This window comes from Balaenoptera borealis (assembly GCF_965194805.1).
Source record: "Balaenoptera borealis genome assembly, chromosome: X".
Taxonomy (NCBI): Eukaryota; Metazoa; Chordata; class Mammalia; order Artiodactyla; family Balaenopteridae; genus Balaenoptera; species Balaenoptera borealis.
Window position 1 is genome coordinate 27,075,655 of NC_138881.1, and position 121,896 is coordinate 27,197,550.

Here is a 121,896-nt window from a genome sequence, read left to right on the forward strand (position 1 = left end):
CTTACATCTGTTAGAATGGCTGTTATCAAAAAGACAAGAAAAATAAGTATTGGCAAAGATGTGGAGAAAAGGGAACCCTTGTGCAGTTGGTAGGAATATAAATTGATGCAGCCACGAATTTCCTTAGAAAATTAAAAATATAACTACCATATGATCCAGCAATTCCACTTCTGGGTATTTATCTAAAGTAATTCTGGGTACTAATTCGAAAACATACATGCACCCGTGTGTTCACTGCAGCATTTTTTTTTTTTTTTTACAATAGCCAAGATGTGGAAACTATCTGAATGCCCATCACTGGACAAATGGGTAAAGGAAATGTGAAATATGTATATAGTGGTATATTATTAAGCCATGAAAAAGAATGAAGTCTTGCAATGGCATGGATGGACCTCAAGGGCATTGTGCTAAGTGAAATAAATAAGACAGAAAAAGATAAACACCATATGATCTCACTTGTATGTAGAATTTAAAAAATTAATCTCATGAGTATAGAGAACAGATCGGTGGTTATCTGAGATGGGGATAGGCATGGGGGTGGGCAAAATGGGTGAAGGAGTCAAAAGGTGAAAATTTCCACTTTTTAAAGAATTTTATTTATTTATTTTTGGCTGTGTTGGGTCTTCATTGCTGCGCATGGGCTTTGTCTAGTTGCGGTGAACGGGGACTACTCTTCATTGTGGTGCACGTGCTTCTCATTGCAGTGGCTTCTCTTGTTGTGGAGCACAGGCTCTAGGCGCGCGACCTTCAGTAGTTGTGGCACATGGGCTCAGTAGTTGTGGCTCGCGAGCTCTAGAGTGCAGGCTCAGTAGTTGTGGTGCACAGGCTTAGTTGCTCCGTGGCATGTGGGATCTTCCTGGACCAGGGATCGAACCCGTGTCCCCTGCATAAATCTTGGGGATGTAATGTACAACATGGTGACTGCAGTTAATAATACTGTATTGCATATTTGATAGTAGTTAGGAGAGTGGATCTTGAAAGTTCTCATCACGAGACAAAAAAAATTTCATAATTATGTTTGGTGATGGATGGTGACTGGACCTGTGGTGATCATTTTGCAATATATACAAATATTGAATCATTATATTGTATACCTGAAACTAATATAATGTTATGTTAATTATTTTTTTAAAAAGATTGTGCCATGAAAAATTGTATGCACTATATACCCAAAGGTTGCCATCCACATCAGTCTATATCATGGATCTTTCCTGACTGCTCATATGCCCAATGTAAAGGAAAATGATGGCTTCATTGAACTAGATTTATTCCATGAATGGTTCTTTGTCCTGCATATTCAAGGGATGCCATTCATACAACAGTCTAGTGCCACGAATATTTGTGGACTCCTCATATGATCAATGTGGAGGTAACTAAAGGCATCATAAAAGTGAAATATGTTTTGTGGTTTGGGTGTACTGCACAACTCACAGTGTGCCATTTATATACTATTATATACGATACATCTTTCTGATCTCCTCACGTGATCAATATGCAAGTAAGAGATTACCACATCAAAGTAGATGTATTCACTACCTATATGCATGAACTGCACAACTAAATGGATTTCATTGACTATTTGGTCTGGTTCATAGTGTTTTCTAGACCTCTCCATTCTTAAAGTTGTGGTAAATAATGCCCACATGAAAGCAGACTTATTCTATGTATAGTTCAGTGCACTGCACAATGAAGAAGTGCCATTCGTGTCACAATCCAGGCCATAGATTCTTTGGATGCTTCACATAAGTAAACTTATTCCTGAATGATAGTGTGCATTGTACATTAAACAAGTACCTTTCACATCAGAGTCGACTGTAGTCATGGTTCTTTCCTGATTCCTCATATCCTCAAAGTAGAGCTAAGTGATGGCCGCATAGAAATAGACTTATTCCATGTATGGTTTAGTGCACTAACTCCAGAAGGGCCCTTCAAATCACAGTCTATTCCCTTGGTCTTATTGGGCACTTCATATGCTCATGTGGTGGGAAATGATGATTGCATGAAAGTAAACATACTCCACGAAGGACTGTATGTACTGCATACTCAAGTGTTGCCATTCACATCAAAGTTTATGCTACTCGTCATTCTTGACTCCACACATCTCAATGTAGAGGTAGGTGATTGCCCTATTAAAGTATATTTATTCCATGTACATTTGGGGCACTGTACAACTAAAGGAGTGCAATTAACATGCTAATATTAGCCATGAATCTTTCAAGATACTTTGTGTATTCAGTGTGGTAGTAAATTCAGTGTGGTAGTAAGTGGTGACCACGTGAAGGTAGAACAAAAAATCCATATACAGATGAGTGAACTGCACAACTCTAGGAGTGCCAATCACATCCCAGTCTGTGCTATGGTTCATTCTGGATTTCTCCATGCTCAGTGTGGAGGTTAGTGAAGGACACGTGAAAGTAGACGTATTCTGTGTACTGTTGGGTGCACTGCACAACTCGATGGAGGTGGTTTACTTCTCGATCTAGACCATATATCTTTCTGGGTTACTTATATCCTCAGTGTAGTGGTAATTAATGGGCACATGGAGGTGGATTTATTCCATGTTCAGTCAGGTGCACTGCATAACTCAATGAGTGCCATTCCCATCACATTCTAAATCATAAATTTTCTGGATTCCTCATATGCTCAATGTAGAAATAAATGATAGTCCTATGAATGTAGACTTATCTCATGGGTGCTTGGGTAGACTACACAGCTCAAGGAAAGCCATTACCATCAGTCTATATCATGGAATTTTCTGGACTCCACATATGCTCATGTGGAGGTAAGTGATGCCCTCGTGAAAGTAGGTTTACACCATATATGGTTGTGTGCATTGAACAACACTAGCATGAACCTGAGTACACAACTCCAGTGGCATAAATCACATTGTCATCTCTATCCTGTATTTCTGGGCTTAAGAAGAAATACCAGGTAAATAAGTATATAGAAAAATGGTAACACTCCAATTCTTCACCAGATTTGTAGAATAAATGTTTTCCATATGAAAATGTTTCAAAAATTTCCAAATAATTTAATCCCTTATGAATTAAAATCACAGGTGTTGCTATGTTTGATGGAAATTATTCTAAATAAATTACTAATTTCTTTAACAGACAGCCTTAAATATAAATTGTTTTTGATGAATTGGTATCATCATAGTAATCATGTGTCATTACTCTGTGCTGTAAAAGGATGTCCTCGGGGGTTACTAACCAAACCTCAAATAATGATTTGGAGGCTCTCTCCTGTCAGCTTTCTATAGTCTCCTTTTTCCACTTCTCCAACCTGAAGTTAGTTCAGATTGGCACTCCATTTGTCATGTAGTCTTTGCAATCCTTTCTGTTTCAGGATTCTACTCTGTAAAATGATCGGATGCTCTCTCAAATGTGCCTTTCCACCCTTGGTCTCTATGAGAAGACCCCTCTCTGTCTACAAAGTTTTCTCCCCTTCACTTCAGGGACCAGGTACATACTTATTACCTAGCTTGCTCCTGTCACATACAAACCCACTTCTCTCTGTCCTGTGTGCCTTGTCTGAACCCCCTTCACTTGCCAGGTAATTAGGCTGTTTTTGCACTACTGGTGAATGGATGTGGTAGATTGTTTGCGAAGATGACCACAAAAATTACTCCTACCCCTGAATGCATACCTTTTGCAATATAACTCTTGACATACTTTTTGCAATGTAGCTGTTCCTTCCATCAAGAGGTGGAGTTTATTTTCTCACCCCTTGAATCTGGGATGGACTTACGACTTGCTTTAACCAATAGAATACAGCAGAATTTATGCCACGCCAGTTCCAAGCTAGCCCTCAGGAGACTTGAAGCTTCTGTTCTCACCTCTTGGGATGCTGAAACAGACATGTGGAGAATCCCAGGCTAACTTCTTTGATGATGAGGTCCAAGGGAAAGAAAGACCCCGTTGACAGCCACTGTCAACTACTAGAAGTGTGAATGAGACTGTGTGAGACCATCCAGCCATAGGCAACCCCCCAGATGACTAGCCACATGCACGACCAAAAGCAAGAACAGCAAAAGAATTATCCAGCTGATCCAGATTGCTGACACAAGCCCAAGTTGCTGACACACCAAATAGTGAGGAAATAAAATGGCCATGGTTTTAAATGAACAAACTCCACTTTAGGGTGGTTTGTTATACAGGAAAACTTACACACTGGATTTACCGGCTGAGTTGCACTGTTGGTCATGGGGCCTCATCTCAATAATTTCAGCAAATACTTTTCAGCATCTATTCTTCTTTAGGCCCTGTGCTAGGCATGGGAAAAGAGCTGGAGGTCCCTAGGGTCAGGGATCTCCTGGTGTCATGTGGAAGTAAGATCCTAAACAGGTAATAACAGTTAGGACAAATGTAAGAAAAGAAGAAATACAGGTGATCTGGAGTGGATAATAAGAGGGAACCTGACCTAATCCTGATCAGGCAGGGCCTCCCCAGGAAATGACTTTTCAACTGAGACTAGAATAAGATGCAATTTGCCAGGCTGAGACTTGGGAGTGAAGAAACTGAGCAGGAATAACTACATGCTTATAGGCTCAGAGTTGAGAGGAAATACGGTGTGTTCGAGGAATGAACAAAGCCCATGTTGGATGGGGCCTCAAGAGGAAACAAGGGAGGCTGTGGTTTAAGACAAAATCATCCTGAGAGGGCCAAGGTCACCAAATCCCAGTAACCTACTTCCATTTGTTATTTTCTCAGGAAAATCAGAAATTTTCATCTATTTGAAAATACAAAGATGACCACAAAACACTCCTTTGAAAACATTCCCAGTGTTCTGGTTTTAATCTGAGGCAAAAATATAATTTCTGAAGCCCTCGCCGTGTGTTAGGCACACTACTAAGCCCTTTACATGTTTTTATTTCTTTTATTCATTTTCATGGCCCCATGAATTAGATACTAGTCATATTCCATTTATTAAAAATGAGGAAACTGAGGCAAAATTACACAGCTGGTAAGTAATAAAGCCAAGATTTAGGGCTTCACTGGTGGCGCAGTGGTTGAGAATCCACCTTCCAATGCAGGGGACACGGGTTCGAGCCCTGGTCCGGGAAGATCCCACATGCCGCGGAGCAACTAAGCCCGTGTGCCACAACTACTGAGCCTGCGCTCTAGAGCCCGGGAGCCACAACTACTGAAGCCCACGTGCCTAGAGCCCGTGCTCCACAACAAGAGAAGCCACCGCAATGAGAAGCCCGTGCACCGCAATGAAGAGGAGCCTCCACTCGCTGCAACTAGAGAAAAACCCGCGCGCAGCAATGAAGACCCAACGCAGTCAAAAATAAATAAATAAAATAAATAAATTTATTTTAAAAAAAAAGCCAAGATTTAAATTTAGGTCAATCTGAAACTAGAGCTCAAAGTATGCTCTCTTGTTAATACCGCTTTAAACTATGTTGTCTTTCTTCTAATGGTCTTTGGAGCAGAAAAATTTAGCTGCTCCACAAATATTAAGTGTTGAAGAAATGGGAAGTCCATTGAAGGAAAATATGAGTCATAAGATCTCAGACTGACATAGGCAACTGTCATGCATATAAACTGCTGTATTAATTAACGTGCTCTGGTAGCTGAGATTTCATCCTATTCAAAGGAGATGAAATTTAAGATAAAAAATAATGATTGTTGCCTACACCTGGATCTGTACCCAATAAAATGATCAAGTATGACTAAAGCACAAAGAGTTCACATACCTCTCTCAGAAGGAGCTCAATTTACATCGTAAAAAGTGAGTTGCTGCAGACATGAAAAGAGATGTGTCTACAGGAAAGCATCATAGTAGTGGCTTGTTCCTACTGGGCCTGGGTCTTCAAGCAGATCCTGATATGGTATATCAAGGCCTTTTTAAAAGCACTGTTATGTGAATTAATAAATAGATCATTGAAAAGTTAAACAAAACCCCTAGGAAAATAAAAGGAATACTCTAGGACAGTGGCCCCACAGCTAAATTAGGCCAATATAATTCTTTAAGTTCTAGCTTTTAGGCCGTTCTAATTTGTCTATAAATGCAGTATCAAATTGCTGACAAGTTAAGGAGACATGGTCTTCACCCACAAGCTTCTGTTTATAAACACCGAGTATGTCTGGAACAACTTCTTTTGCTAGGGAGGTTTAATTCTGCCTTGCCATTTAAGGAGAAGTAAGAATTGTAATAGTTGGAATGTATTCTCAAAGCTGAAGTATTCCTGAACGTGTGGGACAATCAGTAACAAGTATACCTATCTTAAAAGTTGTGGATGAGCAATTCTATGAATATTGAATGTCTTTTTAACCCATAAGAAGACACCAGCATTGATTTTTGGAGGGCCTAGGTTCAATTTAAAGGATTTCAGCATGAGGTACACCAATTGATATAAAGGTTTTTTTTCTTATTTTACTTTCACTATGTTTCCCCATTCCTGTGTGTGTGTGTGTGTATACATACCAACAACACCTTCTCTTAGAATAGAAATATAAATAATATCAATGAAAGAAGTGCTATTTCTGCTTTCCCTATAAAATATGTTTAACTTGTTGTTCCAATAAAAGAGTTAGCAAAACTATCAAAGTCTGACTTCCTCAAACCTGAAGATGTCTCCTCCTGAGCAGTGAATTTCCATTTCCATTTACTCTCTTCCTGAGTGTTTTCTGTCATTTCTTAGTATGGAAACATACACCTTATTTTGGCTTGTAATCAAAAAGAGGTAGTTATTTTTTTTTATCACAATTCCTTCAAAGTTTATGTTAATAATGCAGCATTTGGACTTCTGCTTCTAGCCAAGATGGAGTAACAGGGTCTAGATTTACAAGGACAGAGTTAGGAAACAACAATTTTCAAAACACTGGACATTAGGTAATGAAGAACAATAATCCCTGAGACAGGAAACATACTAGGTAACCTCTATGATTGCCCCAGAAAATTGAATCCGACAATATATAAAAAGGATAACACATCATGATCAAGTGGGGTTCACCCAGGAATGCAAGGTTGGTTTAACATTCAAAAATTAATCAGTAAAAACCCTCAACAAATTAGGAATAGAAGGGAATATCCACAACCTAATAAAATGCATCTAAGAAAAACCTACAGCTAACCTCAGTTAATGGTGAACAGTAAAAAACTAAAAGCTTTTCTTCTAAGATCAGGAACAAGGCAAGGATATCCACTCTCACCAGTTCTATTCAAAATTGTATTGGAGGTTGTAGCCAGTGCAAGAGGCCAAGAAAAAGAAATGAAAGGCATCCACATTGGACAGAAAGAATAAAACTGTCTTTATTCACAAATAACGTACTTTTCTCTGTAAAAAAAAAAAAGCGTATAGAATCACAAGGTACACTAATAAGTGAGTTTAGCAAGTTGCATAATACAAGCTCAATACACAAAAATCACTTGTACCTCTACATACTAGCAATGAAAAATTAAAAATTGGACTTCCCTGATAGCACAATGGTTAAGAATCCACCTGCCATTGCAGGGGACACGGGTTCGAGCCCTGGTCTGGGAAGATCCCACATGCCGTGGAGCAACTAAGCCCATGCACCACAACTACTGAGCCTGCACTCCAGAGCCCACACGCCACAACTACTGAAGCCCGCATGCCACAACTACTGAAGCCCACGTACCTAGAGCCCGTGCTCCACAACAAGAGAAGCCATCGCAGTGAGAAGCCCGTGCACCGCAACGAAGAGTAGCCCCCACTCGTCACAACTAGAGAAAGCCCACAGCAACAAAGACCCAATGTAGCCAAAAATAGATAAATAAAATTAATTAAAAATTAAAAGTTTTTTTTAATGTTTAAAAAAAGAAAAATTAAAAATTGAAATTATAAAAATAATATCTATAGGGGCAACTATACAAAATACCTAGGAATGAATCTGATGAAAAAATGTCTGATACCAGTACATGGAAAACTACAAAAACGAAAAAACATTGCTGAGAGAAATTAAAGATGACCAAAATAAAAAGAGAGTTATGCCATGTTCATGGCTTGGAAGACTCAGTATTCTGAAGATGTCAATTCAAAGCAACCCAATTAAAATCCCAGCATGATTATTTGTAAATCTTAACAAGATAATTCTAAAATTTACATGGAAATGCAAATAACCTAGAATACCCAAAACAACTTTCAAAAACAGGAGAAAAGTTGGAGGACTTATAATCACTTGACCTCAAGAGTTACTATAAAATTGCAGTTGGTATTAGTGTAAAGATTCATAAGTAGATCAATTGATCAGAATAGGGAATCCTAAACAGACCCACACCCACATGGTCTATTGATTTTTGACAAAGGTGCAATGACAATTCAACACAGAAAGATGAGTTTATTCAACAAATTGCGCTGGAACAGTTGGATATCCATGTGTAAAAAAGTAAACATCAATCCATACCTCACATCATATACAAAAATGAACTAAAAATGGATAAGATACATAAATGTAAAACCGATAACCATAAATTGTGTAGAAAATCATGAAAGAAAATCTCTGTGACATTGGGTTAGGCAATGATTTCTTATATATGACGCTAAAACCATGATGCATAAAAGAAATGATAAATTAGACTTCAACCAAATTAAGAACGTCTGCTCTTCAGAAAAAATAGTGTTAAGAGAATAAAAAGACAAGCCACATATTGGGAGAAAATATATGCAAATTACATATATGATAAATAGTATTCAGAATATATAAAGAACTCTCAAATCTCAATAATATGAAAACAACCCAATTTAAAAATAGGCAAAAATTTGAATAGATACTGCACCAAAGAAGATAAATGGATGTCAAGCAAGCACATAAACAGATGATCAACGTCATTAGCTCAATGAAATGCAAGTTAAAATTATAATGAGCTACTACTACACACCTATTAGAATGTCCAAAATTAAAATGACTGACCATACCAAGTTTTGGTGAGGATGTGGAGCAACTAGAGCTTTCACACATTTCTGGTGGAAGTGTAAAATGGTACAGTCACTTCAGAAGACATTTTTACAGTTTATCGAATAGTTAAACATACACCAACCATATAATTCAGCTATTCCATTTCTAGTTATTTGCCCAATGAAAGAGGAATAAAAGCATCTATCCACACAAAGACTTGTATACAAACGTCATACTTTACAGCTATACTGGTAATAACCAAAAACTAAAAATATTCTAGATGTCCATCAACAAGTGAATGAATCAAAAGATTGTGATGTATCATGCAATGGAATATTACTAAACAATAGAAAGAAATGCGCTAGTGATGCATACAACAACCTGGATGAATCTCAAAGTAATTTTTCTGTGTTTAAAAAAAACCAAACAGAAATGAGCACATACCCTATGATTCCATTTACATAAAACTCTAAAATATACAAACTAATCAATAGCAACAAAAAATACATCAGTGATTGCCTGGAGAGATGAGATGGAGGGTCCAGGAGAGAAGGATTACAAAGGGGCATGAAGAAGCTTTTGGGAGTAAAATGTTCATTATCTTGATTGTGGTGATGAATTCATGAGTGTGTACATATGTCAGAACACATCAAATTGTACACTTTAAGTATGTGAACTTCATTATATGTCAGTTATAGCTCAATAAAGCTATTAAAAATAACATAAAAGTTTCCTTCTGCAGTAAATTAGCTTGTATTCTAAAGATGTTCAGTTGCATTTGGTGCTTTGGCATCAGTGCAAAAGACTCAGAAGAAATGAACAGAATGAGAGACATGGTCAAAGACCAGCTGCCTTGTGGGTTAAAAGAATGTAAAAATAACTTCAACCAACTGAAAAGTTAGTACAAAAAGGGGAAGCAGTTTTAGAAATAAATGGTAATAATTCCTCATTTTATAAATTATTTCTAAATATATTTTGTTAGTAACCTGTTTTATTCCTTAAGTTGAACTTTTTTTAATTTAAAAGATACATAAACACACACACATTTCAAGGAGGAAAGAGATTGCAATCATTGTGACCAGTTATTATCAAATAATGTGGCATGCTTTGTAACGTAAATTAAAGCTGAGAGAAGGCAAATGTTCTTTTAAGGTAATAAAACAGAAGTGTTACTTCCCAATAAATAAAAGTCCAGTATGTATTAGAGAGAAAACTGGATTTCTCTTAATAGGCCTTTGTCTTTTGTCTCTTATAGACAGACTTTTGGGAGAAAATTAATTTTTGTGAAGGCAGGATGTGTTTGATTTTAAATTCTCTAGAAGATCAGCTAGAGCTCGTCATTCTTCATGTCCCCCTTCTCTATGACCCTTTTCCAACAATAGAGACCACCACAGTCTGAGCTTATCTGCCTTAGAGCAGTGGTAACTAGAAGGAAAAGAAAGGCATATTGAAATTAGGGGTACCTCAAGCTACAAAATCTGCAAAGCTCCAGAAGAGACTAATGGGTGCTGTGACTTAATTATTTCTACTGGGGAATTTGGCAAATACTTAGGGCAAGGCCTATCTCCTGCCCTACCCTTTACACCAAAGGAGAAGACTAAAGAGAGAGAAATGGTTTGGGAAACATACCAGTCTGAGTCAAATCAAGAAAGAAAAAGCACACAGAGGAAGTTTGATATAAAGAATTATTAATGAGAAGTGACATCAGCAAGATAGCAGAATAGGAGATCCCAGCCCTCATATCAATACATGCATCATGGAAATCTCAGAAAGAGAAGAAAAAGAGAAAGAGGCAGAAAGCTTATTAAAGGAAATAATGACTGAAAACTTCCCAAATCTGGGGAGGAAAATGGACATCCAGATTCATGAAACCCAAAAGATTCGAACAGGTTGAACCTAAAGAGGTCTATACTACTACACATTATAGTTACAGGCATACCTTGTTTTATTGTGCTTCGCTTTATTGTGCTTCACAGACATTGCTTTTTTTTTTTTTTTAACAAATTGAAGTTTTGTGGCAACCCTGCATAGAGCAAGTCTACCAGTGCCATTTTTTCAACAGCATTTCCTCACTTTGTGTCTCTGTATCACATTTTAGTCATTGTCACAATATTTCAAACTTTATTATTATATTTGTTATGGTGATCTGTGATCAGTGTTCTTTGATGTTACTATTGCAAAAAGATTACAACTTGCTGAAGGCTCAGATGATGGTTTTAGCAATAAGGTGTTTTTAATTAAGGTGTGTACTTTTTTTTAGACATAATGCTATTGCACACTTAATAAATACAGTATAGTGTAAACATAACTTTTTTTTTTTTTTGGCCACACCGTGTGGCTTGTGAGATCTTAGTTCCCTGACCAGGGATTGAACCCATGCCCCCTGCAGTGGAAGCATGGAGTTGTAACCACTGAACCGCCAGGGAATTCCCGTAACTTTTTTTTAAATTGACATATAGTTGATTTACAATGTTGTGTTAATTTATGGTGTATAGCAAAGTGATTCAGATATGTATGTCTTTGTGTGTGTGTGTGTGTGTGTATTCTTTTCCATTATGGTTTATCACAGGATATTGAATATAGTTCCCTGTGCTATACAGTAGTACCTTGTTGTTTATCTATTTTATATAAAGTAGCTTGTATCTGCTAATCCTAAACTCCTAATTTATCCCTCCCCCCCCTTTCCCCTTTGGTAACCGTAAGTTTGTTTTCTATGTCTGTGAGTCTGTTTCTGTTTTGTAAATAAGTTCATTTGTATCATGTTTTAGATTTTACATATAAGTAATATCATATGGTATTTGTCTTTCTCTTTCTGACTTCATTTAGTATGATAACCTCTAGGTCCATCCATATTGCTGCAAATGATATTATATATTCATTCTTTTTTACGGTTGAGTAGTATTCCATTTTGTGTGTGTGTGCGTGTGTGTGTGTGTGTGTGTGCATGCGCACACGCACATACACCACATTTTCTTTATCCATTCATCTGTTGATGGGCATTTAGGTTGCTTCCATGTCTTGGCTATTGTAAATAGTGCTGCTACTAACACTGGGGTGTGCATATATCTTTTTTTTTTTATTTTTTTTTGTTTTAATAAATTTATTTATTTATTTATTTATTTTTGGCTGTGTTGGGTCTTCGTTTCTGTGCGAGGGCTTTCTCTGGTTGTGGCGAGCGGGGGCCACTCTTCATCGCGGTGCGTGGGCCTCTCACCATCGCGGCCTCTCTTGTTGCGGAGCACAGGCTCCAGACGCGCAGGCTCAGTAGTTGTGGCTCACGGGCCTAGTTGCTCCGCGGCATGTGGGATCCTCCCAGCCCAGGGCTCGAACCCATGTCCCCTGCGTTGGCAGGCAGATTCTCAACCACTGCGCCACCAGGGAAGCCCCTGCATATATCTTCTTGAATTAGAGTTTTCTCCAGATATTTGCCCAGGAGTGGTATTACTGGATCATCTGGCAACTCTATTTTTAGCTTTTTAAGGAGACTCCTTAACTGTTTTCCATAGTGGCTACACCTATTTACAATCCCACCAACAGTATAGGAGGGTTCCCTTTTCTCCACACCCTCTCCAGCATTTGTTATTTGTAGCCTTTTTAATGATGGCCATTCTGACCAGTGTGAGGTGGTACCTCACTGTAGTTTTGATTTGCATTTCTCTAATAACTGGCAATGTAGAGCATCTTTTCATGTGAATATTGGCCATCTGTATGTCTTCTTTAGAGAAATGTCTATTTAGGTCTTCTGCCCATTTTTTGATTGGGTTGTTTTTTTGATATTGAGTCATATGAGCTGTTTGTATATTTTGGAAATTAAGCCCTTGTCAGTCGCATCATTTTCAAATATTTTCTCCCCATCCATAGGTTGTCTTTTCATTTTGTTGATGGTTTCCTTAGCTGTGCTAAAGCTTTGAAGTTTGATTAGGTCCCATTTGTTTACTTTTGCTCTTATTTCTATTGCCTTGGGAGACTAACCTAAGAAAACATGGATATGATTTCTTTCGGAGAATGTTTTGTTTATGTTCTCTTCTAAGAGTTTTGTGGTATCATGTCTTATATTTAAGTCTTTAAGCCATTTTGAGTTTATTTTTGTGTATGGTGTGAGGGTGTGTTCTAATTTCATTGATTTACATGTAGCTGTCCAGTTTTCCCAACACCCCTTGCTTAAGAGACCATCTTTTCTCCATTGTATATTCTTGCCTCCTTTGTCAAAAATTAATTGACCATAGGTGTGTGGGTTTATTTCTGGACTCTCTATTCTGTTCCATTGATCCATATGTCTGTTTTTGTGCTAATACCACACTGTTTTGATTACTGCAGCTTTCTAGTATTGTCTGAAGTCTGGGAGGGTTATGCCTCCTGCTTTGTTCTTTTTCCTCAGTATTGCTTTGGCAATTCTGGGTCTTTTATGGTTCCATCGAAATTTTAGGATTATTTGTTCTAGTTCTGTGAAAAAGGTCAGGGGTAATTTGATAGGAATCACATTAAATCTGTAGATTGCTTTGGGTAGCATGACCACTTTAACAATATTAATTCTTCCAATCCAAGAGCATGGGCTATCTTTCCACTTCCTTGAATCATCTTCAATTTCCTTTATCAATGTTTTATAGTTCTCAGCATATAAGTCTTTCACCTCCTTGGTCATGTTTATTCCTAAGTATTTTATTATTTTTTGAAGTGATTTTAAAAGGGATTGGTTTTTTTTTTAACATTACCTTTCTGATATTTCATTGTTAGTGTAAAGAAATGCAACAGATTTCTGTATGTTAATCTTGTATCCTGCTACCTTGCTGAATTTGTTTATCAGTTCTAGTTGTTTTTGTGTGTAACTGTAACTTTTGTATGTACTAGGAAATTAAAACGTGCTTTATTGTGATATTCACTTTATTGTGGTGGTCTGGAACCAAACCCACAGTATCTCCAAAGTATGCCAATAAATTGTCAAAAGTTAGAGATAAAGAGAATCGTGAAAGCAGCAAGAGAAAAGTGACTCATTACATACAAAGGGACTCCCATAAAACTAGCAGCAGATTTCTCAGCAGAAACCTTGCAGTCCAGGAAAGAGTGGGATGATATATTCAAAGTGCTCAAAGAAAATAACTACAAACCAGTAATACTAACTGTACCTGACAAAACTGTCCTTTAAAAGTCAAGGAAAGAGGGACTTCCCTAGTGGTCCAGTGGGTAAGGCTCTGCGCTCCCAATGCAGGGGGCCCTGTTTTGATCCCTGGTCAAGGAAGTAGATCCCACATGCATGCCACAACTAAAGATCCCGCATGCCACAACTGAGACCCAGCACAGCCTAAATAAATAAATAAGTAAATATTTATTTTAAAAGTCAAGGAAAGATAAAACTTTCCAGACAAACAAAAACAGAGAATTCTTCACCACTAGACATGCTTTACAAGAAGTGCTAAAGGGAGTCCTTCAAATTGAAATGAAAGGACACTGAACAGCAACACAAAAGCATATATACGTATAAATCTCACTGGTAAAAGTAAATATATAGGTAAATATAGAATAATGTAATACTGTAATAGTGGTGCATAGAACACATTTAACCCTGGTGTTAAAAGACAAAGGCATTAAGAACAAACATAAGCACAAAACTTTGTTAGTAGATACATGATATAAAAAGAAGTAAATACTGGTATTCATAACATAAAGGAGGTGGAGTTAATATGTAGAAATGTCATATGCAATTGAAGTTAAGTTGTTATTAATTTAAAATAGAGTAGTATAACTATAAGAAGTTCTATTCAAGCCTCACGATAACCACACAAAAAAACTACAGTAGAAGTAAAAAAAGATGATTAAAAATAATCAAAGTGCATTACTACAAAAAAAATCAAATCACAAAGGAAGACAGCAAAAGAGGAAGAGAGGAACAAAAGCACTACAAAGCAGAAAGAAAATAATGAACAAAACGGCAATAGTAAGTCCTACCTGTCAATAATTACTTTAAATATAAATAGATTAAAGCCATTAATCAAAAGATACAGAGTGATTGAATGTATAAAGAAACAACATATGCTGTCTACAGGAGACTCACTTTAGATTTAGGATGCATATAGGCTGAAAGTGAAGGGATGGAAAAAGATATTCCACCCAGATGATAAACAAAAGAAAGCAGAGATGACTATACTTACATTAGACAAAACAGACTTTAAGTCAAAATTGTCACAAGACAAAAAAAAAATTACATAATGATAAAACTGTCAATTCAACAGGAAGATAGAACAGCTGTAAATATATATGTACCCAACATCAGAATGCCTAAATAGGTAAAGCAAATATTGACAGATCTGAAGGGGAAATAGTAATAATAATACTAGGAAACTTCACTAACCCAAATTCAAAAATGGTTAGATTTTCCAGACAAAGTCTTTAAGGGAACAGCAGATTTGAATGGCACTGTAGACCAAATGAACCTAATAGACATATATGGAACATCCAACCCAACAGCAACAGAATACACATTCTCCTCAAGTACATATGGTACATTCTCCAGAAGAGATCACATGCTGGGTCACAAAATAAGTCTTAACAAATTTAAGAAGACTGAAATATTTCTAAGTATTTTTTTTATGACCACAATGGAAGAAAATTAGAAATCAATTGCTAAATGAAAATGGGAAAACTCACAAATACATGGAAATTAAACAACACACTCTTGACAACTATTGAATCAAAGAATAAATCAAAAAGGAAATTAGAAAATATCTCAACAAAAATGAAAACAGAACATATCAAAACTTATGGGATGCAACAAAAGCAATACTAAGAGGGAAGTTTATAGCACAGATGTCTGCATTAAAAAAGAATATCTCAAACAACCTACACCTCAAGGAACTAGAAAAAGAATAACAAACTAAGCCCAAAGTTAGTAGAAGGTAGGAAATAACAAAGATCAGAGCAGAAAGAAATTTAAAAAGACTGGAAAGACAATAGAATAGATCAGTGAAACTAAGAGCTAGTTTCTTTTTAAAAAATAAACAAAAGTGACAAACCTTTAGCTAGACTAACTAAAAAAAGAGAGAGAGAGAAGACACAAATAATCAGAAATGAAAGAGGAGACACTAAAACTGATAACACAGAAATACTAAGGATCATAAAAAACTACTGTGAACAGTTACATGCCAACAAAATAGGTAACGTTTAAGAATTGGATAAATTCCTAGAAACATACAACCTACCAAGAGTGAATCATGAAGAAATAAAAATCAGAATAGACCAATCACTAATAAGGAGATTGAATCAATAATAAAAAACCTCCCAAGAAAATCCAAGGACCAGATGGCTTCCAGGTGAATTCTATAAAATATGTAAAGGAGAATTAATACCAATATTTCTTAAACTCTTCCAAAAAAGAAAAGAAGAGGAAATACTTCTAAACTCATTTTACGAGACCAGCATCATCCCAATACCAGACAAAGACACCACAAGAAAAGAAGTCTACAGGCCAATTTCCCTGATGAACATGGATGCAAAAATCCTCATCAAAATATTAGCAAACTGAATTCAACAGCACAATAAAAGGATCATACACCATGACCAAGTGGGATGCAAGGGTGACTCAACATATATAAATCGATCAATGTGATATATCACATTGACAGAATGAAGGATAAAAATCACATGATAATCTCAATAGAAGTAGAAAAAGCATTTGACAAAATTCCATACCCTTTTCATGATTAAAAATAATCTCAATAAATAAGATAAAGAAGGAATTTACTTCAAAACAATAAAGGCCATATTTGAAAAGTTCACAGCTAACATCATAGTCAATGGTGAAAAAATGAAAGATTTTCCTCTAAGATCTGGAACATGGCAAGGATGCCCACTCTCAACACTTCTATTCAACATAATACTGGAAGTGCTAGGCAGGGCAATTAGGCAAGAACAATAAGTAAAAGGGATCCAAACAGGAGAGAAAGAAGTAAAATTGTCTCTGTTTGCAGATGGCATGATCTTATATGTAGAAAACCGTAAAGACTCCCCACATGCCCAAAAAAATCTGTTAGAACTAATAAATTCATTAAAGTTACAGGATATAAAGTCAACATTTTAAACACCAGCGACAAACTATCCAAAAAGGAAATTAAGAAAACAGTCTCATTTACAGTAGCATCAAGAAGAATAAAGTACTTAGGGATGAACTCAACCAAGGAGACGGAACACTTGTACACTGAAAACTGTAAGACATTCATGAAAAATGTTAGACACAAATAAATGGAAAGAAATGCTATGTTCATTGATTGGAAGAATTTTTGTTAAAATATCCATACTACCCAAAGTGATCTACAGATTCAGTGCAATCCCTATCAAAATCTGCATGGCACTTTTTATAGAAATAGAGAAAACAATTCTAAAATTTATGTGGAACCACAAAAGATCCCGAATAGCCAAAGCCATTTTGAACAAAAAGAACAAAGCTGAAGGCGAAACACTTACTGATTTCAAAATATGTTATGAAGCTACATTAATTGAAACAGTATGGTCATGACATAAAAATAGACATATAGACCAGTGGAACCAAATTGCTTGGAAATAAACCTACACATATATAATCAAATAATCTTTGACAAGGGTGCCAAGAACACACAATGGGGAAAAGATAGCCCCTTCAATAAATGATGTTGGATATCCACATACAAAATAATGAAGTTGGACCCTTATCTTACACCATACACAAAAATTAACTCAAAATAGATTAAAGGCTTAAAAGTAAGACCTGAAACCATAGACTCCTAGAAGAAAACAAAGGGGGAGAGCTTCTTGACATTGGTCTTGGTGATGATTTATTTGATATGACACCAAAAGTTCAAGCAACAAAAACAGAAATAGACAAATGGGGCTACATCAAATTAAGAAGATTCTGCACAGCAAAGGAAACCATCAACAAAAGGAAGAACAACCTACAGAGTGGCAAAAAGTATTTGCAAACCATATATTTGATAAAGGGTTAATATACAAAATATATGGGGAATTCCTATAACCCAATAGCAAAAACAAAAGAAAACAAAACACAATTTTTAAAATAGGCAAAGGGACTGTATAGACATTTCTTCAAAAAACACATACAAATGGCCAACAAGTATATGAAAATGTGTTTAATCACTAATCATCAGGGAAATTCAAATCAAAATCTCAGTGAAATATTACCTCACACTTGTTAGGACGGCTATTATCAAAAAAACAAAAGATAACAAGTGGCAAAGGTGTGGGGAAAAGGGAACATTTGTGCATTATTAGTGGGAATGTAGATTGGTACAGCCTCTATGGGAAACAATATGGATGTTCCTCAAAAATAGAACTACCATATGATCCAGCAGGCCCACTTATGGGTATATATCCAAAAGAATGGAAATCAGGTCTCAAAGATACATCTGCACTCCCATGTTCATTGCAGCATTATTCACAAGAGCCAAGAAATGGAAATAACCTAAATGTCCATTTATGTATGAATGGATAAAAAAGATATGGTATACATTTACAATGGAATATTATCCAGCCTTAAAAGGAAGGAAATCTGTCATTTGTGACAACATGGATGAACCTGCAGGACATTATGTTAAGTGAAATAAGGCAGACACAGAAGGACAAACACTACATGATATCACTTATATGAGAAATCTAAAATAGTAAACTCATAGAAGCAGAGAGTATACTGGTGGTTGCCAAAGGCTGGGGGAGAGAGAGAATAGAGAGGTATTAGTCAAAGTGTACAAATTGTCAGTTATGCAAAATAATAAGTCCTTGACATCTACTGTACGGCATAGTGCCTATTATTAACAATACTCCACTGTATACCAAGAAGATAGATTTTATGTTTAGTGTTCTTATCATATAATATAAGTCAATAAATGAAGAGGGCAGGAGGAAACTGTTGGAAGTGATTGGCATAGATTGTGGTAATGGTTTCATGGGTATATAATTATCTCTAAACTCATCAAGTTGTATACATTAAATATTTACAGCTTTTTATATGTCAGTCATACTTCAATAAAGTGGGTTTTTTTTAATGAGCAAAGAATACAAAGGGGCATTTCACAGAGAAAGAAATAAAAATGCCTAATTAAATTTTTTAAAGAATCATTAAGTATCACAAGAAGTTGGGGTAATAAGGGATTGCTTAGTAAAAGGTAAAGAGAACTCTACAGAATCTAGGAATAGGAGATGTAGAAGCAGCCGCCACTCCTAGACCCAATCCAGAGCTTGCTAAGAAGTCATGGCCATGACTCACTGGATGACAGAGAAGCCATTGTGTTGTCATGTCAGCAGAACTTGCTGGAAACCCACTCTAGGAGTCTTCTAGGATTCCTGGGAAGCTGGTCACAGGGAGGTGTCTCACAAGAGTCACTCTGCTATAAAACCACTGCAGATGGGAAGCTTCTGGACAGTCGGTGCTGCTGGATTCCGTGCACCGCGGGAGCTGGGCGCTGGAGAAGTTACCCGCACTGGGGCCACCCAGCATCCTGAAGGAGCTTGCTTAGCAAGCACATCAGACCATGACCCAAAATCCTTTCCTCCCGCGATGTCCCTCCAGCACCTTCTACTGACAGAGCTTCACATTGTGCAGCTGGCAAAGGAAGAAGATCTTAAAAAGTCCAGACCCATTTTCCCATAGCAGGGGAAAAGGGTGTATTTGAAGCTTAGAGTCAATGTATCAATACCTGGCACAGGAGGTGAGAAAGGAGGAGCGGAGGGGTCAGTGAGCAAGGTGATGAAGGCCTAGGGAAATGTCCGCACAGCACACCTCCCACGTACCCACCACGTTCTGAGGAACAGGGAGCTGAATGCACTGGTCCTCCTCAGCCCTCCACCCGTAAGGTTTTGAGTCAGCTACTAGCTCTCTGCAGGTAAGAACAGTTTAGCATTTGCTCTGGGCCCCGTGTGCCTTCCCTTCAGAAAACTATGGTATCTCAGGCCGGAAGAAGTATCCTTATCCTCCAGGCTCTTCAACTCTCACTGGCTATGTTTATAACGTGGTTTACTAGGAGCCCAGGAGCATTTACCCAGAGATGGTGGCTTGAACAGACTAACAGTATAGTCATTTCCCCAGCTTAACCTTCCCCAACAGGCAACCAAAAAGAAAAGGAAGGGTAACGTAAGAAACATTTATGAAGTGTTCTTTACCACATACCGTAGTGGGCACTTTTATTACATTATATGTATACATGTGCATTTATATACATACGTTTTACAGAAGAGGCATCTGAAAATTAGTGAGTTGCCCATGTGGCAGAGCTCTGACTTCAACTCATACCTTCTGACTCCAGTTCCAGAGTTCACTAATCCATGTGGAATACTGGCTCCCCATAAATATCACTGAGATGACTTGCTGACAAGACATAGCTGAGTGTATTCTTTTTTTTTTTTAACATCTTTATTGGAGTATAATTGCTTTACAATGGTGTGTTAATTTCTGCTTTATAACAAAGTGAATCATCTATACATATACATATATCCCCACATCTCTTCCCTCTTGCGTCTCCCTCCCTCCCACCCTCCCTACCCCACCCCTCTAGGTGGTCACAAAGCACCGAGCTGATCTCCCTGTGCTATGCGGCTGCTTTGAGTGTATTCTTACTGCAGTAAAAAAGGGCAACCTTGGCAGAATCTTAGGTGGGGAGGGGAAAATCAGGATATTTATGAGATTTGGAAGTCTGGATTAAGGAAGGCCTTTCAATGAGGAGTCTTGGTTAGGATTAGGTAAGAATTGTGATATATAATACAGTTTTAGGATTGGTGGACATAGCAAGGCGAGGATTTTCAGGGCAAGGAATTGAAAGTCTGGGCATGTAATGTGGCTTTCAGAAAGTTCCCAGAATGAGTGATAAAGTTATTTGCACATATTATCTTCTTGGGCAAGAGTCTGCGGAGATAGTAAATTATGGTGATGAAGACAGTGGAGCACGGAGGAATAAAGTCACATTAATAATTGCGGACAGTAAGCTGTGCGGGTAGATGGTTTTGGTTGTCATCCATAAGGAGTTTTTTTCTTTTTCTCTTTTTCTTCTTGGTGAGCGAGCATGATATGCGGCAAATTATTCTGTTATTGATCATTAACCAATTTATACATTAAAACTAGTCTTAGCACAATAACTAACTCTTACATAGTACTTTCTATGTGTCCTTTATATACTAGGTCATTTGATCATCATGACAATTCTATGAGGTAGGTGCTATTTTCATCCACATTTTATAGATGGTAAAGTGATGCACAGAGAGGTTAAGTAATTTACTCCAAGTCACAGTTCAGTAGACAGCTGAGCTGAGATTTGAACCCAGGCCGAAAGGATTTTAGAGTCCTTTCTCGGGAACTAATTAGTATACTAATTATTCCATGCTAGGAGTTTACAGCTACCACTTCCTCAATTCATGTGCAATTCATATCATTCAGATCAAAGAGGTGATTCAGATCAATCCACTGCTCAAGGTCATTCAGTTAATAAGTTATGGCCTTAAAACGAGGTTTTTGGACTTGTCCACCCCCACTTGGTCTTCTATAACTACCTCTTAATTTCCAAAGAACAATTAAATTACTTAAATATTGCCCAACAAAGATTAAACACACAAAAATTTTAGTTCGTTATTAAGTTAGAGTTTTTTGCAAGTTAGAGCATTGACTAAACTTTGATTCCTGCTATAAAATGGAATAAGAAATAGACACAATTTTCATGTTCTCGTAGCTTTGAAGTGGCTTCACTAAATGACTTTCATTAAAAGAGGTGACTGAAAGTAATATTTTATTTAAAACAAATATTCAACTCTTATAGTAGAAATGTAAACAGAGCAATGATTTGTGATTTCTCAATATGTTTTTCCTTGCTGAAAGGACCTATAGTCAGGATAAGCACAGTGCAAACTTAAGATTTATAACATAAGGACATGCAGACAGGAATGATAAGCCATGACATAAACCTTTTTTGGAAAAGAAAAGAAAAGCATGGCACCATTAAATTTCTGATGCTAAAGATGTTTTCCATTAACTCAGGAAATAAAGCTTTATAAAAGTCACATGGTTGACCTTCTTTAGATTTTAGCAAAATGAAAACTCTTTTGTCTTTTACTTGATGTGCCCTTTGTTCTGGATTCCAAACTCAGTGGGCAAATTGATATACAGTCACTCTTTGAGTTAAGGGGAGAAAAAGATAGGTGTACAACTTGCAGACGATTGCCATTGAAGATATTACCTTTCTTTGCTGTGCCTTTTACAAACAGATTACGTAACATTTTCAGGTTATGTCATCAACAGCAGCAACGTATTTAAGTAACATATGCTAAATACACAAGGGTACTTGGCTTTTTAGTAAGTGTAGTTTGAAGTGGACTTTGTTGCTTCCCGTCTTTCCTCTTGGTGGGTAGAGTGGAAGGAGACGGGAGAGAGAGGCAGGGGTGGCAGGAATGTTCCTGTAGGCCTGCTTGAAGAAAGGCAAGCATGTGCTCCCTATTCATCCCCCCTACCCAGCGCACCCGGCCACATTACATAAGGAGCCCTATGCAGATGAAAGAAGCTCTTTATGTATTACCTTGAAAATGACACAGTAATTGTGTGTCTCTCAGATGCCTTTCCCTGGACTCACATGCCCAATGCCATTCTTAACTTCCACACCTTATCCCACTCCAACCCCTCCTCAACCCCCATTCTCCTGACATGGTTTCCTTGGGAACCAACCACCGTGGAGGCTGTCACCTGGTTTCTAATATTCCTCACTTTTAAACCAGGATAAAAAGAATAGTACAAGTGAATATTTGCTGAGAGCCTGCTATAGCCCCACACCTTTACCTAATACCGGGTAGAGCAAATTCAGGAAGTGCCCTCCCAAACAAGAGATTCTAATCCTATCTTTTGCCACCCATGAGGGATTCTATTTGGACAGCCATCTCAGCCTTTGAAGTTTTGCCCATCGTTCTGCAGTGAGACTAGTCAGCATTTTATCTCCACTTTAAAGAGTAACACTTTTGGAACTGGAAGTTCAAAGACCTGCACTTAAGTTCTGGCTTAGTTCCCTCATAACCTTCCTAACCCATACCACCTCTCTAGGTAGATCACTCTTGTTCATGATTAATCTCCCCCATTTTGATCCATATTACCTCCATTTCAGATGGTGATTTTTTTTTTAAAACTCGTTTTCAAATTCTGAGTTGGATACTACTAATGCCACAAAATCAGAAGGGAAGATTAAGCTTGGGGGTTGGGGGGCAGGATTATATATAATTGTTCATGAAAATGTGCACCTGGGACCTTAGAAAAGAATTGATGTTCCTAAACAGTATGATTTTAATTACAGAAGCAATTTCTCTTATTATCCACAAATTAACTTTTACTCCTGAACTTTGCATGGGGTTTCTATTTCAAGTCAAATTGTATTTTCCTTTTCTTTTCCCACCTAAACCTCTAGAGTAAATTTTGTGTATGTGTGTCTTTGGGTGTGTCACGCATGTGCACCTCAAATAAGTATTGCTAACTTATATCTTTTGTCAGTGAAGAGTGATGATGATAAGTGTGTTTTAGCAAGGGCTTTTGCGAGTGGTGGAACTTTCTCGGGAAATGTGGCAAGGGCAGAGTACTGTGGCAACGTATTTTCACACTAAGAATGTGGTTGTGTTGGTGGATGAAGGACTCCACAGAAGGGCGAAAGCACTGATGCAGACGTAGGGCCAACAAATACATCTCAAAATAAAAGGAAGGGAGAAAAGGTAAAGGAATTAAACAATTGGGAGTCCTATTTGCTTCCCAGGTTCAACTCAAGTACCAAACTAGCATAACAAGTTTTCCTTTAGGCTACACTAGACAGAGGCACTGTCAGTGTGAGGTTATAAAAGCACATTCAGCCTCTATAAATTACTAGCATTCCAACCCCTCTGGCTCACGTTGGAAGCATCCCTCTGTAGTCCCGGAAGTGGCCAATGTCCTCATGTCTTGTGGTAGGCCGAATAATGGTCCCCCCAGAATGTCCATGTTCCAATCCCTTGAGCCATCCCATGTTCTAATCTCGTGGCAAAGGGGATTTATGGTTGCAAATTGAATTACGGTTGCTAATCAGCTAACCTTATGATAGGGAAATTTTCCTAGATTATTCAGTGGGTCCAATGTAATCATAAGGTCCTTAAATATGGAAGAAGGGGACTGTCAGAGTGACGCAATATGAGAAAGACTAGACTGGCCATTGCCTACTTTGAAGATGGCCTGAGTCAAGGAATGCAAGCAGCCCCGAGAAGCTGGAAAAGGCAAGAAAAGGGATTCTCCCCTGGATCTTCCAGGAAGAGAGCAGCCTTAACAGCACCTTGACTTAAGCTCAGTGAGAGCCATTTGGGACTATTGACCTCAGAACTGTAAAATAATAAGTGTATGTTGCTTTAAGCCACTAAGTTTATGGTAATTTGTTACAGAAGCGATAGGAAACTAATACAGGTCCCATATGGCTTCTTGGTGATATTTTTAATATATATTTTTTTTACTTTATCGGATTTTTATTTTTTAAAAAGTTTTCTGTTTTTCCTCACTAATCCTGCCCATCCAAGGTTATAATGTAATAGTTATCCTTCCCCAGGTTTTTTTAAATGAAAAATTTCACTTTTGCAACTTGCTTTTTTCACATAAAATTCCATGGACATTTTTCCAGGTACTTTCACATGGATGTAACTCAATATAAAAGTTAAAATATTTATTCTTTTTATCAGGGAAATATAAAGAAAAATATACAGAAAAGTCTAAAGTTAAAACAAGAAACATAAAGAAAAAAATATTGACCCATGACTCCACAACCTACATAGACTCTGCTGACAATTTCAAAATATCAGTAATAGATGTAAAGGAGTAGAAAATCCATACTGTACAGATGGGACAAGATGTTAAGTAAAAGATTTCCTTTTTCTCTTCTTCCATATCCCTTTCTCCAAAGGCAGCTACTCTTCAGAGTTTCATGTGTTCTCTTCTAGAATTCATACATATGTGTGTATGTGTGTATGTTTGTATGTGTGTGTGTATATGTATGTTCCATACACATCAGGGACCATTCATGATTGTGTACCTTTTTTTCTCTTAATAATTTATCTTATGGAGTTTTCCCAGTTTGACACACAAAGTCTCATTTTTAGTGGTTATATCATACTCCATCTGAAGGATGTTCCCAATCTATTTCACCAGTTTCCAATTAATCAATGCTTTAGTGATTTCTTTTTTTCCTATACAATAATGTTGTAATGAACATCCTTTTGAAAACACTTTGAAGAACTTTTCCAAGTGTATTTCTAGGTTAAATTCCTAGCAGTGGGATTTCTGGATGAAAAGAGCATTTAAATGATTGGTAGTTCTTGCCAAATTGCCCTCTAGAAGTCACTGCTGTCGAGTGACACTCCCTCCAACACAATATGAGAATGTCTGTTTCTCTAAACTCTCACCATCACTAGATATCATAATATATTTTAATTTATTACTAATATTAGATACATAGCATTTTATTATTTCAATTTTCACTTCTTTATGCACAAGGTTGGGGTAATAATACTTTTGACATTGAGTTACTCTGATGGATAATGTGCTCATTTGGAGGTATGACAAATCTGTTTATAAGAAAATAAGTAATACTTGTACATAGTCTAAATATTAATTTGCAACTGACAAGCTCTGTCACTTTGAGGCATCCCTTAATCTCCCTGGGCCTCAGTGTCCTTATTCTCAAAATGAGAAGGTTTAACTAGATAATCTCTAAGAGTATATCTAGTCCCAAGTCTACAAATAGAATTGATAAAAGAAAAAAGGATCAACGGGTATCACAATTATAAATAATAAATGTCTTAGTCCATTTGGGCTGCTATAACAAAATATCATAGACCGAGTGGCTTATAAACAGCGAACATTTATTATTTCTCACAGTTCTGGAGGCTGGAAAGTCCAAGATCAAAGCACCAGCAGATTTGGTGTCTGGTGAGAGCCTCCTTCCTAGTTTATATAGCCGTCTTCTCACTATAACCTTACACAGCAGAAGGGACAAGGGAGGTCTCTGGGGACTTTTATAAGGGCTGAGCCCTCATGACCTTATCATCTCCCAGAGGCCCTACCTCCAAACACTATCACATTGGGGATTAGGTTTCAACAGACCAATTTTGGAGGACACAAAAATTCAGTCTATAGCAGTAAATAAACCACAATTTGTAGATGTGAAAAAAAAGTTTAAGATAATAATAATCCACAGCCCCAAAGAAGAATTTTATCTCTGACTTTTAATGTATTTTCATATTTTTATGTCTATACGTGGTATAAAATAAAGTCAAACCAAAATAATTAAATGAGAGGAGAAACCTTCATTTTAAAATTATTTGTTATGGGACTTCCCTGGTGGCGCAGTGGTTCGGAATCCACCTGCCAATGAAGGGGGCACGGGATCGATCCCTGGTCCGGGAAGATCCAACATGCCGCAGAACTTAACTAAGCCCGTGAACCACAACTACTGAAGCCCACGCACCTAGAGCCCGTGTTCTGCAACAAGAAAAGCCACCGCAATGAGAAGCCCGCACACCGCAACAAAGAGGATCCCCCACTCGCCGCGCACAGCAGTGAAGACCCAATGCAGACAGACATACATACATACATACATACATGCATACATACATACATACATACATACATTAAATAAATAAAATTTGTTATTTAGCAACAGGGTCCCTTCCAACCCTACTGCTTATACTATAAATTTTATAAGGCTGGCATCAACATCTGTACATTGTTTTACTTAGCACTATGTTATATATTTATTTACATATATTTATATGGTCCAAACATTTGTCATTCCTAATGGGACTATTAATCCATTACCCAAACAGATCACAGTTTGCCTAGTAATTTCTCCACAGTATTTCAGATACTTCCCAGTTTTGCCTGGAATATGATATGCAAATGTAAACGTCTTTCTACAAGATGGTCTTTTTCTTTTCTTTTGAAGTATTTCCTTGGGAAAGATTGTGCACATTCTATCAGCACTGTATAAGAATATCTTTTTTTCCCACAACCCTGTCAAGCAATGATCTATTTAAATTGATTTATTTTTTACTAATTATAGTTACAATGATACCTTATAGTTGCTCTAATTCACAAAATTTTAAGTTCTTCTGGGAGCTTAACTTTTAAATAACATTTGGGGCTTCCCTGGTGGCACAGTGGTTAAGAATCTGCCTGCCAATGCAGGGGACACGGGTTCAAGTCCTGGTCCGGGAAGATCCCACATGCCGCAGAGCAACTAAGCCCGTGCGCCACAACTACTGAGCCTGCGCTCTAGAGCCCGCAAGCCACAACTACTGAACCGACGTGCCGCAACTACTGAAGCCCATGCGCCTAGAGCCCGTGCTCCGCAACAAGAGAAGCCACCGCAATGAGAAGCCTGCGCACCTCAACGAAGAGTAGCCCCCGCTCGCCACAACTAGAGAAAGCCTGCACACAGCAACAAAGACCCAACACAGCCAAAAATAAACAAATAAAATAAATAAATTTAAAAATAAATAAGCATTTGATTACTACATATATTTTTTCTTATGCAACTGTACATTCATATTCTTTGACCCTGCTACCATTAGAAAGTAGTTATTGCCTTTATAAACCAGTATCTCTCTTACTTACATATTTTGGATCCAAAATTTTTATTCCTACATATCAAGTACAAATATCTTTCTCACTCAGTTGTTTTCATTTTATTATTCATTGTTGTGGGAAAACATTTCATTTCTTATTTTATCCATTTTACCTTAGATATTTTTATTAGTTTAATTATCAAGAAATTATCTCCCTTTCACAACCAATTTAAGGTTTATGATTCTATTTTCTTCTGGCCTTGGTCATAGATGGCTTTTTAATATTTAACTCTAATTTGAAATATATTTAGGATATAAGATATTACTATAAATTAATTTTTCTTCATATTCCTATCCATTTTCTTCAGCACATTTATTAGTGATTCATTTTTATTACTTTGTGTCACTTGACTTGCTATATATTGCCATCTTAAAATGTTTTTAGTCTGTTTTTTATATCTATTCTACTTCATCATTCTGTTTTCTCTCCAGAAAATTGTGACAGTCATTTAAAAGTTTGGCAGAGCAAATCCTACACTTTAATCTTTTTTTGTAAAAACATTGCTTGCTTGAATGTTTTTCCATAAAAAGTTTACAGATAATCAAGTTCTGTTAAGTAGTCTGTTGGAATCACCATATAATCAGTTAACGTTTTCTAGTTTACACAGCATTTTCCCATCAATTATCTCATTTGAGCTTCATACCAACCTTGGGAGGCAGGTCAAGTTCCAGATTTGTGACTTCAGAGATGAACACATGTAAGAAGTTAGCCCAGAGCTCACTCAGCAATAACTGCTGGAAGTAAGTCTCAAACTCCAATCTAGAACTCTTTCCACCTCCTTGTTGTATTGCATCAGAAAACAGTGAAATGCCGATTTTTTCTTTGTTATTATTATTCCTTAACTGTCATTTCCTTCAGATCAATAAAAATTCATGAAGGGTCACATGGTACAGGGAAAAGCACAAAAATCCTGGCACAGTCATTTATTACTCTTGTGCTAAAAAGCAAGGCTTAAACTCTTTGAGCTTTGTCTTCCTATTTGTAAAATTGGAATACCACTTGTCTACCTTGCGAGATTTCAGTGATGAAATGGCATCACACATATGAAAATCCTAAAGAAATGTTACCCGGCAGAATCATCAAATTTCTCTGAATCTAATTTTTAATGTGGAAAATGAGGCGTGATCTCCAGGGTTTTACCCAACACAAATATTCCATCATTCAAGGCTGTTAATTAGGGAAGCGATTTACATTTAATTTAAGGATATAGTGTCCTTACTAGATAATTGCAATTTCCACCTTTTAATGAGGGTGGCAGTGCTGATCTCTGTAAAGACCAGAATTTTTGGAATTACAGCAATCTCTAGATTTTTACCCTTATTACCCCTCTTAAATGTCATATATGTATATGCACATGTGTATTTGTTAAGTGGAGATGAAGTCAAACTTTTTGTTTTGAGTTAGAATTTAGTAATATCCTATTATTTTTTTAAAAAGTTCACCATTGGGATGTCACTTGTACTGAGGTTAGAATTTCAGTCAGGTGATTTGTGCAACTCCAAAATAATTCTTTACACTTGAATGTTATAATATTCTTGCTGGCTGCCATCACTGCGTCCACATCAGTTCTTTAAGTAGGTTAGAAGTCATCCTTTACCTCCACCCTTTTTATTACCTATGTGAAAGGCAGTGCCAACAATTGAAAGCAGAGGAGTCCATGGGAAGGGATTAAGGCACTCTGGTCTATCAACTACCAACATTGGATTTTGTATACTTTATTAAGCAGAGTTAATCTTGGGCCAAAACTGTGAAGGTTATGTCATTTATCCTCCAGCTCCTAACTTTTCTTCTACAGCCTCTCCTTGACCTTTTGCCCAGTTCTCTCCTTTCAAGAGGAGCCAGATCTGAGAGGCAGAATATAGAGGAAGGAGAATGGCTCTGGCATCAGGAGACCTATGTTGTCACCCTTACTCTGCTACTTTGAATTTGATTGACTCCAGGTTAATCATTTAAACCCTGAGCCTGGTTTCCTTATTTATAAATTGCAATGAATGATAGCTTATCGAAGGTTGCCAGAAGATATGACAAATAAGAAAGTTTTTATATAATTGATATACATTCTGGTTATTAATTTACCAAGATCTAAACATAAATGCTTAATGTATTGCTCCTTGCAGCAATTTGTGAATAATCCCAGGGTCTTTGCACATGCTGCTGACTCTGCTTGAATGACTTCTGCCCTTTACCCTCCGGATTCTGGCTCTAGAAGGCTGGCTAGAGTTCCCTTCTTAGAGGCTCCATAGTACTTATGCTTACTTCTGTTTAGTCTTTACCACACGTTTCAATTCCCATTCACGTGTCTACATCTCCCTCTAGACCAACGAGAGTCTTCTGAGGGCAGAGACTTTGAGAACAAGCATCTTTAGAAGTACAGATAAAATATAGGATGTCCAACAGATAAGTCGTACAGAGGGAAGACGAGAGAAAGGATGGATAAAACAAGGAAAATAATAATACAGGGCAGGCTGTGAGATGTTCTATGGGAGTTAAAGTAAGAAGAGGTCATATTTGCTTGAGGAATCCACTTGAAGGAAGAAGTCGAATTGGAGATAGGCCTTGCAGGATGAGAATAATTTGATAAGCAAAAATTGGAAAGACAGCATCCTAGATGGTGAGAACAGAGCAGTCAAAGGCACAGAACAGGAAAAGAGCAGGATGTCTTTGGGAAACAGAAAGCACGCTCGTTGGCAGTGGGTAGAGTACAGATGGGGAAGTTGTGGAGGATGAGACTGTAAAAATAAACAGGAGCTTACTCTGAATTCAGAGATGAGGAAGTTTTAAAGAGTTCCCACTGCTGCTTGGCCAACGTCCATTTCTTCCCCTAAGTGCTCGGAACAGGCTCCGCCCCCATTTCTCCTCCGCTTACAGTCAGGGCACAGCCTCTTTTCCACCATTAGTAACTAGCTTGTATTGGGAGCCTCTTCTGGGACTATCAGAGTAAACCCCTACTAATGGTTTACTTTTATTGCCTCTTCTTCCTACCATCAGTTTACACATACTGGGTCTTCTGACTTTGTTACCCTAATTTCTGTTCCTTAAACAATCAGAACCAACCACATGGGCATGGGCCTGCCCTGATTTTTATTATTTTAAATAGTCACATATGATTTTTCACATGATCCACACTTGACAAATTAACCAGATAAGGCGGAACATGATAATTGCCAACTGAATCATTTAGACAAGCGGTATAGCAGGTTAAGGGCTAGAGGCAGTGGGTTTATGAGACAGAAAAAAGATTGTGAGCTAACAGAGTTAGTCCATGTTTTGTTTTGTTTTGTTTTTTTTCTTGCCAGGCCCTGAGGACCTTTAATAACTTTTCATGTCTGGCCCTAGCCAAGCCTGACCAAAGCAAACCTTCCGGGGCCTGAAGTAGTCTTGTGCTATTAACCTTGGCCCAGTGCTTGCTGTCATGCTGCCACCTTGACTCTGACCTCTTCTGTGTCAGCCAGATATATGACCGTATGTCCGTGTTGCTTTCCTGATATACACAGCAGTGTTCTCATTCCAGGGTACTAATATGGCTCCGCCCCGAACAACCTGGCTGGCCCTCTCCAGTAGGGTCTTGTCATGGCCTAGAGATTGCAACTGTGGTACCACATTGGATCTCCTGGAATGACAGTGCTGAACCAGAGCAAGCCCATATCTACCAGGTCCCTTTAAACTGTGTCGTTTTTGCTGCTGACAATCTTAGAAGCCATTCCTACAGACTAGTTCTTCTAGCCCCTGGATCCATCTCTTCCTTCTCTTCACCATTAATCACCACCATGACCGTCTCTGCTGGTCCAAAGATGAGCCTATCAAAGATGTGAAAAGGGAAAGGTGTATTAGATTGCGTTGTTGGCCCCAATTCTTCAGCCCTACCTGCAGGCAGACACTTGTCATGGTCTCATCATGGGTGGAGTGGATTTCCCTGCCCCTTGACCTTGGGCTTGGCCATGTAACTTGCTGTGATGAATGATATCTGGATAGAAGTGCCAGTGTGACAGTTTCGAGCCTAGGCCTCAATAGGCCTTGCACGTTTCCATTTGTTCTCTTGCACTTTTGCCATCACCATGAGATAAACATGCCTAAGAACAAGCTATCTCACTGAAGCAAGGAAGGAAAGAATACACATGGAGTAGAGTCTCCCTATCCAATACACAACTAGCAGTGAGAAAAAGGGCCACCTGAGCTGCCACAGCTTGAAGCAGTGGCACCCAGCCGAGTCCAACCTAGATCAGCAGAACTCAAGACAACCAGCAGATGCACAGAGTCCTTGCCCAACCTATCTGTCCCATGTCACCCTTGATGACTCGATCAGGGTGATCACTTGATTAAAGGGAAGCTTACTCATAAGCAGTAGGCAAATGAGTCAATTAAATTTTTGAGGGTTTGTATTTGGAAAAGATTGTAATCAATAAGGGGTGCAGTCTTCTAGACATGGAGACTGAGGTGTCATTTGAAGCCCTGTGCAACTTGATGAATAAACAGAGAAAGCTAGTCTTCAAAATTAAGTAGGAAAATAGAACAGATGCTGAAAGAGTTTCAGAGAAGAGTCCCAGAGAGACCAAAAAAAAAAAAAAAAAGAAAAAACAAGATTAGAGTAGACTTATTTCTCAGAGGCTTCCCAGCACCAGCAAACATAAAGCCTGGTTGAGCCGCAGGTCTTGTGTATAAGGCGTTGTCTGTTTTGTCATCAAAATCATCCCTTAGGGGCTTCCCTGGTGACGCAGTGGTTAAGAATCCTCCTGCCAATGCAGGGGACACGGGTTCGAGCTCTGGCCCGGGAAGATCCCACATGCCGCGGAGCAACTAAGCCCGTGCGCCACAACTACTGAGCCTGCGCTCTAGAGCCCACGAGCCACAACTATTGAAGCCCGCGTGCCTAGAGCCCGTGCTCCACAACAAGAGAAGCCACTGCAATGAGAAGCCCGCGCACCGCAACAAAGAGTAGCCCCCGCTCGCCGCAACCAGAGAAAGCCCACGCACAGCAACAAAGACCCAACGCAGCCAAAAAACAAAAAGACCATCCCTTACCTCACTTAGCATATGCACATGTGCACCTGCACACACATACGCACATATATACACACAGAGTTTTATTTTTAGCTAACTTAAATGGGTTTTGTTCCTTGTAACTAAAGAACTGGACTAAGATATTGCCCTTAATGGAAGAAGAGGAAAGATGAGCAACCAGTTGTGTGATCGGTATTCCCTCACATGATAGAAAACCAAACTGATTGAGACTGTGTATCACGTAGCTTTTGCTGCATAACAAACCATCTTGAAATTCAGGGGCTTAGAATAACAAAATATTTTATTTAGTTCACAATTCTGTGGATTACCTGTGATGACTGGCACATTTGTGATGGCTCTTCTGGACGAGGCCAGCTGGGCTGAGGCTAGACATTCTAGGATAGCCTCACTCACATGCCTGGTGATTGTTAAGCTGGTTTTTCTAGTAGGGCCTCAGTAGCAATGACTTGTCTCTGCTCCATGAGGTCTCTCATCCTCCAACAGGCTAGCCCAGTCTTCGCCATGTGGTACTTTGAGGACTACCAAAGGAGCAACAAAGGAGCCCTGGCCCAAATGAAGAAGGTTGTTTTAAGTCTCTGCTCATGTCATAGTTACTATTGCTCCCTTAGCCAAAGCAAGTCACCTGGTCAAGTGTAAACCAGGGTGATAGAGACTAAGCAAGGGCTTGGATACAGGAAGGAGTGAACACATTGGAAGCCATTATTGCAACAACATAGGGCAAACTACAATGGGCAGGGAGGGAGGAGGGAATATTGCTAAAGAAGGACCTGTGAGCAAAGGCCAAAGGCCAAGGGAGTGGTATTTTTAAAGGAGTGAGTCTAAGAAAACCTCCAGTTTGCTACAACTCGTCCTACATACCTTTAGAAGAGATCAAGATTTTAACTCAGAGACTCGTGCGACTCTAAAGCCATAGAAATACTGGTCTAAATAGTTATAAAACAGAATGAAATCTTGCCATTTGTGACAACATGGATGGAACTTGAGGGCATTATCCTAAGTGAAATAAGTCAGACAGAGAGACAAATACTGTATGATCTCACATGTGGAATCTAGAACACAAAACAAACAAAACACAACTCATGGATTTGGAGAACAGTGTGGTGGTTGCCAGGAGCGAGGAAGGTTGGGGGGTGGGTGAAATGGGTGAAGGGGTTCTGGAGGTACAGACTTCTGGTTGTGAAAAGTATAGGTCATGGGTATGGTGAGCAGCATGGTGATGATAGTCAATGGCATTGTCGTGCATGTTTGAAGGTTGCCAGGAGAATGGATCTTGAAAGTTCTTATCACAAGAAAAAAAATTTGGGGGGGACTTTTTATGGTGCTGGATGGTGACTAGACTTATTGTAGTGATCATTTTACAGTGTCTGCAGGGTCGAATGATTACATTGTACACCTGAAAGTAGTATAATGTTGTAGGTCAATCATACCTCAGTTTTTTAAAAAAAGAAAGGAAAAATGTTATCAAATATACAAGTATCTGTAGTATTTTCACTCGCATTGGAATATATAATCTGCCTTCCCTCCTTTAGAAAAAAAGAATATCAGTAGAATTAACAGGGGGAAAATATCAAAAGATTGAAAATAGTCTTTCCTGAATGCAATCCACATAACAAGCTCTCTTATACTTCTTAGCAGAGAAGGCTCCCAAATAATAAATGTAATTATAGAGGGAAAAGCTATTCTGCTGCAAAACACTTCACTGAGGGTACCACAGAAGGCATCACACCCTTACTTGAAATGGGGCTTGTTCCTTTAAGCTTCATAACCACATAGCTGTGAATCATCACTCTGTCCTCTATTTCTGAACACATATGCCAGTGTGGGTGTCCATATCTGTGAGACCAGCAGACTGGAGATCTCTAAAGGATGAAGCAATATGGACTCTGTCACCTGTGGAATATGCAGGCATCTCAAAGTATCTAGACATTGGCACTACATCAAAGCAAGTCCTCTTTAATGGGCAGAGATGTCCTCTCACCCCATCCAAAAGCAAAGGAGGTCATGAGAGGAGAGTCATACAAACTCATGGTTTCTTCACTGTACAAATACTAATTTACAGATAGAAGTTATTTTCCCCTTAACCAGGTTCCTCTTGCTGTGTTGCCTAACCAATGATTGTGACATCACCATCATTTCCAGACATGAACTACAAAGAGAAACTTTCCATTTGTGCACTGTAGTGTCATGAACCAGCAATTAGGGAAAAGGGCATGAAGGGGAGTGGAGAAGTTAAGGTATGTTTGAAAATGTAAGTACAAAGTGTTCTTGAAATTCTCCTGAATAGCAGGGATTTGGGGACCAACTGTTCTTAAAAGGAAGAAAAAACCCTCTGTTCTCCAGAAGTTAGTGATTCCATGATGTGCCAATTTGCACAAAATATTTAAAATAGCCTTAGCTTAAAAAACTTATTAAATTCATAAGCTTATTAAAATACAACTAAAAAGAATTCTGATAAAATTTACTTTATCATAAGCAAGGAAATATCCCAATGCAAGCAATGTGGTCAAAAGTAAAGGAGGTTGAGGGAATTCCCTGGTGGTCCAGTGGTTAGGACTCCGCGTTTCCACTGCAGAGGCATGGGTTTGAGTTTGAACCCTGGTCGGGCAACTAAAATCGTGCATGCCTCGAGGCGCTGGCCATAAATAAATAAATACATAAATAAATAAGTAAGTAAGTAAGTAAAGGAGGTCGAGACCAGAGAATCGAAATGGCAATGGGAGGGAAAGAGTGGTGATTTCTCAACCAAAGTAATGAATGCTCAGTAACATACAGCCAGCTGAGGAGGATAAGTAGGGGACAGAACCATTCATATCTATCAGAACTATTTCTACAGTTTTTTTTTTAAATAGATTTTTTTAGAGCAGTTTTTGGTTCACAACAGAATTGAGCAGGAAGGATAGAGAATTCCCATATGGCCACTGCCCCCATACCACAGCCTCCCCCGTTACCAGCATCCCCTACCACAGTGGTACATTTGTTACAACTAATGAACCTACGTTGACACATCATTATCCCCGACTGTCCATAGTTTACATTAGGGTTTGCTCTTAGTAGTTATATTCTGTGGGTTTAGACAAATGTCTAATGACACGTGTGCATCATTATAGTAACGATACAGACCTGAAAATCTTCTGTGCTCTACCTATTCATCCCCACACATCCCCACCCCACAACCCCAGGCAAGCACTGATCTTTTTACTGTCTCCATAGTTTTGCTTTTTCCAGATTGTCACATAGTTGGAATCCTATAGTGTGTAGCCTTTTCATATTGCCTTCTTTCACTTAGCAATGTCCACTTAAGATCCCTCCATGTGTTTTCATGGCCTTGATAGCTCATTTCTTTTTAGCGCTGAATAATATTCTATTGTCCGCATGTACCACAGTTTATTTATCTGTTCACCTACTGAAGGACATCTTGGTGGCTTCCAAGTTTTGGCAGTTATGAATAAAGCTGCTATAAACATCTGCTGCGGGTTCTTGTGTAGATATAAGTCTTCAGCTCTTCTGGGTAAACACCGAAGAGCACAGTCGCTGGATCCTATGGTAAGAGTTCGTTTAGTTTTGTAAGAAACTGCCATGGTGTCTTCCAAAGTGGCTGTACCATTTTGCGTTCCCACCAGCAATGAATCAGAGTTCCTGCTGCCCCACATCCTTGCCAGCATCTGGTGTTTCTCTATGGTTTTTAATTCCTCATTCTGTAACATAGGTTGGTGATAGAGATGAAGACCTAGGTTTTGTGTACAGTGGTGAGATATGGGCCTTGGGAGAATGGAGTACAAAAAGTATGGTAGAAAAACTCTGAAAAAAGGCCACAGGGAATTCCCTGGTGGTCCAGTGGTTAGGACTCTGTGCTTTCACTGTCAAGGGCACGGGTTCAATCCCTGGTCAGGGAACTAAGATCCCACAAGCCACAGTGTGACCAAAAATAAATAAATAAATAAAGAAGCCACAGGTTTTTTTCACTGATGGCTCAATAATTAATATATATAATGTTTATATGTTTATAGTATCTTTGGAAAGTAGTACTGTTGATTCATTGTAGGTTGGCATATACTCTGAGTTCTTTTTTCATGAATAGTAGCAAATTCATAAGACACACATGTGCATCTCACCACTTCGTGACCAACTTCATACATTTGAGTGACCTTGGACAAGCAACTTAGATTCTTGCCTTTATTTTCTCCTACTCTGATAAGTTCAGCTGAGCTAGGTAATCTGAAAAATTATTTCCAATCCTTTAATTAAAAAAATAAATCCATATGTTTCTTCACACGTAAGAAGTTTCCCCAAAGACACAGATGATTTCAGTGGAATGTTTCAAAAATGAATAGTCTCCCATTAAAAGAACAGTGAATATACTTCAACTAAGATCACTGTTCCTCTTTCCTTACATGCCATTACTGAGTGATAAATGACAGATTTTCCTCCAATTTTTTTCCTGGTCAAGTTTAAATAGGGAGCTTAAACAAATAAACTGTAAAGTTACCTTTTCTTTTCAAGAGCACACATTTTTTTTCAAAGAATCAGCAAATCAATTATTGTAATCTCACTGAGATTAGTGAATTCCCTTAATCCATTCAACATGTATTTTGTGCCTACTATAAGACTTGTCAGAAAGGCACTAAATCAATTTTCTTTTCTCTGTTTGATATGAATGTGTGAATGGAGCGCTGGAAAAGTCATTGCCCCATGATTATGAATGTAATGCATAATTTCTAATCACAAACATAATTGAACACAATATTGAACATAATTGTGGTTACTTTGACTGCATTTTGGTCATTATTCATACTTTTTACATCTTTATAGTGGCAAAAGGCAGAAAATAAAAAGGAACATACATCTTTGTCTTCTATTAGCCACTGGAGGCTTGGAGGTGAGCATATAAAAAGGGAAAGACAAACAAGCACACAAAAGAGAAAGCGTGAGGGATTTAAGAGGAATGTGAGACTAGAGGGCCAAACAGATGCTGGGGGAAGGAAATAAAAACAACCAAAGTGACAGTGGTCCCACCTTAAGCACCACTGCCCTTAACAGACCCAAGCAAGACTTCAAAGGCATTCCAGGTATCATCCCTGCCCCAGAACCTTATCAGGAACAGGTTTTCAAATTGAAGGCTTCTCAACTTGCATCACTTGAAAGTTTTTGGAAAACAAGAAAGCTTCTGGATGCTCATACTTTGATTTTTCCAAAAGAGCCAGTGTCTTGGTTGTCACCAAATATGACTAAGAATTAAATTCTGTGGGGGCTTCCCTGGTGGTGCAGTGGTTGAGAATCTGCCTGCCAATGCAGGGGACACGGGTTCGAGCCCTGGTCCGGGAAGATCCCACATGCCGCAGAGCAACTGGGCCCGTGAGCCACAATTACTGAGCCTGCGCGTCTGGAGCCCGTGCTCCGCAACAAGAGAGGCTGCGATAGTGAGAGGCCTGCGCACCGCGATGAAGAGTGGCCCCCACTTGTCGCAACTGGAGAAAGCCCTCGCGCAGAAACGAAGACCCAACACAGCCATAAATAAATAAATTAAAAAAAAAAAAAATGGTTCACATCAAAAAAATCTTTAAAAAAAAAAAAAAAAAAATTCTGTGAGGAATAGAGATCACACCAAAATGTACTCATTGTGTCATTTCTCTGTTGCTCCAAAACCAAGTGGCTAAAAACAGCAACCATTTATTATCTCTCATAACTCTGTGAACCAGCTGAGCGTATCTGGTTTTCCTGCCTTAGGTGATATTGGCTAAGGTCATTCATTCAACTAGGCCATTCATTTAACAGCTGCAATCAGCTGGGAGCTCTGCTGGGGCTGAAATATCCAAGATGGTTTCATTCACATATCTGGAAGTTGGTGTTGGTCAGCTAGAATGCCATAGTTCTCCTCCACTTGGCTTCTCATTAGCTAGTTTGGCTTTCTCATTGGTTAGTTTGGCTTTCTTAACAGCATGGCGGCTCAGTTTCAAGAGGGCATATGTTTCTTGTACAAGTACTTATCAAGTCTCTGTCTGCATCATGTTTGCTAACATCCCATTGACCATGAAAGTCACGTGGCCCAAGGCAAATCTCCTCTGCACCTGTGAAGGGACAGAAGTGAGTTGTGACTAGTTTGGATGAGTGAGAGTAGAGTAGTTACAGGAGATGGAAATGTTTATAAGGTAATGGATGGGTTTTGTCTGCTTATCAAGGGAAATGTTACCGCTTTATACCAAAGGCATTAATATGGACAGGCTTTGACACAATGTATTCCAAAAAACAAGTTTATATTTTGAAATGGTTTTTTACAGCTTAGACTTTGTATGTACTGCCCATGATACCTGTGACAGTTGTCTGCCTTTATTTTGTATCCAGCAGCAAAGCCTATATTAAAACTTTAAAATAATCCCCCCCCAACAAATGTGGGAAGTTACAACACAAGGACATTATTATCAAAAGGCATGATTCATTAGGAACCACCTATGTAACAGTCTATCACATTGATTGATTGATTCATTCATTCATTCATTCAACCATCACTTATAGAACACCCAGACCCTAGGGATATAATAATGATCAGGACAAAATCCCTGGCACCAAGGAGCCTCGCACATTGCATTTGAGGGGTCGGGGTAGGGAGAAGGTGGCAGGAATCTGAATCCTTAACAAGTGCCCTAGGTGATTCTGACACAGACTAATGTTTGAGAATCTCTGCCTTGAACCTTTACTACCAATATTCTAAGTGGATTATTCGATTGTTAGCAGAAAGCTAACATTTGGGACAAAAAGGTCTACACAAGTCATAAGACAAATTTCTCATACCTCACAGTTCTGCCAAATCCTAGAAAAATAGAAATTCCAGCATACCCATAGCACAGTGGTTCTCAAAGTGTGGTCCTTGTACCAGCAGTATCAGCACCACCTGGGAGCTTGTTAGAAATGCAAATTTTCAGAACTCATCTACTAAACCAGAAATTCTGGGGTTGTGGGCCCAGGTTTTAACAAGTCCTCTAGGTGGTTCTAATGTAGGTAAAGTTTGAGAATCACTGCCATATCCTAACTCTATTACAGCTGTAACATTGCATGAAGTGATACATAATATTAAGTTGTTATACTTAGATTATTAACATGCATGTGAGTGGATTGTCCAGTTCGCATGGGGAGAGGGGAAGGCGCCCAATTTGGCTGTTTTTATCAAGTATATTTAAATTTTGGATCTGTCTTTTAACTTCCTCTGCTACCTTGGGCAAAGCACTTCGTATATCTGCCTAAATCATCCCAGTTCCGTAAAATAAAGGAGTGCTGCTCCCATTTATTGTCATGCTTTCCAGCACTAACTTTCCATGTTATGGTTTTTTTTTTTTCGTATCTATATCAATCCATATCCAAGTAATCATTAGAATAGCAGGGAGAGATTAAGGAAAGGCTAGCTTTTCAAATAGACTAGACTAGAAAAAACAAGACAGGCCAATATGGAAAGACCAAGAAGCACTACTGGACAAAAAAAAAAATTCCCTAAGGAAATGTAGCCTTTCTGCTTATATAAATTCTGTGTAAATTAAAGAACAAGAAAAACTAGAGGAGGAATAAGTGAAACAGCCAGAGACTCTCCAAGGGGTGGGTGGGGAGTTAACACTGATTTCTTGCTCTACCAGTCAGGAATATTTCACAGTGAGCTTTTGATGACTCAGCCTACTTAAATCATTTGCATGAAGGACCTTGGTCTTTACCTCTGGATTTCTTTGATAGAAACACACTTGCCAGTGAGACTACATCTTGCCTTTCATGATGAACTGTGCTGCTTGTAGAGTGCTTTCACAGACACTATGTCACTTCAGTCTCACATTAACCCACCCACGTCAGTGATTTTCCCAATTTTACAAACAAGCAAAAGAAAGACATGGGAGGCAATGAGTTACTCAAGTTTAGGAAGATTAAGTGTTGAATGCCAGGGCCAACACAAGACCAAGGTGCTTAGTTTTCCAATCCAGTGTTTCTTCTACCGCTTTGCCTTCAAATCTCAATGGGCGTTGGGGAGATCAAGGCAGACCATCCTACCTTCTTCCTTTTTATCCATTTCTCTTCCTAGGTTTCCTCGGGTTGCTATCAAAGAGCACTAGGCTTGTGTCAAGGAGATGGAAATTCTAGTCTTGGTTCTACCACAGAAGGACTCAGACGAGTCACTTATGCACTCTGGGCTTCACATGGACCATTGTTATGATGAAATTAAATTCATATTTTATGGCAAGACAAGAAAAATTTAAACATAAAATTATTCTCTGCCTGTTTGGGCTTCCTCCCTCCTCTTTAGTGTGTATTGTGCATCTGCATTAACCAGACCTCCTTAGGAGATAACATTCCTTCTTAATTTTGTAAAGAGACAGAGTGACCCACTACTAGCGTTCTACGTGCAGATCTGCATTGTGCAAACTGTCAATATGTCATTGGACATATCACCCTTTGTCTCAAAAACATAACTGTGCTGTGTCTTCTAACAGTCCTCAGAGCTTTCTAAAAAACTCTCTCCTGGGTTATAATCCTCAGGTTGGCTCGAATAAAATTTTCCATTTCTTTCTTAGATTGATTATTGATTATTTTTTTGTTTTGTTTTTGGCCATGCCACACAGCACATGGGATCTTAGTTCCCCGATGAGGGATTGAACCAGTGCCCCCTGCAGTGGAAGCCCGGAGTCTTAACCACTGGACTGCCAGGGAAGTCCCTTGATTAATTTGTCATCAACAGTTATTTCTTACTTTTTCTCAATCATAGTATGAAAAATGGAATCAGAAGATATATTGGTTGACTTTTACATTTATATAGATTTAAGTTTACAGAGTGTAGCTGGGGTTTAAAGAGATGAGAGAGGGCAGGCAAACGGGGAGATTCCAAAAGGATAAAAGCAAATAGGTTTATGACAGTCAGAGTAAATATTTAGGGTGTGGAGTTGAGATAAGGCTGAGCTGGATTCTGCCATTTAAGACCCTTCCCTTGGTATCAATAATCAGTATCAAGGCTGCAAAACAAAGAGCTTTGTGGGAGTCTTAGGAATTGCAATTCTGGAGACACAGATTCAGGTTCTGTTCTGGGGAAGAGAAAGAGTCAGGGGCTTATATAGTCAAAAGCCATAAGGTTGTTCAAGAATTACAGTTGACCCAACACAAGAAAGGAAATATTTGTCTTTAAGGAATCGTGAGTTATTTTAGGGTAGGGGTCCGATAAGTATCTTGAGTTTCTGGAACATTGGGCAGATGTTCTGAATGCCTATGTTAAGACAAGAAGGGATCATAGTTCAGATTCCATCTGGGATGAGACGTGCATAAGTCACATTTCCTCAGTGGCCTAAGTTCTGTTTTGGTGAAAGGAATAAGGATGTGGAACACAGACTATTGTGGGAACCACAGGATCAATAAGTTTCAGAATCTCTCGTGTACGTCTAGCCCCACTTTTTCTGAAATGTCTGAATTCTGATCACATGATGCTGCTGAACAAATAGTTTGCTGTCCTGTTAGAATCTGAGAGTCAAAAGTGTGTGAAAGTTCAAACATGGTCAGGGATTTTTTTTTTTTTTCTTTTAATGGATCAAAGTGGTAGGTTTGGTGGCTTTTTTTTTAACTTTTTAAAAAATAAATTTATTTATTTTATTTATTTTTTAAATTTTTGGCTGCATTGGGTCTTTGTTGCTGCGTGCGGGCTTTCTCTAGTTGTGGCGCATGGGCTTCTTATTGCAGTGGCTTCTCTTGTTGTGGAGCACAGGCTCTAGGCGCACGGGCTTCAGTAGTTGTGGTACGCGGGCTCAGTAGTGGTGGCTCGCGGGCTGTAGAGTGCAGGCTCAGTAGTTGTGGTGCACGGGCTTTGTTGCTCCGCAGCATGTGGGATCTTCCCGGACCAGGGCTCGAACCCGTGTCCCCTGCATTGGCAGGTGGATTCTTTTTTTTTTTTTTAATTTATTTATTTATCTATTCATGGCTGTGTTGGGTCTTTGTTTCTGTGCGAGGGCTTTCTCTAGTTGCGGCGAGCGGACACTACTCTTCATCGCGGTGCGCGGGCCTCTCACTATTGCGGCCTCTCTTGTTGTGGAGCAGAGGCTCCAGACGCGCAGGCTCAGTCATTGTGGCTCACGGGCCTAGTTGCTCCGCGGCATGTGGGATCCTCCCAGACCAGGGCTCGAACCCGTGTGCCCTGCATTGGCAGGCGGATTCTCAACCACTGCGCCACCAGGGAAGTCCCCTTGGCAGGCGGATTCTTATCCACTGCGCCACCAGGGAAGTCCCCTTGGCAGGCAGATTCTTAACCACTGCGCCACCAGGGAAGCCTGGTGGCTTTCTTTTTACTGCCTGTTAGCGTCAAGGAAATCCTTATCTATTTCAGTCAATTAAGTTTTTCAGGGTGTTTAGGGGCAAGTTAGCCTAGTGCCTTTACATGTGCCTGTATGCCTGTCTGTGTCTCTTCCTCTTCCAGGAAATTCAGGAATACTGATTCATCTGCACTCCTATCCTAAAGCAAGCCAGTTTATCAGTAGTTACCAAGTCCAGCATCTCTACAAGTAGGCCTCATCTGGAACACTAGAATTCGATTTCTAGACAGAGTATAGGAAAATTTGCTTCCAGAGCAAGAGTTGTAAAACTGTAAACACAGAGATGAGTAAGTGAGGTGGTGTAGAGGAAGGCGAGAGGGGGGAAAAATAGAAATGATGTTCCAGAACCGTGAGAGATTGGGGAAATGGGGTGGAAAAAAATGCGAGAGTGGGAATAGTACAATGCTTTTGAAATTGATTGAGCATGCTGGTTTACAAAATCAATTTAGTGATTTTTCAACCAGCATTTTTAAAAAAATGATATGCAATAGAATAAAAAAGATACAGAATGCATAGCATTGAAGGATATTGTTTTGGAAACATTTAAAATATATGTAAAAATGTATAAAATGTATTTATATATATGTAACTATATAAATTATAAATAAATGCGCGCCCGCGCGCGCACGCACACGCCCCACCACCACCACACACACACCAGCACACAGGCCCGGGGTTGTTTTGTAAGCTATTTCTCACATTGGGTCTCGGTCCAGAGTTTGAAAACTCCTGGAACATAGGATCTAAGAGAATCCAGCAAGGTAAATTCAAGGTCAGATAAGCAGGACTCTTTTCTCCTTTTGCTGTCCACATCATTTACCGGAGGGAGAGGAAAAGGGCGTGTGAGGGAGGGGACATCAGACTGAGGTCAAGCGAGGAGCAAGGGCGCATCAGGACAGGGAGGAACCCGGCGACTTCTTTCCGGATAGTCTACTGATGACCCCAGAAGGTTGATTTTTTTTTAATTTTATTTATTTATTTATTTATTTATTTATTTATTTATTTATTTATTTATTTATGGCTGTGTTGTGTCTTCGTTTCTGTGCGAGGGCTTTCTCTACTTGCGGCAAGTGGGGGCCACTCTTCATCGCGGTGCGCAGGCCTCTCACTATCGCGGCCTCTCTTGTTGCGGAGCACAGGCTCCAGACGCGCAGGCTCAGTAATTGTGGCTCACGGGCCTAGTTGCTCCGCGGCATGTGGGATCTTCCCAGACCAGGGCTCGAACCCGTGTCCCCTGCATTGGCAGGCGGATTCTCAACCACTGCGCCACCAGGGAAGCCCCAGAAGGTTGATTTTGAACGCTTCCCTTAAACGCTAATCCGAAAGAACTTCCTCGTTCATTATCCCTGAAAAGCCTCCAAAGGCGAAGGATTTGCGCTGCTCCTGAAGGTGACACTACATAGGGTCAGTCCCAGTAGAGGGGATTATTCTTTTCTTGGACGAGGAACCAGGAAGTGGGCGGGGCGTGGGAAGCGCGGGAAGGCCCGGTAGGGTCGGTCCAAAGAGTGACTCACGTCTTGCTCTGCACAGCCCACCAGAGGAACAAGCAGTTCTGCACTTTGGGACCCATCCGCGAGCGGAAGCCCCAGGGCGCTGGTAGGGTTGTGCCCTTTCCGCGGGCCAGAGACGCTCCCTGACCGTGGGCACCACCTGCCTCAGCCCCGGACCTGCGGCAGGCCGGCCTGGCCGGCTTGGCCGCCTGGTCGCCGGGCCCACGTGACCTGCCGCGCGGGCCACCGCCTCCGCCGCGCCCAGGCCCCGCCCCCGTGACGTCTAGCTACCTCAGATTGTCTGAATGTTCCTTCTCTTTCCGCTTTCGGTAATTGGTCGGCCAGGCAGACAGCGCCCCCCCTCCGCCCCACCCCCGGAGTCCTGGGGAATGCTGGTGGGGGCGGGACCTGGGCTGGAGGGGCGGGGTGAGAAGGCTCCGCGCCGGTAAAGGGGCCGCCCGAGCGCGATCCGAGCCATCTACTGCTGCCGGCCACCCGGACCTCCCGACTCGCATCCCGCCCCTTCCCCGCCCGCCGCCGTCACCAGGGAAACGGGCCGCGACCGCCCGCCGACCCCAAGCTGGTTTCATGGCAGCCGCGAAGAAAGCAGTTTTGGGGCCATTGGTGGGAGCAGTGGACCAGGGCACCAGCTCGACGCGCTTTTTGGTGAGCCCGGGGTGCCCCTGAGGAGGTGATGAACCGGGGCGGGAGCCTTGGAACGCCGGGGCTGGGTGTCGCGTCCCCATCCCGTTCTTCCCACGGCCCGGGGCCCCGGCCGCCAGGCAAGAGAAGGAGGCCAAGAGCCCCGGAGCGGGACTTGCCACGCTGGAGCTGCCCCGCCCGGGCCTGGGGGAACGCGGCCTCTCGAGACCCCCGCGGCTGAGCTGAGCAGCCCTGGCCTTGAAGGAGGAACCAGGCCGCCTTCTAATGGGGGGACTCCTCCCCCGAAGGGAGCTAGGACTCGTCGAGCGTCCGTGCAGAGCAGCCCGCCTGCAGCCAGGGACAGGTGGCCACATTGACCGCTGCTGCAGTCTTCCCCAGAAGCATTTGGCCTGCCGGGAGCAGGACGTCCTTGGATGGGGGAAGCTGTGTCACGGCTGTGGTAGCCTAACAGCGTCCTTTGGAGTGGTGGAACGAATATAGTATTAGCGTGATGATGCCTTGTCATTCTCTCCCACAGACATTGCAGAAGGTAGAATGCTAAGGCGGGGGGCGGGGCGGCGAGTGGCAGAGCACATTAGGAAAAAGTCACACTACACTGCTTTTACCAGAATCTTTATTTAATTGCGAAGATTCGTAAATTTCAGTTCTGATACTTTGCCCATTGCAAAGATGACTGTCCTCTCTGCGCTTCACAGCATAAAGCGACAGGGAAATTCTACTTCTCTTTTTATTTACCGTGTCTGACAGCAGAGTTTTGCCATAATGGAGTGCTATTTAAGTGACTTTCTGCTAATTAATTTGTTTTGGGCAATTAGGAAACTTGCTCTTAAAGTGATCTAGCACTGACTTCAGTAAGATAATTTAAAAGTAATTTTAAAAAACTATTGTTGTTTAAGAGCCCATGCTTTCAGTGGACATTTGACTAATCTGGCAAGTTGATGTAAATATTTAATGACTACTTAGCTCCCTCTTCACTTCTTTGTCTCAAATCATGTTTTCATGCATTATTTAGTATGTATATATACTGTCTGTATACATTGTACATACAGTATATGTATATTTTTCAGAGCTCTGTTTAGTTGACCACTTGACCAAAACCTGCATTTGTACCTTCATGTTGATACTCATCTCTCTTGTCTAAAGTCAAAAGCCTTCAGTCCAGTTTTAGCTTGGTTCTTATTTAATGACTTACCCTGGTTTGAGCTGCCAAGACATAATTCTACCGTCTCTTACATTGTTTACCTTCTGATCACCCAGGGCAGGTTTCACTATGTCTTATTTTCATATAAGTGTCTATAAAGTAATCCTGAATCATAAGTAAGAAACTTAGCCTAACTGGATTTGATTAATAAAATACACAATCCTCACTGCCATCTTCCCAAATTAAGAAAGACCATTAAGACAGTGAGCTAACTGTGGGTTGAGTTTTGAAGCCGTATTCAAGAATTGCCCACACAAATGCCTGCAGGGGCCAGGCAGGTAGAGGGAGGAGGGCAGACTGGAGAGCAGACTCAGGCTAAGGGGAAACCTATAGCTGCCAGGCAGGAACACTAGCCCCGTGCTGCCAGATCTTCAAATTCTTTAAGAAAAGCTGGTAGTCTAGAGTTTTCAGTAAAATCTTCCTGTTCTTAAATGTTGGCACCTAGTTCCTAATGGATTGTAGGGGCCAAACCAAACATGGCAGTTGTTCTCAAGTTTATGCAGCCTTTGCCCTCTATGAAAGTGGGTAAAATATTTCATAACTCTGTAGGCTGCCTTTTTAGTTGCCAGCCTGACTGTGCCTTTCTTCCTTTTGACTTTTCACTGTTGCTGTCCCTATAGCCCAGCAATCTTCTTTATCTACTGCAGGTTGTTCCTGGTCCCTCAGATCTTGTTTCCCAAGAGGCATCTTTCTGCATTGGTGGGGAAGGAATGAAAACTTCGTATCATCACAATCAGTTGTTCAGTGTCATGAGCCTTTAAAAAAGTTGGGTGCTGTTTACTGTGGCTTGATCTCAGTGAGTAAGCTAAGGTACACATTCAGAAGGTTCCCATCCTGCTTATACAATGATGTTTAAAAGTTGATCAATAAAGTTTCCTGCTGCTTGAGAAACAACTATGCAAGAAAGCTTCAGAGGTAGATAAAAGGCTACCTGTGTGAAGTAGAGAAAAACTTGGGAATGGTTTAGAAAGGGTTTTTTTTTTTTCCCTTGGTTATAAGGAAAGAGGTTTGCTAAAGCACTCCCTACAAAATACAGATAATAGATTTGCTGAATAAGTGCTTCAGTCACAAGGTGATTCCCAAGGAGTTGTTCTAGTCATATTGTTCCACGTTGTAATTATGACTCAAAAATATTTGCTTACCTTCTCAGGAAAGAATACAGCAGATAAGAACTGTCATAAGGAAGCTTATAGAGTGAAAGGTATTAAAATAATTTCCTGACCATTATTCATTAAATTGTCATATCTCATTCAACATTCACAAGACCAATAACCTTGCTAAGCTTTCTTTTCCCTTTTTCTATGCTAGCTATATTGGCTTTCTCCCATAAGGGACACAAGATTTCTTTATTCATGTTCTTTCATCCAAGGGAAATGCCTCCTCCCTGTGAAAATTTCCCATATCTGCTTCTTGAAATTGTGCTCTACCTCCAAATTTTACTCCAAATTTTACCTCCAAATTGTACTCTACCTCCAAATTGTACTCAACTGCCATCTCTTGGTAGAAGTCTTCCTCAAACCCTTAGTCAGAATTTCCCCCCCTTCCTATAGCATTCTTTTTTATCTGTTAATAGCTCTTAGCACCTACTTCGTGTTATTGTATATCTGCTGTACTTGAAAGCAGGAACCTCCTTTTTAAGACTTGTTCATCTTTGTATTCCTTAAAATATCTTGGTCAACATGACAAATGAACACCTGTTGTATCTACAGGGAGCACTTTATACATATTTGTTGAATAGATTTTTATAGGTCAACTGAATTTTAAATCTGGTTTTCTTTTTTATCTTGTCAAAAAATGTTAAAACTCTCTGATTTAGGTATGTTTGATTACTTAATTTCTTTTTTTTTTTCTTTTTTTTTTTAAATGGTGTGTTAGTTTCTGCTTTATAACAAAGTGAATCAGTTATACATATACATATGTTCCCATATCTCTTCCCTCTTGCATCTCCCTCCCTCCCACCCTCCCTATCCCACCCCTCTAGGTGATCACAAAGCACCGAGCTGATCTCCTTGTGCTATGCGGCTGCTTCCCAGTAGCTATCTATTTTACGTTTGGACCTGCAATTTTAGAACATGTTCGTTTCTTCCTCTAGTTGTCAAAGACTTAAATCTTGGGACCCTATGCATGTGTTTTGTACCAAAGGAAAATTTCCAACTTGTCTGATAGGAAAGTGAACTGGGCTTGGCATGTGTTTACCCAGATTGCAGAGTAGGAACTTCTTGGAAAGAGAATTAGTGTAACAGGTTTAAAGGAGGAGCCATTTCTTCATAAGACAAAAGCTTCAGCTTGAACAGTCAACTTCCTTCTTTAATTTGGTAACTTTATTTTTTCCCCATTAAGTTGACTGTTAAAAAAACCCCAAAAAACAAAGGCTTAGAATGTGTTGTGACTTGAAATGTGTCAGGCACTGCATTGAGGACTTTTCCAGCGTTATCTCATTTAATCCTCATAATAAATATGATGTAGGTAGTATTATTAAGCTCCTTTACCCAGATGATTAGACCGTGCTGAAGAGTGTGCCCAAGGTTACAGAGGAACGTGGAACTGGGATTCAAGTCCAGGTCTGTCACAGTCAGAAGACTATCCTCCTAACACCTCCTGCCTTAGGCTCCCGAGCTAAACCTGAGTACAGTCAAACCTCGGTATCTAGGAGACTGGTTCCAGGACCCCCCTGGATACTAAAATCCTAGGATGCTCATGTCCCTTATATAATAAAATGGTGCATTATTTGCATAAAACCTATGCACATCCTTCCATATACTTCAAATCATCTCTAGATTATTTAAACCTAACACAATGTAAATACTATGTAAGTAGTTGTAAATACAACGTAGATGCCATGTAAATAGTTGCTAGGCACAGGGCAAATTCAAGTTTGGCTTTTTGGAACTTTCTGGAATTTTTTAAAAAATATTTTTGATCTGCGGCTGGTCGAATCTACAGAAACGGAACCGTGGATATGGAGGGCTGACTGCACTGTGAAGGGAAGATGGGAGGCTGGGGAAGGCCATTTACCAGTTCTGATCATGGTCACAGATGAATCTTCACCAAGAAAAACGTACTTAGACACAGGTTTCACAATATGTAAAAAATTGTTGCCTTTGAAAAAGTACTGCTGGTTTGGATCATCTTGTGACTCAGATTAAGCAGGGCCTGGGCAGGGCTTAGGTGTAGTCACCATGGCTAATGGTTGCGTAACCATTTTGTTCCAATAGCCAGCATCTATGAAGAATGACTTGAATTGTAGCTCCGTGCTTATTTTGGCAGGAAACATTGCCTTGACCCCGGTTGTCTCATCATACTTAGAGATCTCAAGGTTAAGGGATAGATTTCCGCTTTCTTTCTTTCATTTATGTATCCAGCACATAAGTATTAGGCACCCATTAAGGGCCAGGAACTAATGAACAGTAAATTTGGTAAAACTAATTTGGCTCATAGCTCAAATGAGGCCCCTCTTATAATAAATGTAACCGTGATTCTTTTGTGTTCCCCGCCCCCACTAAGTTGGTTAGTTTTCTTGCCCATCACATTACAGACATGGCAAGAACATGTTCTCATCAGAGAGCTGCCACACTCTCTTGTCCTCTTGTCTCATAAGCGTAAATGTTCAGAGCCTTCAGTTTTGAGTTCCTTGAGGGGCAGAATGGTGTCTTTTTTTCCCCTCTCCAAAGCCTAATACAGCATCTGGCGTCTGGTCGGTGCTCATTACATGAATAGACATCAGCAGAGAGAGGCCTCCAGGGCTTGATGTGTTGACTACAACTCTTGGACTGAAAGACTAGAAAGGGAGAACTTGCGGGGTCTTGGAAAAAGTTGAATTTGGCAACTATAGCTATGTTAGATGTATGAATATGCTATTTAATATAATTTCCTTTTTTAGGAAAAATATAATGCCATTTGCTGTGTTTACTTCTGTGGCTTGTTGGAAGATGCCATTATGCCTTCTGTGGTCAAGTTTGCAATGTAACATGTTTGTAGCTAGTATTTTTATTTTAGGTCCTGCAAATTTACATAGTGTTTTAGAGACAGAGTTTATATTCCTGAAGAATATCTTACTTATCACACAGTAAAGTTGAGTATGGCACGAGTAGGCTAATGGGGAAACCACGTGGGGAGGGAAGTGAATGCATGTTTATGATGGGATGGCTGAGTTAGTCATAGGGTGAGTGAGGCAAGCGTGAAAGACAGTTACTTAGTAAGGACTGCATTTTGTCTTCGTCTCTCCACTACTCCCCTTCTGCTGAGACAGAAGGCATGTGTTGTTTCAGAAAGTCCTTTTGAAACAATTTTTATAGAAGTAATTTTCTTTGTTTCTTCAGCTTTTTAACTGTCCCCCTCCTCCAAATCTGCAATTGACCATGATTTAAGCACAATGGTAAATATAGAGCTAATGACTTCTAATTCTAATTCTCCTCTTATAATAGAAGTAGTAATAGTAGCAGTAGTAGTAATAATAATAATAATAAGTAGCAGTAGTAGTAGTAGCAGCAGTAGTGGTAACATCTTTTGGGTTTATGCTATGCGCCTGCACTGTGATGAATTCCTTTCCTATGTGAAGTTGTTTCTTCAGTTTTTAATTGCCCTCCCCCACCAAAAACAAAATCTGGAACTGAGACAGGATTTGGGCTTAGAGATGAATACAGAACTGGTGATTTTTTAAAAAAATTTATTTATTTTATTTATTTTATTTTTGGCTCTGTTGGGTCATCATTGCTGCGCGGGCTTTCTCTAGTTGCGGCGAGCAGGGGCTACTCTTCGTTGCGGTGCATGGGCTTCTCATTGCGGTGCCTTCTCTTGTTGGGAGCACCGGCTCTAGGTGTGCGGGCTTCAGTAATTGTGGCACGCGGCCTGAGTAGTTGTGGCTCGTGGGCTCTAGAGCGCAGGCTCAGTAGTTGTGGCGCACTGGCTTAGTTGCTCCATGGCATGTGGGATCTTCCCGGACCAGGGCTCAAACCCGTGTCTCCTGCATTGGCAGGCGGATTCTTAACCACTGCACCACCAGGGAAGTCCCCATTTCCCATTTTATTTAGTAATTTTTTCTAATAAGTACCTGATAGACCACAGTTTTTTAGATACTCAACAAATATTTATTGATTATCAAACCCTATGCCAGGCACTATTCTAGGCCCTAGAGATGCTTCAGCAAATAAAATGGGACAATTGGAATGGACATCCTAGAGACCTACCCAATGCTAAGTTGTAAATTACTGGGCTATTACATGGGCGTCAGCCAAGTGCCTTTTATTTATGATGTATCAAGTTAACCTTTGCCCTGCAAGATATTTTATCTCCTCAAAGGACTTGAGGATTTGCCTTCTTGCTTTCATTATGTTTATTACTTCCTCCCCCAAAAATGATGTGTGTGGTGGGGAGGGAGGGGAGCAGCAACCCCACCCACTGTGTGTTTTCCCTTATTACTTTCTTTGTTAGTCTGCATTCAGCAAGTAATTTTCTCCCACAGGAAACCTAGGCCTGGAAACACTTTCTTAATTGAATGTGACTTTACTGCTGCAATTATAGTGATTTTGGAAGTTAGTTTTAATTAAAATATGAATCCTTACTCTGAAAGACTAAGTAATTTGATACTTAAATATAGGTACACCCAGGTGAGAAATAAATATATCTGAAAAAAAGGTTGCTAAGTTTTTAAGAAGTGTTGTTTTAGTGGTTTTAAATTTGTGGAGGCTTGTACTGCACTTCTTCTTTGGTAGCTTTCATTCATTGGTTTTAATGTTTTATCATCAAGGGTCAGCAATTCATGACAAGCATGTCACAGAGAGCACTCAGCTTGATGCCACGGTACTCTTCTCCCCCTGCTGATATGGCTCTACTTACCTCTCCTAAGAGCTAGACGCATTGTTACACTTCCCTTCAAAGGAATTTACACAGTATACTTTCCTGCCTGGGCATCTATGACTCCTGTCTCCACATCCAAGGTGGATGCAGAATGGAACCTTATACTATCACTATCAGCATTTGGCCAGCTCTCTTTTATTTTTGGTTTTCCTATTCTCTAAAAGAAATCCATACTATTAATTGGTTGATGTATTAAATTTCCTACACCTGGAACCATTTGTTTTAAAGAATGAGGAATTGCCTCTTTAGCTTTATCTTTAATAGATTTTCATTTATCTAAAGAGAAGTTATTATTTCTGAAGCTACATCATAACTTACATGATTCTATCTGAAGAGAAAGTAGAACATCTTGTAAGGCATTTCATCTGAAATGATTTTTCTATCAGTGAATAAGAACTTCAGTTGCTGAATAACTTTTAAACATCTCTGCTCTCTACCTGCATTTTTACCCTAATATTGCAATATATTTTTCAGGTTTTCAATTCAAAAACAGCCGAACTACTTAGTCATCATCAAGTGGAAATAAAACAAGAGTTTCCAAGAGAAGGGTATGTTTCCCAATTTCATATGTAAAGGTACATCATGTTTATTAGTCCATCTCACCCCGCCTGCCCTGTGCTTTTGTAAAGTAAACTTAACCAAACACCCTCCTGAGAAGACGTGAGGGATAGGTATTAGTCAAAAAAAGAAGCAGTAACTTGGTAGCTCAGCAAAAACATGTGGATGATTGATGGCTTAGGAATTCAGTGACAAAAGGAAGCGATAATGAAGTAATAAAGCAAAGGAGTATTAGATATCAGAAATTCCACGTTGACTTTGAAATCATTTAGTTCTGTGTCTCCATCATTGCCAAACTGCTGCTTTGCTGATTTGCATGTAAGGGTTTTTTCCTTAAATAAAGATATGTTTTTAAAAAAACATTCATATATCTTATCTAATACTAAAATCATCCTTTTGGGGAATAATGTTCATATATAGTAATTGTGATATTACTACTTATATATATGTATTATATAGTACATATACATATATTATACAGTATTTTATTTAAAATTTGATATTTATAATACAACCACTTTGAAAAACTGTGTGGCAGTTTCTTATAAAATTAGTCATACATCTGCAACATTCCACTCTTAGGAATTTATCCAAGAGAAATGAAAGCATATGCCTATAGAAAGACTTATCTACATGAATGTTTATAGTAGCTTTGTTCATACTAGCCCAAACTGGAAACCCCTCAAATGTCTGCCATCAGTAGAACGATAGCAATGAAATACTGTTTGACAGTTTTTCAAAAGTGACCTGATACATGCAATGACATGGTTGAATCTCTTTGATATCCTGGAGAGTGAAAAAAGCTGGCCACAAAAGAATACATCCTGCGTGGCTCTATCTGAAATTCAAGAAGAGGCTAAACTAATTAGGATGATGGAAATCCGGAAAGTGGTTGCCTGTGGAGTGTGGGATTGACTTGAAAGAGGCATGAAAGAACTTTTCTGGAGCAATGGAAATATTCTATATCTTGACTGGGGTGTTAGTTAGATTGGTATATACATTTGTTAAAACTCAACAAATTGTGTGCTTTCAATCTGTTCATTTCATCGTAAAATTTACTTCAATTTAAGAAAGAGAGGGAAAACAGTGTCTTACCAAATTTTCCATTAAAAATTTTCTCCTAGGTTTTAGAGAATTCCTTTGTTTAGTAATAAAAGCTATTGATATGTTAGCAGCATTAGAATGACCGTCCACAGGCCTGATCCCAGTGCAATTTAGAGAGAGAACAGCTAGACTTGGAGGGACAAAAATTAGAAATATGTGGAAGGAGATTGGGTTTTGGAAAAAGAGAATTTAGAGACAGAACTCAAAGCTCAGGAAAGCCAGGCAGGCCTGAGGAAGGCAGAGAAGAAAGGCATTTGGAATTCCCTTGCTACTTCCAGATTCTAGCATAGGATTCTTTTAACTTGTGTCATTTCTACTTTTGCGTAGAAAAAGTATGCCATTTGTTTCTCCCAGGTATTCTTCCTTTTCATTTATTATGAGCCATTCATCCTTCTGAGATCCTTGTACCTTAACCACAATTGCACTGGGATTGGGTCTGAAAACTGGGACCAATCACTTGTCTACATGAAATAGTTATTGGAAGGAATGTAAATTTTTTCCCTAAATTCTAACAAAACATTTTAGGAAATAAAATGACAAAAGAGATTAGTATACTTATTTGACTTTTTAGAATTTGTTTTACTTCATAAATAAATAAATACACAAATATATAAGTAAGTAAATGAAATCAATGTATCAAAAGAATAATATCTATATCTAGTCTGTTTAAAAATGACTAATGACTAGTGAAACATAAAGATAGTACATCAGAATTCATCACACCCACAGAATATAAAGAATTGGGGAACCAGTTGCTTATTGGATTTGAAAAATAATTTAAAAATACGTAGAATATTTGCTATTTGTGGCCTGGTATTACTTACCTCCTTTCAAATGATTAATTACTGTATGAAGAATAATAAAAAATGTAAAGTAAATAGGCTCTTCTTTAAATCATTTCTTTAGAATATTGGGTATGCTTTGCTTATCTGATTTTCTTCAATTTATGCAGCCACTCCCTCATAAGTGAACATCTCTAGAGAAATAAATTATATCTGTCTTGCTCTCTTGTGGACTAACGAAATACATTCTTTTGTTTGAAGATGGGTGGAGCAGGACCCTAAGGAAATTCTGCATTCTGTCTATGAGTGTATAGAGAAAACGTGTGAGAAACTTGGCCAGCTCAATATTGATATTTCCAACATAAAAGGTATTTTTACTATTTTACTCTATATATGATTATCTCAATTAAATTCATTCATTCAGCACATACTTGAGTGCCCATGCAGTGGCAAGCATTTCTTTGAGAACTGAGGATACAACAATAAACAGGAAGATTAGGTCCCTGTTCTCATGAAGCTTTTATTTTGGTGGGGGTGAGACCAACAATAAGAGCAGATAAGTACCAGCTAATTTCAGATGCAGATAAAGTTCCATACAGAAAGTAAAACCCAGTGATATGCTACAGTGTGCATAGAGAGGCTTCCTTTAGATTGGAAGGCCAGAGAAGTCCTCTCTGAGGAGGTGACACTTTTGCTGCAGTGTCAAAGGCCAAAAGGGGCCAGCCATGCAAATATCTGGGGGGAAAATGTTTCAGGAAAAGAAAGCAGCACATGCAAAGGGCCTGAGGTGGGAATAATTTTGGCCCATTCCTGGATCAGAAAGAAGGCCAGCATGTCAAAAATACAGTGGAAGAAGGGTGACAGGTGAGGGTGGGTGGGTAAGGGGTTTCAGAAGGAACTGAAATCTGAGAAGTGGATGGGGCCTTGTCGGCCACAGTTAGGAGTTTGGATGTTATTCTTAGTATCACAGGGAACCATGAGAAGACTTTAAGCAAGGCCATAGGGGGTGACAGGATCTGACTTGCAGTTTAAAAACAACTTCCTGCCTGCTGTGTGGAACAGTGTGGAGAGTGAACAGTAAAGGCATAAGTATGGACACAAGGAGACCAGTGTGGAGGCCGCCGTGGAAGTCCTGAGAGAGAGGACGATGACTTGATTGACAGTGGTAGCAGTGGAGGTGGGGAGAAAGGGCCAGAACTTGCTGATGGATTGGATGTCAGGGTAGCAGAGAGAGTAGTAGGGTGGGGGAAGGGATGGGTCACAGATGAGGCTTGGGGTTTTTGCTGGAGCTCCTGGATGGACAGGGATGCCCTTTACTGGGGAGAGAAAGACTAGAATAAGGAACAGCTTGGGGAGGCGGGAGGTTGTTAGAAATCAGAGCACTTCACTTTTGAAATCTCCCTTAAATAATTGTCTGAGAGTGTTAGGTTATTACAAGTATCTCCCTTTAATTCCTAGTAGTTTAAATAGAATATCTACCTGAATTTGGCTTTGCATCATTCATAAGGGAGAAAAAAATAACCCAGTCATCTAAAATTGATATGCTACTAGTGTAAAGGGTGGAAGCATAATGTGGTAATTGCCATCTCCTTAGAGTTTAAATTTTTCAAGTTCATCATTCAAGGGCTACTTTTTTTTTCTTTCTTAGGTAATTTGACTATAGATAGGGGGAACCATCAGTTGGTGGTGGTGGTGGTTCCTTAACTCACGTCATCTTGGCTCTGAAATTTACCAGCACTCCTGTGTTGAAACATTGATTTTTTTTCAGTCTTTCCCTTATTTGTATAAATAAGACTCACTTAAAAAAAGGCTAAGTATAATCAAAACCAGTCATTCAGCAAACTCAGAGTGCCTACGATGTGCTAGGTGTGCTAGGGGAAGAGTGGAGCACAAACAGGGTCGTGCCAGTGTCCAATGGGGGAAACATGTTAATCCAATCACAGATTAATGGAAAATTGTAACAGTGATATTTCTGTTACTGCAGATTTTTAAAAGAAATACCCATGTACGATTTGATATTTTGTTAACAATTTTCTAATATCCTACCTTCATTTTATCCCTACATCTAAGTGAAGTACCTCAAACTTCTTTTAGAGTTGCATTCACCAAGGTTTAGATGAGTCCTGTGTCAAAGTGATTGTTGGTCAATTTCCTTGAACTGTCCTCACAGCTTTCATGGTCTAAACAGTGTAAACATGTAAGAGGCATTCAGTAGCATACTCTGTTGTCGAAATATCCATTACCAGTGATGTAAATAATCTAGGTGGCGGAATGCCATGTTCAGGATGTAGATTCCAGAGCCACTGGCCATGATTTTGACTTCATTCTACCTCCCTTTCAGGTAAGATAGGCTGCGGCATGTTGGCCCTCTGGACCCACTCAGGTGGCATTCTTTTTTCTCTTGTTTTTGTGGTGTTCGTGAAGATGACACATAACTCCAGTCCAGGTCACTTGTCTTCCACTTGCACTGTCTGTAAGAATACTGAGCACACAGCTCTCTGCTCTACGCTCCTCTGTGTCTGGCCAGTGTGAAACCCATACCTGAACCAAAGTGACCCAGCACTTCCTTCTCAACAACTACCAGCCTATGGCCAAGGAAGAGAACGTTCCACAAGCCCCTCCATACCAGGCCAGTTGTGTTAAAAATTTTTTTTCCCAGATAATTTATTGAATTGGCACTGTCAAGGGCCAAGCTTTTGCTTGCCTATATAGAGCTCTAGGTCACAGAACCCTAATGCTGTAAAGGATCTTCCATCACTTAGACCTAGCTGCAAATGAGAGAACAGGGACCCTTTGCAGGTCATGTAGCTATTTAGTGGTGGTATAACATGAAAGCACAACTGCCCTGTCTCCTGGTCCAGTGCTCTCTTTCCTGAGCCACACTGATAATAACCTCAAAAACCACTTGAGTTTTTGGTTCCAAAGTGGCAAAGAAATGAGTTTTTTCCAGCTAAAGAGTGATTCATTTATCATCTTACCTGGTAATCATTGAGTTCATCATAGCTGGTTGTATTTCTTTGGCAAACTCCTGTTTCATTGGTTTTAGTTGTCCTCATCTGCCAAAATTTGTCGATTTCAGGTCCCTATGAACAGTGTCTCCAAAATTAAAGTTCACTTTCCAGTTTAACAGCTCACGTGAGCCCAAGACAAGTAAATAGGCTGCTTCTTTCCATCTTGGCTTAGAGAGCTGGGCCGCTCTGTTTGCCTGTCACTGGACTGAAGGAAATACAAACTCTAAAGAGTTACAGTACCAGATAGTCTCATTCATCCTGCCTCATGAGATACAAGCAAAATACAACATACACTGTTACAAAGTTGAGGGCATCAAGTCCTCAGCGATTAGGTTAGACAGTAGTTCTCACACCCTTAGAGGACAGCGAAGCCCACACACCCACTGCCTCGCCCTAGCCAACACATCCACCCACCGTTCCTTCGCCTCTGAGACTCGGCCTCTCAGAAAGGCACTCTTTGTCCTAAAGGGCCTCCCAGCAATGGCCACATCTCCCTTGCAAGTGGTATAACTTGCCACAAGCACACGTCTGCCAGACATGGAAGCTTTCCACCTCTTCCCAGTGGCGCCTTTAGTAGTCCCAGAGCCTTCCTCTGGGGCTCATATTGTTTTGCTATGTGCGTTTATTGGGTTGTTGTTGTTGTTTTCTCCAGAAATGTGTTCCAATTAGAAATTATAATTTCATTTTTAAATAAGGGTGCATGTCATCTATAATTCTACCAAGACAACAATGATAACATTCTGGAGTATTTCCAAAGGCTTTTTTCTAAGTATATTTTCTTAACTGTGATTATAACTTTTCACAGGCAATATTAAGGAAAATTTAACCAGATTTTGAATATAGCATTTAACTAGTTAATTGTACTAGTGACACTCAGTTTTGAGGAAAAAAATCCCCTGAAAACGAATATATGGATGAAGAATGGACCTACTAGATACGAGAGTAACGTGTTGGGTTTTATATTGTCCAGTGATTTTAGTATCTGTAGCTAAAAGACTTGCATGTCACATTCATTTGCTCTTGTGGTAGGTGAACTAGGGTGGAGGATTATAAAGCCTAAACATGTTATTCTGAAAAAGAAGGAATTAAAATTAGGAACTATTAAGAGAAGCACATGTGCTGGGATTAGCAGTCAGGAAAGTTTTCTTTAAGAAACATAGAAAAACATAGAGGATTTTAGGGTAAAAATGACAAGAAATTAGCACAATTAGAAGTTCAGAAGTTCAGAGGCAATGCATAAGGCCTGTGTCGGGAGAAACCGGTACTAGACTTGTTTGTGGCTGGAAGAGAATCCTGAGAAGCTGGTTCACTGGACTTTGATTGTCTGCAAGAAAAGCAATTTTGCTTGGCACGAAGGAACCAAATTAAGATAGAGGGGAAAGAAGAAGTGGTTAGAGTGAAACCTGTGACTAATGAATCAGATCGAAATAGCTCTAGATAATGTTCTGGATACCAGTTAGAATGAGCCAATAAAGAAAGGTAGCGTGAAGGACATAGAATAGAAACTCCAGGATTGGGACTTCCCTGGTGGCGCAGTGGTTAAGAATCCGCCTGCCAATGCAGGGGACACGGGTTCGAGCCCTGGTCCGGGAAGATCCCACATGCCGCGGAGCAACTAAGCCCGTGCGCCTACAGCTACTGAGCCTGCGCTCTAGAGCCCACGAGCCACAACTACTGAGCTCACGTGCCACAACTACTGAAGCCCACGCGCCTAGAGCCCATGCTCCACAACAAGAGAAGCCACTGCAATGAGAAGTCCATGCACCGCCATGAAGAGTAGCCCCCGCTCGCCGCAACTAGAGAAAGCCCGCGGGCAGCAGCGAAGACCCAACGCAGCGAAAAATAAATAAATAAAATAAATAAATTTATAAAAAAAAAAAAAAGAAACTCCAGGATTGCAACTAAGGAAGCAGCCAGCTAGTTAATGGGAAATTAATGCAGTGGGGAAGAATAGGAGAGTTTAGTAGACCATGAATTCATTGTGAGCCCTCATTGTAAAGTTGTCACATATCACGTTCACAATACTCCACCTTAACAGCCATTGCCAAGGTCCTGCCGAGGTCTCTGGCCTCTGCTGTGCCCACAGTGCTGCTGGGGAATTCCTTTATGTGTCCCACTTAGCTCAGTCCCATTCTTTGCAACTGGTACTCCAGTCTCTGTGTAACAATGATGACAATGAATGGCAGCAATAAGTGACATTTATGGAGTGGGTACTATGTCCCAGGCACTGTTTTAATATGCATTAACTTAGGTTTTCCTTTTTGTAACCCTGTAAGATGGGAACTTTTATCATCTCCATTTTACAGAAGATAAAACTGAGACCCAGGATCATGCTGCTAGGAAGCAGAGGAGTTGGAATTTGAACCCCAGCAGTCTGGCTTCAGAGCCTGAGCTCTACTGAATAGCGCCCAAGCTTCACAGTCCCTGTTTTAACAGATAACCTTGCGCCCTACTTCACAGAGAAAGTTGAGGCTCTGGGGTCTAAATTCCTCAACTTCCTGTCCCAGTACTTAATGTCTGGCTCTCTTGCCCCCTTCCCTCCATCACAAGGGAAGCAGTAGCCTTCCGCCCTACTGAGGCTCCTCCCTCCACCTGTGTATTAATCCCATCCCCTCCTGTCACTACAAGAATCAGGACCGTGTCCCATTCATTTCCAGACCCCTTTCCCCCCACATTCTCCTTTCTCTTCCTTTATTCCTACAGACCTTTTGGCCTTCTATTTTTTAAAAAACACCCCCAAATCTCTTCCTTTTACCCTATGCCTCTAGGTTTCCTGGTAGTAGAATCTCATTCATCTTTATACCTCTAGAAAAGGTGTTAAATAAAGTAAGTATATTTGCGTTGGATAAAGATTATTTAGAACAAGGGAGCTGCTGGTCCCCTTCAGCTCTCTGTTGGTCAGAACATTCCTAGTATGTCTTATTCTGGGTGTACAGCTTGAGTAATTTGGACAGATAGTTGCATGTTCCTAGGAGAGGTGGTGAAGGGACTTTAAACCATGCCCTATGGAGGTGGGGCAGTGGAAGGAAATTGAGCTGTTTAGTCTAGACAGGGGAAGAGAAGCCTGGAGGGACAGAATAGCTGCTTCAAGTGTGAAAGACTGACATGTGGAAGAAGGATTCACCTTATTCTTTGTATCTCCAAAGAATGTAGCAAAGATCTATAGGTGGAAGCAATGAGGAAACGAATTCTTTTTAAATAGCAAAGCTGTAAAGTAGAGATTTGTTTGCCTGGAGAGAGGTAGTGAGTATCTTGCACTAGAAGTGCTGTCTGAATGGTCACGTAACAGGCAATTCCAGAGATTTGAGCATAAGATGGGTTGATTATGTAGCCTTTAAGGTCTGTCCTAATCTTAAATTGTGGAAAAGCTCCATCCTTTAGCCCAGTTGTGCAACTCTGCACAGTAGAATCACCTGGGGAGTATTAAGAAAAAATAGCAATGCTCAGATGCTACCCCAGGTTAGTTAAATCAGAAGATTTGGGTCAGGGCCTGGGCACCAGTATTTTTTAAAAGCTCTGCAGTTGATTCTAATGTACAACCAAGTCTGAGAACCTCCAATTTAGCCAAATCAAGCCGAATTGAATAAGATGGTATGGAATGGTATTTTACTTATAGTAACTTACTGTAACTATAGCCCTTGAGTTGTATATAGGTTAGTATAATGTAATTGCCATCACATACTGTACTTATGCCTGATTCAAACTCTTTGTCTTTTGTTTGTTTGTTTGTTTTTTTGGTTGCACTGGGTCTTAGTTGCGGCTCACAGGCTCCTTAGTTGTGGCTCGCCAGCTCCTTAGTTGTGGCACATGGGCTCCTTAGTTGTGGCATGCGAACTCTTAGTTGCGGCATGCATGTGGGATCTAGTTCCCTGACCAGGGATCGAACCCAGATCCCCAGCATTGGGAGAGTGGAGTCTTAGCCACTCTGCCACCAGGGGAGTCCCTCAAACTCTATGTCTTGTAACATATTATTAAAATACATGTAGAAAACTGAATTTCTAACTAAGCATAATATGAGTTTGCCCAGCATGAAGGATTTTATCTGTGACTATTTTCTTAAAATACAGGCATGTGTGCACACACACACATGGAGGGAAATTTCTTGTGGCAGTTAGTAAATAAATGAATGAGGTTATTGTTGGTCTCCTCAGCATGATAAATTGGGTATCGTAAATTTGGGAAGTTACTGCATTCCCTGTTTATAAGGCAACCTGCGAGTCTTTCATTTGGCTATTGATCTGGGTCCATGTCATGGTGTGCTGGTAGTGAAGCAGGAAGAAGTCTGTAGAAAGAAAAAGAAGTAGTTGACATTGGTGGTTCGCTTTTCCTGGGCCAGTCAAAGAAAATCAACTCAATACCACTACAGACGTTCCAAATGTTTTTTTTCAAATTTTTATGTTTAGTTGTGCCTGTAAAAAAAAAAAAAAAGTGAGAACTATCCTCAGATTTCTGCTTGTTTTTTTAATCCTTTCTGTTTAACTTTCTCTTTAAAGCTATTGGTGTCAGTAACCAGAGGGAAACCACTGTAGTCTGGGACAAGTTAACTGGAGAGCCTCTCTACAATGCTGTGGGTAAGCTGTTGTGCATGGATGTCAAACTCAAGGCCTTTCTCCACTTGCAGGTGTTGCCATACTAAAACATCTGGCTAACAAAGCATGTAGTCATGTTCCCTATAATCTCATGGGTTGGGCTGAAGAGTCCTCTAAGAAATGAGTTGTTATATATTTACCATTTTCAGATAGTTATTCCCAATTTGAATTAACTCTTTCCTATGCTTGCCCCTTCCTGATAATTTGTATTATACAAATGAGTCAGTGTTGCCAGAACTTTTTATAATCCCTGCTGTTTCTGACACCTGAAAGAGATCTCACCTCCTCCTCCCCTCAAAAATCAAGATTACAGATGTCCCCAGTCCCTTCTCTACCTTTACATAAAGTACTTGTATACTTGTTCTTCCCATCTAGAAATTTGAATCGACTCTGCTGAGCTTATGAAAATGAAATGTCAAAAGTTGAGCTCCTTCTGCTACAAACTTGGCTATTTCAGCAGGGATTCAAAAGCTCAATCTCAAATATACCACCAATAGATATCACATCTTATTAAATGTAAATAACCATGGGTATATTTTAGCCTCACTCTTAGTAGCACATGACAGTTGAGCACTGAATGACACTGTCATTTGCTAAAAGGAAAGTTTTGTTCTAAATATACAATCGCTAAAAGGCATTATTCTGTCACAAATAGCAAAGCACAATTTTTTTGTCAATAAAGTAACAGGTTGTGGGTTGGACAGTGGAGGCAGAAGTTGTTAGAGATGGGATGATTTATAGAGTGAGCTCTTTTTACTTTACAGTTACTTTAGTAATATATTTAGTTACTTTAGTATTGATTGGAAAAAAGTGATATTCAAGCAGAAAATATACGAACAAGGTGCCTTGTAAGAGTAGTGTGAATTCCTTTGGAAATAATCTTTATAAAAAATGAAGGTCTTTAATGTTGTTGTGTTATAAGAAAGCATTTAGTATGTCTTCTGTATCTGTGATAAAAAATTCAAGATGCAAAAAAGGTCAAAGAATTGCAACCAAAGGTTCTCTTACACAGAAGTACCTCTTTTAAAGCTTTATTTTGTTCTCATTCTCATGAGCAGCCCATTTTGAATATAAGCAGGATATTACAATTTTAATGACTAGTATCTAGGAGAGTATTCTTTCACAGACCAATGTTAGCCAACTTCTTATACTAGTTAAGGTTTTACTTTTTGTTTTCCCCCTCGTGAAAGGAAGGGCCTACTCACAGGAACCAGAAAGTTCCTGTTAAACTCTAAACTTTGAATTGTAAAAATGCAGCTTTGGACTTTGAGTTGTCATTTTAAAATAATGCAACTAGGTTAGTTGAAGTTATGCATAAGTGAAGGATTTCAGTAAATATTTTACCAGAAAAACTTTTTGAGATGTGCTTATTTACTCATTCCTTTTTCTTCTACAATTTTTAGTTTTCTATTTAAAAAATATCAGGCATTCAAAACAGAATGACTGAAAACCAAAAGAAACAACTGACATTAGAAGCAGACCAATAAGAAATCCTGATATTAGAGTTATCAGACTTTAAAATAACCATCATCTGCATGTTCAAGGAATTCATTGAGATGAGTGATAATCTTAGCAAAGAAATGGAAATTTAAAGATCGAAATTCTAGAACTGTATTAAACTCAGTTGTTGAGTTTTACATCGTATTAGACACAGCTGAGTTAGTGAACTGGAAGGGAGATCAGAAGTAAATATCTAGACTGAAGCACAGAGAGACAAAGGTTTAGAAAATACAGAAAAGAATCTAAGAGGAATATGGGGTAAGGTAAGAAGGTCCAACATATTTGTAATTGGAGACCCAAAAGAAAAGGAAAGAGAGATAGATGATAAAAGTTTTTCAAAACTGTTGAAAGATATCATGCCACAAATTCAAGAAGCACTATGATTCCCCAGGCAAGATAAATACACATAAAGCCATACGCAAACATATGCTGAGACCTGAAGATAAAATGAAGGATTTTAAAGTAGCCAGAGGATATGACCTTCAAGAGACCAACACTAAAACTTTCAGCTGATTTCTCAAAGAAACAGAGTACAATGGAATGAAATCTTTAAAGTGCTAAAAGACAATAACGTGAACCTAGAATTCTATATTTAGTGAAAATATCCTTAAGAAATGAAGGTGAAATATAAAGGCAAAGACAAACAGAGACTTATAGGAATCATTACAAGCAAACCCCTACTAAAAGAAAAACTAAATAATGTTTTTCTGGTAGAAGGAAAAAAATGTTCTCAGGTGGAAATTTGGCAATGCAGGAAGGAATGCAGAGGCCTAGAAAGGGTAAATATGTAGGTCAATCTAAATGAATTTTGACTGTATAAAGAAATAATGTATTGTGATATTCAAAATATATTAAAATTTTAAGTACTACATGGCAACAGTAGTACATGAAAGGAATATGGGGTAGATGAGGTTAAAGTGTCTTGTGGTCCCAGTATTGTCAAGGATGCATGTTGTAATCTCTAGGGTAAGCAGTAAAAGAGTGAATAATGTATAAGTCACAAGCTTATAAAGGGGGAAAATGGAATGACTGTAAAAAAGAAGGCAAGAAAGGAAAGAAAAAGGAGTAGAAACAGGAAGGAAGGACAAATAGAAAGCATTTATATCCAGACATGTAAGTAATTATATTAAAAAGGACAAGATTACTTTTTTTCAGTAAAATCTAGCAAAGGACTTAATTGAGACTGCTAATGAGCTAATGGGATTAGAGCGGTAAGAATGGAGAGACAACTTTGCCAGACCTTTCAGAGGAAAGATACAGCTGGTATGTTTGGCAATTGAATAGGGCATAAAGATGAGGCAAAAAGAAAACAGGGCTGCAAGATTTTTAGCCTGAGAGAACAGAAGGAAATTAAGTAATATTTAAAGAGTACCAACGTGGGAGAAAAATGGCTTTCTTTCTTGGACAAGGTTAATATTGGACTTGCAATCAAAGCTTATTTCTGGACAGTTAGAATTTGTAGCTCTGTTGTAAAGAGATTGTTCAAAATGTAGACTTAAAAGTTGCTAACTTAGATAGTCTCAGTTTATTACAGAAGAATTCACCATAGGAATGAAGGTAAAATTAATTGGTTCAACAGAAGTTTAGATACCTTTCTGTAGACAGGTTCTGTGATGACCCCTAGGCATATAGTGACAAACCAGGCAATCACCATGCTTGCCTTTGTGACACAGAGGCTAGGGATAGGAATTTGGAGGATAGACGAGGAAGGGGCATAGAAAAGGAGGACAGAAGAGTAATTAGCTGGGAAGAGAAGCCACTAAGTAATGACAAGGGTAGATTCTACCTCCAGTTTTATTCCATCTAGGAAAACACTAAGGTGTCATATCTCCGTGCAAGTTTTCAGTTGAGAATATCAACACAATCTTAAATCTTTAGCAGCTTTATCTTAAAACAACACAAGGTGGGATTGATGGAAACAGAATCAGATTTTTACATATCTTTGTCTTTGAGCTTCTTTGTTTATATCAGAGCCTGTGGGTTTTCTACTTTTCCCCTCTCTCTCTCTCTCTGTATGTTTTCTTCCTTCCTTGTCCCTCTCTCTTGTAAATCTCTGTCACTGAAGGCCTATCCTGCTCCTCTTCATTCTTCTCTCTCTTTACTTAGTAAATTATATAACTGATGAGCAGTATTTGTTATAGACAAGCAAATGAGAGGGGCAGTCTACATTTTTTTAATTGCCTTTTGTGTCGCCATATTTATGGCTCAGAGTCCTCGATAAGCAATCCACTCACTCACCCCCAGTACAGTAACAGAGAGGAGAATTTCAGGGGCCTATTAGTGGACATGAAATAGGCTAGGTGAAGAAGTTGAAGACTGAGAAAGGCTATTTGTTCTTCCTCGCAATAAAGGTGTATTTGTTTACTGACATCTTTTATAATGGTATGCTTATGAGAGTAGAGGTGGCCTGTTTTAGAAGTTTCATATTGTTTTAGAATTCATGTGTTAGTTCTGTGATAGACGAGGTGAACACTGCAGCCATTTACCATGATGGCCTCACAGGTGGATTGCAGCAGCTTTGTGGCCCTGGATCTGAATGAAGCAGGCCTTTGACTTCTCTCCCCTACCTTTAGTTTTCCTCATCCCTCTGGCACTTTTTTCTCTCCCTCTTAGCATTATCTTCATCACTGTTTTCCAAAGAATTCCCTCCACCCCACTCTCCACCTTTTTCTAAGCCTTTTCCTTCCAAAACCAACTCTTTTTTAGTGGCCTACAGGCCTTGCTGTCTTCTAAGTAGTATTGAAAAGAAGGTTTGGGTTTACAAATGCACCATAGACTAAATTGATAAAGAAGCACAAAACTACACAGGTGGTTCAGATGTTGAGTGGGGGAAGGCTTGAATCAATTGATATTTAGTGTGTTCATATCCACATTTCGCTGATGTTACTGGTGAAACGTTCTGGCCTAACTAGGATGGCCCAGCTCTTTCCCCTCTTCTTGTCCAGGTTTCGTCACTCACTATTGAAGTTGATTGGTGTACACGGCAAGCCTAGTGCAATATGACCCTCATCTCGGTAGCTTTCTGTAGAGCACAATTCATGATTTAATATAAAAATATTATTCGTAGTAGGGACTAATATCCAGGAAGGCAAGAGTCACTAATTTTGAGTGACTATGGTATACTTAGTATACCTTAGTACAGTATACTTTACTATATACTAAAGAGAAGTTTAGTATACTAAAGAAAACCACCAACAAAATCATGTGTCTCTGAGTCATTATTCCTTATTTAGACGGGATTGCAAACATTTTTTTTAAGATACTGGATTTAAAGTTCCCTATGACACATAACTCTTTCTACAGAGCATGGCAGTTTTAAACATTGGTTATCCTCTTTGCCTTTTTTTATTTTTACATGCTAGTTAACCCTGGGCCAATGATTAAACCTGGTTAGTCATCTGTTGAGATCTGAAGGAACATTGAGCTCAATTCTTCTATCTTTTCTGGAACTGGGTTCTGTTTCAGAGTATCAGCATGAAAGAAAACCATAGAAGGCAAACCAGCTAAACCTCCTAAGCATGCTTGGCCTTAAACAACAAAGGTGTGGTTTTGTTTTTTATTGTTTTGCTATGGAAGGGAGCAGATTTTTTACTTTTGTAAAATCTAGAGTATTCAGCCCTATCACGATCCACTTATTTTTCATTTTGTCAAGTCTCTTATTACATGGTTCTTTGAATGCCTTACATCTCCTTCAATCCTGGATGAAGAAATACTGCCGTATTTTGCAGTGACTGAATTCCTCAACTCTGGCCAGTTTAAATAAAAAGAAACTAAATTAGAGTTCAACTGTGAGGTATTTTTTCATGTTCTGTTTAAGACTATGACTTCATCCTGACTGTACCTATATCACAGAGATTTCATTCTGAATTCAGACTCTGCCTTTTCCATTTACTACCATTCTGTGCCTGTTGCCTCAACAGTTAAGCTGGAGAAACTAAAAGTATGGATCTCATAAGCTTGAGGTGAAGATTAATGAGTTAATACATGTAGGACACTTAAAACAGTGCCTAGCAGACTATAAGCCTTCAGTAAGTGTTCAGAACATGGGCACTGTTCTGAATTAGATGATAGCCTTTTCAGTCCAGGAATGCCAGATGAAATGGCTGATTTATATACAACAGGTGTTCTTAGGGAAAATGCAGAGCTTACCTGGGGTCACACACACTCATGTCAGCCATTGGCATTTTGGCATTTATACACCTAAGAGCTGAAATAGGTTTCAGCCCCCAAAGTTTGACATGCATGTTTTAATTCACCCCCCCTCCCCAACTCTCCACGTTTCTTTCGGCCCCACCTGATTTCTGGAAATGTCATCAGGTGAGGGACAGCGTCTTTCCCATTGCAAATGACCTCATAGCAATTAAATCTGGTTTACTAGATGTAATGTCTACTGTGGGCAAAACGACCCGATAACACTTTGTATAACTGTCAGCAGTCCTTGCTTAGGGTGTGTTCCAAAACCTGGAGCCTTACCTTCATCTCCCTTTCTGTCAGGCCAGTAGCGCCTCGTAGCAAACCATCCAGAGGAGATGTATTATTTGCCTTTGCTTCTAGTCAACTGAAAATAATTTAGTTTATCTTTAGTGTGTTTGCTTATTTTTTTTTCCTTAGGTATATTTCCCTTCTATTGTTATGACTAACCAAAACTGATGCAAATTTCTAAATATTCTAAAAATGATTTCTTCCTCTACGCTGTCACTACATCACTAAACTAACCTTGGTCCGTGGGCTTTGAGGCAACTGCATTTTTCTTCACTCTTAAAACTTTGTTTTCAGAACAAACTAAATCCACCAGACATATATTGGATGTGACTTTATTTAATACAAATAAAAATTTCAGATCACCCAAGTTGGGTTTTTTGAACCTATTCACTTGGTGGTCTGAACCATTTAAATCCAATTTATTTGGTCTAAGTAAGGGACATGCGTTGTAGAAACAGGCTGTATGGTATTCTGGACTCTATTTTCCTTTTTCTGATGTTTTTCCGAATCACTTTGGAACTTAGCAATTCCCTGTTCCCTTTAGATATGCTGTTGCTTTTTGTGGAGATGAACTTCATCTCCTGCCACCCTACCAGGGAAGTGCTTTCCTGGAGCCGTGCCCTCCCAAAGCCACCCATTTGTGTCTTTCTGCAGGTGGCCCCAGCAGAGATTGTAGCACTGCTACAATGCTAATGCTCCTTAGCATTCCTTTCAGAAGTCCCTTAGGGATGCACTCTCTCACTGCTTCACATAGCCTTTCAATTCAGTGGTTGGGTGAAAGTCAACTGAGCCACTTTCCTAACTAGGACGCAGATTTGTGACAAGGTAGGGAAGAGTCATCCTGAACAAGAAGCAGTTACTTACCTGGTCTTTGTCCAAACGGAAATGCTGTTGAACCAGAGACCCTGACTGGACTGCCTCTGTTCCCCTTCTACTCCATGTCTCTTCCTTCTCTTTTTCTACGCTCAAATGTGTAGGAAAACGTTCATCCTGATGAACTTGCCCATGTGATCTACCATTTCCTAAGTGGTCAGGAAGAAAACGCAAACCTTGAACCTGGCCATCTCAGCATGAATTGCCATTATCTCTCCTAATGCTCCAGCTGCTCCAGTTTCTCCTGGCCCTTCAGATCCAGCTGCTGTTGTTCCCTCTGGCTCTTCAGTTCCAGCTGCTGGCCCTTCCTCAGGTATTGGTGCTCTGGCCCTTGCTCACTTCCCGGCCTTCCGACTCAGACACATTGGGGGAAATTGACTGCTGCTGCTGGATCTGGATCTGGCACTTCTTTTGATTGTTCTCAGAAATTATCTCCACGAGGGGCTTAGTCCTCCAGCCTGGGGTCTTCTCTTTGGCTTTTGGTCTCTTATTCTGCAAATGTAATTCTGCCATCTTAGCTTCTTTAATGAGTTGTCTAATTTTTTTTGTTCTTAATTCAGTTAGTTTTGAGCATTTGTGAATTGCTTAGTAGTATACCGACCACTGACATTTTTCTCTTTGGCAGTTTTACTAATTCATTCCATGTATTCTAATTACTTTAAACTGTTGGGTTATAAAAACAAAGTAAAAATTATGCCAGCCTTCTGTGATCATGGAATAATGGAAGGAGAGGGACTTTTGAGACCATCTAGTCCAAACTGTCTTATTTTATATTCTGGAAACCCAGGCCACGAAGGGTAACACGACTTGGCTTGGGTCACATAGCTTGTTGGTGGCAAAGCCAGAAGATGTAGATTTCACCTCCAGTGTTTTGACTCTTTTTGGTGAAGGGTTCATTCTTCAAATACCACTGTGGCTACTTGGAAGCTTTCAAGTGAGGAGTGTAGTGCCCAGTTACTTAAGTAGTCCTTGTCAAGGAGCAGTAGAATCACAGAGCCCCTGGGACTCAGAGAGCCACTTGATCATCAGTTTGTCTTTAGTTTTGTTTTTAAATTAATGATTGGAACAAATTCAGTATCCTAAAGAACATGCCCTAAAAAAGAGGTTCTCAAGCTTTAGTATAACACTGAATAACACAGGTAGAAAGACTCAGGCCTTCCTTGCCTGGACTTGCAACCAGAATCCTACAATGTAGGGACCGGGATGTGTGATTTCAAAGTTTTCCGGTTGGTTCTGGTGTGCTTTCTGGATCAGAACCACTGATGTTGAGTCTTAAACCACTGCAGTGTTTCTTAAAGGGGAAGGGCATCTATTTAAAAGGTATATTTCTGGGCCCCCTCCCCAGACCTACTATCCAAGAATTTCTGGGAGTGGGGTTTATCTTTAAGCTCCCTAGTGATTTTTATGTCCATTTAAATATCGAAAAATGCTGATCTGGAAGGTTTTGAGTCAGTAAACAAAAAGCCTACAGCAGTGGTTTTCGTGTCCCTTGGTAAGAAGTAGATTTTACCTCATGATTCAACAAGCCAGCATAACTAAAACAAAGTTTCACAGGTCAATATTTATCCTACAGAGTTCAGTGAATGCTGACATTTTCCATCCTAATGCATCTTATTTCATTTTTGTAAAGTAGGTAATAGAAACTATTAATACACTGATTTTTAAACCCCTAGCCCACTGCAGTTTCAAACACTTGAGGACTGAGATGTGCTGTTAATTCTGCCTGTCATAGGTTTAAAACTTTTCTCTCAACCTCCTCTACTTTTCCCAACTCCTCTGGTTAAGCTTTTAACACCTGCTAGGGTTGCTTGCCTATGAGGAAGGTCCACCTTTGTCACAGTCGCACAACACTGCCACTGTGTACAAAGCAGATTTCCCTTGTTCCCTGGACATGGGAGACCTTGCCAACTCCACAATGCTGCTGCTAATGGCTGTATCGATCACAGGGCAAGTAATAGGAAACTCAACCCCAAGTAAGTGAAGTTATAAGGGGAAAAAAAGGAATTCTACAAGTAGCTTAGTTCAGGTGCTGTTTGATTCTCAGGTCAGACAGTATCGCCTGGATCCCCTGCAAATCTGTCTCTTCTGCGTTGGCTCCAGATGTGGCCGATTCAGCTCTCTAGTCAAGAGGGCAGCAGGCCCAGCTACACACTCCCAAGCTGAGCTGAGAACAGGGACTCTTGCAGACTGAGCACAGATCTCAGTTGGGCTGATTTGACCACATCAGAGCACATCAGAGGCTGATTTGCTCCTCTCCTGAGCCGCTCACTGGGGACACGATACCAGACCTTGGGGGTAGGGTTGACTCTCAGGCGCAGGATGAGGGAGAGTTGACTTCCTAAAGAGAATTAAGGATACAGCTCCCAGCAGCAAGAGGAGTGGATTCTGGGCAGCAAATGCAGATGTCATTGCTAGGCTTGTATGTCCCTGGTCTTCCTCTTTGTGTCCTGTTTCCTTGGTTATGATGAGCCTTGTTTTCTTAAAGTTTTCCCCACCTTTGGAAAGCAGTATAGTGTCCTGAAGCCCCTGATTTAATTCTTATGCAAAGTAGCCACTGTCAAAATCAAGCACAGGCAAGCCCTCAAGGGAAATGATGCTTTAAGTAATTAAAAAGAATTGGTTAAAATTCAGGACAGGAAATAACTGGTTTTTGAATGAAGAGAAAGGAATAGTATAGGTAAGGATGAGCCAAACTAGACAGTAGCTGCCAGCCCTCACACGTGTAGTGGGCAAGCATGCATAATCTTCCTGGTGCCCTTTAAATAAACTGTGTTTTTAGGAGGCATCTGAGCACAGTCAGTGCCTAAAAATATCGAGTGACCACTCACAGATTAAAAGTTATAAAAGTTAAGTACAAACCTGAAATCTGACAAATAAAGCTCAGCTGATCCTATTGTTTACCTTTTGCAATTGCTCTATATACTACTTAATGCATTCTCTTTCTCAAGCCTTCTGTCGTAAAGCAGAACAGAACTTTCTACTAGGGGGATCAGAAAGTGGATGATAGTTATTTAGTGAAAACAACATTGATCTGTTAAAATGGAGAGTTTTTTACAATCTAGCATGGAGAAAGAATGGTGACCTTTAAATAATTCTTGTAGCGATTCTGGATTCTAGCCTGCTTTGAAAGAGTTTAATGTAAATAAGCATTTTGTACATAAGCAACTGAATCTTATATTCTTCCCCCTCTATAATAGTATCAGGTTCTCTACTTTGTCACAAACTGCTACCAAGTTTTTCTAAGGTACATGCTTTATACATGGTACAGTGATCCTGGGCTGTGCATTTGCCCTGGCAACTAGCCTGCCTAGCATTTAGATTTTCTCTGCACTCATCTATGCATAGAAAATCCATATCCAAAACAATTTTTTCATTTTTTTCTATAAAAAAGGATACAAAATCAGCACCCTAAGGTATGTATTGTTCTCCTAACTTGACCTATAATTTTGCATAAAAGCTTCAAATTCTCCCTCATAAATTTATTCTCTCTTCTAACAATATGCCCATTCATTTCTAATTTTCTAATTTCTGTCTTTTGAAAGCCATAGCATTTTAATTGCTTATGGAAACTAATCAGTCTCCTATCCTTGACAGTGATTTCATTAAGATCTGATTTTTTTAAATGAAGTTTTTCATATATATTATTGTATTTTGGTCTATAGTGTGGCTTGACCTAAGAACCCAGTCTACCGTTGAGAGTCTTAGTAAAAGAATTCCAGGAAATAATAACTTTGTCAAGGTAAGAGATCTCTTCAAAAGTATACTATAAAAATGCTTGTTTAACAAAAAAAGTATGGAGATTTCACCAGGCCTTACATCTTATTGCACAATAGTTATTTGATACAATTGATAGAATATTTCTCCACAGATAATTACCTTTCTATCTTCCTTGCCCTGTGGTGGATTGGAGGAATAATATTCCAAGGTAAATAGGCTGGAGGGGATAATAAGGTGTCCCAGTGGCTTAAACCATACTCCTCACGGAGTGCTTCCTATAATTCAACCGTGCTTTCCAAATCCTTCTCTGTCTCTTTTTTTTTTTTTTTTCTTTACTGTCCATCAAAGAAAGTTCTGCGTGCTTTTGAGTTTTTAGGCATCTGGATTCAGGGAGAGAAACTAGAAGACACTCCAGCCTTTACTTGAACTCCTCTTCCACTTTCTTCATATGAAGAAGCCAATAAAAAATGCCTAATTTTAAGTCCTTATATAGATCTCTCTTCAGACAAATGAAGGGAGAGAAAATTTTTGAAACAGGCGAGGTACTTTTCTTAGCAAGGTCAAGGCCAATTTCTCCTACTGTCCAAAAGGAAATTCCATCTTTTTTTCTTTCTTTTTTTTTGGTTTATTCCCTTTATATTTGTCAGTGGGACTCATAAATGGCAGTTTCTTGTGGTTCTTGGTTCTGAAGCTAGTGCTCAAATCCCATTAATTGCAGCAGTCTAACAAACCATCCCCTACACTTACCCACCCAAATAACCTCAGTCTTGTCCTGAATATACCCTCACCCATTTCCTATTCTGTTCTCTTGGTCAACCTGCCCAGCCTTCACGCCTACCTCCAGCTGCACTTTGCTTCAAGGGGTGCATGGTTTTCTCTCCAAAGCCATTTTAGGCAACTTTTATACCTTCTACTTAAATCATGAAAGTGAGATATTTATATGCTACCTCACTATTTGGTTTGTGGGATGACCCTTGGTCTTTCAAATCAAAGAAGCATATTCCCATATATTATTTCCTTTTATTATTTTTGAGCATTGATCTTTTTTTTCTAGGAAAGCTAGAAAACTGTGAGTTAAGATTCTTAACTTACAAGGTTGCATTAAAGTGTTAAATCCTTTGGTTTGAGCTTTTTTTACTAAACATATCCATGGGAGATGAGAAGGAAAAGGGATCACTTTCTGTAGTTGGGTGATAAATGAGAATAGGGATCAAGAAGGGGAAGATAGTTGCATTATTTTGATGTATGTATTTTCTTAACCACTTTCACCAGCCCTTATATAGTGTTTAATATACTAACAAAAATGAATTGGACCTGATCCATTCTCAAGGAAGATTGATAAGCCCATGTTTCGTTTTTACCCTTTAACCTTTATTCAGTTCACCCTCCCTTTGTTCAATCTATTTGCTGAATTTAGGCAACTACTTTCTTTTATATATATATACTACTTTTTTTTAGTTTATTGAGGTAACGCTGGTTTGTAACATCATGTAAGTTTCATGTATACAACATTATATTTCGACTGGCAACTACTTTCTTAAATAGAACAACTTTGTGTTGCTTTAATCTGGCGTGTCTTTGAGCTCTACTTTATTCTCCACCAATTTTATGTTATTTGAATATGTGTGTTGAATATGTATTTATTAGATTTTTTACACGCATAAATATATTGTTAAGGCTTATATGTTTTAAAACAATCTTCTGGTTGTGGTCATTAGTTTATGAATTGATATACTCTCTGATTTTCAATAGTTTAAATATCACTTTCATGGAATATAAAATAAAAAGCAGAGTTTTGGGCTAGCTTCTGTATATAATCCTGACTCATCACAAAAGTTAACATCTATGTCTCAACTATGTAGATTTCAGGGCATGTGTCATTTAATTTTCTCTTAATCTTGGTACGTGGATGCTCTTTGAACTGCAAACATACCACTCTGATCTTTGTTCATGAACATGCTTTCCTGTGCCATGAGATAGGAAAAGTATTTTTATCCATAATACTGTAGGATTGCCTTTAGGGCCATTGAATATTTTGTGATTTGTTGAGTTTTTTGATTTGGTGTTTTATTTTAAGCTGTTATGAATTTAATTTCCTGGCTGAATTTCATAACTGTTTTTAGTCCAAGACAGGCCTTCCACTTAGCACTTATTTCAGTGCGGTGAAACTTCGTTGGCTCCTTGACAATGTGAGAAAAGTTCAAAAGGCAGTTGAAGAAGATAGAGCTCTTTTTGGGACCGTTGATTCATGGCTTATTTGGGTATGTTTAAATATCGTGTGTGTGGAGAAAATTTTTTAAATGCCTATCTTTTTTCTACAGAGAGTTTCAAACTTTTTAGTTGGCAGTATCATTAAGAAAAGCCATTCAAGAAACAGCAGAACAGTTCAGCCTCCATTTGAGAGGCATTTTTGCCTGCTTCTTCTTGATTTTTTCTTGCCTTATTTCAGCAAAAATGGAGGATGATTACCAAAACCACATCTCATGTCTATTACCTTTAGAATAACTAATTTAGGTAGTTAGCAATTAGTAAATTTAAGTAGCCTTTATCTGCTGCCTATCATACAGTCCCTTGCTATGTGCAGGGGCGTGGTTCTTAGGACCCGCCATGGATAGTTAGCTGTCTGTATCTGCGGATCATGTAGTCCTGTATTATTTATTTTTAAAATCCACGTATAAGTGCACCTGCACAATTCAAATCTGTGTTGCTCAAGGGTCAACTGTACTTCTTTTCCACTAGCCATTTCTTAGAAGAAATTTATTTATTTCTTCTATTTTCTACTATTTAACATGATAAAACACCTAGGCTACGTTTGAACATTTGCTTTCAACATCACACAGCCGACTTTTACTTAAGTCACAATATGAAAAATCATAGTGGAAATTTCTAATATATAATCTTTTTGCCTAAGCTGAACATGGATGAGTAGAAACAGACATTTCCCAGATATCTATATATCTTAAAAGTACATGTTCGTTCTCTCTCCTCTCTCTCTCTCTTTCTCTGTTATTTTTATGAAGGGCATTTTCAAATACACCCAAAAAGCGGAGGGAATAGTGTCATGAACCTCTAGAACAATGAGTCAGCTACAGTAATCAGTTGTGGCCAAACTTGTTTCAACTGTGCTCACTCTTTCTCCCCATGGATAATTTTAAAGCAAATGCCAGACATATAATTTCATTTGTAAACACTTCTCTAAGTTATGTGATTATCTTTTCCAACATTCAGGGGAGCTTCAAGGGAACACTGCCCCTATTCTCACTTGCCCGATCCACAGAGCAGACCTTTCGAACCCCCTATCAGGAAGTGGCGCCTTCTCCAGCCCTCCCTGTGCTTGGCCGGGGCATGCTGTGCGTTGTGCTCATGGCCAGCAGTTTTCGTACGTGTCGGTCACAGTCGAAATAATTCTGACAATAATTCTCACAATTGCCTGGAGCCAGACTAGGACAAGATGTGGAACTGTGAGCTGCAGGAGACTTGAGGGAGCACATTTGGCTGCAGCCCCTGCATGATGCCGTTTCTCCACTTTTGTTCCTTTCTTACTTCTCATTGCTTCTACATAAAAGGAAGCAGCAGTCCTTGCAGTTCAGGTACAAGGGTATTAACATTAGAGAGTTTAAAACTCTGCTTTCAGGATATGTGCTTGGGTCACTGCAGGCACAGCCCAATGAGAATCGTTATTCCAAAACATGGACGCGTGCACACACACACACACACACACACACGCACGCAACAAGAACAGCAACAGCAGCACAGGGTTCAGTAAGATCCTAAGAGGCAGGCATTTCAATGTATTTTACTTTGCCAAATTTAATAAGACTCTGCATCTTCCAAAGATAAGAGGATGAAAACAAAAACTGAATTTTTTCTTTAACCATCAGTTAGCTAGAACTGCTGTCCAGTATGGTAACCACTTCGCCACATATGGCTATTGAGCACTTGAAATGTGGCGGGTCTGAATTGAGATGTGCATGAGTGTAAAATATGCACTGTATTTCAAAGAGTTAGTACAAAAAGTAGAAGGTAAAATGTCTCAGTAATAATTTTTTATATTGAAAGGATATTTTGGATATATTGGATTAAATAAAATATATAATATTATTAATTTCACCTGCTTCTTTATATTTTTTAAATGTAGGTACTAGAAAATATTCAAGTACATATGTGGCTCAGTGTGGTTCAATTACATTATATTTCTATTGGACACTGCTGAAAACTAAAAAATTAAGTAATTGAAGTGTTCCATTCTCCTGCCTTATGTGCTCTGCAACTGATTATGGCTCTTGACAAAGTGTAAATTAAATTGCAAATAAGTACAGATTTAACATGTCCTTTTCATTCTTTCCAGAGCTTGACAGGAGGAGCCAGTGGAGGTGTCCATTGTACAGATGTAACAAATGCAAGCAGGACGATGCTTTTCAACATCCATTCTTTGGAATGGGATAAAGAGCTCTGCGAGTGAGTTGTGTTTTGCCCTAAGAATAGTTTTCCAAGTGTGTTGCCTATTTATAACTTAAATCTTACTATTTTCAGATGTCAGTGGAGCACCAAACTTTAACTGTTGATATTTCAACTACAATATACAAGTGCATGTTGTATAGTCTTTTAAAACAGACTATTATTGCATATATAATAAGTAGGCCAAATTAAGTAATTGTCTTGATTATTTTTCAAGGAAAATTAGGTTCCTCTATAAAAGTACTTTGGTTTTTGTGTGCTTTTTATTTTGTATTGATTTGTTTGTATCAAGTTAGAGTGTTAAATACCCAAGCATACTGCTGGCTTATTTATTTGTTACTATTTAATTGTACACTCAAATACATTCATTTTTAATTGTTGTTTACATGCCTTTAAATTCATATAAATGTTTCTAGATGTTTATTTAAAATAGTTTTATATATCCAATCTTATTGTTTTTTAGATTTTTTGAAATTCCAATGAAAATTCTTCCAAATGTCCGGAGTTCTTCTGAGATCTACGGCCTAATGGTAAAAAATAATAATGATGATAATAATAATAATTTTTATCTTAAAAAAGGCTTTACTATTCAGAATTCAAAAGTCAATTGTGTTACGTTTTATATTTTGAGACCTGTACATTTTGTGAATGTTGGCAGTATGTAAAATAAGAATTTAGTATTGTTTAAATAGTTTTATAACTTAAAATTCTTGAGTCCTTCTTACCAGTTTATATTTTATATAAACTTTATATAAAACTGTATATAAAAACTTTATCTATTATAAACTTTATTGGCTTTTCTTTGAGTATTTTAAAGTATTAATGAGATAATCTAACTACAGAGGGTGGTAAGGGAATGTTTGAGCCAGTTTATTCTTTTAATCCAAATAACTGTTTAGTAGTTGTGATGCCTGCTTTTAATTTATGGGAAGGTCTCTTCACATTTTAGTGGTGTTCTTTTTCCTGTTGAATCTCCTTTAGTGGCCAAACCATGTCGCATATTAGATTCTTTGTCAGCCTGAGCAAAACTTTAGCAAAGAAACTGAAAGCAAAGAGTCTGTTCTGATTTGTGATTGCTGATTAAACTGGTTTTCATCATGGACATTTTTACTATTGCTTTCATTGAAACCCACAGAAAAAGTAGTCTAAGCGAAAAGTACACTTAGCATCACTGAGTATCTCTGATTGCACATCAGGGATGAAAACCTCTAGGAGCATTTGAACTGGTGTTTAAGCTCAAAAAACTAGAATTTATGGTAAAGATTAAGAGAAGTCTTAGATTAATTGCCAAAAAATAATGTTTTGACATTTCATGAAAAACATTAGAAACTCTACTTATAGACTTAATAATAATAATAATAGAGTAGAACACTAAGTGTTCTGGATAAACCTTAAGCAAGAATTCTTAAATGTTTCATTTATAATAAAGCCCTTTAAGGCAAAATGGAATTTTTTAAGGGAAGCATAGTCGTTGCTTATCTACAATTTAAAAGTGCTTTGATAATTTCATAGCTACCTATAAATTGACTTGGGTCAGAGGAAAAAAAAAACTATTCTTGAGAAACAGTTTCAGAGGATGGTTAAAAAAACATTTAACTGGCCTAGTTTTCTCTTGCATTTAAAATATTATGCTTCTGTCCCCCTCTCTCCCCTTGCTGACTATAGAAAATCTCTCATAGTCTGGTGAGTAGGTTGCCCACCAATTATGCTACCCATTCATTTGGAAAAGATACAGTGCATTTCCATTTAGTTTTAGATAAGCAGAAGTCCATTTACTAAGCAGATTAATCTAGAACCTTCCATGACCCTCCAAATTATTATAAGCTCTAGTCAAGCTTTAGGTATTTTTAAAATGTAATCTTATTTATTTTTAAGTCTTCCATAAGGCTGAGGAAGACTAAGGTAGTTTTCTGGAATGAGAAATTCTGATGGTCCCTATTACAAAGTACAGTTGTGATGTGCTTTGGGCTTTAGCACAATAGGGAAATTAGGTGTAGTTTTTAGATGTCCTAAACATCTATCTTAAATGATATCTTGCCCAACCTTTCAGACCAGTTAGTTGGAAATGCACTGTCACTTTTTCTGCATGCTTCACCAGAGGATATTCCCAGGAATCCTCCAGAGACCCCCCTCCCTGTGAAGAAAAAAGAGCGCTTTCTGTGCCTGACTGCACATAGTAGATTCTGCTGGTAGTTTGATAATAACTTCAATAGTATAAGCAAAGACTTCTTTTAGTATTTAAATACATTAAGATATCTAGTCTATAGGTTTCCTGATTCACTTTCAGCCCTTCACTTATTATCCAGGTTCAGATTTTCTAAGAATATATACAGTAAATAAAAGACAGGTCTTGGATTAACCCAGAAGCATGAAAGAAATAAAATGTTATCCACTAGCTAGAGGGGATTTTTTATTTTGTAAAGGGTTTCCACACACATGCTATTATTTCCTTATCATAGCCATGTGAGGTGGCTTCTGTTCTTACCCTCACTGTCACAGATAGGGAACCAGGAGCTCCCAGAGGCCAGGAGATGGGCTTACAAATGGCAGACTGAGGGGTAGGGCAAAAGCTTTAGTTTGGTGCTCTTCCTAACACATCACAGGTACTTCAGGGATCATATTCCTTTCCCCTAATTCCTTAATATCAGTACAAATTGCTTTGTATTAGTGTAAGTTGTTTGTGTTTTTTTTTTCACAATTAAGTTTGGTAAAGTCCACAGACAGTCACTTAAATCTCATTTTTTTCCCTAGAATGCTGGCCATACTTGATCAAAGTCAAAACCACTATTCATGGCATAAATTAACTCTTGCTTGTCAAAACTTGAAGAACGATGTTGGCTATGAACAAATAATACCCAATACCTGAACCCTCTCTTGTTTCTTACTTATCTTCAGAGCAGTTTGGGTAGGAAGAACAGTTGGTAAAATACAGCCTTCCAAAGCAAACATGTTCCATGCTGGTTTAATAGCTATTTATATGTTCATTTTAAAGGCTGTGTTAGTCTTTTCTTAGTAACAACAATAATAGCAAAGAGCTAATGGCCTTTGGCATGCGTATAAGCCCAGGCCCATTTTGTAGATAAATAAATTGAGGCATAGAGAAGTTTCAGCGGCCTGCTGAGTGACTAACTAACTAACCAGGAGTAGAACCCGCGTCTCCTGACTCTCAGTCCAGTGTTTCACGTCCGTGTCTCTTCTTGTCATCCTAGGAATATTTCTAGTATCTCTCTCTCGGAACCACTCATGTAGTTGAAACACTTGCTTTGTCTTGTCTGCCCACATGCTCTGGCATGTTGCTATTCGTGTTCATTCCTGTTGCAGTTATGTTAGTAGAGCCAAATTTGTGATTATTCATAATCCTTTTTTAAAATTTTATTAGAAAGCTGGGGCCTTGGAAGGTGTACCAATATCTGGGGTAAGTTTCATCACCAAACATCTCCCTGCTACCCGCCCCCTCCCATGTTATGGCTTTCCTTAATCAATCTTCCTCCTTCCTTAACTATGGAAAATGAGTAAGAGCAGCAGAATTGGCTAATTCTTGTTTCACTGTGACACAGTGTAGGCTATTGAGATATTTTTTTGAATAAATTAATTCTAACTCTCCTTTCCTGTACCTGTTTGGAGTGTTAACACATGGGAAAATGGCCAAATGGAGGCAATGCAAAGAACATAAGACAATTCATTCCTTCATAAATAAAGAGGGGAAAATAAATCTTATGGCTCTCCTAGAAAGTAAATGAACAATATCGTCTTAGTCAGTGTTCTTTATTGTCATGTATACTTTCAGTGTTTGGGGGACCAATCTGCCGCACTGGTGGGACAAATGTGCTTCCAGGATGGACAAGCCAAAAACACGTGAGTTTTAAGAAACAGACCTGAGAACCAGTGGTGTTTTGTTTGTTTTTCCCTTTGGTGTTTTGAATGAGGAAATGCTTTTGAAGTTCATCCAGGCTGAAAATTAATAGCTTAAGAGTTCCAGTACAGATATATATACTTTTCGCCATTTGTTCTTCTTCATCTCCTTCGCATAGAATTCACTATGCCGTATGTAAACAAACTGATGAGGCTTGTGAACACCTTAATTTATAAAATTCAGTACCTTTTCCATCCAGAAACTAAATGTTGGTTTAAAGTATTCTTGCCTCAGGACTTCCCTGGCGGTCCAGCGGTTAAGACTCCTGGCTTCCACTTCCAATTTTCAACATGGTGTTCCTGCCCTAGACTTTCTCACTAATTATAAAGTCATATTTTTGTGGGATTTTCAATGTTATTTCCCTGGCACTGTGCTTTCTCCCCGTCATCTGGAGTTTCTCCTTCGACAAGAAGCAGAAGGAATGACGGAAGCAGAGATTTGGTGCATTTTTCTCCTAATCTCATCTTCTTACTACTCATACATGCAGTCCGTGACAAGCCCCATATTTAAGAATGATAAGATTACTCCCACTTTAAGATGAGAAAGATTCTCAGAGAGGTTAAGCTAGTAAGTGAGCGCAGCAGTCTTTGCACCCAGATCCAGCTGATTCAGTTTAGCCGGGGTGCTTTACCTCTGTACTGTACTGTCCTCCATGTGGAAGCGTTCCATAGACCTGGCAGGAGACTATCTACGTTTAAGTGTTTTTCTCTTGAGGATTTTCTAATTCTCTCATTAATGTTAACTTCAGTGGTTACGTTCTTCTTTTGTCAATAATAGAATGTCTTTACGCTTTAGATTCAGTGTTCTTGTACTCTGGTAGGGTCAGAAGTCCTCATGCAAAAGTGTGACATTATTTGTGTGAGAGTTTTTTTGGGAGGGAAGATGGGAAAATTCTTTGCAGGTCATGGTATCCTGAGGTTACCATCAAGGAGTGTTTGAGTCAGCGTGCCTCTGGAAACATATTCTTTGAATTCTGGGTCCCAGGTAGCTGAGTCAGGGGTCAGAGAAACGAAAGAAATGATAGAAAAGTATGCTGTCCCCTCCGCCCCCTTCTTTCGTCCTCTGTCAGACACCCTAATGCTAGTAAATCAGATGCTATCTCTCTTTGTCAAGTACCTAACACTACAGAGCACATGGGAGGCACCCAATAAAGTTGCCAGATTTTCCCTCTGTTTATACTCCCCTCCCCCTTAAGCATTATCAGCCAAGTCCCGAAGTGATGAATTTAAGTTAGGGGGGGCTTGCTGAGTACCTCTGCAGCCATTGCAGGTTGGCAGAGGGGAATAATAGCAAATTGTAAGATCTTTGGGCTCATGTTTCTCTCCCTGAGGGGAAAGGACACAAATATACAGTTCATCATATTATAAATCAGAACTTGGAAGTAAAAAACTTGGAAAGTAAAGAACTTGGAAGTACTGCTGTTGGGTTTCAAAGGGAGGGGAGAAAAATCACAAAAGATTGTTAGTAATGAGACGTTTTGAAGACTGAGCAATATTGGTGAATGCATGGAACACTGAACCAAGATGCAAACAGGGAAATGGAAGACTTTATTTAGAGAATGTGGAGAACATTTGGGTAGGGAAGTGGTTGTGGGAAAATAAGGCTAGGGTGGCGGTGTGAAACCCTAAACTTGAGACAGAGGATTTTTTTCTTGAAGGCAGTGGGACACTTCTGAAGGTTTGTGGGCTGGTGTTCAGAGATGACTGGAGCTGTTCATTAATGATATGGCAGTCCTGGGTTAAAGTGGGGAGAGACTAGAGGCAAAGAGGACACGGAGGAGGCCACCGTGGCATCTCAGTAACAAGGACAAGGACTAAGAAGGATGAGGGCTGAGGGAGGCGTGGGTGGATGTCCATGGCGCTACAGAGGGACAAGAGACAGGAAGCGGGTGTGGAGTCTAGTCCCCTGGGCCCAGTGGTTAGATTCAGCCAAAGTAGGGAATGGGTCCAAGTAGAAGAATTTCTGTTTGGGACACGTTGGCAGTACTGGTAGACTGTACATTACACACATACGGTAATGGGGAATGAATTCAGCATAAAAGTAAGGGATTTTGAATTGCCCATATTTAGAGGTGATTTTTGAAGCAATAAGAATAGATAAAATTACCAAGAAAAAGTATATAGGTAGAAGAGATATTTAGAAGAAGGAAGAGATGAAGGGATGTAGAATTCAGACAAATAGAATGTAGTCAGTCATTAAAGTGGAGATCCAGTGTAGAGCTGTTTAAGAGAGGGGCTTGGTCAGCAGTGCAAAATAGTACAAATAAGTCATGGAGGTTGAGAATGAGAACAGGCCATTGTACATAGAAATCAGGTCTTCAGTGGTGACCTCCAAGAATGAAGTTTTAGTAGAATGCTCAAGATGGAAGCCAGGTTGCAAGTGGCCAAAAGAGATGCGGGTAGGTAGAGAATAGAGACAGCAAGACAGAATGTGCTTTGCAAAAAGGCAACTATTCAGGAACGGGAAGTGAAGTACGTAGTTTGTGAGGTTAACAGGATCATGCCAAGTTTGGGGAATTTTGTTTGTGTTTTTAAGTTAAGTTTGTGTTTTAAGTGCCTCCTCCCCGCAGAGGCCCTAAGTGTCATAGAGGAGTCCTTCTGCCTCTTTCACAGCTTCGGCCAGGGCCACTCACGCTCCCCCTGTGTGCCATCTTTGTTTGGCCCACTTCTCCGTGGAGAATAGCAAACAACCTTTACCTTTCCAGAGCTTAGAAAAGTCAGACGTCTTTCTGGGATGTTTGAGGAAGGATTGGTAGACCATGTAAATGCTGAAAACCCCATATACGTTTGATGACTGGGAAGAAAAAAATAATAAAATTTAAGAGGAAAATAATTGCCTGTACACTGTTTTGAAAGCTGTGGCCTAAATGTAGCAAGGAGGTCTCTTCATATGTTGATAATGCTCATTAATTACTTATCAAGTATATACAAACTTAAGAATTCACTTTTATTAAGTACCTTGAGCCTCTGCATCAATTTCATACTTTAAGACTTGTACACTACCATTCAGTATACAGAGTGTTTATATGGGGACTAAATCAGTACAGATTTCTCCTTTAAATAGTGTGGAACAGAAAATTAACTTCCATTTTTACGAATATTTATTAAAGGAGATTGACTTAAAATATATAGCTTTTTCAGCGTCACAGAAGTAAAAAGACGTAGCGATTTATGTGTTTGAATTCGTAAATATATTATTACCCATACCTAGTGTTATTTGACTGGTGTCTTTGAAAACTTAGATATTCATGAATCCCATGCAGGCCGACAATCAAGCAGAAGAGATAGACGATCTTGGGCTAATTCTTATTCACAACAGTGGTGCCTGGAAAAATGTTTATCAGAAAAAAATTGCCCCGGCTTTCTGTTTGCTCCACAGGACAAACACAGCTGAGGGGGTCTGTTGGCTTAGCACTGACTGGTAGCAGCATCTGCTGAGATCCCGCTGCCCACCCCTAGGCTGAGCGCTCCCCCTCCTCCCACCTACCCTAATGAATGTTGCAGAGCACAGCAGCAAGGCCCGTGGGGAGGGAATCCCAAACAGGGCAGGATAGCTGTGGAGAGCCAAGGATGATAGTCACAGCCAACTCATTTGAAAACCGTTGCCATGTGACCCTTACTGATATCAGTTTGGGCTGCTTATCTGCCTGGCACAAGTCAAAATCACTCACTCATGTCCAAGCGCCAGATTTGTTGCAGAGTCCGAAGCTTTTGCTGATAAGGCTGTCACAAAATAAATTCAGTTCTTCCACGGCAGCTGTGTTACGTGCTGGCTATGACTCTCCCACCAGTGTTGGTAGAACGCCCTGTCCTGCGCAGAGAATGGGGAAAGTAGACCAGCAATAGCTTTTCCCTCTGGGCCCCTCCTTTTCCCAAAGTCCACCTACACTTTCCTATACCCTGGACCTACCCCCTCTCCATGCCAGAAGTTTATGACTGTGCTAATGATGGAGCTAGGCTAGCCCGCCCCATTGCTGAATGCCTGTTAGTCATGATGCTTCACTCCATGGGGATTAGTAGCAATGTAAGTGTGACAGAATTTAGGATTTATTGTAACTCAGTGCTATTTTATAAACACAGCCCTGGGCTATGACTAAGTGCCAAATACTATACTTGCATTTTTCCATTAGGATTGCACTAAGTACATTTTCTTCTAGACTGTTCTTTAAAACATTATTCCAAAGAGTCTGTGATGTTTGTTAGCTTTTAGAACTTTTCTAAAACTTTAATATAAATTACTTTTATTGTTCTAAGTTAAATGTTAGTTTTGTATTATTAATGTTTCATCATTTACTTTTAATAAAATTGTCCTACTGTTCATTCTTCCCCCAACTATAGGTATGGAACAGGCTGTTTCTTACTATGTAATACAGGCCGTAAGGTTGGTTTTTTTCAAATTAAAAGATTAGTGAAAGTCTTCTTTAACTTCATATAAATAATACTTGAGCATAATTTGCTATTAAGTTACTTTTGAGTCAGGAGCTTTTATTTAATTTTTATCAGGGTTTAATTTAGAGCTCAGTAAAAAATGATGAAAATCACTACATTTGAATGGTTCTTGTAAGAACCATTTTAGGTTCTTTGAATTTTATATGTGTGTTTTTAATTGTGTTAGTGGGATATCTACACTAGGACCTTGTCAGATTCTTAATGCAAATCTAATTTGGAACGAGGGATAAACTTTTGTACTGTTTAAGTGTACTGTTTTTTTTTTTTTTTAATGTCTGAAACATTTATATTAACATATTTTCATACAAGTGTACTGTTTTTAATACTGGTAATTTTGACTTTTAAGATCTATTTTCTAAATTGTTATATTTATTGAATTATGTTGTAACTAGATCATTTTTGCTTTAAAAATATTCTAATGCTATCTTTTTGTTTTCCTGACTAACGAAATCTTTTTCTCTTTCCTATAGTGTGTATTTTCTGAACATGGCCTTCTGACCACAGTGGCTTACAAACTCGGCAGAGACAAACCAGTGTATTATGCGTTAGAAGTAAGTACATTTCATTCAGTATAGATAATGTGACAAACATTCAAAGCTAATGAAAACCACAGTGTTGTCTGTAAGAATGAGAAGCAGCCCATCTGTTACAATTTTATAATGACATTGCAACAATTCAGTCACATCTTTATTTTTATTATTTATTTATTTATTTTTGGCTGCATCAGGTCTTCTTTGCTGCACGCAGGCCTTCTCTGGTTGCAGTGAGCGGGGGCTACTCTTTGTTGTGGTGTGCGGGCTTCTCATTGCAGTAGCTTCTCTTGTTGCGGAGCATGGGCTCTAGGCGCGCAGGCTTCAGTAGTTGTGGCACACGGGCTCAGTAGTTGTGGCGCACGGGCTTAGTTGCTCCGTGGCATGTGGGATCTTCCCGGACCAGGGATCAAACCCGTGTCCCCTGCACTGGCAGGTGAATTCTCAGCCACTGCACCACCAGGGAAGTCCCCAGTCACATCTTTAGGCTCCACTTCCAATTCTAGTTCTCTTGCTATTTCTAGTTACTTCCTAGAAATAGTGTTGAACCTCTCAAAGTCATCCATGAGGGTTGGAATGAACTTCTTCTAAACTCCTGTTAATGTTGTAATTTTGACCTCTTCCCATGAATCACAAATGTTCTTAATGGCATCTAGAATGGTGAATCCTTTCTAGTAGGTTTTCAGTATACTTTGCCCAGAATAGATCCATCAAAGGAATCACTGTCTATGGCAGCTCTAGCCATACAAGATGTATTTCTTAAACAATAAGACTTGAAATTCAAAATTACTCCTTGATCTATGGGCTACAGAATGTATGTTGCATTAGCAGGCAGGAAAACAACACGAGTCTCATTGTATGCCTCCATCAGAGCTCTTGTGTGACCAGGTGCATTGTCAATGAGTGGTCATATTTTGGAGGGAATCCTCTTCTGAGCATTAGGTCTCCACAGGGAGTTTTAAATATTCAATAAATCATGTTGTGAACAGATGTGCTGTCATCCAGGCTTTCTTGTTCCATTTATAGAGCACAGGCAGAGTAGATTTAGCATAATTCTTAAGGACCCTAGGATTTTCAGAATGGTAGATGAGCACTGGCTTCAACTTAAAGTCACCAGTTGTGTTAAACCCTAACAAGAGAGTCAGCCTGTCCTCTGAAGCTTTGAAGCCAGGCGTTGACTTACCTTCTCTAGCTATGAAAGTTTCAGATATATCTTCTTCCAGTATAAGGCTGTTTCATCTACATTGAAAATCTGTTGTTTAGTGTGGCCACCTTCATTAATGGTCTTAGCTAGATCTTCTGAATTACTTCCTGTGGCCTCTACATCAGCACTTGCTGCTTTACCTTGTACTTTTATGTTACAGAGACAGTTTCTTTCCTTAAACTTCATGACCCAACCTCTGCTAGTTCCAAACATTTTTTCTGAAGCTTCCTAATGTCTCTCAGCCTTCATAGAATTAAAGAGAGTTAGGGCCTTGCTCTGGATCAGGCTTTGGCTTAAGGGAATGTTGTAGCTGGTTTGATCTTCTATCCAGACCACTCAAACTTCCTCCATATCAGCAACAAGGCTATTTCACTTCTTTATCATTTGTGTGTTCACTGGAGTAGCACTTTTAATTTACTTCAGGAGCTTTTCCTTTGCATTCACAACTTGGCTAACCATTTGGGGCAAGAGGCCTAGCTTTCAGCCTATCTCAGCTTTAGACACTCCTTCCTCACTAAGTTTAATTATTTCTATCTAGCTTTTGATTTAAAGTGAGAGACATGTGATTCTTCCTTTCACTTGAACACTTAGAGGCCAGTGCAGGGTTATTAATTGGCCTAATTTTTTTTTATTAATTAATTACTTTATTTATTTTTGGCTGTGTTGGGTCTTCGCTTCTGCGCCAGGGCTTTCTCTAGTTGCGGCGAGCGGGGGCCACTCTTCATCGCGGTGCGCGGGCCTCTAACTATCGCGGCCTCTCTTGCTGCGGAGCACGGGCTCCAGACGCACAGGCTCAGTAGTTGTGGCTCACGGGCCCAGTTGCTCTGCGGCATGTGGGATCCTCCCAGGCCAGGGCTCGAACCCGCGTCCCCTGCATTGGCAGGCGGACTCTCAACCACTGCACCACCAGGGAAGCCTGGCCTAATTTCATTATTGTTCTGTCTCAGGGAATAGGGAGGCCTGAGGAGAGGGAGAGAGATGGGGAACGGCCACTTGGTGGAGCAGTCAGAACATACACATTTATCATTAAGTTCGCTGTCTTATATAGGCACAGTTTATAGCACCCCAAAACAATTACAATAGCAACACTAAAAATCACTGATCACAGATCACCTTAAACAACTGTAATAATAAAAGTTTGAAAAAATGTGAGAATTACCAAAATGTGCCACAGAAACACAAAGTGACCAGTTGCTGTTAGAAAAACGGCACCAAGAGACTTGCTCTGTGCAGGGTTACCACAAACCTTCAATTTGTAAAAAACACAGTACCTGTGAAGCACAATAAAATGAGGTATTCCCCACTGTGGGATTTGTGCCTCCGTGACCATAAACACTGTTTCTGCTACTCTAGCCTGAGTGTTCATTAATTTAGTCTAATAACCCCATCATATCACTGGCTCCAGGAGCATATATTAAAATATCTAGCTCTTTTTCAAATGAATTATTATCAAGTCAAGTCGATGCCATTTTGTATTTGCACAGATGATCTTTTGTTAATCTAAATTGAGGTCTTTGTTTCTTCCTGTTAAATTTCAGGATAGTAATTTCAGCCTGTTCTGACACAGTCTGAATGCTTTTTCACTCTTCACACTGTTCCTCTTCCAGTTTTGTCTCATCTGGAGACTTAACACATACGCTTTATGATTTCGTTTTGATTCATGTAATTTTTTTTTTTAGTTTCATAGAATTTTAAAGCAGAGAGGGGCAGTAGATTAGATGACAACAGGCTTTGCTGCACCCTGCTATCCCCTTGTTTTATACATGAAGAAGACAAGTGAAATTGGAGTCATTTGGCCAAGGTAGCTTGACAGCTAGTAAGTAGCCAATCCTCGACGCAAATCCCGGTTACTGGGCATCAAAGTCTAGATGCCTAGGCCGCTCCACTGTGCCATCTCCTTCCTTGTAAATCTGAGTATTCAGGGCTCCAGTCTACCAAGTCCAGTGTTCTTTTCACTGCATCTCCCATATGTCACACCCTTCTACTAACCTAGCAACTTGGCCACAACACACACACACTAGTATGTTAACAACAATAGATAGAATCTTTTTTCTTTTCCGAATTCTTTTCAGTTAACAAACATTTTGTAAAATTAAGAAAATCAAAAAAGAGTGCAGAGAATAAAGCTAGGTGGGAAAAACTTATTCTCAGTGAATTCATGCAAATTCCACCTGGTCACACTGCTTCCTTTTTGGGTAAAGTGCTTACAGAGCGGATATTTAATACCCATTTCTTTCATTTGACAGATTGTTGTTAGGCTTGGCAATCTGAGGTGTTCAAAAAGTAACTTTCTACCCTTTTTGAAAACTGAAACTATAACTACCCCTCTTAGTTTTTAGTCTTCTTTCATTCTCCCTCTGCTGATTTGGAAGCAACATAACGCATTTCTCATTTTTTGTTGTTGTTTTGGGGTTTTTTGGTAGTACCTTCAAAATAATAACTATATATTTTTCTAAGAGTGCTTATAATTGTTTAGTATTTTTAATAACCACCCAACCATGATGAGGACCTTGAATGCTTTACCCCTGCAACCTCCATCCGTAATCATGTTATTGAGTTTAAAATTTTCATTTCCCCTTTTTCTTAAATATTCAATAATTCATACTGTTTTCTTTTCAGTCAATCATAAATCATATCAATTGACATATTTTGTCAATTTCTCTGTCCAGTATCGTTTCTTTGGTCCCAGACCTTTTATATCGTCCCCCCCACCCCCAGTTTTTTCTTGCTGAGGGATAGCCTTTCATAGTTCATAGAGTCTGGGGCGGTGAGCCTATTCTTTTTTAGGTTTGTCTTTATTTTGCTCTCTCTCTGGGGTGGATATAAAACTCAGTTGTTTTATCTGCATCCCTTCTGGCCATTTTTTGATGCTGATGAGACCTTCGCTGCTCTGATTTAAAAGTGGTTCCTTTGTAGATAGATAATCTGGAAGTTTTAAATGTTATATCCTTATCATTGATGTTCCATAGTTTTACTATGATGTGCCTGAGTTTGGATTTATTTTTACTTATTCTGTTAGGTACTTGGATACAAGTCTGTCTTCAGTTCTGGAACATTCTCAGCAATTATCTCTTCAAATATTGCTTCTCTACCATTACCTCCATCCTCTTCTGGAATTGCTATTATACGGATATTGGAACCTTCCAACCCACCCTCCATGTCTCTTAACTGCCCTTTTATATATTTTTAATCTCTTTGTTTCTCTGTGCTGCATCCCTGGTGAGTTTCTCAGTATCTACCTTACATTTCCAAATTCTCTCTTTAAAACAAACAAAACAAAAATGTTTTAATTGTGAAATGTAACACATGTATAGAAAAAAATGCATAAAACATCAATGTACAGCTTAACAAATTATTATAAGAAGAAGACCCATGTAACCTCACCCAGGTCAGGAAACAGAAAACTACCAGGAACCTTCTATGTGCCCCTCCCAATCACATCCTCTTCCCTTTCCCCTAAGTTAACCCTGCCCTGACTTTTATTATGATCCCTTTCTTACTTTTCTTTACAATTCTAACTCTTAACTGTGCAACCCCAAACACGGAAGTTAGTTTTGCGTGTTTTTAATACTTTATATATTAAAAATATAAGAGAGAGACTGAGTAATACAGTATGCAATCTTTGATCTGGCCTCTTTCACTCAACATTTTATTTGGGAGATTCATCTGTGTTGTTAGATATAGCTATTGTTTCATTCTTTTTCATTACCATGTGTAAATACCACCAGCAGTATATGGGAACACGACTTTGCCTATTTTCTCTGTCTATTCTACAGTTTATCTCATCTGTTACATTTTTTAATCTCACTCAGTAATTTCATTTCTAGAATCTTTAACTGGTTATTTTTCCTGTCCACCTGATTTTGTTTTATTTCTCTTTTCTTTTGATTTGTAATTCATGGGGGTTTTTTCCATGGAAATCATACCTTAATCTACCTCTTTGTGTTTTTTTGTTGTTACTGTTTTGTATTGTTGTTGTTTTTTTCTCTTTTTGGCGGTTCTGCGGACACGCAGTGTCTTAGTTCCCCGACCAGGGATTGAACCTGTGCCCCCTGCGGTACAAGCGCAGAGTCCTAACCACTGGATTGGAATGAATTCTATTCCAGATGTTACGTTTTGTTGACTGATGTCATTTTTTCCCCTTCCATACATTTTCATTAGAAGTGATGCTTGCAAGCTATCATATGATATGCTGTAATGTCTAATTTATATAGTGTATATACAAAGTATATATATATTTTTAATTTAATCAATTTTTAATAGAAGTATAATTGACTTACAATATTACATTAGTTTTAGGTGTGTAACATAGTGATTCAGTATTTTTGTACATTACAAAATGATCACCACAGTAAGTCTAGTTAGCACCTGTCACCATACAAAGTTATTACAATATTATTGACTCTATTCCCAATGCTGTATATTACATCCCCATGCCTTGTTTATTTTATAACTGGAAGTTTGTACCTCTTAATCTCCCTCATCTATTTCACTCGTTCTGCTACCCCCTTACCCCCTGGCAACCAGCATTTTGTTCTCTGTTTCTATGAGTCTATTTCTGTTTTATTATGTTTATTCGTTTGTTTTATTTTTTAGATTCCACATGTAAGTGAACGCATGCTATATTTTCTTTCTCTGATTTATTTCACTTAGCACAATACCCTCCAAATCCATCCATATTTTCACAAATGGCAAGATGTCATAATATTCCATTTTATATATATTATAAAGCTATCCATTTTATCCATCTATTAATAGATGCTTAGGTTGCTTTCATATCTTGGCTATTGTAAATAGTGCTGCAATGAACGTAAGGGTGCATATATCTTTTCTAACTAGTGTTTTTGTTTTCTTTGGAAAAATACCCAGAAGTGGATTTGCTGTATCGTATGGTAGCTCTGTTTTTGATTTTTTGAGGAACCTCCACACTGTTCTCCCCAGTGGCTGCACCAACTTACATTCCCACCAACAGCGTCCAAGAGTTCCCTTTTCTCCACATCCTCGCCAAAACTTGTTGTTTGTAGTATTTTTGATAATAGCCATTATGACAGGTATGAAGAGATCTCATTGTGGTTTTGATTTGCATTTCCCTGTTGATTAATGATGTTGAGCACCTTTTCATGTGTTAATTGACTATCTATATGTCTTCTTTGGAAAAATATCTACTCAGGTCCTCTGTCAATTTTTTAATCAAATTGTTTGTTTGTTTTTGATGTTGAGTTCTTTGTATATTTTGTATATTAACCCCTTATGAGATATATCATTTGCAAATATCTTCTCCCATTCAGTGGGCTGCCTTTTCGTTTTGTCGATACCTTCCTTCACTGTGCAAAAGCTTTTTAGTTTATTTTCGCTTTTGTTTCCCTTGCCTGAGGAGACAGATCCAAAAAAATATTGCTAAGACCCGAGGTCAGAGAGCATACTGTCTGTGTTTTCTTCTACGAGTTTTATGGTTCCAGGTCTTGTGTTTAAGTTTTTAATCTATTTGGAGTTTATTTTTATATATGGTGTGAGAAAGTAGTCCAGTTTGATTCTCTTGCATGTAGCTGTTCTATTTTCCCAACACCATGGCTGATGTTTTAATAATAGATTTCTTCATGTATTTTGAAATTTTCCCTTCCAGCCTCATTTTCCATTAAGCCAATAGCCTTAGTCAGCACGTAGACAATTGCTTGTTTTCCAGTACCGCTACACAAGCAGGAAAGCACTACCTAGCCCCTGGCTTCAAGCACTGACACTATTCCTGATCTTACACAAAGCACTTCGAATCCCTTTCCTCTGCAGGAGTCAGCTCTGGCCACCACTCCTGCTCCCTGACACATACAGAAAAATGAATTGGAATCCATCATGCCTGTGGCCTCAAATCCTGCTTAGCCATGCATTTCTGTTTCTGTCCACATCGATGCTAGTCTCTATTTGAGTTAGCATGTGTTGTTCTGGTTTTTTCTTTTTACGTTTTGCCTGTTATCCTCTGTTAGGGACAGAGGTGATTTTTTTTTTTTAACAGTGTAGTTTGTTTGTTTGTTTATATTTATGGCTGCATTGGGTCTTTGTTGCTGCGCGCGGGCTTTCTCTAGTTGCCGCAAGCGGGGGCTACTCTTCATTGCGGTGCGCGGGCTTCTCACTACAGTGGCTTCTCTTGTTGCGGAGCACGGGCTCTAGGCGCGCAGGCTTCAGTAGTTGTGGCTCGCGGGCTCTAGAGTGCAGGCTCAGTAGTTGTGGCTCACGGGCTTAGTTGCTCCACGGCAGGCATGTGGGATCTTCCCGGACCAGGGCTCGAACCCATGTCCCCTGCATTGGCAGGCAGATTCTTAACCACTGCGCCACCAGGGACACCCAGGACAGGTGATTTTTAAAGTGCAAACTCATCCATCTCTGTTGATAGGGATGTTTACCTCTTTTTTATCACCAAGAATATTAACATCTCTGGGTCCTTATTTCATTATTAGTAAAAAGGAATTGGGACACATGATGCTTCAGTTGTTTTGAGACTTTAAACTCGTATTAAACTGCTAAAATTTGTCCCACTCTTAATAGTTGGAAAATTTTCTTAGTGGTGGAAGATACTGAAGCAAAATAGAGCAAGAATTACCAAAATAGAACGAGTAGTTCTGCCTTCCCTCTGCCATCTGTGCACTATCTTCCCTAAGCTGTGCTTTTCCCTTCCTTGTTCATCTTCTTTTTCTTAATGTTATTTCACAAAACAAGATTCTTTTGGGGGCCTTTAATCTGATTATGAACTTGAGCTTACTTTGGATTTGAGACTTCCACGTTCTGTATTCTGTCACTAGGATATAAGTTCCCTGAGGTCAGAATCTTTATCTGTCTTGTTCACCACTCTATCCCAGAGGCTGGCATATAGCAGACACTTAATAAATATTGTTTATATACCAAATCCTATGTTATGCCATTTTTGTCTATTTAAACATGAGCTTCAAAGAGGATTCCTTATATCCCCCCATTGTTTTCTTTGAATGTCCTTTTTCTCCTCTCTTTGGTATGGTTTGTGATTATATTGTTAAGTTTTTGTTTTTGGAGTTTTTCATCCCTCTTCAGCCAGATATTCCATTTCAGGTATAAGTCTCATATATTAGTTAACTGTTGCTGCATAACAATATTACCACTGATGTAAGTGGCTTAAAACCATACCCATTTATTATCTTATAGTTTCCATGGGTCAGGAGTCCAGGCAAAGCTTAGCTGGATCCTCTGCTCAGGGTCTCACCAGGCTGCAGTCAAGGTGTAGGCTGAGGCTACAGTCTCATCTGAGGCTCCATCTGCTTCTAGGTTCATGCAGATTATTGGCCAGATTTAGTTCCTTGTGGTTGTAGGACTGGGGGTTTCAGTTTCTTGCTAGCAGTCAGCCAGAGGCTGCCCTCAGCTCCTAGAGGCCGCCTGAAGTTCCTTCCCATGTGAGGACTTAACGCCAGCAAGGGAGGGAGAGAGTCCAGAAAACAGGTGTGATAATCTTATGCAACGTAATCACATGCATATCATCACATATGTCCCATCACCTTAGACATGTCCTGTTGGTTAGAAGCAAGTCATAGTCCCACCTCACTCAAAGGGAAAGGATCATGGAAGGCCATGAACAGCAGGAGGCGAGGATCATGGGGGCCTATAAACATTGTTTATGGACTTTTCTAAGGTACTTTCTTGGAAAGTGTACTTTCTGAGCAATAAGTGTAATTCCCTAACTGGTTATCGAAGTATTAATGATACAGATTACATTTCCTAAATGCTTCCCCAATTCAACTCTGTGCTCCTGTTCTCTTTTCTTTGCAATTAAAAATGCTATAGAGTTAGATTTTGCATTTGTAATCATACAGAAGTTAAGTACAATATAAGTTATATATGTAGTGTTACATATGACTGTAGCATACGCAAAACTATGTTTACTGTGTGTGCCTAATGGTTGATTTTAAGCAATTTACGGATAATCTTAATTTTACATAATTTTTCTCCACACTTACTGATTTTAACCATAACTGCATTGTAATATACATCCTGCATCCTGAAATATCTACTTTATACAGATACTGTTCATGGCAGTGGCATTCATGTCAAGGAGCTTTTGAGGGAAAGTATGTTTGCCTACTATGACATTATATCAGGTCTACTTGATTATTTTTAATCTAATCTTTGCATAGCCTGTTCCTTAGCCTCTCACTTTCCAGGCTATGTGTCTAGTTTTTGAGTAATTTATTTCTCTTGTCCGGTTATCATAGAACTTCTTCTTTTTACCCTCTCATTTCTATTATGTTTTTCTTAGAGAGCCACTATTAGGTTTGTGTGCAGCTTTCCCAGTGGATCGTGACTTAGAATAAGGGTTGATTCATATTTATAGTTGATGAGCTGAAGTATTGAATGTTTATATTTATGATATAATTGACAGTAACTTATTTGATAGCAAGTAGACAGTCACCTTCTATCTATCGTTTTAGGTTTCCATTCCTGTACTCTTTTTTCTGCCCATCTTCAAAGCATTATACCATCTTCCACTTTATCTCCTGCCTCTGGATTCAGAAGACTACATCTTTTGTGAATTTGGAGATTTCTCTTATTTTTATTAATTTTTAAAAAGCTATACCAAGTATTATATCCTGATACCAAAATTATATACTTCTTTCAGATAAGTGTTTTTTTATATTGAACCTACTTCTTCGTTCAGTAACAAAACACTCCTGTGTACTCCTGATGACCAAATTTAGAATAATTTTCTTTTGGAGCCTTGACAGTGGCTTTGTATTTTTTTTTCTATTGTTTTAATCTAAAATAATGCCCTCTGGTCCTCAACCAGTTACCTTTAATGAAAACCTTGATTTTCCTTTTACTGCAACCACATTGCTTCCTCTCAAAAAAAATTGAGCATGTAACATCCTGCCCTTTTCAGTGGAAGTGAGGTACATCGGCATTTGATTTCCCAAAATATAAAGTTCCACTAGCTGGTAGCTGCAAGACCACTCCACTAGACTTCTAGCCCAGTGGCTTTTTAAAATTCGTTGCTTACTCACCTAAAGCTATTGGAAATATACACATTTCGTGGTTAGATGCCATGTAGGACCAGTGTCTTTTTGAGAGTATAGAACATCTGTGTTTCCATTTAGATCTAGAACTGTGCTGTCCAATATGGTAGCCACTAGCCACACCTGACTACTGAGCACTTGAAATGTGGCTAGTCCAAATTGAGATGTGCCGTAAGCATAAACGATATACCTGATATCAAAGACTTAGTGAAATATATACAAATAAAAGATCTCAAGTTTTATATTGATTACATGTTACAATGATAATATTTTTAATATATTGGGTTAAGCAAAATATATTACAATTAATCTAACCTTTTTAAATATGGTAACTAGAAAATTTAAATTACATGCGTGGCTCACATTATATTTCTATTAAACAGCACTGTTCTAGAAAATCTTATATATTTTCTAGCCTTTGGCAGCTACTATCTCTGAATTGTTTGCTTCCAGAGGATGTGTGAGAGTTGAACTATTGTCTCCAAAAGCAAACAATTTACTTAGTTCTCCTTGATGGTCCCACTCTGTACCTAAATATATAATATATCAAAATTAGGAAGTGTATTAAGAACTTTCTTTTTTGGGGCGGGAGAGACATTGGGTTAGAGTCCCTTGTCAGGTGTTTGCTGAATTGTCTTTGTCCTATTTTTAAAGTCTGGTTATATTTGCACAGGGATGTCAAATCTATTCCTCAAATAATTTTTTATAGCTGAAAATCCACTGTATAAAAAGAGCAGCTGTGATGTTTTGGCAGCTTTGCAGTAGCATATAGTGACCTGTTCTCACAGCAGCTATGAATGATAGGGTGTATCAACATGTTCAGCATCTAGTTTGTTTACATCCTGAAAACTGATGGCAAGAAAGGGTAACCATTTGTAATTCAATTAATTTAATTGGGGACAGGGAGGCAGGCGACATATAAAAAACATTCTGCTTCCTACACTTAATATTACCTGATGTTTTGGTTTGGGGTGACTCTGTGGAAGTAATTTACATTAATAATCTATATGAAGAAAAACAGAAGGAAAAAAATAATCTATATGAATGAAGCATCAGAACCAAAAAACTTTTTTTTTTTGGAATTCCTAATGGTTTGTGCTGATACTTCTTTTGCCCCCAGAATCTTTTTATAAACATCTTTATTGAGATGTAATTCCCATATCACATGATTCATGATTCACTCTTTTAAGGTGTGTGATTCAGCGTTCTTTAGTATATTCACGAAGTTGTGCAGCCATCACCACAGTCTAACTTTAGAACATTTTTATCACCCCAAAGAATAACTCCATCACCTCAACCCTAGGCAAGCACTAACCAACTCTTTGTCTCTCTGGATTTGCTTATTCTGGACATTTCATATAAATGGAGTCATACAATATATGGTCTTTCACTTAGCATAACGTTTTCAAGATTCATCCATGTTGTAGCAGAATTTCATGTCTTTTCATGGCCAAATAATTTTCCATTGTGTGGATATACTACATTTTATTTACCCATACATCAGTCAATGGAATTTGGCTGATACTTTTTTAACACTTAAAGAATTAAAGAAGCTAATATTTACATTCAGTAAGAACCTTCCTGTGTACTCCTGTATACTTCCTGTATTGAGCCTCGTCGTAATTTCTTTAGGTAACTGTTGTTATAGTCACCACCATTATATAGGTGAATAAATGGAGTCTCAGAAAGCCTAACTAATTTGCCTAAGATCACATAGCAGTTAAGAACTAGAACTCGGACTCAAACTAGTTCATCTGACTCCAAACTGTGTGTTTTCTTCCTTCTTGTCGTAGCCATACAACCTCCTCCACCCCATCCCTTGGTGATCTTGTTGGAAAGAACAATTACTTTGTAGTTAGCTTCTTTGCTAACTTTTTTATTGTGGTTGCTAGATTTAATATAATGTTAGCTATGGGAAATGGGCTTGAAAAAACTCTCAGGGTGGCCTTTCCCAATAACTTTGTGGATAAGATGGGAATGTACTCTGGGTGATAATATACCTCAGTAGTTTAGCAACAGATAGAACAACTGTACAAGAAGCAAACTGCTCAACACACTGGTGTCCACCTACGGGCACAGGCGCAAGGGTGTACTGGAGGGCTCTCTTCTCTGTCCCGTGAAAAACTTCTGTAATGCCCTAGATAAACAATGTGTGTAGTAAAAGACCTAGTTTATGATATTTGTAGAAGTCCCAATGTTGAAATTTTTGAATTTTATCCATCTGGTAGTGTCATACACAGAGAATATGCTCAATCAAAACTTTTTATTGTGATAACGTATATTCTGTCTCGGATTCCTTTTTTCCCGTAGGGTTCCGTAGCTATAGCCGGTGCTGTTATTCGCTGGCTCAGGGACAATCTTGGAATTATAAAGACCTCTGAGGAAATTGGTGAGTATGCTCTAACGAAGGGCTAGAATCTAAATAATAAGAATTTTCAATATTTTCCCCTTGCAATCTGTTAATACATGTGCTTTGCCCCGTATGTGACATTAAATTATATGAACCCCTATTATGAGTTTGATTTACACATAAAAGACTATTTTGGGAAGATTTAGAAAACAAATTGACATCCTTAGTGGTGGCTATTAATATACTGGCACGGTAGGGCATAAAAATCACCCAAGTGTAAAACTGAACACCAAAGATTGCCAGAATCTGCAGCTAAATTTATCTGATGAGAAAAAGCTTTAAGTCTTATTAGAGTGAGAACTAAAACTCTCCAGTACCTGTAATTTACGTATTAATATGGCTATTTTCAGACAATGGATAATTATTTTGAACCCCCCACCCACTCTCCATCTACTTGTTTAATTTTGCCTGAAGGTGAGACAATCAGGAACACATTTCTGATTAGGGACACACTGAAGGCCACTTCTTCGTCTGCTAGTCAGCAACCTTAAAAATAGTGGAAATAAGCTAAAATACCTTAACGAAACTAATCCAGTTCCTTTATTTCTTGGGCTGGGTTACATTTTACTGGGGGGTATTCAGTGTGGAGAAATTTGCTTTTGTTGTTCCTCACATTCTGCTGTAATTAGGAACATTTTGCTGTACTAAATAACAGGAAACCAAAAGCTCTGTCCTAATTTTTTAAACACGTGTGTTTATTGACGAAAATAAGTAGCATATAGTAGAGTGATTTTTGTTTGATTGTTTGTTTGTTTGTTTTTAACGTTAGAAAAACTTGCTAAAGAAGTAGGTACTTCTTATGGCTGCTATTTCGTCCCAGCATTTTCAGGGCTATATGCACCTTATTGGGAGCCCAGTGCAAGAGGGTAAGAATTGAAAATAAGGTATGCTTTTGTCAGTCTTGATTTATTTACTATATTAGCTAATAACTTATTAGTTAATAGTTTTCTATTTTCAAACGGTTTTAAAGTATTGAGGAAACCTTTTACACTTGGCAAGTATAATTTCAGAACCTTTAAACTCCAAGAAGTTGGGAATTCCCTGGTGGTCTGGTGGTTATGACTCCGAGCTTCCACTGCAGGGAGCACGGGTTCGATCCCTGGTTGCGGAACTAAGATCCTGCATGCCATGCGGCATGGCCAAAAAAAAAAACAAAACCTCCAAGAAGTTATAAATCACCTGACAAATAAGCCCCCACCATATCCATATTCATGTTAGTGTTATTATCTTTTATCTTCAAGGCACCTGCAAGTTATGTCTCAAAGGGACATCATCTAGATGAATATTGATTTGGTTTTATATTACTGTCATCTATTCGGATAGATCTTGAACTTTTTCGTATGTGGATGCAGCATTGTAGACTATAAGGACTTTCCAAGCTACTTAATGTTTATGTCCAGTTTTGTTTTTTCTAATGTCCTATTTCCCCCCCCCCCCCCCCCCCGTACATTTCTACCTACCAAATTCAGTCTTTCCATATTTAGGACATTTGTAGTTGATGACTCATTTATTCCACTCTAATCTTAAAAATCTTTGTATTTTTAGGATCATCTGTGGGCTCACTCAGTTCACCAATAAATGCCATATTGCTTTTGCTGCATTAGAAGCTGTTTGTTTCCAAACTCGAGAGGTAATAAATATGGGCCCTTTTCTTGTACTTAATCCACCTTTATTATTCCTAAACAAATTATATATTCATCCCAGAAATTTATTAAAATTTATAAGCTTACTAAATATTTAATCAAAAATTAAGCCTGCCTAAACATTAATGTAATAACTGCGAGTTTTTGTTCTTTTCCCAGCTGTCATTACTTTCTAAGTTCCTGTTAGCTGCCAGGCGCTGGGCATTTTACAGTTGAGGGGATGCTGAGTGGTGCATATTAGGCAAAGGGGATAGTAGCACAAACATAGGCACCATGGCAGGAAATCAGGGTGCAAAATAGAACTGTTTGGCTTGACTGGATATAGGGGTGAGTGCAGAGGTGTGGTGAGAGAAAAGGTTGGTTGTAACCAGATCAAGGAGGGCCTAGAAGACCAGCCTAAGAAATCTAAATTTTTATTCTGCAGGCTTTGGGGAGCTTTTGAGTGTTTTTGAGTAGAAGATGACTATTTTCAGAGATGTTACTATGGAGTACTTTAGTTATGTTCATTGCATTGGTTTATTTAAGATTTTGGACGCCATGAACCGCGACTGTGGAATTCCGCTCAGCCATTTGCAGGTAGACGGAGGAATGACCAACAACAAAATTCTGATGCAGCTACAAGCAGACATTCTGTATATCCCAGTAGGTTAGTAAGCCTTCATTCCTTTAAACTCCAAGACTAATGTTTCTTTGGAAGAACTGGTTTTTTTAGGCATATGTAACTGCAAAGATCCTGATGTAGCTCTCTCCCCTCAGTGAAGCCCTCGATGCCCGAAACAACTGCCCTGGGAGCTGCCATGGCAGCAGGGGCTGCAGAAGGGGTTGGCGTTTGGAGTCTGGAACCTGAGGACTTGTCAGCTGTCACAATGGAGCGGTTTGAACCTCAGATCAACGCTGAGGGTACTTGTTTTTTTACATTTTTTTAATTGAAGTATAGTTGATTTACAATGTTGTGTTAGTTTCAGATGTTCAGCAAAGTGATTCAGTTATACATACATATATATCTTTTTTTTTCAGATTCTTTTCCCTTACAGGTTATTATAAAATATTGAGCATAGTTCCCTGTGCTATACAGTAGTTCCCTTTTGGTGAGGGTACTTGTAAAGATTGAAGATTGGTATACTGTGGAAAGTGAGAGAGAGTTTGCTTTTCTGTTTATTCATAAGTTGAGAAAGTAAATAAGATAGCAAATGCTACTGTTTCAGGTTTGGCTACTAAGCATATTTGGATACACTGAATGAATGTGAATGAGAGGAATAGTTCCCTATTTAAAAAAAAAAACTTCTATAATCACCTTTCTACCATTCACTTCTAGCGTTTACAGTCCTTTCATGTAGGGGGATAACACTGCCACACTATCAGTTCTAGCTTGTTAGTGTAGCCTTTCCTGACAGTGACAGGGGAGATATATCGGCCACCGACCCCTCATGTCTGCATCGGATCATCTTTGGTGCCAGTGGCCAGTTTTAGGACAGGATTATGTGGGGTAAGGGATATTCTGATAACTTTTAAACACAGCAGGGCTAGCCTGACAAAAGCAGCAACAATTTAAATAAATGAGCATTAAATATTTGTCTTACTGGCGTAATAAACAAAGCTAAGCCACAAGCTCTGACCAATACCTGTATTAAATTTGTGTATGAAAATAAGGTTTTATATATTGAATTTGGTTTTAAACCTTTTTAAAAACCTATGTATAAAATAACGTCAACGTGGATTTTGTATGATATCCCAAGCTCCTCCACCCTCCCAAAAAAGAGAAAATAGGTCAAGTAGGATTCCCCTTTCTGATTCATCACCACTTGCTTGTGAATGGCCTGGTGTTAGCAGGTAGCCTGTTTCGCCATCTCCCTTCATCGTGCAGACCAGGCTGAATTTCCCTTCAACTTCCAAGCAAGCTTCTCTCCCGGTCACTGGTAGTCACTAGCAACCATAGTCTCCGGAATCTGAGTCCTGGTAAAACTCCATGTCAGCTTAATACAATGTAACAAACATCAGTTTAATATGTGTAACAATTTGTCAAGAATGCTGAGTGAGGGACTTCCCTGGCGGTCCAGTGGTTAAGACTCCATGCTTCCAATGCAGGGGGCGCAGGTTCGATCCCTGGTCGGATCCCACGTGCTGAACGGTGCAGCAAAAAAAAAAAAAAAAAAAAAGAACGCTGAGTGAACATAAGTGTGGTACTTAGAACATCTCAGTAAACTGCCTTTCTTATGTGTGGTTTTCCTACCTTCTATGTCTAGAAAGTGAAATTCGTTATTCTACGTGGAAGAAAGCTGTGATGAAGTCAATGGGTTGGGTTACAACTCAGTCTTCAGAAAGTGGTAAAAATGTTTTTATTATTATTGCCACTTTGCCCTAGTATGTTAAATCGCTTCTTTAAGTATCTGGCCATTTATACTTAGCAAGGCTGCTCTGAAGAAAAGCATTATTATAAGCTTATAGTTTCTAATGTTTTGAAAACACTTTAAAGTTCTAAACATAAAATGTAAATTATCATGTTGATATACATACTTAACTCTGTCCTGCCATATCTTTCCTTATTAGTTTATTCCTGGTACTTCAATTGATAACTTAGTTTTCTAAAAGTAAAATTATTTCTAGTCTCTTCTTAATGCAAAAAAATCAACTAGACTTTTTTTTTCTTCTTCTTAGTGTCTGACTTTGCCTTTCTGGGGGGCTGTCTTCATGACCTGAACCAACCGAAAGCTGTATTAATTTCAGAATGTATTTCACTACTTCCTAGACTGCTTCCAAGCCCTTAGTGAGTGTATGTTATGAGAACTCATTGGAATCAGAGGAAGAAAAGTACCAAACATAGTAAATTAGAAATGTCATAATTGGCAAATGCTCTTGGCAGAACATAGAGGACTGTTTTTTTTCAGTCTCTTAGGTGGGAAAGTATTTGCCTTAAGTAAACCATTTAATTGTAAACAGCCCTGAGCTGCCTTTAATATAGAAACAGCCTTAAACATGCCTTTAATATGGCATAATATTTTAATTCTTTGCTAAATGCAAGATTTCGAACGTAATGAATGAAACAATGGTCAATAATATATTGAAGCGTATAGTTTAATGGAGAAGAGAATATAAATGAAATATAGCCTGCCTTCCAACCCCAAAGCGAGTATAGAACCACTTGTAATGTATCTGGCTTTTAGGAGAAGCTTCTGGGATCATCTAGTACCGCAGATCACTGTGATCTGTATTTTCAGTCCTGGATGTTCCTACTTGAAGCTTTTGTTTATTCTCCTAAATAAGCTTTAAGCTTAATATCCATTTTCTTTAAATCTTTTGTCCTGAGACTCACCTTTCTTTCTAAGATAGTGGCAAAGCCTTTCTTGCTAAGACTGTTTGCAGTTTTGAGACCCTTTATAGCTAAACTTCTCAATCATAGGTATTTTTGTAGCACAGTGCTAGTTGCTTTGAAAGATAGACGTGCACTCGATTTATTTTCTGGTTGCCCTTAATTAATGGCTAATGAAAATGAGTTATATGATTTCTTTGACAAGTTAGATTTTTTTTAAGCGGCACAGGGACTTCCCTGATGGTCCAGTGGTTAAGACTACGTACTTCCAATGCAAGGGGCCTGGGGTTCGATCCCTGGTCAGGGAGCTAAGATCCCATATGCCACGCGGCATGGCCAAATAAAATAAGATGGCACAATCCTACCTGTTCCCGCACTCCACTGCCCCAGCTGCCTCCACGTCAATGCCACACATCCTTCTCCTTCCTTGCAGTTGAAGATATAATTTTAATTGCAAAGTTCCCACAAAACCAATTGATCGTTTTCTCTCTGTTTGCTTACCTTACCTGTCAGTGAATTTAAAATGCCAAGAAAAAGTTGATAAAAGAAAATTACATGATTCTATTGTTTCTGCCATCAGCATTGATGATAAAGTAATTTGATTTTTTGAGAGCTTTCGATTTTTCAAACTTTGTTTTTGTTTCAGTTAGGCTGTAGTGGATTTAAGGCAAAGTTTGAAAAAACTTTTGAGTAGATTTATGAAAAGCACTCATGTATAATATTTTGAGAGTCTCTAAACTGTATAATAAACAGGCTAATAATATTCAATTAGTGAAATGCTGATTGTATTCCTTAAGCAATATAAGCTATATAACTGTATGATTTATCAATAAGCTATCTGATAATAGCAGTACAGACAGAATCCTATTTTGATGATCTTGAAAGGATATTGGAATTGGCTACCTGGTCTCTTATCCTCTTTAAGTAGGTTTAATTTATGGGAAGAATATTATGTTAGCTTAATTTCCAAAGCATTTTGCCAGTTTTGAAGCATTCATATTTATTTTCTTGTTTATAACTATATTTGAATGGATTGTAAAGAATTTTTAACATACATTCAATATGTTTAAAATGTTGTAGAAGTGATTGGGGGTTTGATATTTTTTGGAGAGAGCTTATCATAAATGATGACTTCTTGGCTTTGTACTCCAAACCCACCAAAATATTTTTTCAAAGAGTGTTAAATATTCTAGATATATAATTTTTATATTCAAGAAAAGCATCTATCTATCTATCTATTCTTGGAAGGGCTTCCAAGAGAATTCAGGTTGGAAAATATCAAAACAATCGTATTCTCAGGCAATATTTTAAAATGTAGATTAATACAGTTTGGTTTTTTAATTATACTAACATTAATATTCAGGTGCATTTCCTTATACACCAAGTCTATTTAAAAAAGAAAATGAAACCAGTAGGGTTTGAAATTCATTTTCAGTAGACGAATATAACTCTTCTCTGATAGCCAAAGGATCTATAATTTGAATTTGAGGGGAATTGGATTGCTCATTTAGTATCTTTTGGGGAAGAATCAAGAAAGCTAAAATCAACAGCCTCCCAAAAAGTTCTCCATCAGCTTTGGCTTTGCCAGTGGAAGGTTTATGTTGGTCTGTATGTTCTATGTTCTTGGCTACTTGTGGCATGCTATCTGTATTGTTTGTTGACTGTCATAAGCCTCCAGTATTGATTCTGTTTTTGATTTGAAGTAATAACTCTTTGCTAGCTTTTATGAATATACTATTTTTATAACTTTTTTTTGCTATCATGTGATTCTTAACACAAATATTGTAATTATGTGTCTCTCTTTTGGTTTGCTTGACTGGAATTCCCTCCTACTTGGATGACCACAGGTGACCCTAGTATCTTCTGTAGTCTACCCTTGGGCTTTTTTATAGTGAGTAGCATGGTAATGTTAATCGGAGCAAGGTACCGCTCAGGTCAGTTCCTCTTTACATTAGACAATTGTATTAGTTAGCATTAATGTATGTGTGTATGACTCAGCAGAAAGCTTTCGGTGTTTTTCCTTCTTCCTATTCTTAGGAACCTGGAAAATCTATTAAAGGTCTAATTAGTTAGACCAATTGATCTTTGGGGGCAGTGACTCTGCTTTTATTCTCTTTTTAGTAGATGATGATTTTCTTTGAGGGGCTACATTCTGCTGTCAGCTGCAACAATAAGCACAAGTGAAAGTACTACTGTCAATGCTTAAATGAAAGGACGTTCAGAGTGATAGATGAAATTTATAGTATTTGAAATCAATTAAATTGGCTTGCAAATGTACATAAGTTGTTTTTCATACTTAATGAAAATCTGCTACACAAGTCTTAATATTTCAATTCTGGTAAGAATTTCAGCCAGAGTATGTTAGCAGAGTTTCTGTAAAACTCTACAGCTAGGGAAAATTTACCATCACTTTTATTTTAGTTAAGAGAATACATTTGGTGAAATGAAGCTTTTTAAAAAATTATTATTGAAATAAATTGGGGTCGAAATTCAAACTGAATTATTATTTTGCATATTAACTTCTGAATATTCTTATAAGAGTAAAATTGCTCAGTATTTTATAAAACACATTGCATAACCTGTATTAATTTAAATATAATAATCATTTTTGGAAGATGTTGCTGATGATAGCTCTCAGTTTTTCTTCAAATTAATGGCCTAAATGGAAATGACGTATTTCATATGTTGCCAAGAAAGTGAAACGTTTTAACAATCTTCCTAATTAAGGAAAGAGTTAAATTATTTTTCTTAATTAATTAGAAGATGACCTGGGTGTAAAATATAAAATTTTTTATTAATATGGGAGAATATCTGTTTATAGAAATCTGACAAGCATTAATCAGCTTGACATCATCACCAAAGTGCTATATACAAATATGGAATGAAAAGTTATTTACATCAGCAGAAATGGGATGAAAATTATTTACATTAGCAGAACATTAAATTATCTTTTAATTAATGATACAATTTGGGTTACTTGCATGAGAATTTAAAATTAGATTGCCTTTTTCTATATTCTTCATGTTCACGATAAATTTGTTCACATCTTCTGCTTCCATAATAATCATACCTTATGTTGGTATTAGTGCTTTACACCTTACAAAGGGCTTCTGTATACATAAATCTATACAGAATTAGCAGATGCTTATTTTCTTTCTGCTTCTTGGGAATGTTTGGTGGAACAGTCCAAATATTCCCCAGAAGAACTGTAGTTTAAATTTATTGTTTTTTAAATGCTGTTTGAGGAAAAGTTCTATCTTTTTTCTTTACCATGAGTTTTTTTGGCTGCATAATGATGGTCTGGAAAAGGAAAGAAAATAACATTGCAGCTGAATGTTTTCATTGATTTTTTTTTTCCCCTTCTGTTTCCCCTTTGATACCAGTACAGAATGAAAAGGCTTGGTCTATGAAAATTAGGATATGTAGCATATCTCTAAGCTAAAGGATACAGTAAGTGTCCAAATTCCTAGGCTTCCAAAATAGATATGATTGCCATCTTTAGGATCTCTCTTGGTAACATATGCTGAGATTTGAGAAGAATGGGGATGGCTTGCCTTGGTAAACAGTTAGCAATAGTGTTTATTTGCTAATTTTGGAATTGACTCAGTTATATTTGTTGCATTTTTACCTGTGAAGCAATATTTAGGAATCATATGGAATTTCTAGCTCAGTAAATTATTTAATTATCTTCATTGTTTTAACTCCTGAATTGCATGTATATTATTATTGACATATATGATTTTTGTCCCCCATTTTAGGTATGCCGTAAATACTACCAACTCATGGATTCCAAAGATGTGAGCTCTTTACCAGTGATTCTGTCTCTTAATGTGATGACACTACTCATAGACTCTGATTTTATTTATAAGCCACTAGCTGCATGACCCTCCAAGTAGACCTGTGGCTTGAAATAAAGAAAATGCAGCAGAAAGAATGCTATAGAAACATATGGTGTGTTTTTTAACATCGGTAGTTAAGATTGGACCAGCCACCTTTGGGGCTGACCCGCTCCTTTGCCATCATTTCCTGCCTCATTCCCTCTAAGATCTAGGAAGAATTCAGATCCTGTCCATCGGAATCTTTATCACATATATTCAAACTCTGATGGGCCAGGATTTGATTCCTGCACTACACATGCTTGATTAAGGGGCTGTTACTAACGGGCTAAAACTTTGTGACCTTTCGTTTGCTTCTTTTTAACAGACCCCCCACCCAAAGTCCTCTTTTCTGCATATTAGGGAGACCACAACATCTTCACTGAATGTTTAAATGGAAGCCTCTACTAAATTCTTAAAATGGAAATTTAGTACCCTCATTGCTTAGGTATTTCTCTGAAAAGTATTTGCCAAAACTGAAAATTCTTCATATATTTAACGTGGTCTCACTAATTACACTGAATTGCTATCTGGATCTTATAGGGAAGGACACTTTCCTTTTTCTTTCTTTCATCTCTCCTTTTTATATATTTTTTTACTTTGTATGTCTGACATACATGCCTATATATTTTATATACCGAGGGTAGCCCATTTATAAAAAGAGTACGTGTTCTCACTAATTACACTGAATTTCTGTCTGAATCTTATAGGGAAGAACACTTTCTTTTTTTTCTTTTTGTCTCTCCTTTGTATATTTCTTACTTTGTATGTGTAACATACATGCCTTTATATTTTATATACTGAGGGTAGCCCATTTATAAATTAAGAGCACATTGTATTCGGTAGGTTATAATGGGGCTGGTCTTAAGTGGACCTCTATGTGTATAAATATTTTGGAGAAAACAGCTGTATACATTTTTGGGCAATGGTTATGCATATTATTTACCAGGAGAAACTTTTTCTTAAGGAGCCAACATTTAAAATTTAAGTATATGTTCTATGTCAATAAAAGAAAATGTACTTTATTGTGACTATAATTTCTTATACCATATTTTTATATGCTAAAAAAGAAAAAAAGAAAAAACTGGAATACTACAGCAAATATTGTTTTCAAATACAAGCACTAGTTCATGTAAAGTTATTTTTCCTTTGACGTAATTTTAGACATATTTAGGATCCTTTTGAGGGGATGTCAAAAAAGGTTAAAATACTTAAGTGGGAAAAAAAAGCCAAGAATCTCTTTCCACCCAAGTATGTTATCAATTGCTGATAAGCAATTAAAATTTCTATTTGAGATGACAGATAGTTATCTCTGCTTATTGTCATATTACAACTGAAAAAAGAAAAAGGTTTTATTGATAGAAATGGCTTCCAGTAAAACCAAGAATTTCTTTCTCCCCCCACCCAAAACCAAGAATTTCTCAAAAAATTTAATGTTATGTGTTGTAAAAACTTACCTAATCTAGCTTCTTAATGTCAATTTTAAAATATCTTAAAATTAATTTCTGTTTACTACAAACAAGAAGATACTGCCTTCTAATTATTTTCTTCAATCAGCGATGAAAATGGGAAAGTATTTATATATTAATATAAAAGGTTTTGTTTTGTTTGGAATTAATGGTAGCTTTCATTTGCAGTTCTGATTATGCTGTTTCTAAATTATTGAATCTGCTGGGTTTTATTGATACAGCTGCCACTTTAGTGACATAAATATTATAGAAAGGTACTATGAAATTATTACTTTGTAGCAAGGATACTTTTAAACATAATTATGTTTCTACAAAGGTAGGTTGAGTTAATGTAAATAGTTGTGAAAATCATTGTTCAAATAATTTTAAGATTACATTAATTTTCTATAAATTGCAATATTTATAAATGTTTGAAATTATATACGTTGATATTTAATGATAAATTTACTTAAAATAAATCAACCCTCATTCTTACTTGCATTTCTCATTTACAGACTAGAACTTAGATCAAAGTTAAATTGAGAAAGAAATTGCAGGAAACGTGAAGCTCAGCTGTTAGCACTTGATCAGGCACACTCTGAAGAATTAACCTACAGCCGAAGAAGTAGTTTCTGGAATGATGAGCACCTTACTCGTTCTGTTAGAAAAGACTACAGTGTCCCATCTCAGCATCCAGAAAATACCCTGCTGAGGTCAGCAGCCATTATCAATAGGGTCTTGTGGTCATGCCTAACCATGACCTACTGGTTCCACTCTCTGCTTCAGTGTCTCTCTACCTGGGTGATTTGGTGGAGTGAAGTACGCCATTGTTCTCTGAACTCAATAGCCAACACCTCAACCTTTTGTTCTCCAGGTAATCAGTAATATAAGTAATGCATTTTTGCTTCTGTAATAATATCTTAGAATTTTTTAGTGTGTTTCTTTTGAAATGCCTAAAGGTCAGTTCTTTGGCTTATGGGTATTTTGTATCATGTGGGAATGAAGAATGATAGCTATTTAGGAGGAACCACCAATCAAAATATGTCATAGCACAGAAACTGTAACAGTATTGGCAAGTCTAGTAGGTAGTATTTACCTCACAGTGTCTACCTAATCGCAAATAGAAGTTCAAAAATTACTATTTTTATAGCTTTAATGAGGTATAATTGATATACAGAAAACTGTACATATTTAATGTATATACTTTGATGAGTTCAGACATATGCATACACCCATTATCCCATTACCACAATCAAGGTTATAAACATATCCATCACCTCCAAAATTTTTCTTATGTCCCTTTGCTTGTTGTGTTTGTGTGTTAAGAATGCTTAACATGAGATCTACCCTCTTAAATTTTTTAAAATATTTATTTATTTATTTTTGGCTGCATTGGGTCTTTGTTGCTGCGTGCAAGCTTTCTCTAGTTGTGGTGAGCGGGGGCTACTCTTCATTGCGGTGCGCGGGCCTCTCATTGCGGTGGCTTGTCTTGTTGTGGAGCATGGGCTCTAGGCACGCAGGCTTCAGTACTTGCGGCGCACAGGCTCAGTAGTTGTGTCTCTCGGGCTCTAGAGCGCAGACTCAGTAGTTGTGGCGCACGGGCTTAGTTGCTCCATGGCACGTGGGATCTTCCTGGACCAGGGCTCGAACCTGTGTCTCCTGCATTGGCAGGTGGATTCTTAACCACTGTGCCACCAGGGAAGCCCTACCCTCTTAAATTTTTAAGTGCACAATACCGTATTGTTAACTCTAGGCACTATGTTGTACAACAGATCTCTAGAACTTATTCATCTTGTGTAATTAACTTCATATCCATTGAACAACTCCCCATTTCCCCCTCACCCCAGCCCCTGCTAGGCACCAATCTCTTTTCTGTTTCTATGAGTTTGACTTTTTAAGATTCCACACATGAAGTAAGATCATGCAGTATTTCTTTCTGTGTCTGGTTTATTTCACTTAGCATAATATCTTCCAGGTCCATCGATGTTGTTAACAATAGTAGAATTTCCTTCTTTTTTTAAGGCTGATCAAGATTCCACTGCATGCATACACCACATTTTCTTTAACCATTCAGCTGTCAATGGACATTTGGGTCATTTCTATACCTTGGCTATTGTGAATAATGCTGCAATGAACATGGGAGTGTAGATATTTCTTCAAGATCCTGATTCCAATGCTTTTGGATATATACTCAAAAGTGGGACTGCTGGATCATATGGTAGTTCTATTTTTAATTTTTTTGAGGAGTCCTCATACTGTTTTCCACAGTGGCTGTACCATTTTACACTCCCACCAACAATGTTACAAGTGTTCCAAAAATTATTTTTTAACTAGAACTTTGTAATAACTTGTTTTAACTAATAATATTTAAATAATGACGTTTACTTGATCCGTTCTAGCAACCTAACAATTTGTAAGGTCACATAACAGGCAATTAGTGGAAAACTGAGTGGCTTTTTTAAAACCAACTTGGTTGCTACTTGGTCTATACTTTATAGGTACATATCTTAGTTCTGGTCTTATGATAAAGTATAAATTGTGTTAAGTATCATAGACAGAAAACTCTCGCAAGTGTTTCCAAAGGTTTCCCTGTCATCAGATTTAGTGGAAATGACCTATTAAATTAAATTTGGGGACTATAAAGATAAATATTCTGAGAAGCATAAGATAGTTTAAAAACAAGTTGCTCAACTAGACCAATATCTCTATTTACCAGTTTTCATCCTATTTCAGGTAACTAGTTCTACCTGACAGCATAATAGTTGAGGATAACAATATTTTATTTTAAAAAGCAGCCTCAGGCCTTTTTCAGTTTTCCTGTGTAGTATTAAAATTAAGTAGCTTCTTTTATTCCCCATTATTAAACCTGATATTATTTATGTCATTGGTTGCTTATTATGATATGACTAGTTTACAAGTGGATTTCATAAATATCAGATCATTTAAATCATCTCCAAAACATTCATCAAAAGGAGGCTGGTTAAATTAACTGTGCTACAGCCACACAATATAGAACATGTAGCTTTAGAAAAGCATGGGGACGCTGTCTAGAAACATGGAAACATCCAAGATCAGTGAAAAAGCAAGGTGCAGAGGAGTGCATAAGTGTGCTACCTTTCCATTTAAAAAAAAAAAAAAAGAAAAAAAGAAAAAACTAGGCTGTTTGCCTATGCCGGACGGACACATAAAGAAACTGGGAAGCTGCTGCATAGCACAGGGAGATCAGCTCGGTGCTTTGTGCCCACCTAGAGGGGTGGGATAGGGAGGGTGGGAGGGAGACGCAAGAGGAAGGGGATATCGGGATATATGTATACGTATAGCAGATTCACTTTGCTATGCAGCAGAAACTAACACACCATTGTAAAGCAGTTATACTCCATTAAAGATGTGGGGGGGAAAAAAAAAGAAGCTGTTAAATAGTACTGGAACAGAACGCAGTGATCAGGCATGTGGGAGACAGGAATAGGGAAAAACATAAAAGTTATATATTTGAACCGTGTTAATTGCTAGTATGTGTAATATTGAACCATGTTAATATATTAACTATTTGCAAAACTAATTTTAAATTTTTGAACTTAAATTCAGAGGCCATTGTACATGAATGTTCATGACATCATTATCCATAACAACCAAAAAGGAAATAACGCACATGTCTATCAGCTGATGAATGGATAAGTGGAAGTTGGTATATCCATACAATGGAATATTATTCAGGTATAAAAATGAATAAAGTACCGGATACATGCTACAACATAAATGAACCTTGAAAACTGCACAAAGTGAAAGAAGTCATATACAAAAAGCCACATATTGTATGATTCCAGTTGTATGAAATGTCCAAAATAGACAGATCCATAGAGACAGAAAGTGGATTAGTGGCTGCCAGAGTCTGGGGGGAGGGGAAAGGGGACATGACTGCTAATGGACAGGGTTTCTTTTGGGGTGATGATTGCACAACTTTGTGACTATACTAAAAACTGAATTATACACTTTAAAGGAGTGCGTTTATGGTATATGAATTATATTTCAATAAAAATGTAACTTTAATTTGCATTTATGTAAAATAAATATACATGACAAGTCCCTGATGGCATGTGAACTTGTAGTCCCTGAAATGAGCCCTCTGAAGGAAATAAATTTTATTTGCTCCTTGAAAAATGGAGGTTAATAAATTTATCTCCTTTTTATTTCACTTTCATTAACTATTTTTTAAGTATCTAATACTGGAAATAAGAAAAATGCTTTAGTCACGGATACATAAAAGATTATGATGAAGTAGAAGATCTGGGCTCCCATTCAGTTTCCCAGGCGTTTTCATGGTCTGTCCAAGAGAATATAGTGATAAAAAGGATGCAGCTAACTCGTTTTCCCCAAAGACTTGATAAATGAGGAGGCAGTCTTCTGAACGTATTAAGCAAATCATATCACTATAATTACCAGTAACTTGACTTCTAGTTACGAAACTATGCTGTTTCCTAATTTTCTTGAAGGTTTAGCCTCATCTGTTTATCATCTTCTTTCTCCTCAAACTCATTTTAAACCTTTAACCTTTCATTAATTTACCACCACCTCCTTTTCTTTACTACTGTTTATAGGAGGAAACAATAGGTCTGTTTGTCATCTACCTCTTCAAATAATTGTAAATCTACTTCAAATGGCAGTGAATGTTTGCAAGTTCACACTCTACATCACTGGTTTCTCAACAGCCGAGGGAGCGCTTTGTAAAATGAGCATTCCTGTCCATTTAATTCTTTTGATCAAATTGTTTGTTTGGAAATCAGAGTAATACTGCTCTTAGAAAAATTAGAAGATAAGAGGTTACAAAGAAGAGTAGAAAATCATTTATTTTTTCCCCAAACTTTAAGGTGGTATTTTCATAGATCTTGAATGTTCATAAACTTTATATAAAAATTTTAACCTGCACAACAATACAACGTATCATGTGTATGGACACATACAGTTGAACTAGAAGTGTGAAACTTGCATAGGGATGATAGATACCAAGTTTAGGATGGTGGTTACTTCTGGAAGGCAGAGCATGGAATCAGGGCAAGAGACTTCACTGGAACCTGAAAAGTTGTGTTCCTTAAAAAATTAAAAGCTAAAGCAAATATAGCAAAATCTTAAGATTTGACTGAGCGGTGGGGTACGGATGTATTTACTATATTCTCTACTTTTCTGTATGCTTGAAATATTTCATAGTAAAAATATAAGGTGTATCGTCCTCCTAATTGTATGTATCTAAGTCCACCACTCACTGTCCATTATTGTAATTTTGTTTATCCTGACACCCTTGCCAATTAAAAGGGCTGAAATCTTATTGATCTTCTGGCACAATTATTTCAAGCACCTCATATAAAGCATCAATATTCAGAATAAATAAGGTGTATTAGAAATTATATCCTTGTTTAGCCATACATCTGTTATGAATTCCATGACTCAATACTTGTCTTATTTCCAATATAGAACCTTCCACAAATTTTAACAGATAAGTGCACTGCTGACAGCCCACCGCATTTATAATTACATATTAAGGCTAGAAAATTTCTGGGCCGAAAAGTCTCAATTCTAGATTTAAGTTTAATATCAAGGGGAAAAGATCATTGCCATTATATTGGATTTCAAATCAGGCACAAGACCTGTTTTATTCTATTCCAGGTTCTAGTTCATTACGGTTGAAAGAAAGCACTAAATAATAGAATTGGATGAAATTTGTTTCCTTCCAAACGTGTTTAAAAGACCACAAAGACATGGGTAAAATAAAATGGTAGGGTGGCAATCAAAATGTTTAGCACCTTCTGTGGAAGGGAAAATTGGGCTCTGAAACTGAAAAATTATCCCCATAATTTTCAAAGAACTCTTAATGGCTGTCATATTTCGTCTCAGGAGTTATGGTAATTTATTTAATCACTCTCAGAGGGATTACTTCCGTAAACTTTTTTTTTTATTTTTTAATTTAATTTTATTTATTTTTTTATACAGGTTCTTATTAGTCATCCATTTTATACACATCAGTGTATACATGTCAATCCCAATCGCCCAATTCATCACACCACCACCACCACCCCCCCGCCACTTTCCCCCCTTGGTGTCCATACGTTTGTTCTCTACATCTGTGTCTCTATCTCTGCCCTGCAAACCGGTTCATCTGTACCATTTTTCTAGGTTCCACATATATGGGTTAATATACGATATTTGTTTTTCTCTTTCTGACGTACTTCACTCTGTATGACAGTCTCTAGATCCATCCACGTCTCAACAAATGACCCAATTTCATTCCTTTTTATGGCTGAGTAATATTCCATTGTATATATGTACCACATCTTCTTTATCCATTTGTCTGTCGATGGGCATTTAGGTTGCTTCCGTGACCCGGCTATTGTAAATAGTGCTGCATTGAACATTGGGGTGCATGTGTCTTTTTGAATCATAGTTTTCTCTGGGTATATGCCCAGTAGTGGGATCGCTGGGTCATATGGTAGTTATATATTTCGTTTTTTAAGGAACCTCCATACTGTTCTCCATAGTGGCTGTATCAATTTACGTTCCCACCAACAGTGCAAGAGGGTTCCCTTTTCTCCACACCCTCTCCGGCATATGTTGTTTGTAGATTTTCTGATGATGCCCATTCTGACCAGTGTGAGGTGATACCTCATTGTAGTTTTCATTTGCATTTGTCTAATGATTAGGGATGTTGAGCATCCTTTCATGTGTTTGTTGGCAATCTGTATATCTTCTTTGGAGAAATGTCTCTTTAGGTCTTCTGCCCATTTTTGGATTGGGTTGTTTGTTTCTTTAATATTGAGCTGAATGAGCTGTTTATATATTTTGGAGATTAATCCTTTGTCAGTTGCTTCATTTGCAAATATTTTCTCCCATTCTGAGGGTTGTCTTTTGGTCTTGTTTATGGTTTCCTTTGCTGTGCAAAAGCTTTTAAGTTTCATTAGGTCCCATTTGTTTATTTTTGTTTTTATTTCCATTTCTCTAGGAGGTGGGCCAAAAAAGATCTTGCTGTGATTTATGTCAAAGAGTGTTCTTCCTATGTTTTCCTCTAAGAGTTTATCCCTCTAAGGAATTACTTCTGTAAACTATTCTTTTTAGCCCAAGCTCCTAGGTCAGAGCCACTAGGGCGGGGCGGGGGGCAGACTCCTTTGGAGCTACTGACCCTCCTGCCCCCACCCTCCCGGCATTCATTGCCCTCGGCCTGCGCCTGCCTCCCTCGTTCCTCAGCTGGAATCAGTCGCCCTCCCTTCAGGCCCATCCCTCCTGCCCCATGACATCAGTCAACCGATAAGCTACTACCAGGTGCCCAGCCCTATGCCAGCAGGTCAAGGGCACCCAAGAGAAGAGGGCTTAACCTGCCTTCAAGGACCCTGGTGTCTGTCTGGAGAAGTAAACCATACACAGTAGGAACCAGGGAGGTGGCACACTGAGGGATGGGGTGCCCAGAAAAGCAGAGAGGGTGGGTTGGTGGGAGCTGTTCACCTGTGCTGCATTTCTTTTTCCCCATTATGGCTGGATATTTCACTTCTCTTTACTCACAGTCGGGGAGATGTGACTGCTAGTTAGTTGCTTTGTCTAATAGACTTGTAAAGGAAGAGCCATGACTAATGAATAAAACTAAATTGTTTAGATTTTTCCTTGACTTTTCAGTGTTATGTTTACATATCCATCCTGCAGGTTGGGGTAATTCTCTCATTCTCTTTGTTAAATATGTGTGTATATGTGTATCCTGCAGGGATACACATTCATCTCTCCCAACACAAACACACACACACACACACACACGCACAGAGTACATATTTTCAGTATCATCATCACATGTGAATATAAGAGAATTTCTTAAGATTTTCTGTTAAGTAGGTATAATCCACAAAACCAGAGCCATCCTATGGGTTATAGACTTCTATGGGTTATAGATAATAAGAATTATTGGAGGGGAATTTTTGCCATGTCTCTAGTGTGTATATGTGTTCACGAGAGCCACCAGGTGCCCCTTCCCTCCTTCTCAGAAAGAGGCACCCATGTATGCCAGGCCTGCCTGGGACCATGCCTCTAACACACAGGGCTTAGTATGCTCTGAAGCCTGTTGCTGCTTATTACTGTTTCCTAATTAACTTTGATCACTGTGTTTGGCTAATTGAACTGCACTCACTGGTAATTGCATGGGCCTCCCAGAAAGAAGGTTGCCTTTCAAGACTAAGGCAAGAAAATCCCCATTCCCAGGTTCTTGGCTTGCGCCAAACAACTGTGTAGTTCAAGCCAAGGATTTGTGTCCCACAACTGGTAGAAGAACTGGTGAAGGTACAAGTGTTAACGTGGGTTTCTTTAATCTGGTCATAGTAGACAGGATTTCAAATGTAATGGTTTTTTTTTTTCATTGAGTTATACTTTGGACACTGTAATGCCAATATTAAGTGATTATAACATGGATGGATGCTGAGCCATTTCTGCTGAAAAGTCTCAGATATCCAATCACAATGCGTACCATACAAGATTCCCCTATGTTTCCAAAGTCCATCACTTGTAGTCTAAAATCTTTTATCGGCTTCCTAGAGGTCATGTGGAATAGAATCTAGGGACTGATTACCTTTTGAAAAGCTGGCTTGTTATAAACAAATTCACCTCCTAGGTGGTGCTGTTTTCAACACTCAGGCTTTTCTGTCTTCTCAAGTAGCCTTCCTTTCCATCAGCGTGTACTGCAGAAGTGGCTGGGGTACTTGTTTTGGGTAATCATAATTACATGAAAGCATTGTAGTGATAATAGGAGATGTCCAGGATGCCTTCATGCTAGGATCATAAAAACCAAAGGCTTAAGTGAAGCCACCAATCCATTTACACTTTCCTGCAGCTCTGATTTTTCTTAGACTTTTCAGCTCATGAAAAAACTCAGATTTATAGATAATTTTTTTCATCGTCTATAATTTAACATTTAACAATTTAAAAACTGAAATATCTCTGCTAATTACACATTATATACTCTCCTAAATTTATTCAGTCATAAAGATCTTCATAGTTAGCCTATTTTCTTAAAAAAGCCTTTTTAAAATACCTCTCTTCATAGTTGACTCTTGGGATGACATAGTAGAATCAACCAATTCCAAGGCAATATTGTGCATCCATTATTTTCCCTGATACCAACCAAATTATTTTTCGTTCTTCCTTATTTTATTGTTTCTGCTTCACCTATGCAGTTCTAGAAAATTATAAAGAAATAATCTCTTTATAACAATCCACAAATATGACCAAATCAAGGCAAAATCGTGTTAATTGTACCTTATGTTGATACCATCATTGTTGTCTCAATACCAAGCAAGTTTCTTAAAACTCTATTATCATTGTCATTAGCTTCTTACATATTGAGTTTTACAGTTATTAAGAAAATATTCTTTATTGCTACAGTCCTTCAGCATGTTGATCATATATCCACTGTAAGCACTTTAGCATCCAAATATAACAAAACACAGGACTTCCCTGGTGGCCCAGTGGGTAAGAAGCCGCCTGCCAATGCAGGAGACATGGGTTCGAGCCCTGGTCCGGGAAGATCCCACATGCCGCAGAGCAACTAAGCCCGTGTGCCACAACTACTGAGCCTGCGCTCTAGAGCCCGTGCTCCGCAACAAGAGAAGCCACTGCAATGAGAAGCCCGCGCACCGCAATGAAGAGTAACCCCGGCTCACCGCACCTAGAGAAAGCTCACGTGCAGCAACAAAGACCCAACGCAGACAAAAATTAACTAATTTAAAAAAATATATATATATATAACAAAACGCAACTAATCTGGAAAATGGTGAATCTAATTTACATAATAATTTGTAAACATTTTCCACATACAATTGTATGAGATAAAAGGTATACTTTGAAAAAAACGATCACTCACATCAATGTTAGTAAGCTACAAATAGGATTAAGTTCCTTTCATCATAAAACAGTTGTTGAACCAACAATTTGAACAATTTATTCCTTAGGTATCTTTTGGGTAAACTGTATTTTAAATGGAATTCTTTTTCTATAAAATAAAACATTTTTTCAAAGAAATTTTGTTGAATACACCACTCTGAAAAGAATCATAAACAACTTTGGAACTGAGTAATCCAAATTAATTTTTATCTAAGAGAGGTAATGCTATTCTGCTTTGCATTGTACTATGAGTAAGAAATTTAGTTGTAGATGTATAGATGCTAAAAATACATAAGCAGGAAGATGTAGTGAAAGATTCTTTTGCTCCGAAAATTCTTTTCGGAGCTTTGCTGTAGAAAGACATTAAAAAGGCTTTTATCCAAAACACGTGAGTAGGATGTTAACTTGAAACAAAGTGAATGGCCTTAGAGTTATATTATTCCCTTCTCTACACTCAGGTTTCTAGGTTAAAGAATGAGTTTTGTTTCTTTATTTTATTTTATTGAAGTATAGTTGATTTACAATGTGTTAATTTCTGCTGTACAGCAAAGTGATTCAGTTATATATATATATATATATATATATGTATATGTATATGTATATATATTCTTTTTCATATTCTTTTCCATTATGGTCTGTTACAGGATATTGAATATAGTTCCCTGTGCTATACAGTAGGACCTTGTTGTTTATCCATCCTATATATATATTAGTTTGCATCTGCTAATCCCAAACTCCCAATCCTTCCCTCCCCCACCTCCCCCTTGGCAACCACCAGTCTGTTCTCTATGTCTGTGATTCTGTTTCTGTTTCATAGATAGGTTCGTTTGTGTCGTATTTTAGATTCCACATATAAGTGATACCATATGGTATTTATCTGTCTCTTTCTGACTGACTTTGCTTAGTATGATAATCTCTAGGTCCAGTGAGTTTTGTTTATAAAATTGCTTTTAGTGGAGCTAATTTTAGTCCACTTGGGGAAGGGATTGGAGAAAGGAAGGTAGAGTTCTTCTTATCATGTTTTATTGATCAACTGGCTTTAGTATATCCAAATGGACTTGGCCATTCTAATCATGTATGCTTAAAGATTTTCTGGAATCAAAAGGAAAAAGATTAAAATCCAATTCTGCCATCAAATATTTGGTTACTAAAGTAGAATATACTTAGATTATTAACAAATTTTGCATAAATATCATCTCAAAATAATAAATAAAATTAAGTTAGTGACGTTGTTAGCATCAAAATTTCAGTTTAGGGTAGTTGTAGTTTTTAATAACTTGTGAGCTGGGTGTGTCAGTTATCTATTGCTGCATAAGAGACTGCCCCAAAACTTTGTGGTTTGAAACAACGGCAATTTTATTGATCACAATTCTGTGGACCATCAGTTTGGCCTGGGCTCATTAGGGGCAGTTCTGTTGATCTTGCTTGGATCATTCATGGGCCTGCAGTCAGGTGACAAGTTGGCTGGGAGCTGGCTGGCCCCAGTTGACCCTAGTCACACATCTGACAGTTAGCTAAGACTGTCAGCCAGAGCACCTAAGTTGCTCTTAATTCTTCTCGTGGTGGCTGGGTTCCAAGAGGACAGGAGTGGAAGTTGTAGGGCTTCTTGAGGCCTTGGCTTGGAAGTCCTACAATGTCACTTCCACTGCTTTCTGTTGGTCAAAGCAAATCATAAGGCCAGCCTGAATTCAAGGGAAGGGAAAATAGTTTCCATCTCTTGATAGAAAGAGCTGCAGATAGTTTGTGGCCATATTTATCTATCACACTAGGTTATTTGGATCAACCTCCTCATTGAAAATGTTGAAATAATACCTTAAATGTATTAAAGAGCTAAGAAAACAATAGTGAACTCCCAGGTTAATGTTTAATTTTGGGATGATAGCCTGTAATCCGAGGTATAAGCTATCAGAACACCAAAGATGAATTGGCTTTACACTTGGGATCCAGATGTCCAGGACCAGGACACTTCAAAATAAAGGGAGTCTTACAGGTGATTCTGCAGCATTATGGAAGGACCCGGGAAGATTGCACCTCCAGGATAAGGACTAACCCTCACCCTAACCCTTACTCCCTATCCCAGGAGACTACAGAGAAGGCTGCCTTGGCTCTGAGCACAACTAGAGAAGAAGAAAGAGAAGGAAAAGAGTCCCTGAGAAGTTGGCACATGCCTGTCTCATGCAGATTTGTACCCACAGAACTCATAGCTTCAATGAGCTGGGTCCCTCAAGCCCTGAACTTAGCTGATGCAATCTGAACAGGAAGTGCTGCAAGGTGTCTGACCTAATCGAACCACAAAGCCTCTCCATCCTAGGCCTTTGGAGGCCACCAGAAATAATTTTCCTAAGGCATCAAGCAGCATGGAGTCCACGGTGCCACTAGAAGACATCATGAAAAAGAACCTGCTGAAATAACAGCAGAAAGAGATTTTTATAATTTCAGATATTATCAAACAGGTTTAAAGAAATCAATGACAAACTCGAAAACATCCGCAAAGCAGGTTTGAAAAAGAATCCGTCTGAACTTCTAGGAAAGAAAAATTCAATAACCAAAATTAAGAATGCCATGAATGTATTGAGGATTGGACACCTCGGAAGAGAGAATGAGTAAACTGGAAGATAGTTCAGGACAAAGTATCCAGCAACGAGCACAGAAAGAAAAAGTGGAAAACCTCTGCCAGCCCAACAGGGAGTTCTGGAGGGAAGATTGACTGTTAAAGGAGCCCCGCATTGGGCAGAAATGGCCAGACCTGAGTACCACCACCTGCTCAGTCGTTGGCCAGCAGCCACCCCAAAAAGCATGAGCCCAGTTCAGAAACTGAGAAGGAACCCAAAGGAGCCAACAGCTGCTAACCGCACTCCTCGCAGGTGAGCAGAGCCCCTTCCATGCCTGTCACAGACATCGTAAGAAGTGAAAACGCTAGTCAGGGGACAAATATTTGCATCATATATGACCAAGAACTTGTATCCAGAATCGAAAAGAACTTCTCTAAATCAATAAGAAAATGGGAGACAGCCCAATTTAGAAAAATGGCTAGAGGAATGGAGCAAGCACCTCACCAAAGAGGAAATC

The 121,896-nt window shown here is 38.6% G+C and overlaps 1 protein-coding gene across 5 annotated transcripts; it reads left to right on the top strand.

The window, feature by feature from the left end:
* The first annotated feature begins 44,788 nt into the window (after positions 1-44,788).
* On the top strand, positions 44,789-118,667 carry GK (glycerol kinase). Of its 5 annotated transcripts, none has more exons than XR_014239759.1 (22): positions 44,789-44,995; positions 52,524-52,597; positions 54,755-54,861; positions 61,998-62,075; positions 69,178-69,261; positions 72,611-72,687; positions 74,789-74,926; positions 77,014-77,123; positions 77,587-77,653; positions 80,503-80,538; positions 80,911-80,978; positions 85,374-85,416; positions 85,955-86,035; positions 98,555-98,633; positions 99,424-99,520; positions 100,200-100,284; positions 100,823-100,943; positions 101,054-101,197; positions 102,541-102,621; positions 105,452-105,538; positions 107,363-107,555; positions 109,443-118,667. XR_014239759.1 is itself a non-coding variant. In XM_082378189.1 (22 exons), exons 1-22 carry the CDS (start codon positions 44,918-44,920, stop codon positions 107,371-107,373), a joined length of 1,764 nt encoding a protein of 587 aa, XP_082234315.1. In that variant the 5' UTR covers positions 44,789-44,917; the 3' UTR covers positions 107,374-108,516. The 5 variants fall into 5 exon arrangements, 2 of the variants coding, with proteins under 2 accessions (XP_082234315.1, XP_082234314.1); XR_014239760.1 differs by lacking the exon at positions 69,178-69,261 and adding an exon at positions 78,789-78,806; XM_082378189.1 differs by lacking the exon at positions 109,443-118,667 and adding an exon at positions 78,789-78,806 and having other exon boundaries at positions 107,363-108,516.
* Positions 118,668-121,896: the final 3,229 nt, after the last annotated feature.

Bases quoted from the DNA above. Each gene is read 5' to 3' on its own strand.
- GK (XM_082378188.1), top strand. From the start codon at position 44,918: ATGGCAGCCGCGAAGAAAGCAGTTTTGGGGCCATTGGTGGGAGCAGTG. The intron at 44,996-52,523 runs GTGAGCCCGGGG...TATATTTTTCAG, and splicing joins CCAGCTCGACGCGCTTTTTG to GTTTTCAATTCAAAAACAGC. The intron at 102,622-105,451 runs GTAAAAATGTTT...GGATGACCACAG, and splicing joins AACTCAGTCTTCAGAAAGTG to GTGACCCTAGTATCTTCTGT.